Source organism: Diorhabda sublineata, chromosome 8 (genome assembly GCF_026230105.1).
Source record: "Diorhabda sublineata isolate icDioSubl1.1 chromosome 8, icDioSubl1.1, whole genome shotgun sequence".
NCBI lineage: Eukaryota > Metazoa > Arthropoda > Insecta > Coleoptera > Chrysomelidae > Diorhabda > Diorhabda sublineata.
The window spans coordinates 18,594,530-18,722,994 of NC_079481.1; the positions used below are offsets into that span (position 1 = coordinate 18,594,530).

Genomic DNA, 128,465 nt, shown 5'->3' on the forward strand with positions numbered 1-128,465 from the left:
TATACCTCACTATTCATTATATGTACACTTTGGCAAATACAGGAATGAATGTGAAATAGCCACGCACGTCAATGCGCGTTACTAGATGATGGTAGACGGATTGGTATGGTCCCTCAAGCAGGTATTCTTTGTACTATTGTCAGTTCTATTGTTTCTGTTAGTGAAGAGCACTGCGTGGGTACCTACTTTCATTGTTTTTACTGGATACCGAGATAGAATATATATTTTATTCTGGGGTACAGAATTTAGTACTTTGCTTATTTACCGTACTAATTCACCAAACGCATATTACCCTCTTTGTAATCCGAATACTTTTTCATTTTAACTTCGTGCCTCTCGTACGTTTCTCGACCTTCACTCCTGTATTTGCCAAACTGTACACTGCAAACCGTAGCGTCTTTAGCGTGTTTGTCATCTTCATTTCCTTGTATTCCTTGATGAGAGGGTACTCACAAAAATCTGTTGTTTTGTATTAGATGCAACTGTTTCTTGATTTGTAGTTCAAGAGGGTTGTTGGTATAGATATTTTTTAAGGATTCTGTTATTACTGTTTCTTGTAGGTTTGATGATTGAATTTCGACCAAAGCTTGTAGGATTGCATATATTTTTGCTGAATATACAGAGCTTACGTGAGGCAATTTATATTTCATGGAAGATTTATATAAGAGGTGATAACAGAAGCCCCTACTCAATTGGGGGTTCTAGATGCATCAGTGTATATTTTATGGAAGTTAGAATACATTGAGAGTTGCGAGTGAAAGTTCTGATATATTATGGAGGCTGACATTCCTACTTGTTAAAGATATTCAAATTTGTGTCAATGATCAGAATTTTAATCGGCCATAGGAAAAGTATATCAATATTTAATTGTAGAATGGGAGGAAACTGCATATCTAGTCTGATATATTTAAAAACTCTGATAAAAGGAATAGCCGACTTTTTTCTGAAATTCGAACGTGTTTTGATATCTGTTTGCAACTGTGATATTCTAGTTTTAATGTTTATGGCTGCTCATTATAATACTATAATGGCATATGATGAGGTTAGGTATTGTCGTCTTTCAGCTAATAACAGCTCTCCTAGTTCTACTTGTAAAATTTTGATGTTCTGTAAGTTCCAGTAATTATGCGTAATGCTTGATTGGCAGGGCGGGCGCCGCGGCAGCGGCACTGTATAAAGGAAATACATCCTGCAATCTTGTTTCTCGTGGGTGCACAATTATATTCTGCGGAAATATTCTTATGTCCGCTAACTAACTTTTCTTACAATGTTGTTTTATTTCTTCGTTTATGTATAAAATATTATTTAAAATCAAAATATAATATGCATATAGCTGGGCGCCCCTTTTAAATTTCTGAACTATTCTCTGGTCCGGAGTTCACTCTCGGAAAAATACCGGTGTTTGATTGCAAAATTTGGAAGTATCTGAATAATTTCCGTCCCGACGCAGTAAGCGAGTCGCCATTATAATACATGCTTCACATACAATATGTTTTATGCCGTGCCGACCTATTCCGCAAGTAATAGGTATCAAACCGAACTCTTAAGCTAACTCTCCCGGGAAAACTATAGGACTCGTCCGTCCACTCATGATCTAGAGTTGCGCACTGCCGACTAGGCATAAGACATCGCGCACGCGCGTCACTACACACATATACGTCACACACTACACTAATGGCAATCGCCATTTCTAATCGTGTGTGCCTGATGCAATTGTCTTTCGACTTGTTTTTTTTTCGTCTTTTCGAATTATAATTTCTTTTCTTATTCTTACAGTGACACATTATAGTAATTTTCAGCAGTGTGGGTTACAATACCCATAGTGAAGTAATTTACCGCTGATTATTCAGTTATTGGTGCTGTACAGTACAATGTCTAAAAAGCTGTCAGGGGCCCAAAGAACTACAACTGAAGCGCTGCTTTAAAAAGTGACAAAGCTGACATCATATTTCGTTCCTAGTTCTTCATCTGTGATGAACGTGAGTTGAACTAATGAACAACCATCAATCCCAGATTCAAATCCTATTGATGAGATTAATGTGAGTGAAGCTGACAAAATATTACCAATTTCTTCTCCTAAAACAACTGTTGACCAAATCAATTCAGATCCATTCTCTTGGCCAGAATTTATAAACAAAATTCAAAAAGATGAGCTAGTTTTAAAAGGTCCCTTGCCATTAAAGGCTGAAAATAATTATCCAAAAAATGCTCAAAAGAGACATTTTTCAATGATTATCAGTTTCGCTACGCAGAAAATGGAGAAAAAGTTGAAACATAAATGGCTAGTATATTCTGAAGGTTCCAACTCAGTCTACTGTTTTTGTTGCTGACTTTTTGAGCCTAACTCAAAATCACAACTTGGGCAAAAGTCAGGTTTTAATGACTGGAAACACCTCTCTAAATGATTAGGTTTACATGAAACTTCACCTGAACATTTTAAATATAAACTATCTGGCTTGAAGCAGAGCCAAAGAATTTGAAATTGAACCGGTTTTCACTGCCGAGAAATTGAGGAAGAAATCAAAGCAGTTTTCGTTTAAAGGTTCAGACGAAGTTAGTGATATCATGGAAGAGCTTTTTAAGAGAGATGTTTTCTTACCCCTTGTTGACAGTGTGACTACATCTCTTACAGAACGAACCGCCCAGCTAAACAAACATCATTTTCTATAGGGTTTTCTGTACGACTTGGGAAAGCTGCCAGAAAAAGAAGAACTGATGAAGAATTGATATTCCAAAATATCAGTGACAAATGGAAAAGACTTGTACAATGAAATTATTCATGTTAAAAGTATAGTGAACGATGAAGAAGAAAAATCCAGTAAAGTTTTGTCTCGTATCAAGGTATTAAAAAGTATAAAATCACATGACCAAAAGGACCTATTTACTAATTTGTGGATTGCTCTACGTACCATGCTGACCATCCCCCTGACTGTAGCGAGTACTGAGCGAAGTTTTAGCAAACTAAAACTTATTAAAACTTACCTTCGCTCCACTAAGTCAGGAAAGGTTAAATGCCTTGGCTATTATATCTATAGAAAATGAGGTTGCCAAAAAATTGGACTTTAAAGACATTCTTAAAGACACTATTAATAATATTTATTATCATTAATTGTTTTAAAGTTTTTCAATGGTAAATTTATTGCTACATTTGTGCCAAGTGATCATGGTTTTTCGGATGGTTGGGTGGGAGGATTGAAAATCTCGCCCCGGGCGCCTTCTGACCTCGGGGCGGCCCTGTTGATTGGCTATGGTATTTAAACATTTTAGTATCGATTTTTTAGCGGAGGCATAAGCGATGGACCTATAATAAATTCTAGATCTTATGAAATACCTGTAGATTGAGAGTAAAGTCTCTTGGTCAGATCTCCAGTCTTTGTTTGAGAGAACTTTTACTAGGTGTAATCCATTCTGACATCTAACGATAAGGTTCTTAATGTGATCGTTCCAATTTAATTGCGCGTTGAAGATAATTCCCCTTTTCTTTTATTTGGGGGTTGCTACGTATATAAACGATAAGACTTTCTCGTTAATAATTTGGTAATAAATTTGAGCACCTATTATAACAGCGATAGCAAGTCGGTAGTCATGGATATCTGGTATTGTTGATAAATATCGATTGTCAAGTAGACGTATTAATCATATAATGTTTGTAGTAGTTTAGTAGTACTTTTAGTCCTAGGATTAAAAGTAGCGTTTTTAATCCTAGGATTAAAAGTGTTGCTAAGCAACGAGCAAATTTTTGTACGGTAAGGGAATTGATGGCTTTTGCACCTGAAAATAGTACAAAAATGTCAACATTTTTTGATGGTTGGAGAAAAAAACTTTTTTATTTTAATAGCTGATCTTTATAGATTTTTATGGACTGAATCCAAATCTGCCCTTAGTTTTTTTGTATCACCAATAGTTTCCAAACAATATGTATTTTATTATAATCTAATAACCCTGTACGGTATATAGGGAAATCAATGAAACACAATGTTACATCATAAAAATGGTTTCTATTTACAGTGTGATGTAGTGTGATAATACAGGGTTTACTTATCAACTGGAATTTGTCTATATTTTCTTTTCATTTTTTCTTTGAAACTTCTTGTGTAACTTTTTCTGTGATAATTCGCTTGCTGAACTTTCCGGTGAAGTGACCAACATTAATCCCCCATCATGTTGGTTTTCCAGCGGCCCTGGTTACGTTTTTCCATCACTTTAACATCGTGGTGAAAACGCGCACCTTGCTCCACACTAACATTTCCTAAATTGTCCGGGAAGTAATAGAGGTGGCTGTTCAAAAAGTGAACTTTCAGGCTCTTCAAACTCTTCAAACTTTTTTAGCATATTTGCAACAATAGACTTATATTGAAGTTCCCAAGAACTTGGTGACAACTTGCTTGAAGGATACCCATGCTTCTTTTTCATTTGAAGTCATTGTGGATTCGAAGTTAACGTCAAACATCATTTTTCTAATATCAGGTCCGGTGAAGACATCTTCTTTCAATTTAGCTTCTGAAAGGTGTGGAAATTTCTCATAGAGATATTTGAAATAAGGCCCGTCTTTAGGCAAAGCCTTTACAAACTGTTTCATGAGGCCTAACTTAATATGTAATGGTGGTAGGAGCACGTTTTTTGGGTCTACAATGTTTAAGAGTAGAATGTTCTTTTCGCCAGGCTTTAAAGACTCTCTAGCATAAAACATGAAAACTCGGTAAAACCTTGCTGACCAAGGAGCCTGCATGTTACTTTCAAATCACCACATAACATCCAACCATGTGCAGAATCACCTTTTTTATTCAACACTGTTTCTAGATTTTCATATGTACAGAATGACCGACAAGTACAGAAGCATAGACGTTACCGTTGTGTAGTAGAACAGCCTTCAAACTATTTTTGGATGAATCAATAAACAGCCTCCAGCCTTCTTTTTTGTACTCAATTCCCAACTCACTCATTAGACCGGGAATGTCTGAGCAGTACACTAAATCACCCACTTGTTCGAAATACTTTGAAAATTGCTGTTCTCTCTTCCTATACAAATGAACGCTAGTTCCAGCCGCCAAGTTCTTTTCTTTTAGCCTAGAGCCAAGCAGTTGATCTGTTTCTTTCGTTAAGCCCAGATCCCTAACTAAGTCGTTAAGCTCGACCTGTGTAAACAATTTAGGCTCTACATTTTCTGTAACACCCAAGATTTATCCTGATCTCAAAGTTTAGTTCCAGAGTATGCTAGATAAACCTTTTTTACAAAGTCTGTAATGTTTCTTTGGCGTTTTTAATAACAAACTAACTACAAATATGACAAAAACTGTGAGCAGAGTTTTTACAACCGCGATTGGGCATTGCACTGAGCATATATACATACAGTAAACGGAAACGTTAAACTGAAGTTAGGTTGAAACTAAACATCAGCTGTTTAGCATGTGTTTCAGCAGTACTACCAACATCATCTTCGTTCATTGAATATCCCCAGCTACTGCATCATACTTGGATTCAGCAACCTAAAAAACATAAAAATAAGGTATTTTCAGTAAAAAAGTTTTTTCATCGTTGCCCTGTGTAATTGATCATTTCATGTAATTTTATTTAATTTTATATAATAATTGAATAATTTAGAATCAAAAACTACTTCATTTGTTAAATTGAAAAAGGCTAATCTTACGTGTAAATTGGCATAATAATTATTGATGCTAAATTGTGATTGTAGACTTTACTTGTATTTTAAAGGTTAATGTCATTGATATTTATTCTAGATGTATTTTACTTTTTATATTTTAAGACATTTTTGAGGTTAGTAGGTCAAAGATATATACTTTTGTTGTTAACTATTTGTTGAATATTTTTTATATATCAGAACACATCGTGTTATTGGTAGATTGAATTCTGACAAATTCGTTAACGTCGACTTCAATGTCATATTCAAGCTTTGCTTTTTTTGAACTAATCGTATCTAGAGTGTTAATTTGTATGCATCAGGTATTTTATTTTCTTTACTTTATTTAAATCTTACTAAAAACTTTTACGTTTAAGTCTCCGTCGGGAAGTGGGACCTTTAATTATATCTAAACTAAAGTATTGTGGTTTGTTTCGATAATGAATTTTGTTGAAAATATACAAGCAAAAAATGTTAATAGAATCTATCATCCTTTTTCGTTTGTCCGGCGGAATGTGCAAGAATTGCCTTTCGACAAAACGGAACTAATGATTGTTTCAGGCGTAACTAGTGAGGAAAGGTTTTTAAAAAATGCAGGTATTAAGGAATCAGGATATAGCTTAATAATTGTTTACATTTGTTGAAACATTCAACAAGTATTGTATATTACACAACTCTGCATAAAAATTGTCTTTGTCCTAAAAGCTATTTTGTGATTTTCCTTTCTTAAAATTTTGCTTTTGTGGTAGTTATGATAATAAATCCTTATATTAGTCAAAGTATTTAATAGTCACGATGCTTCCCGCAAATTATCTTTTCGGAATAAAGTTTTGAAAACTTCAAGCACCGTTGTCAAACAACTGACTGGAACATGCTCTCTGGTGATGTGGACTTTTTTAGATTCATAAAAACACTAACTAGTCTGCCATTCCATTCTTTTCCCCTCCGACGTATTAAAAATGAGCAAAATATACCCTGGTCCACAAAAGGTTTGCAAGGAACATACGATCTTTATTTCACTTAAGGAAATTCTCGGATTCAAAAATTACGTGAAACCATACAGAAAAATTTATTATAAGACAATGTTTCTAAGGAAACATGATGCGTTGTGAATGATCTAAGAAATAAGACTTCTTCATCGAGCATAATCTTTACTTCACCTGATAACCTTAATAATTACTTTGTGAATGTAGCCAAAAATTAGGAACTGATGGACTTACATTAAAAATGTTTACGAGTTATACCTCTGTATAAAAAAAATAAAGCATCGAATTATCGCCCAATTGTACTCCTTCCCACAATATCTAGGATCATAAAAGCTTGGTCAAAAAGAGGCTTTTATCATTTCTGTTTAAATTTAAAATAATTACTTCCTATCATTTTGGGTTTTTAAGTAACAAATACACAAATTATACTATATTCTCCCTCCTAAATAATGTCTACTCTAGCCTAAACAACCATCACTCCTGTGTAACACCTTTTTGTGATTTTTCGAGGTTTTTGATTGTGTTAATATTTTAATTAACAAAGTACAGTCTACGGTTTCAGGGGAACACCTCTTGCATGGTTTAAATCATACCTTACCAACAGAAGTCAGCTTGTAAGGGTTAATACAACGATGTCTTCTTGCAAGCCAATAGAATGTGGAGTGCCCCCAGGCTCAGTACTAGGCCCTATTTTGTTTCTTCTGTTTATAAACGACATCGCCTATCTAGACATCAGTGGTAACATATGTCTATTTGTAGACGACACTATATAGATAATAATCTAAATGCATAAACAAAATATTGCGTTACCATACAATAAATTATTAGAAGCTTAAAAAGAGGTACATTTTCCATTGAAGATGATGACCGATCGGCAAGGCCAGTTTCTGTGTCAGTCCCCGAAAATATCGATACAGTTCATGACATGATTTTATTAGACCGTCGAATTGGGCTAAAACGGATATCTGAAGCACTGAATATTTCATACGAATGCGTTCATCATATAGTTCACGTCAATTTGGACATGAGAAAAATTTCTGCAAAATGGATCCCCAAATGTTTGAATGTTGACCAAAAGCATGCAAGGGTAGAAGCATCGCGTTCGATTTGAAAACGTTGTAGACTTCTTAAACCAAATTCTTACTATGGATGAGACTTGGTTTAATTTATACGATCCAGAAACAAAGCAACAATCGATGGAATGGCGACGTTCTGGTTCTCCTAGATCTAAGAAGTTTCGTGTCCAAATAACTGCTGGAAAAGTTCTTGCTTCAGTTTTTTGGGATTGCCATGTAGTAATCATCATTGATTTTTTGGATAAGGGTAGAATAATAACTGGAGATTACTATTCGACATTACTGACCACTCTACGGGAAAAAATTACCTTTGTGGCCCCTGCACACAAATCTCATGTTGCCATGCAAAAAATCCGTGATTTATGGTTTGAATTACTAGAACACCTCCCTTAATAACCAGATTTGGCTCCGTCCGATTATCATCTCTTTCCTCAAGTGAAAAAGTTTAAAAGGTCGTAAATTTTCTTCCATCGAGGAGGTAATAAAAGCTGTGGAGGTCTGGTTTGCAGAGAAAGAAGAAACAGTTAAGAGGAGAATATGTTTAGTAGTAATATATTTTGGCATTGGAATATTGTTTGGTTCTATAGTAGGCTAAGAATTTTTCAATATATCCTCGTATTCACATTACCATACATTGAATATTAACCATAAGGTTAACAAAAAAATAATGATCAACTTCAATACTAAAAAAGAAAACATTGGAACGGTAAACTTGATCAAAATATGAAATGTGTTGAGAAAAAGATAATGAAATGCTAAACATTTCAACAATAAGATGAGAACATTTACAATATTTTTCAAAAAAAAATATAATAACTATGTGTGATATTCGCTACGATACTTCTGGGTTATAAATAGATGAGCCCGTTAACTGTATTAGAACAGCTTCACGAGTTGTCATAATTTGCGTGGTGGTTAACTATTCCCACAATCAACTTTCACATCAGTTAATAACATCCAAAGTGCAGACATGGGTCATGAGGGAACCAAGTTCTTACTAAAGAAAAAATAATTTACGGGCAGTAAAGGAATCAAATCTAATGAATTTTCGAGCAATTAACGAACCCAGAAACGCCAAAACTAAAATGGAAAACACCAAAATATAAAAATGACTGGATCTCTAGTTATATTATAACACACTGCCGAAATTTTATTTTCCACTTAAAGATGTGTTCAAAATTTTAAATAAAAAATTTGCCATAAATCAAGGAAGCCTTTAAATTTTTTTTTCAAATTTGGTGATCGATATGTCCATTAATAAAGTAATATTTTGACATAAATAAACTTTGGAAAAATTAACAAGTGGCTCACTGTCAGGATTAGTTATCACTTTTATCCCCCTATTTTTTACGCCACCGGAGCAAACATTTTTTATAATTTTGTTTTAAATTGCTTGATTATTTTTAGTTAAAAAACTAATAACCTTTTATGGGGTCAAAATGAACGGTGTTGTAGAAATTTGCCTCTTAACAAAAGTCTGCAAGCACGTAATTAATTTAGAAATTAATTAATTATTCATTTAATTTCGAATAATGATTGAGCTAAGTATTTCAAAACAATTAAAAATTTCAATTTCACGTTTTTCAATGATAAAACAGTGTAATAAGTGTATTGAAGTAAGCGGCCAACTGTTAGAACAGCTACTGTAACTTTGTCAATTTTGCTTTTGTTGTAATATATTTTTGTTTGGAATTGAGATTATGAATCATTTTTATTAAATTTAGAAAAGTTCTACTAGGTAAATACAAAACATTGTTGTGGATTAGTTAATAATAAAATTCACAAAATACTCGTTAAATATGTCGATATTGAATCAAAAGGAAGATAAGTATAATCACGCAAAAATCTAAATGAAAAACAAAAATCTTTGAATTAATCAGTAGCACTGTCGGATCTGATTCGCAAATTATAATTATTGCCAGATAAGTCTGGAAAACCAGAATGTTGATCTGAAGGATCATTATCGGGAAGATTTTCATCTACGTCAATAATAAATCTGCCAGTTATCTAGGTCATTACCAGAAACATCTTTTAATTTATAAACTAATTTAGAAATAACTTTGTTGACAATACAAGGAATATATTTAGGAGTACATTTATCTGGCTACAAAATTATTAGATTTGGATAATTATAAAATAAAACAAATTTCTCTATCGGAAATTGTAATGTTTTGCATTTTTTTCTCAACTTTTTTCTAACTTCGACAAAAAGTTTAGGAAGGGTTTTATTTCTCTCTAAATGTGAAACACTATTGAATTCAGAGCCCTATACCTGAAAATGTATGAAATATACGACGATCCCTTGCAACTACAGCCATCCCACATTCCAGCTGTAAACACAAAGTTCCACAGTATCACAGCAAGAAAGGGGGACACAATAGATCCTATGGGCTGCAGTGTATATGAACCCCAATATCTACATACATACAAGTTACAAAGCATGAGGTAAAAGGGGCACCACATTATCAAGCGGCTTGATCAAATGCTTACGGCTCCGATTGATTGGCGCTTCAAGCGTACTTCAATCAACACATCAATATTTTGATCAAAACTCTCAGTCGAAGCTTAGAAGGGAAGGAGTGTGGAGCGTATAAAGGTATCAAATGTAGATTTGGGCTTCCTGGCCTTAACATTGGTTGCTGTGAAGGGGAGAAACCACAAAAAGAAAAAAAAGGTGGTAGTCTAAGGTCTGGTATAAAATGAGGAACCGCTTGACTCATCAACATCTTCTTAACTTTCTTAGTGGTTCGGAACCAGAGGATTATAGGAATTTTCTTCGCATGGACCAAGAAAGTTTCTGCCAAGACATCAAGAAGAAGGATACGAGAATGCGTGAGGCGATTCCTGCAAGTCAGAGATTGTCACGTTGAGGTACCTAGCATCTGGCATGGATTAAGAAGACCTGAAATTCACGTGTGTCATTGCTCCGCAGACTCTGGAGCTCATCATAATGGAAAATTGCTCAGCAATTATCAAAGCATTGAAGGGAAACATACAGGTAAGAAATTATTGGCCAAGTAAATCTCTTTATATTTCAAGAAAAAAAAAATTTACAAATAATTACACTTCACTAATAATACAGATATCGCACAGGTTATGTACATTATTGCTGAACTGAAAAGATTAGGGCACAAGTTCACATTGAAGTAAATGAGGAGAAGAACGTAGCAGCATTATCTTTATCAGACTTTTCGTGATATTGCTCTGGGTATGAAGGGTTTCACTTGGATGCGAAATGTACAGCGTCTGCCCTGGGTTGGAGTATCTTTACCAACTATTTATTGAAGAAGATGACGATGAAGGTGGCGAGGGGACCAACGAGAAGAGTGGGATTAGAAACGCTCTCCTTCCCTTGTTAAATAGCCCATTTCTGCTTCAAAAAGCGTGTCATTTATAATTTTTTTCGGCGAAGCGTCGTTGGTCTGGAGTTATCTTTTTTAATTTCATAGCCCATCCCTTAGCCAAAGTATCTTCTTCAGTTTCATGTCGTTTGAAATATTCATTCGCTAGTCCCACTAATTGATCAGTGTTATTAGGCCCGCCTTCCTTTTTTTACCCGTCTTTACAGGGATGGCTGGTTTCGGAGTTAGGGGTGTAACTACGTCAGACGGGGACCCTACACTTTCGAAACTGAGTTGTGATTGCGAGTCTTCATCCGGAGTCGGTTGCTGTAACAAAAAATAAAATACAGTGAATGAAAGAAAATTATAAATTTCTTATGTGGGAGCAAATAGACGGACGAGTGTCAGATGGTGATGTGTTGAAGAACACATTATTTTGGCGCAAGTTGTCTGCTGCTTGACATGCCTGGTCTTCGTGAGTTATCAGACACTCCTAATGAAAAATTTCCGCATGTCTTCATTGGAAATGAAGCATTCCAACTTCTCCCTCAATTCATGAAGCCCTACAACAGAGCTGCTTCGACGAACGAGAAAACTATTTTCAACTATAGACTCTCCCGAGCCAGAAGAGTTGTTGAAAATGCATTTGGTACATTAACGAAGAGTTTCAAAATATTTCAAAATGCCATTAAATTTGAACTACTGAAAGCTGTGAAAATTGTAATGGCATGTTGCCATTTGCACAACTACTTGAGCTCAAAAAACAGAGCCAAGTATTAGCAACCTCGGGATATTGGCAGAGACGATATTGTGACTGGTGCTGTAGAACCTGGGCCAGGGAGGCAAGACATTCAAAAGATGGCACAACTTCAAAGAACCAAAGACAATTCTACATTAGAGGCAAAAAGAATATTGCCTTGTGTAACATTACTCGTTATATACAATAATTATAGGTACTGTAAAAAAATAAAATAAAATTCGTACCTCAGAAGTTTCGGTTTGTACGATTTCCAACTGATCTTTTACGAAGTGCATGTCATTGTAATACCAAAGCGAAGGTACAGGGTTGCTGTCTGTAGACGTCCCTGACACTTTTTTACCCTCGATGGCCTTGAACTCCTTGTTGAAGTTTTTTCTGAGAACATTAATTTTTTGTTTCAATTGTATCACACTAAAATCGGGTTTTATTTTTTTCAATTGCCTCACGATTTTTTCTAGCGCCGCACTTTTTTAATTTCTATTAAAATAATCTTTGCTCTTCACTTTCCACAAGTTCGGACTATCGCGATTTAATTCAATAAACAAACTGAAAAATTCCTGCTCCGAGTTTTCACGAACCTCGCTTTCCGAAGTGGAGCGCTTGACTGACGCAATGATTGATGGAAATTGCCCTAGACTATCAAGCGGCTTGAGTCATTCAAAATTTTTATCAATCACTGTCAATGCTTGCTTCAAGCTTCAAACGGGTTTCTAAACTATCAATCACGGTTGATATAATAAATTTGCTCAAGCCGCTTGATAGTCTAGATTCTAGAGTCTACTTAATACAATATTGTCTACATAGTATTCGAACTTTAAAAATCGATATTTCCCATAAAAATATAAATATCTTTCTTTCATATCTACATATACTGCAATAGTTTGAATATTGCCAACGAATCCCGAGAAAAACAGGTATAGCAATTGATTACGGCAAGCACAATGGGAATACGATGGATGACAAATACCCTCTTCAAAATGTAGCTTTTCAAATCACAAATTTTAATCTCACTCATTCTCACTTCTCATCAAATCAACTTTCATCCAAATTCTATTCAAAGAATGCCATTTGGACCAAAAAATGTCGCGTCTACTTTTGAAAAACTAATCTCTTTTGTATACTATCATCAATTTCCAGAATTTTATATTTCCTGGAAATCTCTAATTTGTCGTAAACGAACAAAAAAACTTCTTAGAAATTGTTTGTACAGGAACAGTCACAACATAATGTTTGCAGGTAAAAAAGTAGCTGCCACAAAAGCAACGAATAACTAGTAGTCTAAGATCCCGCTGCAAAATTATGACATGAAGATTGTACACAATCAAAATCTGATTTGGAGGTATTTTTACAAGTAGGAGAATTTATTTTTCATAAGGTGCCAATTAAAAATTACCCGCGAGTACTATTAATTAAAATCTAGTTTTATTTTATTAATATTTATATTTTATTAATACATTTCGTTTACATCTTATGGAAATTCAACCTATAGCACTTTAAAACAGTGTATTTGAAAGATTTGAAAAGTCACAGTTGCTGCTGACTGCTTAGCCGCAACCTCTACGCAGCCAGGTGTAAACAGGTATGATTTTGTAAAAATTTCTCGTTCATTATGTATATTAATTTCATTTGCACCAAATTAAAGCTAATTTTTTTCTGTATTTAATTTTATAAAGGTGCTTGTAAAAAGAAAACCGCAAATTGAAGTTTCCTTAATTTAAAGATGCCAGGTATTGGAAATAAAGTGACAAAGAGTGAGTGCACGACGTTACTGGTTAGACAAGGACGCTAAATGCCAGCTGAACGCGTTTTTTGAGCTATTGCGCATGCCTCGATAAATAGGGTTCTCAACTAGCGGTTGAGTTTACACCTGGCTGCGTAGAGGTTGCGGCTAAGCAGTCAGCAGCAACTGTGACTTTTCAAATCTTTCAAATACATTGTTTTAAAGTGCTATAAGTTGAATTTCCATAAGATGTAAACGAAATGTATTAATAAAATTCAATTAATTAGATTTTAATTAATAGTACTCGCGGATAATTTTTAATTGGCACCTTATGAAAAATACATTCTCCTACTTGTAAAAATACCTCCAAATCAGATTTTGATTGTGTACATTCTTCATGTCATAATTTTGCAGCGGGATCCCGCACTATAGCGCATTTACCTAACTTTAGCTTCGATTAAAATATTACAACAGGACCGGCTCCACGATGTATATAAGTGGGAGAGCTCGTAACATTCCCCCTCCTTAGAAGATAATAGAAATAGGAATAAAAATTTAGAAAAACAATCTTGTAACGTAAGGAATAAGTATAGACATGGAAGATAGGAATCTGCTAAAACATTTCTTTAGATGAATAATTTGAGACAGGAGCATAACGAATCTAATGATAAAGTTAATATGATAAATGATAAAGAGTTTGTATTCTATTTCAAACTACGAGAGTTGTACGAAAAGTCGGTGAAGGAAATCCCAGAACTTATAATGAACGTAAAGGATTACCATCAAGTAGAAAGCCAGAGTTAGATTCAACAACCACCAAACAATGAAACAATAATTCTTGAGATAGATTAGGAGAGAGTAATTCAACCATCTACTAGTCCACGGATGTATCTAGTAGTGCTCGTCAAGAAAAAGGATGGAACTACGAGATTCAGGGTAGACTATCGTCAGTCACGTAGACATTTATCTTTTGCCTCGAATTGATACTAGAAACTTTAGCTGACAGTAATGTGTTTTCTAGGTTAGAACTGAGCTCTGGATATTGGCAAGTAGAAACGGTCCCAGAAAATAAGGAGAAGACTATTTTTGTCACAGGAACTAAACTTTGGCAAATCGACGTCATGCGTTTCGTGATATTTGAAAGAATTATAAAAAACGTCTTGAGAAGGTTACGTTAGAATACATACCTAGACTATTTGGATGACATCGTAGTACTAGAGATAACATTTGAAGAACATCTGGAGAATTTAGAAGACATATTCAAACGACTCAAGTTAAACCCGGAGAAGGTCCAAAACCGAGTCAACTATCTAGATCATATAGTGAGCAATGAAGGAGTGGCACTGATCCCAGAGAAAATCGCCTCCACTCGGCGACGGCACCAATCGAACTATAAACACGAAGTTAGAAGTTTCCTTGGATTTTACATGTACTATCAAATTGGATTGATTAAGGGTGTATGTTTCACAGCCAGAAGTCGTTCAGTGTAATCAACTCACAGGCGAGGTAGACCGCGGTACAGATAAGAACAGGTTTCTTAGGTTGAATAACAGAGGAGACAAAACTAGCTAGATTATAGTTTTAGCTTACCATGTCTTATAAATTTTAAAATAATGTTAAAGACAGTCAACTTGTGTAATGCCAGTAAGCTCATTAAGTTAAATAGAGTTAAGATATCGAATTTTATTACATTCTCATACATTTCTTCTATATGCTGCATATATTTATTACATTAAAAAAATGTGTTCCAAGTCGCATATGTGTAAGATGTGTTGGATAGCATGCATGTCCAAATTTTAGTCTACTCATAGTGACTGTGCTATTTCGACGTGTTTGTTGGTTCCTATACCAGTATTGACTGGGAATTTATAGATGTATTTGTGTATATCTTGTTGGTTTATTGATGCAATATCCGTAGCAAAAGTGCTTCCATCCTCCTTTCAACTTAATTTTTGTTTCATTTATATATATTTGTCCAGTTATTTTGTTATTTATTGGCAGTCTATTTCTCATGGCTTCTTTTGCTAGATTGTCTATATGCTATATGCTGAGTACGATGTATACTTTTATCCACAAAAATTATATATCACATTCTTTTATGCGTAGCTCATTGACTTTGAGTTCAATTTTTAGAATAGTTTGATTTTGAAAAGTGACATTTATATCAAAAGGTTGACGAATGCTTGCGAGAACCGATAAGGAGGAGATACTAATTAGTAAAATTTTCTAATTTTGTCATGAAAAGCAATTATAAGCAATTCTTTAAATCTTGTCCCGCTGTATCAGCAATAATCGGCAAATACTTTTCATGCCAGATATGTATGCTAAAGCTACGGAAATTTCACATACACCTTTATCATAATGCTTTATACTAGCATAACTTTGCTCTTTTTACTGATAAAGTGTGATCACTAAAATTAAGCTATAAACTAGAATTAGAAGTTTTAGTGCGATATGTAATGAGTAGCGTACTCTCAGCTCAACTCTGAAAATAGAGAAGTTTTAGTTTACTACAGAATAAAATTTTTGATTTTTAAGAAAATATTTTTTATTTATTGTAATAAAACATATCGCAAATGTATATCAAAAATGAAACGTGAGAAATTGAATTTTCCAATTGATGTTTACATTACATAATTAAGTTATTTATATTCAGTTTATGAACTTAGATAAATTAAAAAATCAGTAGTTGTTGATTGAGTATTGAGCACAAAAAATTCCTGAATAATTTACCATCCAACAGTAACAACATTAAGTAATTTTCAAATATTTGTCGATATTAATATCCCTAATGGCTTTCAATTGCAAAGCAAAAGTCTGACTAGTTTCGATGGTTTGTATGTTTGAGCGGCGTAATAACCTCTCTTTCGGAGTCTCTAATCCGAACCTAAGACAACACCAGCAAGCACTGCTAGTTGGTTCATGTAGTTAAATATCCCCCAGATATCTGGCGCCATTTTTACTTCCAATGACGAACCATTAGTCAGTTAAAATTTTGCCGCAGTTGTGCGATTATATAGTATTTCGAATTTCAATAATTCGAAATTATTGTTTGACGTTATTTAAAGGTGGAAACATTCGAGATAGTATAAGAGGTGACAAGCAGATTTCATATATTTATATCATATATGGTCAGCGCCAAATAGGGTTTTTTGGGGAATGAATGTTTAACTACATGAACTTAATAACAGCGCTCACTCGTGTCGTCTTAGTTCAGATTAGAAATTCCGAGCGAGACGTGATTACACCGGTCTAAAGAAACACAAAAACGTCGAAACTAATCAGCGGTTACAACCCTCTCTCTCTCCCAATTGTGAGTTATTAGGGATGTTGCTATTTATATCTCGTTTTTCAGAGATGTAATTCAATATTCGTCGGGGTATTAGTCAGGAAAGTAGTTGTTTTCTCCTTTGAAGAACGGTAAACAAAAATTTCGAATTACATAACTTTAAGACCCGCTTTCTTGGAATCTACTTAATCAATTTTAAGTTAATCAAATTTTGAGTTCCTATTCATAGTACCTACAGAGTTATGGCAGACCGATTTTGACATTATCTTTTCATTTTAGAGCATTGGAAACGTTTTCAGAAATATCGCATTTTCAACTATTTTTTCTGAAACTAACTTATTATTTTAAAAAATCATATTAATGGCTCAAGTATTCTGCGACATTCAAAATTCCCGCTCTTTAATGGTGGGTATTCATTTGCAACAAAGCACTTCGAACGAAGAAAACGCACCGCGCGCTTTGTATCAAAATTGTCTAATCAGTACATGGTACCAAACATAACAGAACTTTGCAAAACTTTGTAGATAAATAAAACTTCCTCAAAGGGAATTAATTCGTTCGCCGATGTTCAGTAGATACGACAGTTTGAACGTCCGCTGCGTTTGTGGTGTTTTAACTGTGCGTATCTATTTTATGGGATCCTACAAATGGAACAAATTATGAAAAAGTAAAGAAGCGAGATGGATAGGTAGTAATTGCATAAGGTGCATCGCATCGGACGTGGAAAAAAATGGTAAGTCTTATAACGAGTTTTAGAAGAAAGCAAAAGGGACATAAGAACAGGCAAAGGTAAATATAAAGATTGGAACTATTTATTTACTGAGATTTATTAATTATTGTTGGACAGGGATGGTACTTAATGCTAATTCTTCTTTTATTTGTGTCAATATATTTGCTACGAAATTAACATCAAGGGCACCTGCTACACAACAAAAGCACATGCGCTGTAAATGTGTTAGTTTCAAAACCAAGCACGTCAGCCACACCTGTAAAGCAGTTTATGAAACGAAAAAGACCAGATAGACCCGTAGAAACTTCCAAAGTAGACCAGGCTTACTTAAAAATGCAGATACTAATAATAGGCTTGAAGGCGACGAATATGGAATATATGGACAACATGTGGAGAAAATACTAAGAAGGACAATATAACATCGGAAAAGCAAGGCATATACCAACCATTTAATGTAACTCAATTATCCAATCTCTTTGCACCCATTCAAATTTCTGTGTCTAGACCCCGCAACCTTATTCACACTTATTCACATAAATTAACAAACCTTTATTTTAACTTTAAATTCTTGTATAAGGGTGTTGCAGGTTCTATTAATTATAAAGCCGATTCGTCGTATCAAAATTTTAAATAATTATTGTATATATATATATATATATATATATATATATATATATATATATATATATATATATATATATATATATATATATATGTATATTGTATATATATATATATATATATATATATATATATATATATATATATATATTTTGCGTGCTTATTTATGTGTTTGTCGACATGGATGTAACTGATATTACTATAACCGCTGGTTCCTTTTTAATTGTAGAGGTATTAGCGGTTAATAGAAGAGCAAAAAAGGAAAGAACTAAAAATGTGGGCAAGACACCTCTTTTTGCGCCTTCAAAATATGACCTATGATCTGGGATTATATGCAGTTGAAAGGTTTCCTATATATATATATATATATATATATATATATATATATATATATATATATATATATATATATATCCAGCTTCCAGGAGAAGCTTCCTTCTAAAGGGGGAGGTGTCACCTACGCCATTGCCCTTAGGTGGACAGTATATTGTGCTGATTAAGAACTTATATTATTGTAGAATTGCTTAGCTTGTGTTTACCAAAAGATTATTTAATTCACGTTTGTAATAAAAAATAGCAGTCTTGTAATTGAAGTTGTTGGTAGAATTTATGTTAGAAATAAAGTTAGTTTTTAAAAACACGGTTCCAGTAAATTAAAAGTTAAGTGGCGCAGTCAGTAGGATAGTCAATCGGAAGTTAAAGCATATAACATTCGGTTCGTTTCTACGATTTGTTGACTATTCGAACAAGTAAAGTTAAATTATTGGAACTCTTAGTTGGGCGAACTGAGTAACTCAACTAGAAGATCTGTGTTGTGCTAGAAACCGGAAGAATCAAGAGGATATTGGTTGTTCCTGTGCAGTCCGAGCCAATGGAAAGGATCTTCATTCTATTGCTGTAAGTGTTTTTAATGTCATATAGAGGAAATATTAATTATTTACTTGACACATCTGACGATTCTGACTCAAATTCTGATTCAAATAACTCAAATTCAGGCTCAAACTCTGTTAATACTAAAATAAAATTTAACTTATCATCACCAAAACTTTTTTCTACGAACAATTTTAATAAAATGGCTACTCCACAATTACCTATTTTAAAAAAGGAGTATCTTGATATGATACCCGAATTTGATGGAAACAATGCATTACTTCCTAGGTTTATAGAAATTTCAGAGAAATTAGTAAGTAAGTTTTATAATACTGTAGATGTAGGGGATTTTCAAAATGAATATTTGATGTCCAGCATTTTAGCAAAAATAAAAGGTGAAGCAGCCATAAACATTTCTTCTTGTACGATAAGAACTTGGGAAAATCTAAAAGATGCACTTCTTAATACTTATTCTGACAAAAGAGATATTTACACTTTAAGTATAGAACTTTCGGAAATGAAACAAGGTAATGAAACGCCTTTCGAATTTTATAATAGAATTCAACATTTATTAAATCTTCAAATTTCTTATCTCACGACACATTCTAATGTTAGTGAACATTTAATTTTGGGTAATTACTTTAAAAATTTGGCTCTCAGAGTATTGCTACGCGGTTTAAAAGAACCTTTAGGCACATTAATGCGTACGAAAAATCCAGAAAATTTGAATATTGCTTTAAATGTTCTTACAAATGATTTTCAAGTTTATATGACCCAGAATAATCATCCGAAAAATGTTTTTTCACCCTTGAATACGCAAAATAATTCACATAAAAATAAAACCAATTTCCAAAATAATGTGGCATATAGGCAGCCACCTCCTAGGCAAAATTCTATTCCGAATTATCAATATACTAATCGAAATTCCGCATCAAACCCGCAAAATCGTCCTTCAACTTCTTACACTCCTTCTAATAGGAATAATTCAAACTTTTCTAATAATGGTCAAAACGTCTTTAAACCCAATCAGAACCAAAGATTTCCAAATCCAACTCCAAATTTTATCTCGGAAGAACTCCATAATATAGACGATTCTGATTGCACTAATGATGAATCCGATAATTTTTTAGAGACACCAGCCTCGGAACCAAACCAAACATTATCGAATTGTTAAACTTAAATAATTCAGAAAGCGTGTTACCCTATATAATTTTTCCAGAACAAAATCTTAAGGTTTTAATTGATACTGGTAGCACAAGATCCTTTGTGACACCAGCAGTTGCTGAGAAATATTTCAAAAAATCTTATGTCAAAAAACCCTTCCATGTAAAATCTGCCTTTGGTAGCAGTCAACAAAATTTCTGCACACTCATTCCAATCCCTAAAATGTTTAATTATAGGAAACCGCTCAATTTAGAATATTGCGTTTTCAAATTTCACGATCATTTTGATTGTTTGTTAGGATTGGATAATTTAAAAATACTTAATGCAATTATCGATTTAAATAATAATTTGCTTATGACTCCTTATAGTCAAATTAAATTGAATTACTTTGACATTAAAACTGGATCCACGAATTGTATAGTAGTGCCTCCACGTTGTGAACAAGTAATTAAATTAAATATTGAAAATGTAAAAAATGGTAATGTAATTATACCATATACACGAATTGGGAAATTAGAAATCCCTGAATGTTTAACAAAAGTTGAAAATAATATAGCTTTATGTACAATTTTAAATCCTTCAGAATCCAACTTTCGAGTAGATTTAAGCCCTTCTATTAGTGTTGAGACATTCGATAAATACGAACAAACCCTCAACCCAAATTTTAATGAAATTTATTGTGAAAATGTTAAATTTGATGTTTCGAAAGTTAGAACTGAACTAAATATTAATGAAACTAAATTACAAGAACCTCAATGTTCTAAAAAATTATTAGTTTATATGGACAAATTTAATAAAAAACTCTCATCAACTACCGATGATAATGTATCGCTAATAGTTGAAACAGATAATGAAAGTAATAATAATGAGAATGACGATGAAGATATAACTGTTCATACAAATGAGGAAAATCCTGTAATTGGTATACCAATTTCAGATTCAGCGATAAATGTTGGTAAAAATCAATTAATATTTTCGGAAGTAAATTTCGAACCAGCCGTACCTACTATTATGAAACTGTATGAAAATAAACGAAGAATTGTTGTGCAATTATCTAAAAACAATTTTGAGCAAGATGTCATTAATTTCGTAAAAGAATACATAGTACCAAAAACTAAATATTTTATTTATTTCGAAGACCCAATTTATGAAAAATTCAGTGTCGTTCTACAAAATCACTTTCAAGATTCTCAAATTGACTTTGTTAAATGTAATAAAAAATTAATAGATGTTCCCTTAAATGAAATTAAAGAAGTGATTCAAAATTACCACGAAGGTAAGACTAATCATAGAGGACTAGATGAAACTGAAAATCAATTAAAAACTTTGTATTACTGGCCAAATCAAAGAGCATCTATACAAACTTATATAAACAAATGTGAAGTTTGCCAGTTAAGCAAATATGATAGAAAACCAATAAAACCATTTTTAAATGTTACCCCCACAGCTACTAAACCTTTTCAAATTTTGCATTTAGACACGATAACCTTAGAAAATAGTAAATTTCTTACGATAATAGATTCATTTTCCAAATATGGTCAAATGTATGGATTAAAATCTAGACAAGGAATAGAGGTAGTTCATAGTCTAATTAAATATTTTACACACCACTGTATACCAGAACAAATAATTTCGGACAATGGAACTGAGTTAAAAAATTCTGTTGTAAAAGAACTATTAGAAACGCATAAAATTAAAATTCATTTCATAAGCTCTCAACATCCAGAATCGAATGGAATTGCTGAAAGATTCCACTCTACGATTATTGAACACGTCAGACTTTTGAATAATCAAAAAGATTTTAAAAATGAGACTATTGAAAATAAAATACTTTACGCATTATTAGCCTATAATAATAGCGTTCATTCTGCAACAAAATTGAAACCAAACGAAATAATTACCGGACACATAACCAGTAACACACCTTTAGATATAGAAATTGATCAACAAGTAGTTAATAATTATATACAAAATCATAAAGATAAAATGAAAATTATATACTCGAATTTAAATAAAAAAATTACAGGAAAATAAATCAAAAGTAATCTCTAAAGCAAATAAAAGCCGTGAAGAATTACCAGATACAATACCCACTAAAGTGTATGTACGTAATAAACAGGCACAAGGTAAAACTAAAAGTAAATATAAAAGTGAAGAAATCAAAAGCAAAAATAACCGACTAAAAACAGCTAAAATCGCTACTAGACACAAAAATACTTCAGAAAATATTCATCTTTCAAACATAAAACGTCCTAAAAAGACTCCTTATAAATTTATTTCAGGTTCGTCACCGCCGGAGACGCAACAGTCAATATAAAAGATGTTACCCATAACTTGGGAATACTTCCCATAAATCTTGGATATGCCAAGCTGCAGAAATCCAGCCATACTTTTGTTCATTTTTATAATTTAAGTCCACTACTCGTAGAATATAATAAGTTAAGTATACAATATAATCACGTTAAATATAATATGTCTAATAGTACATTTTTTCATTCTGAAACAGAAAATATTGTAAATATAATAGAGTACACTAGGAATAGTATAGAAGAAAAATTTGATAACATTAATATTCATTCTACCTTAGATAGACCAAAGAGAGGGTTAATTAACGGTCTTGGATCAATAGTAAAAACAATAACAGGAAACTTGGAAACTCTGAAGATGGAGAAAGAATTAATTCAATTATGGAACATTTAAAACAAAACCAAGAAAACTTGCAAAATCAAATAAGAATGCAATATTCTGTTAGTCGCCAAATAACTGATAATTTTAATAAGACAATTCAGGACATTCAGTATAATGAAAAATTATTAAAAACGAAAATATTTGAGATAAGAGATATTCTAGATTTTCAAGCAAATGCGGAAAATATTAAATATTTAAAAGAGTTATTCAACGAACTTCTTATCACATTCAATGTAATTCAAGACATTTTAGAAACGGTTGAAAATTCCTTGACCTTCTGTAAACTTAGAACATTACATCCAAGTATTATAAAATCTCACGATTTATTTGTAGAGTTGCAAAAAGTGCATTATTACTACCAAGCGGAATTACCCTTTGAATTAAAACATAAAAATATTTTAGAATTTGAAGCCGTCATAGACGTAGTTTGTAAAGTAGAAAATAATCAAATTCAATATTTTTTATCGATACCCATTAACTATGATATTTTATTTAATCTTTTTTATATGTTACCTATACCTACAGAAATTGAATCAGAATACGTAACATTAATACCTAATTCAAAATTTTTACTTAAATCTAATAATGTCATTAAACCTCTAAATGACATTTGTACTCGCGGCAATATATTTCAATGTCCTAACCATTTGCAAGACAATAATAATTATGGATGCGAAGAGAACATATTGCTAGCAGGAAATTCTACATATTGTCAATATACAAAAATTGAAATAATTAAGAATCACATTGAAATTATTCCGGAGATAAATCAATTTTTGGCAATATTTCCCGTAGATGAAAAATTAATCATAAAATGTAAGCAAGAAACTGAAGTGAGAACTCTTAAAGGCATTTATTTAATAGAAAATTCAGCATGTAAAATTATATTTAGGAACCAAGAGTTAATATTTCAACAAAAAACGTTTGGACAACCTTTTGTAATAAATGAATTAAATTTGAAATTAAATCAATTACACGTTTCTCCAATGAGGATTGATTTAAAAAAATTAAAATTAAAGGATATTCCAAATCAACTGGTAACGCCAATATTCACGGATAACACTAATTTTCACATTCCCAGTATTTGGACTATTCTTCTTTATATAGCATTGATATTGGCCTTCTTGTGGATTTTTTATAAGAGGAGACATTCAGGAAGGACAAGTAAGAATCACCCGCAGGCAACAGAAGATGGGATCCAGCTTCCAGGAGAAGCTTCCTTCTAAAGGGGGAGGTGTCACCTACGCCATTGCCCTTAGGTGGACAGTATATTGTGCTGATTAAGAACTTATATTATTGTAGAATTGCTTAGCTTGTGTTTACCAAAAGATTATTTAATTCACGTTTGTAATAAAAAATAGCAGTCTTGTAATTGAAGTTGTTGGTAGAATTTATGTTAGAAATAAAGTTAGTTTTTAAAAACACGGTTCCAGTAAATTAAAAGTTAAGTTATATATACCTATGACCTATATATATATATATATATATATATATATATATATATATATATATATATATATATATATATATAGGTCATATTTTGAAGGCGCAAAAAGAGGTGTCTTGCCCACATTTTTAGTTCTTTCCTTTTTTGCTCTTCTATTAACCGCTAATACCTCTACAATTAAAAAGAAACCAGCGGTTATAGTAATATCAGTTACATCCATGTCGACAAACACACAAATAAGCACGCAAAATAGTTTATTGCAGGTTGCAGACCGTGCGCGAAAATGATTGTTTGGAGGGCGCAGCGTTTGGTTTATTTGGAGTGTTTTGTTGCAAGTGACTACGAAAAATCAAATACGTATTAGATTTTTAAAATTATAATTGTTAGAAAACAAAATTGGTCATACCAGTGAATTCTAAAGGGTTCAAAGAATTTTTCAAGCCAATAAAAAATATTTGTTTTTTTTTAAAGAAAAATTTAAAATTTTGGCTCATGTCCCCCCTTTAAAAACATCAAATATATCACTTCTGTATAATTTCAAAGAATAACTATATAGTAGGCAAAAAAATTTATTTCTTTCTCACAACTTTCATAATCAGTTAGATTTTAAGGACTGTTGTGGTTAGACATTGTAAGTTATTTGAAACCAGTAATTTCAAATGCTGCCAAAAATATAATGTCTATTTTTTTATTCATTGTAGTTTGAAAAAATGTTGGTATTTATAACTATAAAGAGTATAAAGTAGAGGTTTAATAATACTGAATAAAGCAGGTGAAAGCACTGACCAAAAAGAAATTTGAGTTAATGCTCTTTAGAAATAAAGAAAATATATGTGAATTTTAAAATTTCCATAAGTGCTGACTATTGTACTGTCAAAAGTCATGTTGTTGTTATGTTGAAATACTCTACAACAAAAACTGAATTTTCTTCATAAAATAAATGCTGGGTTGCCATTTACTGTTCAGCAAGAAGTGCTGACTCAAATTGCTTTAATAATTACAATGAGTGGAAATAAGCACCATTTTTAAATGTTATTTTATTCTTTCATCTTATTATATTCATTCCCATAAAATGGGAAAAAACTTAATGTTTTGAGAGCAATATTTGGAACAGTCACGATCTTAATATTTCATGAAGCCTGAAACACAGTGCTTTTATTTTCAATTTAATAAATGAAAAATGTTATTTTGTTTGTGCTGCAGCTTCTAGCTCTTGTTCCACTATTTTGCGGTATTCATCAAAACCTCCTTCTATACTTTTAACTGAGCCATTTCCGCAGACCCATAATTCATTGCAGACCATTCGTATAAGTCGTTCGTCGTGGGAAACTAGAATTACACCACCCTAAAATTAGAACAATTAGAATTATTTTACACAAATTTAATCGAGAATTCTAATGTTCAGGTTAAAACCGGAAACGTTAATTAGATTCCGTACACATCGCTTCATTACATTTGAAATCATGGCTACAGGTTAAAGCGAATTTGAAGACATGTGTCAAAAAAATACAAAAATTAAATCTATAAATAATTATATATCTCTTAAAAACTCATAGTATCAGAGAAATAAATTTCGTCTGTTTTGGTTAATTGGCAGAATATTTTAAATGAAGGATAGTTTATGGTAAAAAAGGAAATTATTATTCAATAATCTACCAACTAGTTAAAATATTCGGCAAGTAAGGATCAAAAAAGGAGTTAATCGTTCTCATTGACGTTTATTTCAAAGATAGATAGAAATAAACTCTTCCTCATTAAAAAAAATTATGAGAAAACACCTACAGTTGTCAGCACAAAATCGGGATGAAAGAATAACTGTTAAGCTGTAATATCCAATCTAACTACTCTAAAGTTTATTCATATGGCGGTCGAAGCAAGCCTAAATGAAAGGCGTAACAATCAAACAATGGACTGAAAAGGAAGAACCGGCTCCAAAGAAGGCAAAAGCCGTTCCATCTGCAGCCAAGGTCAAGGCGACGGTTTTTTGTGATGCGCCTAGGATAGTTTGCATTGACTATCTTGAAAAGGGGAAAACTATCAACGACGAGTATTATGCGAACTTATTGCAACGTTTAAGCAAAGGAATCAAGTAAAAACGGCCACATTTGGCTAAGAAGAAAGTGTTGTTTCATCAGGACAATGCACCAACTCACACATCCGTTATTGCAATTGCAACAATTAATGAATTGAAGTTTGAATTACTACCGCATGCATTCTATTCGCCAGATTCAGCCACCTCGGATTATTATCTATTCCCAGACATAAAAAAATGGCTTAGTGGTGAAATATTTTCCAACAATTAAGAGATGATGTCGGCAGTTAATGTTCTGGCTCACTTTAAAATGAATAGTGGGTGAGTGATCCATATAGGTATTTAATAATGTTGTAAATTTTAGATTATATTTTGATAAAAACCGAAATTAGCTGAAAAGGAACAGAAGATGTCTAAAAAATCTTTTATTTATCATTGAAAGAGGCCTAGAAAAAATTGAAGAAATACAGACACATCAACTAGTAATATTCAGATAAGTTTTAAGCAATATATTTATCTATTAGGAGTTTGAATCGCAAACAGGGCGGTTGTCTATGCTAACGTGGATAAATAACACTGTACTCGAGTCTTATCACGAAAACAGAAAAAAAGGGACTTGAATCGATTCAGTAACAGTTTTGTAGTGTAAATAATGAACTAAATAAAGTTTTGAATAAGAGTCATAGAATTAAAAGAAGGAAGATCTGAGAAAACGAACTCTCTATTTCATAAATGTTATCAAAATGTTGATATAGGAAAAAAACGGAGTTACGTGGTTTACGAATTAAGCCGACGAGATGCAAACTTCACAATTAGACAACATTACAAAAGTAATAAGAGGAGACGGAGAGATACACCTATATTTTATTAGATCTTGAAAAACCATTTTAAAAAATCAATATAAATGTCACATGGAAAATACTAAAGGAATACAATAAAAATTAATAAACGGAGTGATAGCTCCATACAAACAGATAAACAATTATGTCAGATTTAGCAAGCAAGAGGTATCAAATAAGTGCAAAACAACATAAGGAGTAAACAAAGATGTATGCAAAGCCCATTATTAACCATAACGTTAGATGAAATAATCAAAAAACAAAATTAGTATGAATCCGAAAATACTATATACAGATAATATAGTAACAATGACAGAAGATGCGAGAGCTTTGAACTTAAACAATGAAAAACAAATATACAATGACCATCTACACATAATGAATATGACAATAAACGAACAAAAGCCTAAGACAATAATAAAAAGCCAAAAGAGAAAACTCATAAAAGAAAACTAGAAGATTCATAAATTGAGCACATCATAAGTTTTCAATAACTTTGCATTGCATTAAAACAAAATAGAAGGCTGGCGCAAGAGATAATGAGAGTACTGGTGCAAAAGGAAGATTATACAATGCATTTGAGACATAATTTCCAGTCAAAGAGAAAAAAAACAAAATATGAGATTTCTAGGGCAAATAGAGAATAAAACAAGATACGATAAATTAAGGAATAATATAAGACAAAAATTCGAATTTTTAATCAACTTATATATACTATATATATATATATATATATATATATATATATATATATATATATATATATATATATATATAGGAGGAGCCAGACAGAAAAAATAAAAGTTGCAGGGAAAAGAGGAATAACATGAGAGGGAATAAACAAAAGACAGGATAGGGAAGAATAGTCAGAGATAAGTATATTTGTTTATCGATACTTCCCTATTATTAGATTCACTGGGTACACAACTCTCCCCAACAATGCTCTCGGTTCAACTTTCATAAAAAAAACGCAATTATATTAAAGCCAAAATGACAATGTTAAAAGCCTACCCTCCTCAAATTTTTTATATAGAATGTTTCTTTAGATTAGAAAACATATATTGTTGATTTAAATTCAAATAAACATATATACAAATGATACGTGGTGGTACTACTAAAACTGCTGTCAGAGCGCATAGGTACGACTCAAAGTCGACTCTGACAAAGATGCAGGTAATGCAAATGACGACGTTTGGGTGCACAAGGATTAATATCTATATTTTTACCCATGCATGCGAGAAATATTATTGCGACAGCGTATGTGTTTGATTCGGATCTTTAGGATATTCATAACATTTCAAGTGTCCTAACTCTTAAGACGTTTGTATGTTATTTTACAGCTGGAAGACCTCTAAGAGTTCCACCTTTTTCACATCATAATTTAGTAACAAGGTTAATTTGGGTTCGAAAACACGAAAACAAGACTAGAAACCAATGGTCAATGGCATTGTTTGCTAACGTATCTTGTTTTGAATTCCATCCAGTAGACGAGTGAAAGTATGGAGCTAGTCGGGTTATTAAATAGAAGACCCAAAATCAACATTTACCAACAAAAATACACATATTATTAAAATTTCTAGAGCTCATAGTTTGATTTATGTTTATTTAAATTTTATTTTATATTCACGTTTTGCTCCTGAATAGAGCAATCATAACTAATATTATTCAAAACTATGGTTAAAAAGGTACAAAGCACGCATCGAATATTGTATTGAAATTATCTTGAAAATTTATCAATAAACAATGTCACTTATCACTTACAATTAGGACACTTATGGTCAAAGAAAATTAACCTTATTTCAATTGCTTGAATCAAGGTGGAAATGAAGTCATAAGGAGACGATGACATAAAATTATAAAATAATATTGTAAGTGCTGACAGGACAGTTCCCAAATTATTTGCTTCAAGGTGTTTGACCACATTTTTTATATGTCGTTGTCATATTGGCAAAATTAAACACCAAAATGTACTAACTTTAATATATTTCCAGCTTTTGAAAACTTATGTATTCATCGTCTGAGACTAAAATTATGGTCAAGTTCAATGTGTAAATATGTATAAATGTACCAATAATAAAATTTACTAACAATAATTAGTAAAGATTTGTTATGATTGTTATTTCTTGTAATAAAATGAAATCCACATATCTCGAAATTCAATATTCAAAATTGTCGGTTGATAAAATTAATTGAAATATTGATTCTGGTTACTATAAAAATCGTTATGGATTTTCATTGGTTAGATTAAGAATGACTTTGAATTTTTCTAGGTTAGATAAGTAGTTAGCTTGTTGTGAATGATGTTGAATATTGATTGATTAGTTTATGAATGACATTAAATTTTATAGGTTGGATCGGTATGAGTGAAGTTGAATTTCATAGATTAAGTGAGGTTAGTTGGCTGTTAATGATATTGAATTTTTTATAGAATTTGTTTTATCAAAATATGCATAGATAATTCTAAGGTTATTTAAATCAGTTTTCTTATTGATGCATTAATCATTTTGGGCAATATATGTTGTTTCTAAAAATAGACATTTTTTTTGTAGTTTTTCTCAGTTGTCAAAACTTTGGCATATTAATAATTCATATTGTGTCCTTCATGGTAGACGTGTGTCACTAATGAACATGTGTCAGGATATAATCTGCTATCACTCTTGTGAAAGGTTATCCGATATATATATTCGACGGACCAATTTACTTTATCACAACTTAAACAAGGAATTTCACATACTATGTTAGGTAATTTATTGATTAGTTTTTTATCTTTTATTTTAGTAAACATAGATTGAATATCAAGGGTTTGACTGTATGCTATCTTAATATTGTGTTGTTTAAATATTCCAAAAAGTTTATGGTTTATATGGATAAGGTATATAAATGTTAATTTATTCAAGTTAAGTTATAGTGTTAAGTTATACAGAATTCGTTTCAAAAGATATGAAGGATATGAGTTTTCATAAAAAATTTATTGTATTTTGAGGTTTTTTTATGATATACATAAGAATTCGAAAGCTTGGAATATATTTAAGTTAGTACACTTTGGTGTTTAATTTTGCTACATTCCTAATACCCTAATAATAATAATAAAATTAAATAATATAGGTGGAGCACTACATTACCCATATATTCTCTTTTTCCCCTAATTAATATGAATAAAGAATCTACATGCCGTATATTTTTGAATAGATTTTCCTAATGCTTCAATGGTTTCTATATCTAAATGATTAGTAGGTTCATCTAGGACTAAAAAGTTCGGTCGACCCATGCACATTCTTGCAAATGCCACCCTAGATTTCTGACCTCCTGATAAACTTGATACTGTTTGTAATGCTAAATCGCCAGATACTCCAAAGCTACCCAATTGTCTTCTATATTCTTCAATTGGTTTACCTTTAACAATATGTGCATAGATTATGAATTTGCAAATATCTTTATTATTACAACAATAAAATTTCTATGAAGATATCGGTTAGTAAAAATATACAGGGTCGAGCAAAATGAACGAAATGAATATAATTTTTTAATATATATTATATACTACCTGGTGTTTGCACATTTTCTGTTTATGTTATATTTTTTGAGATATAACGTCATGAGGAAATATTTTAATTGCATCACACTGTATTTCTATATTTTTGATTAAATAAAATACTGATTCCAGGTTTAGTCTCAGTACTAATTTTAATTTCCTAAGTAATTATTGCAGTCATTGTAAAACATACAATCGAATAACACAATTAAGATTGAAACTCCAGTTTGTTGTTTTATCACATTTGATGTTACAAGATATTTGAAATTTATACATTATCATGTGAGAAGTACACGTGAAAAAATTACTTTATTGATGTTGGAGACACTAAAAGATCGTTACAAGCCGCCGGCGTGTTTAATGATACATATCCTGACAGATATTCTCATTTTTCCAAATCTATATTTTCCGAAATGTGAGAAATTTGATGAAACTGACAATATAAGAAATATTACCGATTGTTAACGAAATAAACAGCTACAAATGAAGATATTAAATGTACAGGAAGAACCTAAAAATTCAAAATCCAACACTCACAATAAATAACGAAATTGTTGGGAACCAGATATTTTACCGCCAACACACCAGACTATTAAAGAAGGCGACTATTCTATTAAGTGTCAACATGACGTATCAACCTTGTTTGTACAATGTAAAGCCCAAGTATTTTTTGTAAATATAATCGTTAGTTTCACAAAGCTGCGTGTTTCGTTTCTGTGGTTCTGTTCCCCGATTTGAAATAATTATTCAATTTGATAGTAATTCTCACATATTGGCAACCGTCACAGGACATTATGGAGAAAGTTGGTAAGGGACAGTTCGTCGGTGTGAAGACTATAGTTTGTGATTTTGAGTCCCTGCGTGAGAAAAGAACGATCGCTTTCGTATTTGTGGAAAATGTACGTGTTTTTGAGTAAAATATTCGTAAAGAATTATGACTTAAAATAAAACACAGCGAAGTTTTGACTTGTTCGTGAGTCCCTCACAAAGGTTTACTACTGCCTCTTTTACGGAGGCGAATGTTGACTTAGTTGAGATAAAAGATATTCAGAAACTTATTGAATGAAAATACTTTGAGTTAGCGCAGTAAAATTGGAAAAAATTATGCCGAGCTGTTTGAAACGAATCTCGCTGAGTTTAACAAAGTCCTCAGCGACCCTGGGGTGAGAAATAAGTTCCAGTTAGAGCCCTATAAAGGTAATATATTTCCCAGAGGATTGCCTGTTGGACACAGTTTTCGAGTATAAACCAAAATAAAATCCTCAGTGACAGAGATAAGTTACAATACTTGTATCAAGCAGCACTCGTTGACAGTTTTCCGTCATCAGGTAAAAACTACCCTAATGCTTTAGCTTTAGGATTGTATTGGTTATTGAGACTTATTTATTGAACACTATGTTCGAGCTATGTAGCTATGTGGGTGTATTCCGTCTTGAAACAAATAACAACTTTTACCTTATCAGATAGTACCAGAATTAATTCGTTCTCTCTTCAATCGTATTAATCATTTACAGTTATCAGGAGAAATTCCGTTTCATCTCATTATGCTGCTAGGGTTAGACAATATCTGAACATTGAACATTATATTTTTGTAGAAATCCAAAGGTGTAAAAGTTTATATGTATATATAAAAAATATATAATATATAATATATATATATATATATATATATATATATATATATATATATATATATATATATATATATATATATATATATATATATACTTTGTTTGAAGCTGATAACTAAAAGATCGAATCAAAGACAAGGTAAAAAATATAGCGCTTGAAGTGATTCAAACTTTGCTAGTCATTTGTTGAAAGGTTAGGATAGGTTAGAATTTGGTGTTGTTAATCCGTAATATGTAAGTCACTATATCGGCAATATTATATTTATTCAAAAAAATTATAAATATATCCAAAAAAAGTGACATAAACAAATAAATCTGCAAACGTCATTAGAGAGTATACAAAATGTAGAAAAAATTATATCAGAGATGATTTTCCATAAAAGTTATAATTAAGACACAAATCAGGGTTCCGCCCATTTTGCACGACGATGTTGAATTTTTTTAAGATATTTATTACATAGCCGAAATTTTAATAGAACATAAAATACAGGATTAAACTAGAAATTAGTTTCAACCCTTTCATACCTGATTTTTTTTTGTGAAAAAATTATTGTTGCTGAGTGTTTTTTAACCTATCAAAGAATTGTACTGTGACAAACAAAATTTTGTATTGTATTTTGTAGATTTCTATATGTAGATTAAAATGTAGGAAAAGTCAGAAAATATTTTTTTACATGTTATAATAAGACTTTATTTTCAATTGAAATTTACGAGGCAAAGGTGCAATTTACATTTTTGACAAAAATATGACTACGTTGTTTGCAACGTGACATTTTGCATCTAGTGGGTTCCTTTTTATTGTCAAAGAGGCATATGATCAACATTATCATCAGCAATGGGTCTTTTCTCGCTTCTTCTGACACTTTTTGTTAATGTTGGTATATCATCACAAGCCGAGATTGGTCTTCTTTTTCTTACATTCTGAATGGGCCTATTTGCCATTATGAGACCATTGGTTACATCAAAGCGAAAGTGAAGAAAATCAATTACTTTATTTTTAGGAATATTTCTTAGTTGACAGTCTCTTTTATTTGCCAGCCATGAATTAGCTAGAATAAAATCTATCATGTGCATTATTAATAGCAAAATCCATTTTCGTGATTTTATGAAAATTCTATAAGTGCAAATCATTTGATCTAATAAGTCAACACCTCCCATTGAGTGATTGTATTTTGCAATTACTTCAGGCATCGATATATTCAAGTATTTAATAGATTTCATGTCCCACCTGCTAGCAATATCTTCCTGTCCTTTTCCAATGAAATCTTCTCTTTTTATTTCTTTGTCCGACAGTAAGTCAGGTTTCGAAATCTATTCAGACTCACGTTACGTGCAGCCCATTTTTTTGTCAGAGCCTTTATAACATCATAGAATGAAAAGTAATTGTCGTAGAAGAATTTATGATTATTTGAAGGAATCATGTTTGCAAAATGTAAGACGACACTGCCTCCTAGTCCATAGTGGTTCAAATTTTGTTCATCTAACCCCGTTTCTTTTCCTTGGTAGAATAGGAAATCATAGACAATTCCATTTCTTCCACACAAACAATAATTTTTTATGCCCCAAGGATATGGTTTTCCTTTTACATATTGTTTGATATTAAGATTACCAGTAAAAGGAACCATTTGCAGAGGTTTTCCTCTAAAATCATTTGGGAACATCTTTTCCTAACACTATACGACAAAGGACGAACTCAAAACATTTTTCAGAATAAAGAAGGAGATCAAGGAAACGTAAACATGTCCGTTGACATATTTTCTAGAAATAGACCAATTCCAAGAGTCGTATCCCAATATATTCTAAGTTTTGGAAACTTGTTCACTAGTAAGCTTGAAAGAAGGTATTCCTTTTTGCAGCACTTACATATTGGTATACTGAGCCATTTCTTGAAATACATCATCTCCAATATATTGTAAAAAATATTGCAATGGTGAATCTAACTTTGTGGTGTACTTCAATTATTTGAATCTTGCAAAAATGTATCTGAAGTAATATCCATCACTCGCATCCAAATATTTGTTGACTTTTTTTTTTATTCGTAGTGCTTGCTTGAGTTGATGACTTATTCATGGTTTCTTCAAGTTCTGGTTGATTTTCTTCAGATTAAGACTCGCTGGAGGATCCTGATGACACGAGTTTAGCTGTTTATTTTTGTCCAATTCTCTTGGTTTCTTGTAGAACAACGCTCTTTTGTGGAGGTGCTCTTGATGGACCTTGAATATATATATATATATATATATATATATATATATATATATATATATATATATATAATTCGAATGTCAACATAGCGTTCGTTCAAGACCTAATGTGCAGTATAATATACATTCCAAATAATACACAGTTATTACGAGAACCTAATAAACATGATACTGTACATTCAATCAAAACGTAGATTTGAGCATCAAATATAGTATTTCATGCTTTGTAGAATTATCGCAGAGTACATATTCATCAATAAGTAACTTATTATACAAAAATTCCAATGGAATTGCTCAAAGTTTTAGCAAAAACACACAATAAATGATCACTCACCAGGCAAATCCAATTTATCGTCGGCCATGTTCAGCAAGTGACTAGTAGTTGTATTCTTACCTACTAGATGTTGCCACACGATACCAAAATGTAAATTGCGAACAAAATAATAATGATAATAAACAATTAATAGTATGTACACCATAGTGTATTATAGGTCTGAAAGGGTTAATGTTGCCTTTGAAAAAAACTATAATTATTTGTGTTTTTTTTTAGTATAGATTTTCATAATTTAGCTAGTTTCAATATCAATTTAGTCCATAATAGTATCCCAAGTTCAAAAGATACAATGAATTATGAGAATAAAAAGAGAACATTATTGTACCAAGTCTTGGCTGCAAATTGAATCTAGCCCGATACAAAGGATTTGTATAGGGATAACATTCCTTGCTTAGAAATTCAAAAAGACATTATTGAATGAAAATGCCATGACTAGAAGGTAGTAAAAATAAAGTTGTTTAAACCCTTATTTTGAATGGAAAATATTTTAGATTGTGATATATTAAGAGGATATCTATTAACATTTTCAATTCTCATTCAAGCGACCTGGATAACAAAATGGTCAAATATGAAACAGAGTAATTGATATATTTACCACACATAAAAAATATTGAAACTTGCAGTGATCCAATATAACAAAGTATTACAATTTTTACTTACCAGGATAGGTCTGTTGGAGTAATTCCACAGAATTAACATTCATATCTAATTGGTCTACATGATGCTGACTGAAATAACCAAATTTTAGATTCCTATGTACATGTCTCATTCCAGACGTAGGAGATAAAATTCCCATAATGATCTTTAAAAGTGTAGTCTTACCGGCACCATTATCACCAACCTAAAATTAAAATAATTTTCATGTCATTTTATTCCTATCATTTTAAAAATAAAGAATAATGTGAAATATAAAATATTAAATTTTATTGTTAATATCAATTTTTTATAGAAATTATTTTTGACTTTTCCACTTAATTTCAGCCTTTCTTGAAGTATTATCTGACATTGAGACATATGAGATTTATACGATTTAATAAATCACCCACTACATTAATATCAAAATAGAATCTATTCTTGACCATATTGACAGTTTTTTGACAAAATTCAAATACATGAATAGAATTATAAATTTTACTAGATTACTAAGTTTTTTTTAATGTTTTTTTGATGTTTCTTTTTTCTTAAATAAATGTAAGTATTTTTTGTTGTATTGATGATTTTCAAATTTATTTTTAAAATATTGAGCTGCCTGTTCTGTGTAACCAGCATAACAACTATCACAAAGGATATTGTATATCTTTCATTTATTAATAACATTTATATTAATAAACAAACTGTTTAATCAATTTCATTTCGCTCCACGAATAATCAGCTAGTAGAGTTCATTGGATTTTCGAAACGTATTCCATCCTACATTTTATTTTCTTATTAAAAGTAAATAAAAGTTTTATGAAAGCTGCTATACAAAACAAAATTTTTGATCTCAAAAATTGAGACAATAATTTATAATGTAAAATATTCTCTTATTTCAAATTTTCTGTAACTCCATGAGAAAATGATAGAAATCTAGTTGACAATCTGAGGTTACTACTAAATTTATGTTATAAAGTGCCCCTTTCTATAACATATGTCATTTACAAGCTCATTAAGCAGATTTGAAAACATTTCTTGATAAATTCAATTGAATAGTTTTAGAACATTGCATATTGAATATATTGATGAGAAAATGAGTTTGCACAATTTGGACAAATTGAAAATACAAATCAAGCACCAAACAATTCAAGTAAGATTAAGTTGCCATCATTGATCTATTTATAATTTCAAGATACATTTGAAAAATTTATTTATAATGCCATAAACTTAAACAAAACTTGAAAATTGACAATTTTACCACAGCCGTGGAGATTTATAAGAGAGGTTTGAAGATAAACTAATTAAAATAAATAATAAAATATATGTATAATTATTTTTCAACGTCTTTTATCTTGAATATGGATGGAGTTTTCTACCCACCCTCAAGGCAGGGTCATCTTTTATTGAAACATCCGGTATATTTCAAATTATGTTCAACTTTCAAAAATATATTACTTACAATACATATTCTTGAATCCATTGTAGCACCAAGATTAACATTACTAAATATAACCCGTTCAGATGTATATTGAAACATAATCTCATCAAGTTGCAGAATAGGGGGTGAGAGAGTTTCTGTGTCTGGTAATTTGAGTACCACTTCTACTTCTTTAACAATTGGTTTCAATTCAGGACTAAAACTGAACGTTTACACAAATACTTTTAGTCACAGTGTTTTAATACTTACAGTTTTTCCAACATTTTGATTTTAGATTGAACCAAGGCGGCCCTATTTGCATTATATCTAAATCTATCAATGAATTCTTGAACATGTTGTCGTTGTTGCATTTGAGCTTCATATTCTCTTTGTTGATTTTTCAGTTTTTCGGTTTTAGTTTTTTCAAATTGTTCATAATTACCCCTGTAAAATTATAATAATTGAAATAAAATGGACGATTTTAATAAAAATAAATTTACCTATATGCATCTATCCTTTGAGAATGCAGGTGTAAAATGTCAGTAGGTACAGTGTCTAGGAAATTCCTGTCATGAGATACCACAAGTAACGTCGTTGGCCAATTCTGTAGATAATTTTCTAACCAAATGATGGCTTTAATGTCCAACATGTTCGTAGGTTCATCAAGAAGTAGAAGGTCTGGTCTGAAACAAATAGTTTCCCTGTTTGCTAACATAACTACCCAAATTATACAACAATCAACGAATCATAAATGAATTTATTAAAACTTTTTATAGCTAATAATTTCATATATTGTACCCTTCACTAGAAGTGTACAGAAATATGACAATATGATATCAAGATGTCCTGCCAGAAATTATATAACAAACTTAACGAATTTTCAGGTAGTTTGTTCGAGTGAAGTGAAAAAGCACTCCAGAAGTGATTGAATCAGTTGATAAAATATTTATTTAATAAAGTAAATAATTGAAATAAATATTAGAATTTACATAGTATAATAGTCAAAATAGCCAGAATGCTCATGTTATATTATTTTACTTTTATATTCACCATTACCTTGAAAATAGAGCACGTGCTAATGCTAATCTCATTCTCCATCCCCCAGAAAACGTTTTTGTCGCATTCTGTTGCATTTCTGATGTAAAACCTAAACCATTTAAAATTATAGAAGCTTTAGATGGTGCTTTATCTGCTTCTATGTTTTGTAATTGGTTGTATACTTCTGTCAATTGGCTATTCAGCAGAGGGTCAACAGAGCTGCAAGAAACATAAATCAATTTCATTTTCGGTTGAAATTGTGTTTTAATTATTTTAGATTAGAATGATTTGATTTGAATACCGATTAAAATAATGTACCGTGTGTCCCCAAAAGAATGGCTCTCGGGCATATATAAGAAATCGTTTAATGAAGAGTTGCAGGGAAATTTGGAAATTATTTTTATATTCATATACCTATCGCTAAAGAGAGTAATTGAATCAACAAATTTTAAAAGCCAAATTTTACAAAAACAACCCGACAGAAAATCACAGCCTTATTAAAAAAATCTATATATATTTTAAATTACAAGTTTTTGACTATAAACTCAAACAAGCAATGGGGAAGAGTGTGAGCTTTATTCTAAAAATCTTCTATAGCTTCGGTTTTGCTTAACTGATTTTTCCAAATTTTCGAAAATCAACATGATAGTAATAGTTTCGACTTTACTTAATGAGTAACATGCTCACTTGAGGGGGCTACATTTTTATATAGTTATTTTTAAAATAGTTCAAATAATAATATTTAGTTTGAAAAGAGGAATTAAAAATGGTATCAGGTCCAATAGTTGTTAGAAATTATTTATATGATGCATATCCTGACAGCTAGATAGGGAGTTTTAGCCAGACAGGTCACCAGATTAACGAATTGGTACATAAGCTTTTGAATAATGAAATTGTAATAAAAAACAATATTCAAACTTAAAAATAATAGCTTGCAACAAGTTATTTATAATAAATAATTTTATCAAATCAAAAACAAACAAAGAATTAAATTAATATTGTTATTAACAAAAAAATCAATTCAGTTATTAAAACTCAATAGCCAAAGCAACCAACATTTTAACCAACCATATTCATGAACCTAAATACTCTACTAAATTTAGATATCTATTATATAATTATATAAAAACAAAAATTTTTTAAAAGAAAATCCAAATTTGATAGTCACACCATCTGACAAAGGTAATGTCACAGTGATTATGGAGAAACAACAATATTTAGATTTATCGAAAGAACCAATAAACAATAATACATCAAACAAAGAGCTTAATGATCCAACTCTCAAAACAACTCTTTTTTCGTTTAACAAAACTCTTGCTGAACAATCGTCGGATTGTTGCTCAATACTTAAAAATTCTTAAAATTACGAATTGGAACACGTTTGCCTGTCACAAGTTTTGTGTCATACTATCACTGTCACTTAAACATATCTAAGAGTGCTTATCGCCTGCCAACTTAACTATATTAAAAATTAATATAAACATGGTTACCAAGTTTGACTCTATATAAAACAAAATAGTGTGAGGTAAGGATAGGGTCAAGGTTGCGATAGGTCGGGTCAGCTGTCAATTTGATCAATTCTCAACACAAATTGACAAAGAAACTAAAAATAAATTAACAAAGTATAACAAAGTATACAGGTATTCCTTCTAAATTCTATTGTTTACCAAAAATTCATAAACCTACTCCCATTGTAGCATCAATTAACACTCCGATTAAACCTCTTATTAATTGGTCATCTGAAATTTTGACAAAATCTCTCTCAATTGGCCTTTTGTCTGACGACATACAGCCAGGATCTGTGTTTTGCTAGTTACCAGTTTATTTGAAGAGTGTACCACATAGTACGTCTGAAGACCTGTTTCATGCCCTTGAAAATAGTTATTACAGAGGGTGGTAGATAGAGACTTTTCATCACGTTGATTCCTTTACCTGCTTTCAGACAGCTGTTGTTTATATGTTCTTTCCAAGTCATTTGTGCATCAAAGATAACCTCCAAATACTTATATGAGTTCCATACTATATTAGTATCTAGCAGACCAATAGGTTCTACGTATTGTCGAAGTTTTCTCTTACTGAATATCATCGCCTTAGTCTTGTTAACAGAAATTTCCATGCCATGTTCGATAAGCCATTCATGAACTTGATGTAGAGCTTCTTCCATACCGTACCTTAAGAGATCGATATTAGAGTGCGAGTAAGTCAGTACAATATCATCTGCATACTGGATAACTTTGATAGAACAATTAACAACCTTCCTCAAACTTGCTGTATAGACATTGAATAGCAGTGGACTTAGGGGAGAGCCCTGTGGTAGTACCTTCATAGATTGTCTAGGACCAATTAGCTGGCCAGAATTTGGCGATCTCATAAATATTCTCCTTGCTGTCAACATATCTGTGATTAACCGAATAATGCCGGCATTGATTGATTGATTGATGTCATTTAGGTGTTGTGCTAATTTATCCAAAAGAACATTATTAGTTATTAGTTATCGTGGCTACTAGGAACTTTACCCGGTATTATTATCGATGTTTTCCATTGTTCAGGTAAGGGCATATGTCCGTTGATAACGTTGTTGTAAATATTGAGCAATTTTTTTATCATGATCTCTGGTAAGTTCGCCAGCATTGAGTAAGTTATATGATCTTTTCCTGGTCCTGTATCCCTCTTTTTTCTTTATTAGAAACGAACGTAATTCATCCTCATCGCGTCCAACATTGTTTCTAACCATTATTCCGATTCTGTACAGTGAGTCCCACTTTCTTTACCTCCTTTTGCATATTTTCTCACAACCTTCCAAACCTCTCCAATAGGATAGTCTCTACTTAATGATTCCGTAAAGGATTTAAAACTCTCCTACTTCCTTTTCTTCATGATTCTCCTAGCCCTGGCTACCATTTTCTTATATTCTACGTAGTTTTCCTCGGAAAAGTCGTTCTTATATTTCTTCAATGCGCTACTTCTTAAGCTGCGCGCTTTTTCATAATCACTATCCCACCATATTGGCTTTTCTAACTGTTTTCTTGTTCTCATCGTGATTCTTGTTTCTGGGATAGCTATATTAGCCCTTTCTTCAATTCCCAAATCCCATCTCTTAGATTGATTGTGGTAGCTGTGGGCATGTGCTTTGATCCAGTTTGAGAAATGTTTTGTTCAGAAGAATTATGTCTGGCTGTTTTTCATGTGTTAAAACTCTTAACTCAGAATAATTCGAATATAAACTTCTAATGTTCCATTGTAGAATAATTAATTCTTTTTTCCTTTTCATTTATGCGTCATTAATATGTACTTTGTGCGTCAGATTCATCAGGGCTGTTTGGTACTGGAATCTCATCTGTATTCATTTTTTGTGTCGTTTCAAAAGTCATATCCTGTTGTCTTTGTTCCATTTCTATATCCGCCACTTCACTCGATTCTAGAATATACGAATGTGCAATTCTCTCAATTTCTGAAAATACTTCCCTCTTTGTTATATCCTTAATTTTTTAATGCTTCAGTAATCTTTTCAGAAAATCTACTAGTGAAATAGGGTCTGGCTGGTACTCATGTACCTGCTGTTGTTCCTGTCTCTGCGACTTATTGACTATCTCTGGGGTAGGAGTTCTACATGGTGGTGGTAGTAAGCACCTTTTGTGGAGTTCCACATCATAACCTGGTGTTGGAGATTGTGGTTTCCTTTTTCTATCTACTATTTGTGTATACCTCATTTTTGATGTAGAAAGTTGTTACTTCTTTGATGCACTTCTATTACATTTTGTTGCCCTTGACACGGCGTTCTTAATACAGGAAAATCTCTACCAGTAAATATAATTGTATCTCTTTGTCTTTCAATTCTAGGAAACCTCTGGTTGGCTTCAAAGTATGAGCAATTTTCAAATGTCATAAGTTTTTCAATACTTTTTTGTCTTTCATGTTCCTTACAGTTTCTGTCTGTGGATTTATGTTGAGCATTACAGAAGAAGCATTTCGGTTCCTTCAGTTGACATTCCTCTTCCTCGTGTTGACTACCACATATGGAGCACCTCTTCTGGCTCCTTTTGTGTGCCCAAATCTTCATGCATTGGATAACTGGTTCAATATATACCTGTACTCTCGACTCAAGTAATTTACAGCAATCGCTTCTGGCAATTCCTTGCCTCTAAAGGTGACTACTATAATTTGTGTTAGTTTATATTCAATCATATTATCTTCATTTACAATTTTTCTACTTAATCTTCTAGCTGCTATTATTGGTCTTGTAGACACTCCCTCCGTAATTACTTCTTCCATTGAGGTGTTATTATCAATGTACCTAACTATTTCTCTTACTGAAACTGGTGAAGAAGGGATAAATGCATCCCAGTCTTTTTCTGATATTATTTTATTAGTGAGAAAGGTATTGACATGGTGTGAGGTGATGAATTCAATTCCAATTCTGTTTCTTCCTTTCCTAGTAATTTATACAATGTACGGGGCTTTATAATATACTTCATAATTTTTTATTGAGATCTTAGTTATGTTGGATTGTGATATGTGATTGTCAAGTGGTTTGGGATGGGGAGGCCCAGGGCCCCCCGAATTCAATGACATGAGCTTAAAATTAGGGTTATCGAACTTTGAGCTTTCAACTTACTGCGTGTTCTAGAAGATTAGAGTTGCACCAGTAAGAACTTAATTATTCGAAAATTCAGAATTTAATATAAATTTTTAAAGAAAACTCACTTTCACACCCGTGCTCATTCACAGAACTCCCGAACTAAAGACTCATTTAAATTCAATGAAACTTTTGATTATATGGTATTACCACAGAATTAAGTCTCATTAGAATTAGATATAATATCCCTCTTAAGTAATGTCCACTTAAATATATGCCATACAACATAAATCGAGTGATATAAGTAAAATTTGCAAACTTAATAAAAAAACTCTATTATATTTCAATATGTATTTTTCTTATAATAATAAAAATTACTAACAAAAATGTTTGGAACACCAATAGGCTCTTCATTATCCCCTATATAAGTAAATATGTAATGGATTATATTTTGGACTTTCTTTTACCCTTTAAATTATTCTTCTTTAAAAAGTATGTAGATGATATAATTTTATCTCTTCCATAATGAAATTGATAATTTACTATTTTACTTCAATAGTTTCAATCCTCATATACAATTCATTACCGAAAAGGAGAATACTGAAAAATCTTTACCTTTCTTGACACTACATTTATTAGAAACAAATAAAATTTTAATTGACTGGTATAGGAAACCAAGTTCTGGAATATATATCAATTATCATTCATAGCCAATACTTCATAAAAATAACTTTAAAATATTTCACAAACTTTTTAATGGAAACTCATATCTTTCACATCTCTTGAAACGAATTGCTTAAACTCTGAGAAGTACATTGGTCAGTAAAAGTGGTCACTCACCAATCGGATAACCTCTTACAAAAGCGATAGCAAATTATATCCTGAAAGGTGTTGATTAAGGACACATATCTTTCATGAAGGATATAATATGAATTATGAATATAGTATGAATTATTAATTTTAGAAAAACTACAAAAAACGTCTATTTTTAGGAACAACATATATTGCTCAAAATGATCAGTGTATTAATAAGAAAACTGATTTGAATAACCTTATTGTTATATGTGCATATCTTCTAGATTTTGAAAAAACAAATTCTAGATAAGAAATCTAACGCCACCGATAATCAATTAACCTTACCTAACCTATGAAATTCAACTTTACTCATAACGACCTAACCTGTATGTTATTCATAATTGAGCCAATGACTATTCCAATCAATATTAAACAAAATTCACAACAATCTAGCCTAATCTAACTTATAATAATTTAATGTTTATCAACATCTAACCAATGAAAATTAACAACAATTTCTATAACAACCATAATCAATAACGATAACCAGGCGTCAATCTGAATCTTTATTTTTGAAATCAATGAATTTAATGTCTTTTAAAATAAACAACGAAATTTAAAACGCTGAAATTCTTAACTAATCAATGTACGTAATATTTATTATTTTTATACTTTTATACAAATTTTTATATTGTACTTAACCATAATTTCAATATATAGCAAAATTAAACACCAAAGTGTACTTACTTTAATATATTCCGAGCTGTTGAATACTTATGTATTCATCGTCTGGGAAATAATTAGTTAAGATTCGACGGTTTTTTGTGTAATTTCTTGTAAAAACATAAAATTCATGAATGTGATATTTTGTGGACTATAGTATTTTGTGTCAGTCGATAAAATGATGGTAACGTCTGTTAATATAGCTGTTTACTGTTTTAAACTGTAATCATAACTCTATTTTACATACAATCTCTCAAGTATGCTGTCGAATCTGATATCATCTATAATTGTTCTAAAAAATACTAGCGAACTATTGTATTGTCCAATAGAAAACATAATGTAACCTCAGCTTAATTAGGACACAAAGGACATGTGAGGGCCACAGTTGCCAATCAAGAACACAAGCTAATATTGGCCATATATGCAATATTACTGTTTTACAGAATAACTTTAAGAAATTATTTCTAATTAACTACCAAGTTTCTTTCCAATACATCAATAAATGTGGTCATTTCTTTCAAATTGCAGTATGTAATATTCAATCTTACCCAGTATTAATGGCTGCATTAATCTCTCGTTCTCTTTTAAGCAACTCTTCTCTTACAGTATCACATTCTAAAACACTATTTAATGCCAAAGTATCGTCTCCTATAACCTAAAATAAGAAAGAATATTGCACATCATAATTTACATAAAAAATATTCGACAAACAATAATGGATTTTAATTATAAGGTAATATTGGAGAAGCCAAATTAGTTCCCTTTCTCAAACCACTATTTCAAGTAATCGAAATTCACATTGTTTTAGTTAATAATCAATTCTAGTAATTTCACAAGACTCAGTGGAGGCACAATAACTTTTTTCAAGTTGAAAGAAGCCAATTTCTAAATTAATCTAGACGAATCTGTATACTGAGGTCATCTTTAAATTAAAGCAGGAATCAACCAAATCCCAACAACCCATGTAACCTTCCCATATGTAGTTGTTGCACATAAAAATCATTCAAAGTAATTTTATTCCAATTGAAATTCTTTATTCTAAATGACCTCTCCTGTTTTTCTACAAAAAATGTCAAGAAGTCTTATCCAAAGAGTATATTTGCAATCATATACTCAATGTGAAATTCATATTTTTGACTACTTCAAAAACGCTGCCAGCTGTTAGCTGTTCAAATCCAATAATTAATAATTCAAAACCTGGAGAAAAAGGAATTCTAATATGTCCCGAAATAAGTTCCGTTGATCAAAAGTACAGCTATAATTAAGAAAGTTTTCCAATACAGAAAACTTTTATCCTAGAGCTTGATTCAGAGTACGAAGTGTACATTGATGGTATTAAAATTAAGCCCCTCGAAAATTAGCGAAATTAAACTAATATTTCCAGATGTTACATAATCACGAAAAATATCAAATTTTTGAGATGGTGCAATTAAATTACAATCCATAAATTTGGAAAAATTTAAACATATTAAAAGTTCATTAAGCATGCATAAAAAAATAGTAATACTTTGTTTTAAATAACATATTTCAATATTTGACTATTTTTATATTGTAATAAGATATTCGTATTGGACTTTGAAATTCAATCAAGCAAGGACAGGAAGAAGAAACCAAGACTAAGTAATCCAGACTGGTCCTCCTAATTTGTAAGTTTGAAATTCAACAAATTCCTTGAGTTTATATCTGACAACGGCGAAGTTATAAAAGACACAGTTCAGGCTTATGACGTGCCATGCTGGACATACCGGTGACCTTGGAAAGCTCCATCTTTATATTTCTATGAGGAAATGTAAATTTTTTGCACTCGATGCAATGTTACTCAACTGGAGATCTCAAATTTAACTACCCTACATGGTATCATCTACGTAAAAATAGCATAACATGGTCTTGCGAGGTTCAGGGTAAAGCCACTAGCTATAGCCACTTACCAAAAATGTGAACAAGAAGATATAGTTGAATAATACAGGACATGGAATATTATTAAAAGCTATAAGATAATACAATGGAAAAAAAAATGAAATAGCCGACAGAAGACAAGGTGAGATAAGAACATTAACAGTAGGCACAGCTAATACAATAAAAGAAATGATAAAATGTATGACGATCAAAAATTGAGAAGTAAAATGCCTAATGTGGCATTATAAGGTGCAAATAATAGAAAACATGTGAATTATATAATATATAAAAAACAAAACAAATGTAAATGTATATAATAATATTTTGAAACAAACTTAGGATATGAAAGGAATATTATTACGTCAATCAAACAGTAATTATTTTATAGATTTTAACTATTAAATAACAAAAAAACTGCAAGTTGGTAAACGACTGCTACATATTATTTTTTTATGAGTTTTTTATACATAAAGATAATACAAAATTTTTCAATAAATCTATTTTTCGATATAATTTATACTAACAAAAGAGTTTTATGAGTATAAGCATTATTTTATAGAAGAAAAAAATCAACTTAACTTACTTCTTGTTCTACATGAAGAATCGATACATGTGAAGGAATTCTTAGCTGAAAACTTGAAATCATTCTAAGTAAAGTACTTTTTCCTAAGCCGTTTCGACCAACAAGACCATATCTTCTACCATGAGCTAGTGTTAGATCAGCTCCTTGTAGTAGCACCCTTAAAATAAATATAGCAGTACATAAAGAACACAAACAAATCTTTAGCAATTAAATTAGAAGGGACTGTGAGTGTTATAAATATGTATTAATGAGAGGCAACCACTGAAGATTTGATGTTGTATTTGATACAGGAGCCTTGGATCAATGGAGACAAGATTCTTGTATTGAGGTCAAAGAAGTTTTATAGTAGTTAAGAAAAATCTCAATAAAAAAGTAATAAACCAATTACTTATTGTTTCTGGCTGCATGACATTAGATGAGGAAGGGTCACTACTATCTTGAATCCGTGATCTGGAAGAGGCAGCCAGGTCATATAGGAAGCTGTTGATGCTAAGATGCGGAGGAAACAGCCATCACGTCCAGTGTGGAAGCAACAACTACAGAGTTATCACTAGGCATTGTACTGTTGGCACATTACTCCAGAAATAGAGAGTGAAAATAGACAACTATGATAAATGTTGTAATGGACAAGAAAATACTATCTAGCATCTGCTTTGCCCTACCTTGAACAAAAGACGACATCAAATTTTGGGGAATGACACGGTAGTTTTTCCCGAAAAAATAGCAGAATTAGAAAAACTAAAGAACTTTATTCTGGGCTGGAAATTCTTATAAGCTAAAAAAAGGTAAAACATGGGAGGGTGGTAAGCTAGTTAACTTAATTTCCAAATTATGGAAAATAGAGGGTAACGCAATGCGTCTAAGGCCATCGAGTGAACCACGCCCAATCCAGATCAAGGTTACCCTTACTAACCTAAGCTAACAGCTTTTTATCTTGAAATTAAAATTACAATATTCAAACTTTTCAACAGTCTATATAGAAACTGCAATTTTTTCTAAGCCTAGTTTCTAGTCTTTGAGATTCATATTTTATTTTTTTCTAAGAAGCACACTGTTCCACTCATTTTAATTAGCTTGTATATGTATACCACAATGTGAGGATGTATAAGTGAATTCACATATTATTTATTGAAACTAGGACGCAAGATCCTTATTCCATATACTTACCTGTCTCCATATGCAACATCAAAGTTCTCTATTCTAATATCCTGTGTTCTGTTAGTACCTTTGGCTTCCAATTTACTATCTTTTTTACTGGTAACTTGAGATGCTGTAGCAGTTTGTAGCTTAGGTGGTGCAATTGTTTTCACTTCTTTAGTTCTCTTGTCTTGTTTTTCTTGTAATTTGGCTTCGGCTTTTTCTAATTTTTTTGCATCAACTTTCTACATTAAAAAAACAGTATATAAATTAACTATTGTGAGATTTTCTCTAACTTTTCACTAGAATCATGATGATTCAACATTACATAAAATTAAATTAGTACACTTTAGTGTTTAATTTTGACATGGACAATTTTCATAATTATATTAATCAATATATCACCTATAACATTGATATCAAAATAATCATACTAAATAATTTTTTATTCTAAGTTGTTTTATCTTAACACAAGTAAGAACATTTAATTAAATTACTCATAGCTACATTGAAATTTATACAATAGCATTATATATTTTTCTCAAATGATTTAGGTCTTTTTACCATTGATAACTGTCTTGTTTATAAGTATGAAAAGCATTTCTAAAAATTATCATTATTTGTATTCGACTGTGTTTCAACAATTTTTGAATTTTTATAATTGAATGTATGTTTTTTGATATTATATGGTTTGTTATGTAGTTTTATTTGTTATATTATATGGATGACTATTTAATATATTTTTCAAATATTGAGATATCTGTCCTATATAAACAACATTATAATCATTACAAGGTACTTGATCAAAATGTTACTTTATTTGTTTCTAGGTGTTTTGGATTTTAGTTTAGTGAAATATATTGATAATGTATTATATCTTTTACGACTTGTTCCAATATTATATTGTCAAGATAATTTACTAGTTGTTGTGAAAGTCTGTATTTTTTGATGTATTGATACCACAAATCTAATGTATTGATATTATTTTTTTTAATTTTTCCGGGTTTCCAAATTCCTTAAGGGGGCTCCGTCAGTATTTTAGTCCCGGGCTTTGTAAACCTTAAACCGGCCCTGCTTGTACTTATGGTAAGGAAGTGTGTTCTACATTTTGATGTTTAGGTTCTATTTTGTTCCTTGATTGATAATAATATTTGTTTATCCTTCTTTTGAACATGTTATTTGTCATTTTCATTTCAATTCAAGATCTGATGGTTGAATATTAGCCAAACTAATAATTACTGATCTTTTTTGCGACATAGAATGACTTAAATTGACGTTTGAATATCTTGAAGAGAAAGTTGGTTTTGAATACCATTCTGTTATTATATAATGGTTAACTTTATATAATCTGGCATCCAGAAAATTGATTCCATATTTTGTTCTATCTGAATTGTGAATTGAAGTATATAATTTCTAGGTATATTTTCTGGGAATATTCAAGTAAATTTACTTAAAACAATTTCCTGTAGATCATCTATTACTAATTATGCTTTAATGTTTGATATTAATGAGAATATTGACATTTCAACTTAATTAAGTTTTTATCAAAATATTTTGCTCAGAATTTTTTATAGCCATTGTAAATCATAATCAATATTAAACTATTACACTTTCTCAGTATGCTCTAATAATAAGAATAAATTTTAATAAAACATCTTAAAACAAGTCACCAAAAGTATAATCCTAACCGTAATATTAAACTAAATGTTCAAAGATTTCACTGTTAGCATCAATGCAATGCTAAGTTCAAAAGGATCAGAGCGCCTCTATAATTCTCTCTAACAGTTAGAGAAATTTTGTAAGCCTCATTTTTTAAAAAGCCTAAACTTTTGTTGAATCAGTTTTTATTGATATTAATAGATTTATAGTTACATAATTTAAATGATTTGAAAATGTTGATTTCAGTTAAAAAGTAGTTAATAATAATTATAATTTTTAAAATTCAGTTTTTTTCTGTAAGTAATATCTAAGATTACTAAAGCCAGATTCCATAGCTCTAGTATCTTACCAGTGAATCGTCTCTTTGTATCAGCCATATGCTTTTGACATCTTCTACATTTTGCCCTGTGTTATCTACCATAGAACCTAAATGAACTGGTGCATTTAATACTTTCATTGCTCCATTAGCAGTTGCTTTAGTCCTTTCAGGTTTTAACATACAAAGTAGTTGATCGCATATATTCCTTAAATATTTAAATAAATTAGTGTGTACTACCAAAGATGAAATAAGCACACCTGATATCTTCTTCGGACTTATCATTGGATATTTCTTGCAAAACTTCTCCTATAGCTTCATAAACTTCGTCGCTGTCTTCAAACTCATCTGCACCGTTTAACAGGACATCTACAATATTTTAGGTAGCTTAAATATTTTAGATTTATGTAAGCAATTACCTTCAACATATTTTTTTAAGTCATCATCTATTAAAGGAAAAATCGATTTTATATATTCGCTACACGTTCCCATTATTCTGAGAAATTGAATAAATATAACAATTTCGTTAGAAATGAAATTGACGAATACTTATAACCTTAAAACTCCATCGAAGTGACAAAAATTTTTGGTAGCCATAGACAAAGATTATATACACGGATAGATCTGCCACTCTGTATAAAAATTTTACGACAAAGTTCGATTCTAGCAACAAATCTCCGATTGGTTCCGTACCAGTTATTCATTTGATCCTTAGACAAGAAAAAAAGATTTCTAATCTATGGTTCATATCCATGCTAACGCTGTAGATGCGCGGACGTTTGAAAATTGGCTTACGCGGGATATTTGAAAATGGATTCACAATTTCGCGGGAAATTTGAAAATAACTCGAGTAATTTTTAATGCTCGAAGCTAGTTGTCGCATCAAATAGTGAATGAAACAAAAGTACTATGCAAAATACTTTCATTTTGCTAACAACAAATTCAAATATTGTTGTTTACAAGAAAATATAAATACCTGAAATTAAAATGCTGTTTAATTGAAGTATTTTGTAAAATATTTTGGTTTCATTTACAATTTATGTGACAACCAGGTCGGACCATCTAAATTTCACAATTAAATGGTTTATATAAGATATAGGTAGATGGAATATTGAAACACAGGATCATTATTATAATTTTTATTTTGTTTTTGACATTTTATAATTATATCCACAAACAAAAAATTTTTCTTCACACTTTAGCAGGCTTAGGACTGTCAACAGTGAGATATTGGTGTGAAATCAGTAAGCAAAAATAAACATATGGACAACTACATTATAGAAAATATACAATGACATTTATCTTTCACCTAAATTATTATTGAATATTACTAAATAATCCTTCTGGTTATTAATATGAAATAAAAACATGAAGCCTGTTCCCCAGTTGTTAAACATATCAATCCATTTCTTTGTTTTTAAATAACTACCTGCTTATAAATGGTCGAGTCATGCCTATACCAAAAATGTACAATGATTCAAACAATTTAGCATCTTGATTACAGGACTAAAAGAATCAATAGGCAGATTTTTGTGGAAATAATATATTACAATTCATACCTACATATCAGCTTTTTTGGAGTTAAAAATGAAGATGGTTGCTCCTGTACCCAAAAAATATTATTTTCACCTTTTTCATAACCTACAAACAAAAATAGCAATTCTTTTCCTCTGCATAACTTTTCACTATGATTCATAAGAGGTTTATTGTCACAGTAAATATAAGTACTTACCAGGTAAATGTAGAGTTGGCAGTGAAACTTTTTTTAACCAATGGGATTTCTACAAATTCGTTCAAAATGAATATCACATATTCTATGTGATGGTAATCCAGTATCTGCAATCATTAACTTGGGGTTATTTATTCTTTGCAACCAAATTCTGCAAATGTCTTCATTTCTTCATTCATAGGAATGGAATGTCTATAAAAAAGTAAAATAAGGATAAAATCATTCAACATATTTAACCATTCAACAAAATGATTTCCTAAATAGAAATTAATGAAGTTAGGAAGAAAAGGTTATTCTTGTTTAGACATGAACTTGATTTCAATTTAAATATTTTTATGTTGATAAATAATAAATATTACTCTTTCCTTTTCGCTTGCTTATTCTGCTGCTGGTACACATCAGGCCTTTACTCGTTTACTCATATTGAGTAAGTAAACACAACAGTACAACTTTTAAATGCACAAAAATGCAAATAGCTAATAAACAAACAATCTCAAACACCTTTGCAAGATGGACGTTGTTCATTCAATAATCCTAGGTTTTCTTTCGATACATGATTGCAACTTAGATTCAGAATCCAGATTGACAAACATTCAAAAATAAATCACCAAAAAATAAGCTTTTAGATGTGAACCAGTCACAGAGATGGCGTTGAAAATCGTCCTGAACGTGCACAAACCCATGGTGTAAAAACTACAAGGTGTGCTATTGTGCACCAGCTGGAAAGCAGCCAATGAGGATTCTCTCCCAAAACGACTCGCCAATTTGAAACATTTGAATTGAATACTTGTATAAATGGATTTTTTGCAAAATTTGGAAGTACAGGAAAATTGTAAAAACTAACGCAAAACAATATTTTCATCAGCATAAATAAGATTATAGCTAGAGGGGAACAGAGGCAATCTTTATATTTAGAATACATGTAAAAGTCTGTTCGCAATAAGCAACGAATAAACGAACGTTTTCGTTATTGTGAATACGTTCACCTAAAAAAATAATTATTACAAAAGCTTGGTTTTCGCATGGTGTAATTGGTTTTTGGAGACTAGAATACTTATTTCCAGCGCATGCTCACTTCGTTGCGATTACCTTTGGCCTTTGCTGCAAAATATTCATGTGTTAAGTGATTACGTTTGTGTTGATGTATGGTAATATTTGTAAAATGCCATCTTGTACAGTGAAGTTTTGTAAAAATCATAACAAAAACAGAAGAAACAGCAATGTGCATTATCATAGATTCCCACAAGATTCTGTGTTACGTGAAATATGGAGAAAAGCTTGTGGAGTTGAAGAACTTAAACTAGAAAATGGTAAAAAAAAAGATGACACAGTTTTTATTATAAAAATTAAAACATCATCAACTTTTTACAGCTCGTATTTGCTCAGATCACTTTAATAATAGTTGCTATGAAGAAAAATCTCCTAATAGAAGTAATCATTCTAGAGTTCGTCATTTTCCCAAACTAAAAAAGACTGCTGTTCCAATGAAAAATATGCAACAGAATGAAATAGTTTTTCAAAGTCAAAACCAACAAAATGTCTTAAGGTAAAATTGATAATGATGCAAATGTAGTGAGCAAAAAATTTTCAAGTACTATTGAACTATTAGAATACAAAAAAAGTATGATTTCAAAATAAAAAAATTTAATGTTACAGACGGGGTAGAAAAAGGAAATCGTTGATGGCCACCAAGCAAGATGAGGTGATAGTTCATAAAAAAGCAAATTTTGATGGAAATGAAGGTTCAAAATCAAATATTGATGGGGATCTTTGGTACATTCATTTTCTAATAAAAATTCCTTTTTAATAAGAACTTGTAAACTATACTCTGTGTATGATTCCACGTTGACATCACATATTTCAGGAATAAAAATTATGGAGAAACTACTGAATATGATGAACCTCTTCCACTCCAAAGTAGTTCAACATATCAGCTGGAACCAGCTGAATGTTTACATGTACCAGAGGAATCGAATATACTGTGAGTATACAAGTTTAGTAATATTTCAAAAAGTTCTATGGCAATAAAATATAATTATTTAATATTTTATTTTTTTAACATACAGATTTACTAGCATTGAAGATCAAAGCCAACTAAATTCATCATATCACCTAGATAATAGTTTAGCAACAGAAAACTTATATTTGAAGATTGAAAATGGTAAATTGAAGTCAAAATCTAATCATTATGAAAGTATTATGGAAAATTTAAAAAATGAAAATCAGAATTTAAAAAATGAGACTAAGTCTTTAAAAAATGATGTGATAAAGCTGTCTAAAAAACTTCACCTGCAAAAAAAAGAAAATCAAAAGAAAGTGAAAGAAAAAGTGTATGACTTGTTAAGACCAGTTTTTACAATTGGACAGATACACAAACTCATGAGTCCCAACAAGAAAAGAATCAAATGGAGCGAAGAAGACATAGCATTTGCTATTGCACTTAGGAGCGTATCACCAGAAGGTTACAGGTACTTAAAAAAAAGAAATCATCCTTTACCTGCCTTATCTACATTGAGGAAACGAGCAGCTGCGGTGGATCTGAATTCTGAGATACTAAAATCAGTTAAATACAATGCGCGCTAACAGTACAAGTAAGCCTCTTATTGACAGACTGTGTGTGCTATGTTTTGATGAAGTTTATATCTCGCGAAAAGTAGAAATCGACCGTAAAGAAGAAAAAAAAGTTGGGCCTCACAAGCGAGTCCAAGTTGGGATGGTTAGAGGTCTTTTTGTTAAATGGAAACAACATATTTAATATAACTACGATACCCCTCTTACGGCGGAAATTGTAAATGATACAATAGGTCAATTTTATGCTGCTAGTTACATAGTAGTAACGCAAGTAACAGATATTGGATCAACAAATACTTCTGTTTGGAGTTCACTTAACATAGGCACAGGCGAAAATGAAAATTGTTTTTTCCTACACCCACAAGATCCAAATCTCAAAGTTTTCGTCTTTGCTGACACACCGCATTTAATTAAATTAATACGAAACAACTTTATTGATTCTGGATTTAATTTGAATGGAGTACAATTAAATAAAGACTGCGTTGAAGAAATTTCATTATTAAATGAACAAGAAAGCAAAGACTCAGCACGAGATCTAAGAATTCCACACAAGCTTACACGGAAACATTTAGATTGCTCTAGTTCGGAACGCCAAAAAGCTTCGTTGGCCAATCAACTTTTCTCACACACAACTGCTCAGGCTATACAATTTTTTGGACAAAATAATTTTTCATACAGCGATAATTGGGAGGAATGTTCAGAATTTTTCGATGCTATGAATGATTGGTTTGACTTATTTAATAGTAAATTCAAGAATAATAAAACCATTGCAAAAAGTGCTTATGTTGTAAATATAGACCAACAAAATGAAGTATTATCAAAGATGATGAATTATATGAAAAGTATTCGAGTTGGAAACCATAGAACTTTATTACCGTTCCAGAAAGGAATTATTTTAAATAATACTTCATTACCGCAATTATTGTCGTATTTGAAAGGAAAATACAGTACAGAAGAATTTGAAATTCAATACATTCTAACAGCACGTCTAAATCAAGACGTAATTGGAAATTTTTTTTCTTTTTTAAGAGGAATGGGAGGTGGCTAAAATAAACCCTCGGCATTGCAATTTAAGTATAGATTACAATGGTACATATTAGGTAGACATAGCTGTGATTTATTTGTTGAAAATTGCAACACTGAAGGTGACAATGATGTTGACTTGGTCGATGCATCTCAATGCGATGAAAATTCAAGCTCTGAAACTAGGAAACAGATGGTGCACAAAGCACTTTTATTATTTAGAGATGAAGAAATGAACGATTCTACTGACGACGATGAAAGTGATTGAAGCGATATGGATGATGAAGAAGGTACGGAATTGATTTTATGGAATACAAAAAATCATAATTGTTTTTGCTAAAAATCTCTTGAGATGATATGTATTCAACGAACGCTTTCATCTCTGTGTTATAATAATTTTTACGCAATGTGCCATAATCAATAGAATTTCTATTGGTCAAAAATTTGTTTTATGATGTTATGTTATATAAAAAATATCAATCAAAATATTGTTTGATTTTGTTTTAATTTTAGTTTTAGTTTTTTATGTAGAAATTCATTCTACTCTACGCCTCTGGCAGTCTCTCTTTCTTCGTTACTTGTCGTTTTTATGTAGCGAGACGAGAACGTAGTATATGTATTATATAGACTGAAGTAAGAACGTTTGGTTCTAATAAAAAGAAGCTTTGCTTCCAGAAAATAAATGGGACTTTGTTTCATTTAAAATAAATAGAAAATTTAAATACAAAATAAAATTATACAGTCCACTTCATTCAATACAACATTTTGGTCATTCGAGCCGATGATTAACAAATTATAAATAAATAAAATGTGTTGTGCACAAGAAGATCCTTTCAAACTACAGCATCAGGAAGAAGAAACCTGTAAGTCCTTTCCATTTTATTATTTATTCCTCCTCATAGTGTCGTCGATTTCTGATGGAAGAGTTTTTTATTATTGCTTTGCAGTAAATAATATAATACAATTGCAAGATAAAATATTTCAGGTTAACGTTAAACAAAACTATAGGTATTACCTTGTCGGTAAGGCACACTTATTTGACGTAAATGTAAAGACAGGTAAAAATTGGTTTCAATATAGGAATATAGTATTGTTCTTTACTTTATTATAAAAAAAATTGCCTTATTTTCTTGCTCAAATATTATCATTCAATATTAAGGTATCGAGATGAATTCACAAGTAATTTGCAATTAATATAAATATCGATTAATACACAACAAATTATTTTGAATTATTCATGTTGTATCTTTAGAAAGGTATTTGCAATATTTGCTTCCTAGATCCTAGTAAGAAAGTAGTATACTCCGTTTTTTTTATTATTAGCCAAGTAGACAAAACATTCGGACGGCGCCAGCGGAGCGGCTAACTACAAAAAGGTCGCAGTTTTTCTGTAAAGTTATTACTAGTAAACAAATCAAAACTCATTTCATAGGCGCGCGATAAAAATAAAATAAAATGGCCGAGTCGGAAAAAATGAAGAATTTATATAAAAAAAGGTCTATTATTAAGGCATCAGTTACAAGGTTTGAGAATTTTTTGAAGGAAATCGAACAAGATCCCCCAAAAAGAATTTATGTAGCCGATAGATTCGAAAGATTTAAAGTATCTTTAGACGATTTTGAAGCAATTCAATCGGAAATTGAGGAAAATTTAGAAAATACGGAAAAAAATCAAATTGTTTTTGATAAGGATCGTAGAGAATTTGAAAACAAATTTTATGAGTTACTAAATGATGCTAAAACCTTGATGAACACGAACGATGGTGTATCAGATATTGAATCTTTGATAGTCGATAGTTCTAGGCCGCGATCAGGTATATCTCATAATCTAAGATTACCAAAAATTTCCTTACCATCTTTTTCGGGTGAAGAAAATTGTTGGTCATCATTTCACGACCGATTTAAATCACTAATTCATGATGATTCGAGTTTGTCTACAACAGAAAAATTCTTCTATTTGCAATCAGCAGTAAAAGGTGAAGCTGCAAAATTAATAGGTGACTTAGAAAGTACTGATTCAAATTATGAAATAGCATGGTATATGTTAAAAGACAGGTACGAGGATACAAAATCTTTGATTAAAATCCATTTAAAAAATATTTTTGATTTGCCTAAAATCAATAAAGAAAATTTCTTTGACTTAAGAAATTTCTTAGATATTCAATTTAAATTATAGAGCATTAAGGCAACTAAAAGAACCCGTAGATGAATGAGACAGAATTTTATTATTTTTATTAGAAGAGAAACTTGACAAATATACACGTAAGGAATGGGAAACTAAAATACATAAAATAAAATCCCCGAAAATTGATTTATTTGTTGACTTTTTAAAGGAAAGATGCAGCATAAATAAAAATATAAATAATAATACCAATGTAAAACAGAATAAAGTGTTAAGTCACGCTTCTTTACAGACTAAAGGTCAATTTTGTATATATTGCAATAAATCTGATCATTTAATTTATAATTGTGAAAGTTTTTTGCGGTTAGATGCAGTCTCTAGGCTAAATTCAGTAAGGAAATTAAAGGGTTGCGTAAATTGTCTTCGCAAGGGCCACTTTGCTAATGTTTGTAGAGGATACATTTGTAGCATATGTAACAAGAAACATAACGTATTATTACATATAAATGAAGCTAGTAATGCAACTAGATTTTTTAATACTAAAGGAAATTTGTCTAATACAACAAATAACGAAAATGAACTTGAAATTAAATCTACAATCGTCAAAAGTGGTGAAACTGCATCCGAAATTAATAGTTTGAGTTCTACAAGTATTTTTAATAACTGTGTTATTTTATCCACTGCATTGATAGATATCTTCGATGTTAATAATAAACCAGTGCGGTGCAGAGCTCTTTTGGATTCCGGAAGCCAAAGTTCATTTTGTACGACCGAGTTAGCACATGCATTGAATTTACCATATAAATCTGTTTCAATTCCAGTAGTAGGTATAAATGCAACAAATTCTACGAATGTTTCTAAAATTTTTCAGGCAAAAATAAAATCAATTCATACTGAATTTGAAGCAAATTTGCCATTTTTAGTCATAGATCAAATTACAGGCAAGGTACCACAGTTTAATATAGATCTTTCAAACATTAAAATTCCTAAAAATTTATTGCTGGCTGACATTACTTTTGATACATCAGCTAAGATTGACATTTTGCTTGGTTGTAATATATTTTACGAACTTTTATTAAGCAATCAAATCAAGTTAGGAAAGAGGCTACCTATTCTACAGGAATTGCATTTGGGGTGGATCATTTCAGGAAATTTTACAGCCCCTTCAATGGCTACATTTTGTAATCTTTCTAAAATAGACGTTCAGGAACAATTAGAGTCCTTTTGGAAAATTGAGGAAGTTTCTAATACGAATCAATCCGTTTACTCAGTAGAAGAAAATAATTGTGAGGAGCATTTCGTAAAAAACTTTTATAGAGAAGGTGATGGCCGATTTGTTGTTAAATTACCTTTCAAAAAAAAACCTATTTTTGGCCAAACTAGGGATATAGCTCTAAAGCGACTGAAGTCTGTAGAAAAAAGGGTGCTGAATAATAGTTACTTGAATACGGAATATTCTAAATTCATGGAAGATTATTTCAAGTTGGGGCATATGTCCTTGGTAAACGAATCTTTAGGGTCAGAAGTTAAATTCATTTTACCTCACCACTGTGTACTAAAATCTAGTTCTTTGACTACTAAAGTACGGGTAGTTTTTGATGGTTCTTGTAAATCAACTAATAATATCAGTCTGAACGACGTTTTGATGGTGGGTCCAATCATACAACCTGATATATTTAATACATTGTTAAGATTTAGAAAGCACCAAATTGCCTTTACGGCAGATATAGAAGATGTACCGACAAATAAAGTTACATCCCTCGGATCGACAATTTCAACATATATTATGGCGAGAAGATAAGTCCAAATCGGTTCAAGAATATGAACTTAATACTGTAACTTACGGCTTAGGTCCTAGTTCATTTTTAGCCACCAGATGCTTGAAGCAACTGGCTATAGAAAATTCAAAAGATTTTCCCGAGGCAAGTCACGTTATAGAAAACAATTTCTACATGGATGATTTAATTTCAGGAACCGACAGTGTAGAAGACGCCATTTATTTAATCAAACACTTGATAAATATTCTAGATTCTACTAAATTTCCACTTCGAAAATGGACGTCAAATAGAACACAAATATTTGAAAATTTAAATCTGGATCTCTCTTCCTCTGAATTTATGATTAAGGATGGATCCAGTACAAAAACGTTAGGAGTCTTTTGGTTCTCCTTAGAGGACGTTTTTAGTTATTCCGCTAACAAATTAAATATAAAAACTTATACCAAAAGATCGATTCTATCTATAATATCACAAGTTTTTGATCCGTTGGGATTAATCGCCCCGGTGACAATAACGGCAAAAATTTTACTGCAAAAATTGTGGTCACTCAAGGTAGATTGGGACGATGTTTTACCGGATTACTATGTTAAATCGTTTTTAAATTTTTATGACAACATATGTGAAATTAATAAATTAAAAATATCACGTTGTCTGATAATCAATAATGCCATTGAATTAGAACTTCACTGTTTCACTGATGCCTCCACAAGCGCTTATGGAGCAGTAATTTATATTTTATCCCGAAATAATATTGGCTATAAGGTAAGTTTAGCTTGTGCAAAATCCAAGGTAGCACCTTTGAAAACAATTACCCTTCCCCGTCTGGAGCTTATGGCAGCACTTTTAGGTGCACAATTAGCTTCAAGGCTACTGGAATCATTGAATTTATCCTTTGATAAAATAACGTTTTGGTGTGACTCCACAATTACATTGGCGTGGATAAAAAGGGAACCTAGTACTCTTAAGACTTTTGTAGCTAACAGAATATCTCAAATTCAAAGCTTAACGATGAACAATGAATGGAGATATGTGCCTTCTTCGGAAAATCCAGCCGATTTCGTATCAAGGGGAGTACAACCTTCAGAAATTAGCTCATATAAAATGTGGTGGAATGGGCCCTCCTTTTTGCCGCATTCTAGCCAATGGCCTTTAGCTCCAAATAATGGTATTACAAATTTACCAGAAACAAAACTTTCTATAAATTTAACCTTGGGAGCACAGATATGCAATGATTTTGACATAATATCTAAATACTCTAATTACAAAACTTTATTGCATGTGACTGCGTATTTATTTAGGTTTGCATCGAATTGCAAAAGGTCAGTAAAACTCAGAAATTTAGGTGAACTAACTTTGGAAGAAATTAATATCGCTAAATGTACTTTGATAAAATCAGTACAGTACAAGAATTTTAAACCAGAAATAGACAAACTCAAATCAGGAAAACAGATTTCACGTAAAAGCAAATTGCTTCCTCTTTCACCATTCTTAGATTCCGAAAATATATTGAGAATTGGTGGCAGGCTGAACAAATCTGATCTATTTTATAACCAAAGGCATCAAATTATCTTACCTTGTAAGGATTATTTCACAGAATTAATTGTTAATCATGAGCACAAAAGGCTTTTTCACGCTGGTACTCAAACAGTACTAGCTACCATTCGAAATGAGTTTTGGCCTCTTTCTGGTCGCCAAGCTATCCGCAGAGTTTTACGAAAATGTGTAAAATGTTTTCGAGTACAGCCTACTGGACTAATTCAAAAAATGGGTGAACTACCTTCATCAAGGGTTAACCCATCAAAGCCATTTCATACTGTAGGTATTGACTATGCTGGCCCATATTTAATAAAGGACAGCAAGCTGCGTAACAAGAAATACATTAAGTCTTATATATGTTTGTTTATATGTTTTTCTTCCAAGGCCACTCACTTAGAACTAGTTAGTGATCTTACCGCTGATGGCTTCCTTAATGCATTCAAAAGATTTATTTCTCGTCGTGGTTTATGTAGGCACATTTATTCAGATAATGCAAGTACCTTTGTAAGGGCAAATAAGGATTTATTAAAGTATTTTGAATTAAGCCAATCTCTAGTTGTTCAAGAGTTTATAACCGATAACTTGATTACTTGGCATTTTAATCCTCCTTACTCTCCTCATATGGGAGGATTGTGGGAACGTGCAGTTCGTTCTACTAAACACCATTTGAAACGTGTACTTAACAACACTTACCTTACTTATGAAGAATTTTATACTCTTCTATCTCAAATTGCGGGCATCCTAAATTCTCGCCCTCTCCTTCCTCTTACCGAAGATCCTGATGATCTACAGCCTTTGACTCCAGCACATTTCTTAATCGGTACTGCGATTCAAACAATTCCAGAGCCAGCTGTTCCTGCTGACCATAAAATTCAGTTATCTCGATACAAGCACATTACTATGATGATACAGCACTTTTGGACTAGGTGGTCCAAGGACTACTTGAACTTACTCCAGCAGTGACCCAAATGGCGAGTTACTCAAATTGACTCTATCCAAGTGGGATCTATGGTGCTCTTAAAGGAAGATGATACCCCTCCAATGAGTTGGAAATTGGGACGCATAGTAAAGACTCATCCAGGCAGTGATGGACTTGTTAGAGTAGTGACAGTAAAGACTTACAGTGGTATCACTAAACGTGCCATAAATAAGATATGTGTTTTACCTATAGACGATTAAGGGTTATTTGGTTGTACTTATTTTTTACTTGTATATAATTTTATGCTATGTTTATTGCTTTAATGTATATTTTTTTTCTTTTTGAAAGCTGGTACTTTCAAGGCCGGCGCTATGTTTTATTTTGTTTTAATTTTAGTTTTAGTTTTTTATTTAGAAATTCATTCTACTCTACGCCTCTGGCAGTCTCTCTTTCTTCGTTACTTGTCGTTTTTATGTAGCGAGACGAGAACGTAGTATATGTATTATATAGACCGAAGTAAGAACGTTTGGTTCTAATAAAAAGAAGCTTTGCTTCCAGAAAATAAATGGGACTTTGTTTCATTTAAAATAAATAGAAAATTTAAATACAAAATAAAATTATACAGTCCACTTCATTCAATACAACAAATATACATATAGTCTTTACGTCAGGCACAGACACTGGCCATAGAATAGATTAGATATATTTAATTCCATTTGAACCATCGAACTGAATACTGATTAATTCGATAGTTCCAATCACAGAATATACCTTGGTTGTTTTGTAGTCCCAATCACATGTATGTATGTTAGGGCTCCATCAGATGGTGCGAAATGAACATTGCATCATGACTATTGCGGAACAAAATGAGCCAATCAGCATCTTGACGCATACGTCACTGAATTTCGCAGCCAACGCGTGACGTCTGCGTCACAGAACATACCAAAAAGGTCAACTTGTATGTAAATCTCGGCCATATAAGTATTACATATATGATCGCGGCAACACAAATTAGTTCTGCTGATATGTGCAATATTCCTTTATGGACAGTTTTTATGAAAAAAAAACGTCTCTACATTACGGTACCGACAGTATTCATTTTCTCTCGTTCGATACAGTTTATCTATACTGCGCATGCTTGAGAATGTGCAGAATCCTTGTCATTCTGTCTTCCTTAGTGGGAACAGATTCCACTTATACAAACTGTCCATATAGGAGTATTACATATATGGTTCTACCACCTGTCAATCATAACACTAGTGTAATAAAAATGTGTCGTCAATGTCAAAATGTCATTCGTCATCAATTTCTGTATTCCTGATGTGTGTTCTAAACAAATTGCAATAGAACACATAGAAAAGTATGAAGCTATCCCATCTATTCCTACCCCTCATATGCCTTCATTGTCTATTTCCATTTATGAAGATTACAGTTACATCAAAGTCCATGACTGTATAGTAAACCAAGAACATTCATATGCTGTAAATATAGGTACAGTAGATACTGATTATGATTGTCGAGGAGCATCAAATTGATACTTCCGATGTTCATACCATAACATCTGGCAATTTACCTATGGAAGAACCAATGGAGTTTTCAATTGAATTTTCAGACTCCATTGTTATAGAGGAAATTAATGGCTTTGACAAAGAAAAATTGGGCTTTTGACTGTAGCTGTATCAAGTTCATTGGAATTAATAGCCAAAATATCAAAATTGAAAAACAGTCTAAAGAATAACAAAGATCAGTTAAGGACATTGAAGAAGATGTGTGAATTTGGAACATTTGAGAAAATTTAAATAATGTAAAGTTCAAATAATGTAACGAAAGAAGTCATTTACTCACAGTTAAGAAATATTCATAGACAAGGTACAGAAAAATGATGGACTATACAGGATAAAACTTTTGCTCTTTCTATGTAAAAAAGATGTCCTAGGTTGTATAGATATTTATCAAATTATTTCCAGTTGCCTCTAGTTTCAACACTGGAAGAAATGTGGAATCAAAATTTTCTTTTGTTTATTATAGATGGCTGATTTATTTTACAATTTTTTTGATTTATGTTCACAAAGAGAATATTTTTGTTTTTCAAAATGTTTATACTGGGTGGCCCATGAATTTGAGTTGAGTAGTGGGAGTGGGAGGAGCGGGGGCTGGTTGTTTTGTAGGTTAGAGAATCGTGTCTTAGTAGCAATGGCGCAGTGGACCGTGGCGCATCGCGTTTTCGCTGTTGAATATTTCTTCAAAAGTAATAAACCCGTTATTACTGTTGAACGGCTTTTCTGTACAAAGTTTAATGTTCCACAAAATGGTTCGATATCTGATCTCAACACGATACTTCGTTAGGTTGCCTCTTTATGCACAACTGGACCAGTTATAAAGTAGAAGTCGTCTGGTGATTTCACGTTTCTGCGATATCCACTGACTTGCACGCTCCCCAGATCTCTCAGAGTGATTTTTTCCTAGGGGGCTACTTAAAAAGTAAAGTTTATTGCAGCAAACCCGTACTCGAGGGGACCTGAAAGCAATACGGGAAGAAATCACAGATATTTCCAACAAGACATTGTCAAAATTAATGAAAATCTTCGAAGATGTATATCGACGCGGAAGAACAGTTCTCTACAAACAGTGCATATCAATATTCCAATGAACAAAGTCATAAATTGGATAGTCTATACATTGTATTCATGTGAGTCCAATTTGTATGTAACCAGCAAATAAAGCAAATTATACTGGTTTGAAATTCATGCGTCCTTTTTTCGCCACCTAATATTTTTTACTTTTGTACTTGATTTGTTTTTCTTGTTTTAAATTATTTTGATTTTGGAACACGTTTATGAATTTTCGAAACTTTTGTTTGTATAGAATATTTTTTGTTAAGTCCGAAAATGATATTGTACTGATATTTTACTGTTTTATTTCTGGTTAGTATTTATACATATTATAATTTTCAATTTGTTATAAAAAACTGTATTTTGTTAGTTCTTATTTTAACTGATATTTTTGGTTAGTTGAAAATGTATAAAAATCTTATTTTGTAAATAAATGTGACCCAGTTCTAAGGTGTTTTTATTTCTGATTTAGGAAAGTGTGAAATCTGAAGTGGATGGGAATTAATATAATTGAATACAGTATTCTTTGTTGTAAATTTAAATGAACCGCGAAAATAAATTAGTTCTACCACCTACCACCGAGGGCACTGTTATCGAAAATCCGCCATGTTGCTTCCATTGCATAATAACTATGGAGGGTAGAGGTAAGGAGGATCATCTCATATAGGGGTTTAGCTTAAAAACTGTCAGCTTGTAGACGGTAAATTGTAATTCAAAATTTGACCAGAATGGCGCTCCTGTCGGACGAGATATCATATGAACTTAGTTATTTTAGATAGAGTGAAATATGCAGTGTTAGAAAATTTTATATTTCAAATGACTAGAGTCGTTAATTAAATATTGGTATACAAAATTTAAACTATTAACGGAGTACAAAATAATTTAGTAAATATAACCTAGAAAAACTACTGTGAGATAACGGTGAATGTTAATTAATTATTGTGAATTTGTAAAAAAGAAAGTGTCAATTATCACTTCTTTCTTTCTCTTATTCTTACATTTCTAGCGCTTTATTTAAAATTTACACTCATGCGATAGTAGCGCCTCCATAACGTAAAGAATTTTATGGATACTTTCTGTAGCACAGAGATGGTTCTCTTTACCTCTACATTCCATAATAAAAACTGAATTTACATTTCTTCTTAGGGTATGTCCTCTTGTGTGCGTCATGAAAGTGCTAAACATCACTTCGTCTGTTTGTATTTTGATGTTCGGTGTACTATTTGTGTATTGAATAATGAGTGCTATAGGACCAATTGGAGTCACAGCTGATTTAGATGTAAATCCTCAATCTCACTTGAGATGTATCATATGAATAACCCATGAAATTAATGCAAGTTGTTGGGTGAAATGGATTTTTGTATGAGTAAAAAAATACAATTTTTCAAAAATTAATCTTTATTATTTTTTTCTAATTTCAAGCTCTCTCTCATGTGTGTTCTCCAAATAATAACTGAATTAATGTTTTTGACACACGTAATATCGCTTGTCCAGTTCAAGACTGGTTTATTTCAAAAAAAGAGATTTCTCAGGTGAGCTGATTAAAGTTTATGCTTTTCTCTTCAATTGATATCCGATGATTGCATTATCCGAATTTTTTAAATTTTGCACCAATCATCACAATAAAAGTACTCCTCTATAGATTTACAGAGGTTTTCCCCTCTCTCTATACTATTTTTTTTATGAGTAATTATGAGCAAAACTCCAAGATGATCCTATCTTGCACCGAAATATTTCAGGTTTTTATAGATAACTCCAGTTATTAATCATTCAAAAGCTATTTATTTTTTATGAAACAAGTACAAAAATAAGAACAAAAGTGTAAAACATAATAAATATCTTCATGAATTCAAAAATCCTTGAGACTAGTGAGACATTTTTAGTGAAAAAAAGTCATGAGTCTTTATTCTCAGTGGTAACTACATCTTTCTTCAGACTTGGTAGGCACTCTTATCACAAATTGTAGACAAAAAAAACATTTTCATTATTATGAGATAATCACAGCTTATTACAAAATATGACTTTGTACAATAAATGCATGTAAAACTTTTATATCTACATACTACAAAAAGAGAAAAAAAAATACTGTGCCAATTCATTTCCTACTGAAGGAACTCAACAATACAATTACTTGGAAAAAAATGCATGTAAATACTTTTACAACTAGATACTTAAAAAAAGAGAGAAAAAAATACTGGGCTAATTCGTTTCCTATTGTAGGAAATCAACAATACAACTGCTTTGGAAAAAAATGAAAATAATAATAACAGTATAAAATAACAAAAATTGTAGGAAAACCAAGGAAGCGATTAGTTTGCACCTTTTATAAATTTTTGTAAAACTGTTTGTAACACAGAGGCATGACAGCTACACCATTGGTTTTTTTCTGGAAAAGAGAAAGTAATGCTTCTTTTTTTTTATTAGTGATGCTCGACTTTCTTGTATAGGCCTTGGAGAGTGTTACAGTTGGAGTAAAACTGAAACTGCAAGAAGCAGATGAACTGCTTCAACGTTTCTTGTTCTGGTTTGCTATGTTGATAGATTTGAAATCTTGCTGAGAGAATGATGTTTTATATCGAAAAAATCCAGCCTCATCTTTGTGGGTCTCAATCACACAGATATCAGCGATTGGTACCTTAACATCGTCTTCATTGAACAAAGCGTCCTTTATTGTCAAGTCAGCTGTCAGCTTTTTCAAATCGATGATTTCGGAGAAATCTATTTGCTTGACAGCGTATGCTGGAGGTGTCTTCTTTGCTTGTGAGATGATAGAAATATAATTTTCTGGGTCGTAGATAGGTGAGGCTTTTCTATATTTCTTTATAGCCCGTTCTATAACAGAGTGAACGTTGTCGCCCTCGTTTTGAGTGTGTCCAGTTACTAGGAATTTGTGCGCTATAGATCTGATATTTTTAAGCTCCCAAGTGGCTAAGATGAACAGGGCAAAAATAAACCGGTTTTTTTGCTGACCTCCGCAGTTATCACTGTAAAAAATGACATCAACTGGGGTATTGACAGTTCTGTTTAGGTTTTCGAGGTATAACCAGATGCAACTGCCAATTTCGTTGGCACCCCGTTTTGCTTGGTCTTCATGCCACATGTAACAATATGTCTTCTTGGACTTTAGCTCATACATAGTGAAGTTATACACGTTTAATTTGGACACGTAATAAAAGGCTGATGATTCTCCTTGAGGGCAAGGCAGGGAAGCTTGTGATCAAAAACGGTCACAATTTTATCTAATCCTTTATCTGTATCTTTTTCTAAACGAGCCAACTCCTTTTCTCTTAAATGCTCTTGGTAATTATCTTCGAGCTGTGCTTTCTCAGATTCAGAGGCGTTCAGGTAGCCCAAACAAAAATTACACTGATCTTTTTTAGGGCGGTGGAAAGCAATGTTGAACTCGGTGCTGAATATGAAGGCGTACATTGAATACTTAACGAATGAAGAAAGATATTTCCATAATAGATCACTTACCAAGAACAATATTACTAAAAATTTCAGTGTTAAAGAGGGCTATCTCAGGTTGTCTCCAATAATTACTGGAAATTTAAGAGCTAAAGAGGGCTATCTCAAGTTGGCTCTTTCTTGAAGAGAATAATCTAGAGGGAAATAAGTTAAGTTACCATTCAAAATAGAGCCATTATCATAATAGTTCAGTTTTGTACTAAAGATTGATATGAAAAAGTTACTTACTGTCGGTTTATCACATAATAACCCACTATTGCACAATAGAACTCCACTCTCTCTATGTGTGGCAAGGATCAAAACTGAAATGATTCACTCTTGCACAGCCCCCCCCCCTCCACAAATCAAAGATGGCCCACTTACATGCACTCCATCTAGGGGTGATCCACTAAGTTTTTTAAGAAACGGTCTTGCACAGAGTTAGTAGAGGCAATTCGAAGATAATTCATGCAAAAAACTGAAAATCGCTTTATTTTGAGTTAGACCAGTCTTGAACTGGACAAGCGATATGCCCACTATGTTCACATAATAGCGGAAATGAAACGGGATGCGTCAAAATTATTTCAGAAGTAAGCAATCACAATAAAAACATTTAATTTCAGTGAGAAATAATGAATAGAAATTAAATCATGGTAGCTTTTCGTTATAATTTATATAATTATTATAATTCTAGGTACCTGTAATACTGGATTTTTAATTTTGAAAATTTTGGAGAAGTTAACTTGCTTAATGTACCGTATTTTTTATGAATTAATTTCTTTAAGAAAGATAAATCAAAAAGTCAACTTCCAATAGATGGCGGTACAATTGGCTTTGTGCAATATAAAGAAATTTGTCCCGCCCAGAAGCACCGATTATTTTAGGCAGGGCCGAAGCTGAATAGGTGATAGTTTTTGAAATTGGATATTATTCTGTTATTGATATTATTTCTTTATGGGGATTTAATAATTTACTCTAGTACTAACCAGGTCAAATTATTATTTGGGACGAAGTATTCCAAAATGGACTGGATAGAATGAGTTATTATAACTTGTAAAGGTATAATATTTATTTTCATTAATGCGCATTAATGAACAAAAAACCAAATAGATGGAGATGGGAAGGGGTCTGAATAGCTGCAACCAATTGAAAGAAACAACAAAGAAAAACAAGGAGTATAGATTTGATAAAGTCCAGGAGCTGGAATATCTGGGAATAATAGTGACAAACGAAGGAGGTGAAATCAGCGAAAACGACGAAGAAGACGGATTAAATAGCGAATATGACGAAGAAGACGGTTTAAATAGCGAAGGTGAAAAGATGAGAAACGAAGAAAAAATTGATTATGACGAAAGACGAATATTTGAAGAAAGACCTGAAGATGATGGAAGACGAAGAGAGGAAAAAAAATGGAGACTAGAGGATATGCGTGAGCTAGAGAGAACGCGAGAATTTGAAGAGAGACGACGGTATGAAGAATGGCGAAGAAGCGAAAAAAGGCGTGAAAATGAAGCGATAAGGCGAAATTATGAGAATACAGATGTTGGCAGTAGACAACGAGATTGCTTTACATTAAGTTTCAGGGAAGTAGAAGACAGTATCAGACCTTTTGATGGCAAAGACGAATATCCAATTCAGACGTGGATTTTTGAATTTGAAGAAGTTGTAGAAATTACGGGTTGGAACAATTTACAAAAACTCATTTACGCAAGGAAATGTTTACGAGATCTGGCTATATTATTTATACAATCTGAAAAGGGCATCAGAAGTTGGTCTGAGCTTAAAAAAAGAGATAAAATGAAGAATCTATCGAAAAGAAACATCGAGAGAGAGATACCCAAGAAATAATTCAAAATGTCAAGAAGGAGAACAGATTCACCTGTTTTAACTGTGGAGGTCGAGGACATAAATCCCAACTTTGCCTAGATAAGTCGAAGGGGTACGAAGTGTTTCAGCTGTAATAAATATGTGCGTTAGTACTTTAACCACTACGCCGCGGAGACCTCAATAGAAATTTTTCTACGTCCGTATAAGATTCACGTTTTTTTCATTCATTTGCATTCATAAAGAATGTAATGTCTGAATCGGTCAAAAAGCGTGAAAAAAGTAATGTTGCGGTTCATTTTTTCACGCTTTTGCGTTAAAAAAGTGCCGTAACGTGTCATTTTTTAACGCAATCGTAAAATTGTTTTATCAAAATAGTGGACTGTGACGCTTTCTTTCTCATATCAATTTGTTTCTTCAATAAACTATCATACTTTTATTTCTTGATATTCGTTCAAGAAAATCCGTTTGGTGTCTAATTAAAAGGAGTGCAGTATTATTATTAGTAATGGAGAGTAATAGTTAAGAAAGTTTAAACTGCACACCAGAAGATGTTGAATCGGCAACTACAGCGACTATAAATCTTCTCCCAGAGAAATCCATGGAACAGTATTTAAAGGTTTATAATTCTTTTATGGAGTGGCGTACTAAAAAAAGGAAGAAGAACTTCATAGAAAGAGTGTTACTAGCTTATTTTGAAACTAAATCCAAAATGTGGAATTCTTCAACACTTTGGTCGACTTATTTAATTAAAACTGAAAGGCACCCTAATGGAAAATAACGACGTAGACATTAGTAAATACTCGAAACTCATTGCATATTTGAAAAATATATCAGTTGGTTATAGACCCAAAAACTCGTAAGTTTCTGTTGCAAGCTCTAGACGATCATTATCTCATGCATAAGGTATGACGGCAAAAAAATAATGTAAGCTTATATATTATTTAAAATATTTTTCAAATTGCTTTAATATTCGGGATTGCAGAAGCTCCGCGGAGTGGGGAATTATATAAAATAATGATATAAATAATATCGGAAATGTTTTAATTATCACATTACCTCATACAAAAACTCCTTTTCAACGTCGATTTACTGTTATTGGCAAAATATCTGACAATATATTAAACTTGGTAAACATTTATAAAAAAATAAAAACCAACAAGCCACAAATGTCAGAACAGATATTTCTTTTCGCAGTATAGAAATGGAAACTGCAAAACCCAAGTAATAGGTATCAAATCATTTTCAAAAATTCCATCGCTTATCGCAACATATTTGAATTTACCTAATCCAAAAAACTACACTGGGCATATATTTCAACGCTCTCTATTAGATTCCCTGTCGTGATATAATTCAACTAAAGAAATACGGTGAGTGGAAATCCTACACAGTTGTGGAGGGTTAGGTAGGCGACTCAATAAAAAACAAAATGGATTCTGTAGTTAAAATTAACGGGAACAACCAGCTCAACTTCAAGCAACATTGTACATGTTCACGATCCTACCAATACTCCACTAAGTACTAATACAACTATAGACCATGTTATTTGAACTCGTTAAATGTTGCCAATTCAAGTACCGATAGCAATGTAATTTTTTCTTCACTTCAAATTAATAATACTCACAGTTCTACTTTTAATATTCTTCTTCTTAGCGTGCTGTAACAAGTCTCCTTGATGCTGAAGATCAGCATGGCGAACTCCCTCTATCTTGAGCTAGTCTAAATAACTGTCCTGCTTCTCTTATTCCAGTCCTTTCTCTAATATTCTTCAACCAAGAGACTTGTTTCCTTCCAATTCCTCTACAACCTTCAACTATACCCATCATAATCAACTGGAGGATATTAAATGTGTCCCAAGTAAGCTATTTTCCTACATTTAATGTTATCCACCAGCTCACGAACCTCATTAACTCTGTTTTAAGGATTGTATCGTTTCTTTGCATAGCTGTCCACGGTATCTTGAGCATGCCTCTATATAACCACATTTCAAAAGTCTCTAATTTGATCATCCGTTTCCGGAGTTGAAATTTTAGATTATCATTAGAGAAGTGATTACAAATGTTGTACGAGCTAACTTAATTCCACATTTTATTTCCTTATCTGCATCCAGTTGTGCAGTAATGTAGCAACCAAGATATTTGAAACTGGACACTCTACCATATATTTTGTTTTAGAACAGTTAATGTTTGGACCCATCACTCTTCCCACTCTGTCAATAGCGTTTAAAAGGCATTGCAGTCCATTCAAGTCGTCACACATTTTTAATATTACTATTACAAAATAAAAATTGATGAAAGTTTTGTCAAATTTTTTTAGTCTACGGGCGTAGAAAAATTTTTGCATAAAGCTCGTGAGTAAAGTAACTTTTTTTTCACTCGTAGGAATTGCCGCAAACTCGTCAAACCGTCCTACTCTATACTATATACTATACGTAACACTATTTAAAGTAAGAGCGTAAAATGAAGTTTTACCCACTAGAAAGTGTGTCTAAAGTACGTACTTTGGTAGTAGATAAAAGATGTTTACATGCTATCAAGGACGTATTAGAAGTCTATCAGAGTTGTACCAGAGTTCTACGACAGAGATATTGTAGAGAATAATAATAAAATGAACAGATTAATGTGAATTTTTTGTATAATAGAATAAAAGCTAGAATTTTAGAAATTTTACTGGAAAAGATAGACTTGTTTGGAAAGATATGACATCAGTTAGAATTAATTTAACACTATTATTACATCATATATTTAGACAATAAAAAAAGTCAATAGAAAGTTATGTCCACGCTGTTATCAAGGTACACCTGCAAATCTGCAATATAATCAAAATATGTTTATTATCTTTGTACTATAAAATTAATTATGTATTGTATTATCTCATTTTTTTGATTGACTTCAAACGTTGTAGTTTAATTTAATAAATCGAATTAAATGCTTTTTAAAAACGTAACGTAACTAAGAGTTTGTGTTGAGACTTTTCGGTAGTTTTACAACTTTTACTGGTTTAACGGTTTAAGTGCGGATTATAATATTTTTTCGATTAAAATAGTAAGCAACAGCACCCATTCCTTGAAGTACCAGAAGCAGCAGAAGAATCAGGAAATTTTTGAGCAGTTTTTTCCTTTTTCCTTTCTCATCTTTCCTAGCCATTCTTAGGTCAGGGATTGATATTTGAGTATTTTAAGTAATTTAATAAACGAGGATATATTGAAAAATTCTTAGCCTACTATAGAACCAAACAAAATTTCAATGTCAAAATATTTTATTACTCAACATATTCTTCTCTTAATTGGATACATTTATTACAGCGTACCTGCAACGTCTCTAAACCTTTCAAAAAAAAAATGTTTCTTCTTGCTCTGCAAACCAGACCTCCACAGCTTTTATTACCTTCTCGTTGGAAGAAAATTTACGACCTTTTAAACTTTTTTTCAATTGTCCTGCAAAAACAAAACACCTTTGGATAGCTTTCCGCGTCTTTTTCTCTTTAATTGTTTCCCGTAGAGTGATCAGTAATGTCGAATAGTAATCTCCCGTTATTGTTCTACCTTTATCCAAAAAATTAATAATGATTACTCCATGGCAATCCCAAAAAACTGAAGCAAAAACTTTTCCAGCAGATTTTTGGACACGAAATTTCTTAGGTCTTGGGGAACCAGAGTGTCGCCATTCTATCGATTGTTGCTTTGTTTCTGGATCGTAGAAATGTACCCAAGTCTCATCCATAGTAACAATTTGGTTTAAGAAGTCTACATCGTTTACAAATCGAGTATAGATCGAACGCGATGCTTCTACCCTTGCACACTTTTGGTCAACATTCAAACATTTGGGGATCCATTTTGCAGCAATTTTTCTCATGTCCAAATTGACGTGAACTATATGATGAACGCGTTCGTATCAAATATTCAGTGATTCAGAGATCCGTTTTAGCCCAATTTGACGGTCTGATAAAATCATGACATGAACTGCATCGATTTTTTCGGGGACTGACACAGAAACTGGCCTTCCCGATCAGTCATCGTCTTCAATGGAAAATGTACCTCTTTTGAAGCTTGCTGACCAATTTTTCACGGTCGCATACGAAAGACATTGATCATCAAGGGTATTAAGCAAATCTTCGTAAATCTTCTAACCTCTTAACCTTTTTAAATACAAGTACTTGATGATGGCTCGATACTCCAATTTTCCGATTTTCACAATTTCGGTGGATATCTTTCTTCTTTGAATTTATTGCATATCTCTGTTTTGCTGTGTTTTCGATGTTATGGTAACGCAATATTTTGTTTATGCATGGAACTGGTCTAGGCTAACTAGATATCAATACATCCTCGTACATTGAATTATCAATTTAAATATTAACGATATTTTAGAAACTTTAAGTAACTCCGTTAATTCAATTAGTTTAGACGGATAAAATATAAATACAAACAGTATGCCTAACAACACGACACCCACAATTAACTGGGACCTCTTTAAACAGAAAGTTAACAATATTAATTATTAGGTATTTAAATAAGTTTATTTTAAGATGTGAAAATTTAATTTGAGAGTATATCAAATATATAATGATCTATGATTTTGATATACCCAAAAATAATATGCATTTGAAATGGCCAGAAAATGAAGAAGACGTTATGGCATATGTAACGGAGTTAGAAAATTTTGAAGCTTGTTCAACAAAATAGATATAATTTTAACAAACAGCATCACAATCATAAAAGAAACAATTCTAACCATAACTTTTATTGAAACGTGTCCCTAAAATCCTCCACAACCAAGAAATTATCATTTTGACCCAAATAATTATCCTAATAGATCTTATCCAAATAATTTTCAACCGAATCAATCTTCTCAAAACGAGCCACTTATCTATACTCAACCATTACCACAAAACAGGAAATATTTCACGAACACATAAGTATTTTTCCCACAGAAAAATGTCTTTCAAACTAATCCAAATCAAACTAATTTACTAAAACCCATTACGATGCTCACGACTTCGAGAATCCCTTCATAACAAACAAGAAATCGCTTTAATAATAACAATAATAACTACTTAAGCAATAACTTAAACCAAGACCATTTTTTTAGAAAGATTCTGTATATTACAAGCTCTGCAGCGAATTTGTTATAAATTGTTAAAGACTATTGTCTTGTCATAATTGTTGAAATTTTGTGCAGTCAGGGATCAAAGACCAAATTTGATAGCCAAAGAGCTATACTCTAATCAAAATTTTGAGTTAGCCGGCCCATCCAACGAGATGAGGTAGACGAAATAAATCATTTTTCTAGCAACCGTCTACCCTATATTGAAATAAATAAACCTAAGTTAAAATTGTTAATAGACACAGGTAGTTCTCGGTCAATAATTAAAACATCCGTAATTGAGAAATATTATCCACAAACCATTTACCATACAAATGTTAGGAAGTAAAAATATAATATACCAAGCTTTAAAACTTGTAATGTAATGATTATTCAAATAACTTTATTTTTAACGACTTTTAACGAATTTTATGAGTTACAGGACTACGAGATCTCATTAATATGAGATTAAATATTGATTTTGTAGTGAAGAATTTATTAATGAAACCAAAAAAATACCGTATAAATTGAAAGAAAGTGATGAAATTGAATATGTGATGTTGTAATTAACACACTTGAAACTGCATCTGTTGACGTAAATTTTGACGAAAATCAAGTTCTACAAGAACAGAAAACATTGAACAACCTTTGCCGATTTTAGATAACGTGGAAAAGTTGGAGACAATTGACAAAAATTAATAAAACATACAAAATAAACAAATAAATATTGTCTCAGACGTGATATTATAGAATCCTGCACAAACATCAACAAAAAACGAAGAAAACAGCGACAAGACATTTGATACTATACACACAGCAGTAGAAAATCCAATTTTAAATATTCCAATATCAGAAAAACCTTTAAATATGTATAAAAATCAAATTTACTTGACACTACATAATCCGTAATAAAATATTCATAGATCATATGTAACAATACAGAATCTAATATAAGATTTATCAAAGAATACATCAATCCAAAACTAAATTATGCTTTATATTTGCAGTAACAACTCATAACGTATTCAAAAAGTCAACGTTTAAATTAATTTATTGCACAAAAGTTTTAAGAGAAAAACAGAAAACAAAAATTGAATAGAACCACTTTCCCAAATCAGGGCATAGTGGTATTAACGAAGTAAAAAAATCACTTAGTACACGATATTACTGGACCAAATTGAACGACTATTTGTTACGAACTCATCTCCGCCCTGGACCCGAACCTGCTTGGATATAGTAAAATTCTAGAATTCGGCGGAGGTGCCGCATTTGATGAAATACCCGGAATTCGTTTAATCTTTGTTTTTATATAGTTTTTTTAGCATTGTTCTTTTTTTGAATACTTTCTAGAGAGGTCTATTTATTTATTTGTTTTGTTTCTTCAGTTTTCTAGAACTTCTGGAATTATATTGGGATATATATATATATATATATATATATATATATATATATATATATAATGGGTTCTGTAGCGTAGTTTAGTTTAGTTTATAATAAATAGTCATAGTGAACAGAAAGAATTAGCAAAGTAATAGAAAAATTTAAGTGATAGTGATAAGTGAATTATTATAAGTTAGTTGAGTCTAGTGTATAGAATTTAAATAAGTTAATAACGAAAGAGACGGTGTTTATTAATTAATCCCACGAATAGAAATCGTATAAATAAATGTCAAAATTCGGCGGAGGTGCCGCCCTTGATGAAACACCCGGAATTCATTTAATCTTTGTTTTTATACAGTTTTTATAGCAAGCGGTTTATTTACATTGTTTTTTTTTGAATAATTTCTAGAGAGGTCGATTTATTTATTTGTTTTGTTTCTTCAGTTTCTAGAAATTCTAGAATTATTTTGGGATATATATAATGAGCTCTGTAGCGTAGTTTAGTTTAGTTTATAATAAATAGTCATAGTGAACAGAAAGAATTAGCAAAGTAATCGAAAAATTTAAGTGATAGTGATAAGTGAATTATTTTAAGTTAGTTAAGTGTAGTGTATAGAATTTAAATAAGTTAATAACAAAAGAGACGGTGTTTATTAATTAACTCCATGGAAAGGAAACGGATAAATAAATTGGAAAAACAGTAAATGGGTGTCAGAAGTGGGATATTGTAAGTAAATAGGAACATAAACATGGTTTGGTGACCTGAAAGTGACGGAAGTGAAAGCCTAACTGGAGAATCGCGAGTAGGAAATGTCCGGTAAGAAGAGTGAATTAGTAAAAAGATTCAAAGTGACGGATTTGATCCAGAAACTTATTTATTCAAAGACGAGTCCTCCACCTTCATCTCGTCTATTTCTACTAAAATGGAAGAGAAGATTTCGACATTGAAAAACGATATTTATGTGTCAATATGGATGACAAGATTTCGAACATGAAGGACGATATTTCAACTCTGAAGAATGATATCTCTGCTTATATTGACGAGAAGATTTTGACATTGAAAAATGATGTTTCGGCCTATATGGATGACATGATTAGGAAACAAAATGTCATCTCTAAAATCGGATATCGAGAACAAGATGACAACAATGAATGAGAAGATATAATCAGATATAGACAATAAAATGAGAATAGAGAATAAAATGACAACGATTGACGAGAGAATCAAGGAGTTGAGAGATCGGCAGTTCTATATTAGTCAGTATAGATTGTTTTAATTATTGGAAGAAATTGTTAATGTATGAAGCGAAGAAATTTAGGCCGCTTACATGTTGACGGACAAACAGAACAAAAACGGGACGGTAATGTGTCTAGCCAAAATATAATTTAAACTCATTGAACATCTACACAGACAGATTTTTATTGCTTTGGAGGTATTCTAAAAAATATAATAGATACCAAAGAAAAGCAGCAGAGTACTTTGCTTTCGATTTAAGTTGGACGATTTTAAAACTATGTTCATAAAACATTACCTGAATAAACCTTTCAAGTCATTAAATAAAAACGAGGTGTTTAACTGACAAGTTGTCCAACATTTGCAACATTTTCGATAAAATATTCGGTATTTGTTCAAATGAAGCCAAAGATCTCAAGAAATTACTATGTTTTGTCTTCCTATTTTTCATAGGTACTATGCACAATTAGGGTAGAAGATATTCAATTGGAGGCTACCGACTTATACGAAAAACATGGATCTTAACGATAACGAAAGAATATAGTTTCTTTTTTAGATTATTTGTGTGATGTTAAGAGAATAATTATTTACGATACTGTATAACAGGGCCTAATTTTCTTGTTACCTATTGATATTCTTTTGTTTTGTTTGATTATTTTTATACATTTATATATAAATATAGTACTGCAAATTTTTTGTGTATGATTAATAATTACCTGTAGGTACGATTTCAGGATTTGCTTAAAATATAAAATTCGAAATAACTCAAATATGTAAACTAAAAATAGACTTGAAAATTGTACATTAACGACTTTGTAAAAGATTTTTTGCTAAACATTTTGAAATTTTACTTAAAATAGAAAACTATCTTCAAAAGACATTAACCTTGAGAAATTTGAATTGAACACATCCTTCCAATACTTTGTTCAATAAAATACCAAGCAATTTAAGTAAAAAGGGAATAGTACATTCCAAAACAATAATAAGCGGTATAAGATGGTACAAGATTATTATTTTGGGTATACTAGAGTCGAAGGATTAAAAAGTAGTACAATATCATGTTCTGTTTATATGGATGATTTGTGTGACTAATCTTCGAAAAGAAACTTGACTATTCTAGATCTATGTAAACATTTTTTCATTATAATTCTAATTATTTACATACAATATAAAGCATATCATCCAATGAATTCCATCATGGTCCTTTCTCATATGTTTTAAAGACCACGCCAATGAGTATGTGCCGTATTGGAAAAAAAGTCTTTCATCCAAAGATTTGTTGCTGATGGCGATGATCATTGACCGTAAATGGCCTGTGTGCACTGGGTTTTTTCTAAATACCAGTAGCCTTGATGAAGTCGGCGCCTCAATGCAGGTTTTAAGATAATTGCAAATCTAGTAACTCAAACAGTTTAAATTAACAAATGTCATATATTAAACTGGTCAACTACTACTACTCATCAAGTCACGGTCTTATACTGTAAGAAGTAAAATAAAGGTTTCAGTAAGAATTTGCAGACTAAAATTCCACGGAAAATTGAATATCAAAGTTATCGAAATTTCTGATTATCCAACATATTTCACCGCACGTCAACATGGTGCTATAATATATTTCAATAGCAATATACCAATGGGTCAAGAGTTGAATATCTTAATAATTTATTCAGGACCGGTTTTTATTAGTGTTTTATTTTTATTTCATTTTTCAAATCCACTCGTCTTTGGGTAAGTCAACGATACAATAGTTAATTCTGCTTTTTCTGCTGAAGGCAAAACATCATTAACCAAATTACCTTTTAATTAGGTTCTTTTACAAAAGTTTTATCGTTTTCATTAATTTCCAGTATAAACCTAGTGTCGTAGTTGACTGGAGACAGTAGTTGAATATGTTCGGTTTAAACATTTTGTTTATTTCATTATTTATAATTTATGTTGTGGGTCAAGAATTGATATCACCCTGCCCGCGTTTGTTCGAATATGAACCCCGGAATCCTAAAGAACCTGATAAAATTTATGGTGTACTTAATCTTCATTCTGATGCCGATCTCAATGGGGTTTGGTTAAGGCTTATATTTGATAAACCTAGCTTACAATTAGGGGTAAGTACAGCTATATCTTTTGACATTTGTAAACTCAGATGTAAATATATTGAATCAAATTCTCACAACTTAACAAAATTCAGTTTAACAGTTATATTAATCAAATTAATAATAACAACAGTATCACAGCATATTATAACTCAAGCAATTGTAGGTAAGAAATCCACTAGCAAATTGATATTTCCACACTTTTTATGATTCAAGTAAATATTTATATCAATGATTTCATACTTATTTTTAAGTCATCCAATAAATTAAGTTATTGTTTCTCCTGGAATATTATTAACTTTCTAGATTATAATGTTAATTTCCTGGGCACTTTTTATTTCATTGTTTTATTACAAAAATGAAAATGTTTCAAGTAATAACATAAATATAATCAATTTTGTAATTTTACTGCAGATTTTATTCTTGATATTCAACTGTATTGAAAAGCTACTATTTAAAGCGTAATATATATTATTATTTCCCACATTTCATTTTATATATGTTTATGACGATTAAAGATTTGGAAACAATAATATAATAATTAATTAAGATGTGCAATGGGCTTTAAATTAGTGCCCGCTCCAGAGCCGGCTGTCCTGTACATTTGTCCGGGGCGGCATTTTAGTTGTTATTGACATAAAATGTTGATAATGAGTTAATTAAAATATATATTTGTTGATTTTTTCTTTGGTTAAAATCAACAAAAAATAAATATTTTCTAAAAAGTAGTATCGTTTATTAGTCTTATATTAATTCAAGTGGTTTTGCTACACAATAGTATTATTTTTAAAAATACCTCGATATGGAAGGCAAATTTAGATAATTTTATACTTTCACACTCTTCTCGTTTTTTGGCTCTAGAAAATCGAAAAATCATCCGATTTCGATGAATTTTTAAAAAATTTTTTTGGTGGATTTACGAAAAAAATTATGAGAATAAAAAAAATAAAAACTAATATTGGTTTCAGGGCTTCAAATGTTCATGAAAATGCACCCATTCACGTATAATTGTTGATAACATTTTTCGAAATAATCAAATGAAGTTGTTATTTTTTTCATAATCTACACCAGAAAAACGAACAAACTGAAAAAAAAATTATGATTGATTTATCATGTTTTTACAATATAAAATAATGACAATTTCTCTTAAAATTGACCTTTTCTCACATATAATCGTTTGTACCTTTTTTATTAAGTAATCATTAAAGTTATATGAACAAAATCATTCTTAAATCACTTATTGTTATCAAGTGTACCAAATTAAAAGTTAACTTTGAAAAATTGAAAATTTCCACCATTAAAAAACTTACTAACGTTGACTGTTAAAGAGAATTGTGAGTGGGGCGAGGGGCGAGGGGAGTGTTTAAAAAACAGACGAAATGTGAAAATTTGTTCTGAATTTTTAGTACACCCTCCTAATGTAACCTAACCAATATAAGTTTTCATTTTTTTATTCCCATATTTTTCTCATAAATCCGCCTTAAAACGAAGATCATCAAAATTGGACGATGTTTCGATTTTCTAAAGTCAAAAAACGAAGGGACTGCGAAAGTATAAAACTACCCAAATTTATCTTTATACTTTATAGAATCATAGTTTATAGAAAAATATTTCATATTTGTCAATTTTAGTAAGTGAGATCTATTTCTTTTTTTACAAGTAAGTACCGAATTTGTTTGTAATTCAAAATCAAAAACGTGGGCGTAAAAACTGTTTCGAATTACTGTGTGTCATTTTTGAATTAAAGGAACGAACGAAAGATGGACATGAAAAATTACAGGCTGTTATTACTTATTGAATCAACAATACCATGACACCGAGTGAGAAGAAAGAAAACCATCTTTTCATACGAAGCGTGAGATGAATCGAGCAAAGATCCTAAACGAAAGTATAAAATAGACTTTTTATACTTGTATTTTACAATTGATCAAGCACTGAATGCACTGAATACTAGATTTGAACAACTTAATCAACAGTAATTATTTTCAATTCTTGTATAATATATACTACTTAAAAACATATCTAAAGAAACTCTCTTAAGAATTTGCAAATAATTTTAACTGATGGCGATTCTGATGACATAAATGGGATAGAATTCGCGGTGGAAATTTCTGCAGTTTCTCACAGGGAAAAGTAAGCATAAACGAAATAATCAAATTAGTAACTGTAACAAGTGGGGAAAGAAGTTTCTGTAAATTAAAATTAATAACGAACAGCCTACTATCCACTACCTCGCAAAATCGTCTGAACGATTTGGCCATTTTGGCTATCGAGCATGAAATAACTGATCTAATTAACATGAAAGAGATCATAAAAAAGTTTGCAGGACTTAAAGTGAGAAAAGAATTATTTTTGTGATTTTAGCATGTTTCTTTAGACATGTTACTTTTGTTCCCTTTCAATCATGATATAATTTTTGCTTATTTGATTGTGCAGTAATGTAGAATGTACAGGATCCTTCACGACGATATGTATATGGGAAAGTACTGCGACTAGTGTTCTGAAAATTTACTTGCCTGGGTTTTCCGAAATGATATTTCAACTAAAATAAATTCAGTTTTCTGAAACTTCCGGTTATATCGGAAGTGGGCCCAAACTTGCTACGGTATTTGTTAAATTTTCGAAATCTAAGCGAAATTTCAATAAAACTTTATATAAAGCATAATATGCCTAAAGTCCACTATTTTTTAATTATTTCATTATTCATCATTATTTTCGTCAGGTCTAATATTTTTGGGATTTGGACAAATAACACTTACAGCTTTCAAAATATGTGAAAACCTTGAAAAAAATTTAAACACGTTGTTTAGGAAATGGTGCCAAATTTCGCTATCTAATAACTTCGAAAACTTAATTTTTTCAAATGGCAAGCAAAAAACAAAAAAAGCAAAAGCTAACATATCAGCAAATATTTAGTGGAGGGCTGCATGTGTTAAAAAATTTCGTAAATGTGAGATAATTAAAAAACGGTGGACTTGAGGCATACGATGCCTTATATAAAGTTATATTGAAATTTTGCTGTATAACCGGAAATTTCAGAAAGCTGAAATTATTTTAGTTGAAACGATCATTTCGGAAAACCCATGCAAGGATATTTTCAGAACATCAGTTGCAGTACTTTCCCATATCCATATCGATTCATCTCGTCGTGAATGACCCTGTAATTGTTTAGGAGTATTGGAAAGATATTTGTTTATGTACTGTTTTGTATTATTCCATTGTTAATTTTGTGATATAGTATCTTATAAAATAAATGTTTTTTTATAATCTAAAATCATTTTTTCATTATTATTCTCAAATAAAGATATGCACTGCAGACCAAAAGATTAAGTCGGGTAAAAGTAAAAATATTATAAATTTTTTTTCGTAGGTTCTGGTAAAATTCTGTAAAATAATTATTGTAAATATCTTACTCGTCTTAAACTTTTGCTCTGAATAAAAAAAAATTTGTTTATTCAGAGCCATATGGTATATAAAGGGCATTGAAGAAAAAAAATATACACATTTACGATTTTGCCGCAAGTACCGGCTACATTGTATTCAAATTTCTTACGAATATGTTTTGGAATTTATGTTTATGTATAACTCTCATAGAGGGCGCTAGCTGCACGGTTCGTACCAAGTAGTATTGAACATAACTTTTTTAATATTATTTTTATTAAGCAAAATTTAAGTGTTTAAGTGAACTTAAACATCATATAACTTTAAACCAAAAAGGTTCTCTTCATAAAATTCGATCTTGTGTACCGTTTTCTGAATATGTATTTTGATTTTAAAATTATGAAGTAATGACCGATGCTGGATGAAGTAATGATAAATGTATTAATTAAACAAAAATCACAAGATGAAAATTTAAAAAAAGGCTAATAACTAATAACATAAAATAGAATTCAATTAGAGTAGGTATTCAAAATGTCCTTCGTTTTCACGAATAGACAAGCCTATCCTTTTTTCTAAAGAATCCAATAATCTTCTAAACGCTTGGTAGTCTGCTATGAGGTCATTGAAGTGACGTTGAATTATGTCTTTCAATTCTTGAGGTAAATTTACCTCTGTAGCATGAACTTTTTCTTTAAGATACGACCAAATTGGGTAATTCAAGGAATTAAAATCGCTTGGCCGAAGAGGCCAATGAATCGGAGGTTGAAAAGTGTCAACTCCTTTTCGTCATTAATTTATTTGTGAAATTGATCAAAAATTTCAATTTACTATACACAGCTCATTTGATTTTCTAAATTATTTCGTAATGCAGTACACTACAATTAAGTATTCGACTGGTATTAGCTAAACAAATTCCAGCGCCTACTTTTGAAAAAACAATTGAGCTATACGTATTGAAGTTTTCATCCTACAGTATAATATTTTTTTAAATATAATATGTGATTTCCAAATTATATAAATAACTAATTAGAGTAACATGCGACAATATTGTTGCTATTTTATTCGATTTTTAGTGATAAATCAAATCGTATCAAACATAGAACAACCATCACAACGTATCACATTATGATTTACACTAATATCATATTAATTGAAATAATTTTATAATTGTTGGGAAAGCCCTTGTACATATGGTGAGAGAAAATGTTTTGTTTTGGTGTTTAGTTTCTGTTTTTTTAAGTGATTATAATATCTATTTATCCTTTTTCAAATATGTTAATTATCATTCTTTCAGGATAATAATTTTTTTCAATACAGTTTTTGCTTTTTAATAGCTAAGCATTTACTAATAACTACTGCTGTACCATGAAATTAAATTGAAAACACAAATAAAAAAATTTATTCTGATCATAAAAAATTCACAACAGAAATCGAACAAAATAATGAAATGAATTTTCTTGGTATCACGTTATAGAAAATTAACATAACATAAACTCCAATTCGTGCCATCCTATGTCATAGAAAAGATCAGTGATTTCTATTTTAATATTTTATTTGAGACCCATGTTGATGGTGATATCTTGATTAATTGGGCAAATTGTCAATGTCAAGTCATATTTTGATAAAAACCTGTTATTAGTGACCTGAATGACCTAAAAAAAGTCTAAGAAGTCAAAAGTAATACATCTTCAGGTTCTCAAAAAAAATTGCACGTAAGGGAATTAAAAAGTCTGTGTACTGGAGGAAGACACATATTGCCGAGGTCAGAAATGGGTGCCTTCCGGTAAAAAGGGTTACGAATCGCATCAGTAGAAGCCCAACAGCAATGAATAAAAAACTCATAAAAATTAAATGCAAAGAAAAGAAATATGTGCTTTAAGTAGAAATGCAAAACGCAAAATTAAAAGCATGGAAGGAGGTCCTAAAACACATAGATATGAACATTTGGAGTGTAGGATATAAAATATTACCGAAGGTTTTTCGCTTGTAGCCAACAAAACCAATCCAACTATATACTGGAATTCAATTAAAGTGCTACAAACTGAGTAGCGCTCTTTAGTATGCGTGTGTTTTGTGATTCTTCAAATACAATTACACCAAAAAGGCACTAGGATCACGTAATAGAAACAAGTAATAGAGCAATGATATCATCTATGGAGCTATACCGAATGCCGAATCTGTAACATACAAATAGAAGATGTTTCTTAAACCTTTTTATATACATATTATATGATCATTTGCCTTGATTTTGGGTCTTCTTTAATTTAAATTTCTTCTAAAAATAGATCAAATCTTGACGTTGACCTACTTCGATTTTTATAAAACGATTTTGATTTAGGTTTCCGTTAAGAAGAAAAGTTACTTCAACGGAAAAATTAACAGTATTTGGAAATTTGAAACACTCGCTTCGGAATATTTTCGCGTGTCTCTTTCAGGAAAATTTTCTTGTGTATCTGATGATTAAATTAGTTAATTTAATATGGATGTAATTTATAAATATCTAGAATACTCTCTACAGAATTACGCGAAATGTCCAGTTCCTTACATTTTTGTCGACTATTGAGTTGATATAATATATGAAGGTTTCTCTTAATGCCATTACTCTGCGTCCGGATTTGAATACATTTTTTGGTTGTAATAGGTAATGAATAAATTATCGCAAATTCAGAAATTTTTTTAAATATACGAGGATATATTGAAAAATTCTTAGCCTACTATAGAACCAAACAAAATTTCAATGTCAAAATATTTTATTACTCAACATATTCTCCTCTTAATTGGATACATTTATTAAGGTGAACCTGCACCGTCTCTAGCCCTTTAAAAAAAATGTTTCTTCTTGCTCTGCAAACCAGACCTCCACAGCTTTTATTACCTCCTCGTTTTAAGAAAATTCAACACATTTTTTTCAGTTGAGGAAAGAGCTGATAGTCGGACGCAGCCAAATCTGGGGAATAAGGGGGGTGTTCTAGTAATTCAAACCCTAAATCACGAATTTTTTGCATGGCAACATGAGATGAGTGGCGTTGTCCTGCAAAAACTAAACACCTTTGAATAGCTTTCCGCATTTTTTCTCTTTAATTTTTTCCCTTAGAGTGATCAGTAATGTTGAATAGTAATCTCCAGTTATTGTTCTACCCTGTACTAAGAAGTCTACATCGTTTTCAAATCGAGCACAGATCGAACGTGATGCTTCTACCCTTGCACGCTTTTGATCAACATTCAAACATTTGGGGATCCATTTTGCAGCAATTTTTCTCATGTCCAAATTGGCGTGAACTATATGATGTACGCGTTCGTATGAAATATTTAGTGATTCAGATATCCGTTTTAGCCCAATTCGACGGTCTGATAAAATCATGTCATGAACTGCATCGATATTTTCGGAGACTGACACAGAAACTGGCCTTCTCGATCGGTCATCATCTTCAATGGAAAATTTACTTGATAGCTCGTTACTCCAATTTTTCTTTTTTCCCATTTTCGGTGTACATCTTCACTCTTTTAATTTATTGCGTAGCTCTGGTTTACTTTTCTGACATCAAGCTTTACACTGACACTTCTAATAAGTTACTGTTCGTTGCTATAGTAACGCAATATTTTGTTCATGTATGGCACTGGTCTAGGCTAACTAGATATCAAAACATCCTCGTAATCACCATGTTTTGAATAATTGAAATATCAAATATTTGTCCTTTTTAAGATGAATGAAATTTTGTGACTTTTACCGATAATTATTGAAACTTAAATAATTATTATGATTATAGTCTTTTTAATGTATGTAAAGTGGTGATGTAATGTAAATTTTGCTAGAATTCTGAAATTATAGCATTAACCTAAGTCCGAACAAACCAAAATTCATAGAAATAATGCAAGTTGCTTCTAATATAATTAGTGCTCTGTCCTTAAGACTCATTCTGTGTGTACTTCGACTAAATGACTATTCATCAAAGGTTGAATAATATTACATTCCTAATGAAACAATTAATTATAACGTTTTTGAATATTCCAAATTTTTATTATTTTCTTCAGAATTGGTTTGGTATCATTCTAACTGACGATAATATAGTCTACAAAATCCAAGCACCTTCGAAGAAATTATTAGCCCATGTACCACAAAGAGTTCGATTTTACATCAGATATGATACAAGTAAACCACCTCCTAAACTGATAGAGTATCGACTTAATGCTAAGACGGTATGTCCAGAAGGCATCAAACCTACAATAGAGCCTCCTGTATCATTGGATTATTTTACAAGCCCGGAGTTATCGACAACTTCACGGCCAGTGCCCTTTGAACGGCCTGTGCAATCTCCAGCAACTCCATCATTCATCGATAATCTGTAAGTATCTTTTTACTTTTATTTGTCAAAGATAATCAAATAAACACCTGAACTTGAGGAGTTTATATTATTTCTAGTAACAAAGAATTACCTGTGAAAAATATCTTATGTAATATTGAATGCAACATCAATAATCTAAATAACGAAATTCAAAATAAATACTGCGAACCATCAAGGGAGTCACCCTCAGGGACCGAATAAGGAGTGATGACATAAGAGAAGAATTGGGCGTACAGGATGTAGTGAGATGGGTCAGGGCACGAAAAAGATTCTGGAGGGATCACGTAGAAAGAATGCCAGAAGACAGATGGGCAAATTGGGCGAAAGCTCAGAGACCGAACACACGCAGACCTGTAGGCAGACCACCAAAGAGGTGGTACAAAAGTTGGAGTTCAGTTTCTCAGGAAGATCCAAGAAGAGGGCCAAACGTACAGGATTGAATAGGACCTGGTCCTATTGAAAGAGGAAGAAGAAGAAGAAGAAAAAAAAGAAGAATAAGAAAAAGGAGAAGAAAATAAAATAAGTCAAAATATTTTGATAAAGACTCAAAGAAAAGTCGAAACGTCAAATTTTATATTTCTTCTAAGAATCATTAAAAAAAACTAATTTTAAAACAGAAGAGACCTAAAACCAATCATCTTTGAGTATTTATTCTTGAATCATACAATCTCTGATGGCTTACAATACAAAGAAATAACTACTACTCATGGAACTTGACAACATAAAACATGCTCCCTCCAATACTAAGTGAAGAGAACAGTAATAATACTGCTATTTGATTCTTATCAAGTATCAAGTAGTAAGTAACTACTCTTGTTAGTAATGTTATATTTACTTATCTACAATTGTTTAAAAACTTTTCAAAATTTATAATGATCAATTCAATGTGAAATAGCAGAATACCTTATTATAGTACAGAAAAAACATTCTACATAGATAAATTCATCAAATTAAAGCTTATTCAAAACATTGCTATAATTCTTACTAAATAAAGCATTGAAAAATTTTGGTACTAAACGTTCATTGTGTTATAGATATCAACCAAATGAATCATTGGGATCAACAGACGAAAATGATGATACTTTTGTTGGGGATCTAAATCTAATCCAAAGACCTCGACCTAACAGACCTTATTTAGAAGACAAATGTGGAATAGTTATTGTAAGTATTTCATAAGACTAAAAAACATTTGATGTATAATACATAAATTGTCGAAAAGAATTCATTTTGTTTATGTTCCTGTTATAGAGTGTATAACAGGATATATTTCTGTTATATTTCACTCTCTTTTATATTTTCCAAACTCTCTGAATAACATATCCCACTTTTTTGTAATTTACTGTAAACAGCTAGGTCCTCCATAAATTGATTTTAATGCATTGTGATTTGTTATGAATAATAAAGGGCGAACCTAAAACTAATCATCATTTCGTTTTCCTTCGGTAGGTTCGGTTCTTATTGCGAGGAATATAAGTCTTCCAGAGCAAGAACAACTCCGTACTTAGGTATTTCTTATTTTTAAATATAGGACAAATAAAGGGATAATCAATAATGCACAATAATTTTTAGAGCTCTGGCGTTATTTTATTATATATTGATTCATTGTACAATGTTTAAGCTGCTAGCAATCTCAAAATATTTATATGGACGATGCTATTCTTTATGAAATCATCTAAAAATACATTCAAAATGACACTTGACATAAATATTAGGTTAAATTTTTATAGTTTAGATTAGGTTATGGCGTTATAAATGGAGTTGAATTTTTTATAGGTCAGGTAAGATTAATTAGTTGCTGATGGCGTTAAATTTTTGATAAAATTTGTTTTTCCAAAACCTAAAAGATATGCATAGATTACACTGAAGTTATCAGAACAGTTTTTTTATCAATACACGCATCATGTTGATCAATATATGTTGTTTCTAAAAACAGACTTTTTTATAGTTGACCTCTCAAATTGAACGATGAATTTCTTTAATACAATTTGAACTACAAACTATGTTATAATATTCAAACTTGAAAATGATCTTTTAAAACTGAGAATCCCAATAATTGATACAGATGTGGATGTATTTTTGAAAATTTTTTTAGTAGATAACAAATTGTTACATCAAATGAAAAACAAACTAAAATTATTTCAAATACAGAAATAAGGATATTCCACAGTTTTTGAGTTTTTGTCACTATGCCCTAAATTTAGTATTAAGCCTATAATTACAAACGATATTTTAATTAAAATTAGGTTAGTTTATATTACGAGGATATATTGAAAAACTCTTAGCCTACTATAGAACCAAACAAAATTCCAATGCCAAAATATTTTATTACTAAACATATTCTTCTCTTAACTGTTTCTTCTTTCTCTGCAAACCAGACCTCCACAGCTTTTATTACCTCCTCGTTGGAAGAAAATTTACGACCTTTTAAACTTTTTTTCAGTTAAGGAAAGAGATGATAGTCGGAAGGAGCCAAATCTGGTGAATAAGGGGGGCGTTCTAGTAATTAAAACCTTAAATCACAAATTTTTTGCATGGTAACATGAGATTTGTGTACACATGCGTTGTCCTGCATTGTTGCTTTGTTTCTGGATGGTATAAATGTACCCAAGTCTCATCTATAGTAACAATTCGGTTTAAGAAGTCTACATCGTTTTCAAATCGAGCACAGATCGAACGCGATGCTTCTACCCTTGCACGCTTTTGGTCAATATTCAAACATTAGGCGATCCATTTTGCAGCAATTGTTCTCATGTCCAAATTGACGTGAATTATATGATGAACGTGTTCGTATGAAATATTCAGTGCTTCAGATATCTGTTTTAGCCCAATTCGACGGTCTGATATAATCATGTCACGCATCGATATTTTCAGGAACTGACACAGAAACTGGCCTTCCCGATCGGTCATCATCTTCAATGGAAAATTTACCTCTTTTGAAGCTTGCAGTCCAATTTTTCACGGTCGCATACGAAGAACATTGATCACTAAGGGTATCGAAGCATATCTTTGTAAATCTGCTTACCTCTTAACCCTTTTAAATACAGGTATTCGATGATGGCTCGATACTCCAATTTTTCGATTTTCACAATTTCGGTGGACATCTTTTTTCTTTTAATTTATTGCGTAACTCTGGTTTACTTTTTTAATATCTCTTAAATATATGTCTAATAGCTTTACCAAATAAATGGATTGATATAAGTAAAAAGTGAGAAAAATCTATTATAATTAATAATAATGATTTTCAATCTCATTATAATATAAATGACCAACAAATTGGCTCTTTAATATATAGTATATTAGCATATTATGTAATGGATTATATCTGAACCTTGTTATGTTTGGTTTGCTAGTCAAGCTATTTATTCTTCATCAAAAAGTATGTAGATGATATAATTTTATCCCTTCTATATTATGAAATTTTCAATTTTACTCTAAAGTTTCTATCCCATATACAATTTACTACAGAATAGAAAGATACAAGAAACCAATAAGTTTTAGAAGATGTATCAATTATCATTCATATCACACAGGTAAAACTAAAATTAATTTAATTATACAAGGGAAAGATAGAGTCCTTTAAATTTCTAATCGATTATTTCATTAATAAAAACCTAAAAATACAAATACTATACAAACTTTTTCATATCCTTCATATCTTTTGAAACGAATTCTATATAGATCTGACATACCTCAGACTTTGCTTACCGTCTAAGACTACTTCTAACAATACTATTTTACATCTTCGCACTTAGCATTATAAAATCCGTGGCTTCCATATTTTCTGGAATCTCAAAATTATATAATATAGAGATAGCGTACGGACAACACCACAGAATTCGATCTGTCTTTACTAAAATCAAAGAACACCAACCATTAAATCGAATAACATAGTTTATGAAATTCTTGATTCCAATTGTGATAAAAAACATATTGGTCAGTCTAAGAGTGTACTCATCAATCGGATAACCTCTCACAGATGTGATAGCAAATTATACCCTGACAGATGCAGGCTTGCCGAACATGTTTTCTTTGTAGATCACTCTATGGATTATGAATTTTCTAAAGTTCTAACAACTGAAAACCACTACCAAAACACCTGTTTCTGGAAACAATATACATTAATCAAAACGTTCAGTGTATTAATAAAGAAAAAACTGATTTAATCAATATCAATGTCATTTATGCATTTCTGTTAGATTTGCGAAAAAAACATTCTATAAAAAATTCAACGTCATACCCAGCTACCTTACCTTACCTGACCTATAGAAAATGTATTAATCTTATCTAAAATATCATTCATTATGTAACCTATAAACATTCATAATCTAACCTATAAAAATTTAACATCATACATAACGACTCCATAGCAACAAGAATAAACAAACTCTATATTTACTTCAAATGTAATTTTGAATGTTTTATTTCAAGTATCATGAATTTAATAATTTATACAAAGTTTCAACATTGTTTTTATACAATTTACATATTTTCACATTATATGTTGACAAGTGTATAGCAAAGTGTACTTTTTAATATATATTTCCAGCTTTCCAATACTTATGTATTCATCATCGGGGAACAGTGCTGTTTCCGATATTTTTTATCAATTATTAAATATATACGATTCAAAATTCAATCTTCCAAATACCACTTGACATAACGACAATTCTGATAATTATGTTTTTGGTAAGAGTATGATAAGCCACCCCTCAACGATCATCATGAAACTCTATACATAGCCTATTGATGATACAAGAAATCGATTTATCATATATATTTTATGCGGAAACATTTACTACCAGAGATACCGGAAGTGGCCATTATCTCAGGAAGGATAACAGATATCGAACCATGGATAACTTTGTTCGATAGATCTCATCAAGATCTATCTGTGTGAAAAGTCATGATAACCTAACCTAACCTAACCTAGCCTACCCTAACCTAGCCTAACCTTACAAATTTTACTAAATTTTCATTCCATCTATTGATTTTTCGTGAAAATAATGTATTTGCGTACTTTTTCCACAGAAACTCTTCTGCGCATGAGTCTATCAACATGAATTTTGACACACAGATAGATCTTGATGAGATCTATCGAGCACAGTTATCCATGATTTGATATCTATTTGCCTTCCTGAGATAATGGCCACTTCCGGTATCTCCGGAAGTAAATATTTCCGCCTAAAATATATATGATAAATCGATTTCTCGTAATATGAATAGTATATGTATAGAGCTTCATGATGATCGTTGTAGTGTGGCTTATCATACACGTGCCATGTTTTTTTCTCTTCTTTACTTTATGGGCTCCTTTTTTTATTTCTGTATTCCATATTACTACCTCCGGTGTAATCCATCTCCTTGTCTGGCTTCTCTTCATATTTTAATTATTTCCGTACTTTCTTCCCTTTCTAAAGTCATTTGGTCACTGAAATATGTTGAAAATATATAATACCACTTTTTTTTCTTATTATTTTTACAGAAACCAGCCCAACCGCTAATAACGTACGGCCAACCGACAAGTGAAGGAGAATATCCATGGCACGCTGCTCTGTATCACGCCAGGGGAATAGACTTATCATATATCTGTGGAGCAACATTAATTTCCAGACTTCATTTAATCACTGTAGCACATTGTGTTACTAAAAAAAGAACCCAAACTGCTTTATCTCCCAGCAGCCTCATAGTTTATTTAGGTGTGTTAACATTAGTTATTAAATAATTAAGATTTTTGAAAATGACAGTTGACGGACGGTGTATAAAACAAATCCATATCAATAAAATCTGATTAATTGTTTACCGTGAAATTATCATGTCAAATTTGGCATTTCTCCCACAATTGTAGATTGCTATTTCCTATCTACCTATTCAATTCGAGATTTGGTTGTATTGTAAAAAGTTACGATAGAAAGTTTGGTTTTGTTTTTTGTGACTGAATCTATTTCGTCATCATGGTGCATACTAGGAACAAGTATTACATTTTTATTCTTTTCTGGTACATAATATCACAGAGTCTTGTTTTTAAAGCCAACAAGCGTCATCCTTTGATCTACAAACAAAACATCCACGAGCTCGCAGCTGGTAATAATTCTTCCCGTTCTAAAAATAGGTTGAAAATCAATCGTAGGACAATACTCCTTGCGTCATTATACTTAGCTTGTAGGGTCCCTCGAGTTATTGTCGAACGTAAACTTCCAAATTTAATGTATCAAACATTCTTGCGTTCACAAGCGGAAAAATCTTTATGCCTTGATCTTGATGTTGATCGCGTTAGACGGTATATATTGTTTAAAATTACACCGTCCTCTGAATGTCTCAAGTTTTTCATCATCCGTAGCATATTCAGAGACCGTGTAATGTCGTTAAAAAACGAAAAGTGTGTTACTGCAAGATAATCCTGAGAGTGATAAAAAAGAAATAATACCAAATAAAAAATGTTTTCAGCACTATTCTAGTAGCGACACGTTAAAACACAAAATCAAATGAAATTAATTAGTCGCGCTGGGTCTGACGTCAAATATTCGCATGTCACTCTATTAGATTAGCGATTAAACGGCGACTGACTACACACATAGGCTGGCCTCAAGATAGAAAGGTAGAGAGAAAGGTACGTTCTCCAATGTCTAAACTACAGTGCAAACTAAACGGTTTGGGTCAAATAGATTCAGCGCGGTTTGCGATTAATGTAAATAAGTCTTTGGTCTGAAAAAATCCATTACAGAAGCTACCATGTTGTTGTGATTAGATATTAACATTTGATGTAGCCTTATCTAAACCACAATTTAGTTAATAAACTGTGGATTGTGGTGTAATACTACTGAATGAAGCGTAGTTTTTACGAATGGTGTGAAGTTAGAAAAACATACATTTACTTTTAGCGACGATCAATTTGATCGTTTGTATTATATAGCTTGTAAACTACACTAGTTTCCTATGGATTTATAAAAAATTGATTAATCGATGTGACTTCTTCTAACCAGAAATTCGTTCACATACTTTTATCATCACAGCGTAAAATATCGCAACCACAGCTACTACATCCGACTGAGGAGCGAATCATAAATTCCACTTGATAGATTCAGGACAGTCTCAACGACAATCCTACGTTCAGCGACGGCAATTGATATTCAACCTTTTGCATATTAGCAATTGTGTCTGATCTCTGAGAGAATCCTCGTAAATAATTCGAATTTTACTAAATATCTCATATTCTCAGTAAATTCATTTCTGATTTTAGAAACTGCTCGAATATTTCCACATATGCACTTTTATTGTGACAGTAATACCTAGTACAATTGATGTAAAAATCTTATTTAGACATACACACAAGTATGCAAAGTGAAACAACTGTCAGTCTCGTTAGTAATGATTAAAGCAAAAAAAACTACAAATAACCTAGAAAAAAAACGGAAAAACAGAGCCTCAAAATGTAATTTGAGTTATCTTAAGGATAAATCCACTTTGTTATATTCGTGGGAAAACTCACCTTCAAGATCTTAGGTAGAACATTAGATAATGAAAATGAAGTCAACCTTTGCGTAGCGTTGTATTTAATATACAGGGTGCTCCGAGACTTAATGCAAAAAATTCGGTGAGCAGATGACGTGAAAATAATGCTGTGCACAAACTTATAGTTAAGTATATTTTCTAAATTATACATTCGAACATTATAAATTTTTATTAGGTGATTACATATGTCCATGTAGTATGTGTGACGGAATAATTAATTCTACACTACTATCTGAAGGCTGGGGGCGGCTCATGCCCAATGTTTAACAATCCGTAACTTTTATAGGGACAATCTGTAAAATCAAAAGATAGCAAAATTAATTTTTCAATCGATTTTTTAACAAGAAGGTACTCTTTGTTAAATTCGATAAAATTTATGGTTTTCGATCAAATTTATGGTTTAGGAGATATATTAATTTTTAGTACACGCCATGGAAACCGTTCTCCACAAAGAAATATTCTGAAGAAAATTATTATAAATTGTAATTATCTATTGAGAATACTTACAGGAGGTATTAAAACTATCAAACATTTCTAATTGAACTGCATACTGTAGAGCATCGTGTTACTTACATAAGGAAAAAATTGAAATGTAGAATTTACTTGGCTAGCCTACAACGTATCAAATAAAAACAGAAACAAATTATAATAAATGTTCGAATTGGGCACCTTGCACTTCTACACACTTAAGGAAACTAAGGAGGATATTTTTTTAAACTGGGAAGAGCATTCTAACATTCTGCCTAATAGCGTCACTGTGGAAGTTTATTCCATCGATTATTTCGTACCTTGTGTTTACCGGTGTTGCATATACCAGTCTTTTAAGATATCCCCAAAGAAATAAATCCATTGTATTTGATTCAGGAGAACGTGGAGTCCATACAAATGGAACTCCCCGACCAATCCACATATTAGGAAAAATGTTATTTTTTATATTTTAATTATAAATCTCTTTCAAGTTTTTCCTTATGCCTGTAATATTGTCTTTGATACGATGTAGTACAAATGTTTATTTATTTATTAGTTTTGCAAGAAATGTTTGATTGTATTTCAATAAGTACCTGTTGTAAGTGTTTTCAACAAATAATTACAATTTATCATAATTTTCTTCAGAATGTCTCTTTATAGCGAACGTTTTCCTTAGCATGTACAACGATCTAAAAATCTACGTATCTCTTAAGCTATACATTTCATTCAGCTAAACAAAGAGTACCTTTTTTTTAAAAAATCGTTTGAAAAAGTCATTTTTGCTATTTTTAGTTTGTATAGGCTGTCACTGTAAACGTTACGGATTGTTAACCATTGACCATGAGCAGCTCCTGGTCTGCAGATAGTAGTGTAGAATTATTTAATCCGTCAAACACACTACATGGACATACGTAATCATCCATTGAAAATTCATAATGTTCGAATGTATAATTTAGAAAATATCTTTAAATATAAGTTCTGATTAGGCAACTTAAAAAAACTAAACTTAGAAACGAGGGGTCGAATGAGAATTTTTTTTCATGTCATAGCATTATTTTCATATCATCTACTCACTCCCGAATTTTTTGCATCAAGTTCCGGAATACCATGTATTTAATGATTTATATTTACAATTATTTTCACTGACTTTATCACTACTGGTTTCATTCAAATTAAACATATTTGCCACATAATATTTGATTCCACCTTATACACGTATCCATGTCATGCATCAATATTGTGACAGAATATTTCGAACATATGCAAGTTTAAATGTTTTATATAGCTTTAGAATATTTCTTTAGTATTCGCCCTTAACAAATTCAATGGGATTCAACTTGATTTGGAACTTAAGAGGAAGGTAGTGTCAAAATTTGTATGTTATGTACCAAGCCCGAAATGGTACAAAGCCATTCTTGTACGGAGTGCAATCTTCGCTGCGGGAATAGCATTGAACGCGTTATTTTGATGTTAGTAATCAGCTTGGCAGTAGATCAAATGGAAATCACGTTTGAAAACAATTTGTCTGAAGTGACTCTGAAAAATAATTTTAATGCCATCGAAAACAACCTAACCTAACCTAACCACACTGAGGTTGTAGCACGTAAGATGTGGTTAGTTTTTTCAACATTTGACTGCATATTTTTTTGATAACAACTTAAATTTCTTTCTAATCATTATCTCACTTTTAACTCGATTAAAGTATGTAATTTTTTCCGCTTTTAATCGGCCCATAACTTGATGAAAAATTAAGCATGCTTATAATTAATTTGAAATTTGCTTATAAATAAAAAATGTTAAAATTATACGCCTGTATATTTTAAAATAAAATGACTAGAAAACTAAAATAAATAAAAATTTGTATGTGTATTTTAACAAAACACGTTATTAGTAGTTCAGCAGCGAAGATTGTACTCCGCACAAGAATGACTGTACCGAGCCGCTCGGTACAATCTTCTCTGTACGAAGCCCGTGAATTCCGGCTTCGTACAAAACGGCTTGTACGTAACATATACGATTCATCAAATCAACAAGGTATTTTTATTCTGTTTGAAGCTTGGAATATACACTCTGAGCTAATCTACAACAAAGAGCGGTTTTTTTAATTGTTGACACCTCAAGCTCCCTGTATTGTTTAAGGTGAAAGGTGAAACATAGGTGTTATTGCCGCCACATAAGTTTTTAGTAGAAAATTTGCTATTACCATGTTAACAACTGACACATAAAAATCGACATTTGAAATTGGTTTGTTCAATTATTTGGGGCTCCTATAAGAAATTCAGTGGAATAACCAAAGAACAATTCAAACGTCAAAATATGCTCCAGTATTTTTAGATGTTTGTCCATTTTACGCAGATTCACCCAATTTAAGTTACTTATTCTTTCTAATTTATTCATTCACAGGAAAGGTAACAATTACTTGAGATACAACAATGGCTTATAACTTTCCAGCCTCAAAAATCCTTATACTACCTAGCCCCTAGTACATCTTTTTTCGTTCTAGAAAGTATCAGTACATAAAGAGCTCTTGGGTGGTGTTGGAAATAAATGGAACATTTAAACGTAGTTATATGATCACTAAACAAAAATATCGCTACTAAATATATATATATATATATATATATATATATATATATATATATATATATATATATATATATATATATATATATATATATATATATATATATATATATATAAAAATATATGTGTCCTAACAGTTGAAAAAAACTGATTCTGTTTCAGGTAAATTTTATTTGAAAGTATGGTCAAACCCAGGCATACAAGACAAACAAATAGACAAAATAATAGTTCATCAGAAATATAGCTCTAGTACTTTCGCTAACGACATTGCGCTCTTGAAGTTAACTGAAGAAGTTGAAATAACAGCGTATGTGAGACCAGTTTGTTTATGGGAAGAAAATACCAATTTGGAAAGTGTTATTGGACGACAAGGTAAGCAGTCAAGTTTCATTACTACCCTGTTTAATAGCCGGTAACCATGGGTCATTCATTAAAGAAACTAATTCTTATACCTGAAAACATTTATTGCAACTCATCTCATTAGAAATTACAAAACAATAGTTAACCTACGAAGCTATATTTCTTTTGAAATGTTAACTTGCTTTATAAGAGTGCTGCGAGAAGTCGTCTGTAAGGAATAAAGGACTACTGTATAGTCGGTCACTGTTTTCTTCGAAAACACACCAATTAACACAGTGTCGCCTTCAGCGGGTTTTTTGGTATTCAACTGCCTTTTCTGGGTCTTATTTATAATGAATTTATTCCTTTTCTGGGCCAAGTGAGTGTTAGTGCAAGTGAGTGCCCACGGAGACTACTTATATTCAGGTGAATATTATTTTCATTTCCATTTTAACTACTAACAAGGCGATCAAAAGGGCCATGAATCCTGTAATCATGAAGGAAACTCCCTTCGGCAGTGAGTCCGCTGTCGATTTTGAGAGCCAAATCCCAGTTAGGTATTAACAAACGGAATTCAATTATCGAATTCTAAATTGCGTCCCTTAAAATTTCATTCCAGCTTTTATTCTTTTCCATTTTCCGAAAAAGCCCAGAGTATCCCTCTCTCCGATACAAACCCGAAGCAAGCCTGTTCTTACCACCTCCATAAAGGAATTTCCTCCTCTTCCCTCTAAACCCACCCCCTCGACGGACTACGTCACCTTCGTGAGTATTCTTCAAACCATTAACCAAAATGACTCTTCTGAGGAAAAGAAACTTAAAAAAGCTATGGAATTTATCAAATATGTCACAGAAATCCCAAAAAGAAATAGAAATATTCCTCCCCACAAAGCACAACCCACTAAACCAACCCTCACCCAAAACACCCTTAAACCTCAGAAACCCCAAAAACCAACACAAACCCATCCTACCGGAGCCCCCAAACAACAACGCCGTACCTACTCCCAACTACCCCTACTTCAAACCTTTACTTGAGGAATCTTCCTCAAAAATACACATCCCAGAGGAAGCTCTACAATTTTCTCAGCACTTAAGAGCTGTTGAAGGAACAAATGAACTTCCTCAAAGCCAAACCCAATGGTACCGTCCTCCTGTAAATTCTTTCCACGTTTCATCCCGAAACGTTGGCGAGGAAAATCCGTTAAGCCATTCGCGACGAGAAAATCGTCATCCAAATAAATTCCGTTAAAAGCGCTCAACTCTCTTCCCCAAAACCCAGAAAAACCACCTTTTCACTGGTCTGCAAGAATGTATACCACTCCTTCTATGACGAGGAATTTTCTGAAATCATCACCTTCCTTAAATTCCTCATTATCAAATCCTGCAGGATTATCGCCAGGTTGACTAACAAACCCACCTCAATTTTTCGGATAATCACCGACTCCGAAACAGCCTACTACCACGCCCTCACCAAGGGCAACAATTTTCACGGGGTTTTGTTCTAAATCAAATTTTCTTACCTGTAAAAATTGCGGCGGCTCTCACCCCGTTTTCATTCCCGTTGTGTGAAGACGATGAAACCCCAAAAGTTCCCCAAGAAACTGTCCCAGTCTCCCTGGAAAAACCCCAAACACCCTATGGCCTTTCAACCGACACTAAAACCCTTATTGAAATCCTGGCAACTACCATCATGAATACCATACCCACTTCTCGCGTGCTAGTAGTCGAAATGTCACGCCTCATTTTCCCCTTTTACATATACAACTGTACCGTCACTAGCGGCGTGGGTAACCGCACCCATTTCGCTTTTACTCAAAAGCCAAGTACCTCTCGTTGATGTACAGCTCCAGGACTGCCCTTTTTTGGTGATACTAAAACAAACCTTGCCGGCAGACTTCACGCCTTCTCTCCCATATCCATTAGATAAAACACGACCTCCCACACTATTCGTTGATTGTTGGTGTTGCACCCTCCTCCTATTAAAAATTTTCATTATCCCACCAAGCTCTATCCAACGAATTTCTCTCTTTTATAAGTCAGTCACTGTACAAAACTATGAGTTGACACTGTAAAATAGTCCCAGAGCTACATAAAACAGCATCGATAAGGTACACGACGATGGAGCTTGGAAACGGGCGGCCCGTAATTAGTACATCACCAAACGGCATTTCTGGCATTCTGTACAGGTCGGATATGAAAATGCCAGCCGGTTTCCCGGGTGAAAAAATGGACTGGAAAACCTCATACGGTATACGAGTGAAAACTATTGGATCGTGGGGTCCTCAAATAATAACGCCAGAAGTTTTGGAGGTCGGAAAAGCCTCGCCATTAGTGCCGGAAAATTCGTCCGAAAAACCTCGTGGTACACGCGTCAAGTTTTTTTACTTGACTTTTGGGGTCTTAAATAGGAGTGGTGTAATAACGCCAGAAAAATATAAGGAAAATCAACGTAATTGTGAAAATGAAAACTTTTCGCTTCTGGCTTAAATTTTATTATTATTTTGCGTGCAAAAAATGTCGTAATGAATTAAAAATGAAATGGGTGCGTCGCAACTATACCCGCCCGCCCCCTTCAAATTAACAAAAAAAATGTTTCAAATCATAAAACTTCCTCTTTTCCTCTCCACAAAAGTTAGCAAACACGCAACCACCACAACACACTCCCTGCAGAGAAGCAATTTCTATATCAGGGCCCACTCCAATAAACAAATCTCTCTCTCTTTCTCTCTCTCTCCCTTTGCAACTGCTGTATGCGTCAGTTATAATACGAGTAAGTTTTTACAACGAACGATACGAAGCCAGTGGCAGTTTAGAAATTTGCCCAGTAAGTTGTAAATAGTGAACGTCTGTGCAAAAATCGGTATCACTCGCGAAGGCTTACGATGGATGATTCTTTATCATTTAAAAAAAGTCTTACAAAACAATAATGGATAGAATCGCTTTGTACAACTTTTGGTAATGAAACACTATCAAAGAAGATTACAGAATTTCGTCATGGTCGTGAGTTCGTCAGTGATGAATATCGAGAAGGTCAGCCAAAATCGGTTGTCATGAAACATGAAACAAGTTGAGTTACAAGAGAATGATGATCAATCAATTAAAGGCGTTCCAACCAGTGACTGATTGTCACAAACGACGATACTATTCACTACACCTTAACATCAAACTACAACTCGACATATTCTTTGGCAAAAATCCTGACCACAAGTACAGAGCCTTTATCAATTAGTGAAATATTCAGAAGTTTCCACTGTTAGAATAGTCGCTGGAACTTTTCTTCACAGCAACAAGAAGGACTATTTCAAGGGTTCTACGCATTTCTTGGGAATTCTCGTATTGTCAGTTGCAAATAATTCAAATAGAGATCCCTCAACAGATATTTACAGTCAATTTATTATCTATTATATTCAGCTACAGAAGGAATCGATAGGTTTTTGTAATAATATTATATTGATTCGATTTGATTAATCAAATGATGATTTAAATGAAGTACGTAGAAAGTAAATAAATCATCCGATTATCCGATATATGGTCATGTGGGATGTCAATTTACCAGCACTGTACAGAGTTTTTAACAGTCAATGAGCAACCTCACCTATCTAGGGGGCAAACTGAATTCACCAATGTAATAATTTAGTTTGCAAGAAACATTCAAAAGAAATTACAAAATGCGACTTGTTTCCGATAATAAATACAATATAGCAATATTTGTGTATAATTTGTGCATAATTTCATATTCATTTTTCATAACATCTATTAAAAGTTCAACAAACTCGTTTGTTATATATCAAATAATATTTATCCCCAGAGATAAGTCAAGTTATTATTACATTGCAAATTTGTAACTTTCGGAACCGTGGATTGGTCGAAGGGGTAATCAATTTCACCATATAACAAGGGTCAACAAAAATTTTTTTGCGCATTGGTTTTACTCAATATATTCTGATTATATAGGCAAACACAAAAAAAGAAATGTGATTAGAATTTCAAAAAATATTTCCTTTTTAAGAACTTACAGTGATATGACAATATTTGATTTTCGCGCCCAATCAATGTCGGTTTTCGCGCGCTATTCGTGTAAAAGATAATTAAGAGAGCGAGCGAACAGTGTTTCTTGCGTCGCTCATTATGTACGACAGTTGGTGTTTGAATATTACAGAGAAATAACGTCTTTCATATCATTTTTCACTGCATCAATCTGTGGAAAATGGCTACAAATTGTAAATTAGATGCTGACTCGTTTTGTTATATTTGCGGCCAATTTATTAAAGTGAGAAAGAAAAGTATGATTTAAGTACAATTTCAAAGATTTGCGAGACATATCAAACTTACTTTAATCTACATCCACATCCGCTCCAATGCCACATACATATGAAAATCCTGTACCTGCACCGCCATTGTTGAAAAAACAACTCTCTCAACGCAGCCCGCAACTTAATAAGATACTTAAATCTTCCAAAAAGTAAAGCCGAGTTACTAGCATCACGGTTAAAACAATGGAATATAATTAAATCTGAAGTCCGAATATCCCGTCAAAGAAAATGTCATGAAGAATTTTCTTGTTTCCTCAGTAAGGAAAATGGTCTCTGTTTTTGCCATGACGTGGTAGTTCTATTTGAAGATATCGGTATTGACAGTTCAACTAAAAGTCTGAAAGCTGTTCTACTACTCAATGGGAATAAATTTCCATTGATTACATTAGCACATTCCGTACATCTCATAGAAAATTACGACAGTACTAAAATACTATTAACTGCTATTAAATATATGGAATATAGGTGGGAAGCTATTGGTGATTTCAAGATGATGTGTTTTTGAGAGGAATGCAAGGTGTTTATTCTAAACACTGTTATCTATAGTATGTGCTATAGTAGAAATGATGCCGCTCACTACCGAAAAAAGCCTTGGTCTGCACGTAATGAGCTCAAAGCTACAATGTTAAACGGTAAGCAATTATCGATCTCAAAACTATATTAATGCCACATTGCATACTAAATTGAGTCTTATTAAACAATTTGTAAAGGCTCTTAATCATGAGTCTAAAGCTTTCAAATATTTGAAAAGTTCTTTTTCAAAGCTCTAAGGGACGAAACTTAAAGCTGGAATCTTTGTTGGCCCTCAAATGAAAAATATTATGAATTGTGATGTTTTGTAGAGTTACTCAGCAATAAAGAGAAAAAAGCCTGCATCAGTTTTAAGGCAGTAGTTCATGGTTTTCTTAAAAATCATAGAGTTGAAAAGTATGAAGAGCTGGGATGTAGAATGTCTCTAAAAATGCATATGTTACATTCTCATCTAGATAAATTTGAAGATAATATGGGAGCTTATTCGGAAAAACATGCGTCGATCGTCAGTTCTCGGCAGAGCTCTGAAGAAAAATTCGTGATGAAAGACGATGCAGGCTTGCGCTAGCCTGGCTTGCTTTGTGCAAAAAGAAAAGAAAATCATGTAGTGTGTGGTGTAAGGATTGACTTCTTAAAAGAAAGTCATACTCTTACATAAATTTATTAAACGAGTTGAAATTTTCCATATTTGATATAGACCACCTTGGTATAATTCTTCATTATATAAAAAATTCATCAAGTCGAAGTACCACAAACGAGAAACATAGACGATTCCAGCTCCGATTTTAAGAACTTTTTGGCTTTGTTGCGTTTTTTCTTGTAAGTTCGCAGGTTATTGGCATTAGGATCAATAGGATTGGATTTAATAATTAGCCTATAGTACGCAGCATTTTTCTTGCGGTCGTGAAATCTTTACTTTTCTTATTCCACAAGCAAACTTCATTTTTATAGCACTGGATAAACTCTTCCAATAATCACGGATTCCACAGCAATATTCAAGCGAGAAGTTTAAACGTGCGCGAACGCATCCGCCTACACCAAGCCTTGCGAACGAACTTAATGATTGGATCGACTTCCCTACTGACACTACAATAAAACTGTGCAAACGTGATCTACAACGATTTATCGAATAGATTTTGAGCCTCGCTTCGATGGCTTGCACCAACCAAAAAACCTGCGCCCATTTTTGTACAAACGCTCGATGAAACTGTGCAAATGAACTTCACAGTTTGTTTCCGAAGTTTTATCGTTGCCGTGGATACCGGCCATAACTTCAACTAAATGACTATCATTGTAGACCTCGGACGTGAATATCGAATTTCAATTCAACTAGCATTTTTTACGATTATTCACATCAATTTCTCTAGCTCAATTTTTCTACAGCAAAAATTTCTAGCAAAAACAACAAATATGGTATTCAGATTAATGTCATATTTAGATTAATTGGCATGAGCATATTATTTTCTTTTTGAGATTTTATTTTTCTGCACTAACCTGCACTTTTGTAAAGTTTTTCAGTGCAAATGATAATGTGAAAAAAGCAAAAGGTGACATTCTCCATTCTCTTTTTGAGAATATAATTTTAGTAATATTTTCTAGGAATTGTCGTTGGCTGGGGATTCGATCAAACTGGTAAAGTAACCGATCAACTAGCAAAGGCTTACATGCCTGTTGTTTCACAAGATACCTGCATTTATTCATTTGCCGAATTTTATTCAAGATTTACTACTGACCATACCTACTGCGCGGGCTTTAATAATGGTAAGCGACCTCCTCATGAAAATATTGATGGGGGGGATATCACATCTTATCAATACCAAAGGAACTCAACTAACCAGAACTCATCAGGTATCTACCTACTTTAAAAACTGAATTATCGGTAGACTGCCCACTTAAGAGATTTTTTTATATATTAGCCCATAAATGAATACATTTATTAGAAAATAATATAAAATATTTTCCAGAAATCTTAAAAGTAATTTCATAAGTCCAGCTTGAGTTATATATAGTTGATTGGCTAGCCACAAGCGCTTTACTTTCAATTGCAAAACAATTATAGTGGTACCAAGTATCACAGATAGCATGTAGGAAGATGGACAAATCGATATGTTGATGAATGTATGTATGTTAATATTGTGGTATCCTATAGACCGAGTTATGTGAAGTTATTTTGCTCACTTTATATAAAAATATCTGTGTCAGCTTTTGACGATAAAAGAACTTTATAAATTCATGATCATTCATTTTCACATTTATTCTGTTTGTAGCTCTGAAATTGTAAACTGGTGTAAAAATAAAGTTTATTTTTAAAAAGATATTTTTTATACAAAATATCTTAACTGGCGCAGTCACAGTAGGATATAGTCGTAGTTTTGTGTTTTCGAAAAGTCACGGCATCGAGACCGCTTTTGTGAAAAAACGGAACGTGAGTTTCAACTCTTAGACGACAACGACCTACACCAACCAGAGAAAGCAGAATCACGTAGGGAGAACTTCAAGAAGTACCTGTAAGTACCGAGTTTTCCTATTACACTTCCCTAATTTTAAGATAGGTAAAATATTTCCCGGTCGGAAATATCAACTACCTTTTATATTTAGGCATTAGAAAATATATATAATTATCCTGTTTATTAATTAATGAATAATTCTGACATAAATATTGAAGAATTGATTTCAAGTTTTAACAAATCAATAAATTTAGAAGAAAACGATAGTTATAACAATAATATTTCAAACAATATGGCTAACAATAATGAACAGATTAATATCCAAATGTTGAAATTATCAGTAGACTTAATTGCACCGTACGATGGCAATACATCGACTCTTATACAATTTATAGAGAATTGCCAATTTCTCATTGATACATATAATAATGTAGGTAATTTAGTGATCAATAATTATATCTTAAGAGCTATCCGCTCCAAATTAATAGGTAGAGCAAATCTTTTAGTTGGATGTAGAACAGAGTTAGATAGTTGGAATTTATTGAAAGATGCTTTAGAACAATGTTTTGGCGATAAGAGATCATTAGAATGTCTAGAACAAGACCTTCTAATGGCACATCCTTCTAAAAATGAAACAACATTAGATTTTGCTAAGAGACTACAAGTGTTAAGAAGTCATCTGGTTCAAAGAATCAATAGCTTTTCTTTAGCAGAAATGCCTGCTAATACTAAAGAAATATATCGCAGACAATATGACCAAATGGCTTTAAAAACGCTCATTAAGAATTTAACCGGTTTGCTTCAACATACAATTAGACTCAAGAATCCAGTTTCAATAGAAGCCGCTATTACATTTATTATTGAAGAAGAAAATTTCAATTATTCTCAAAATAATTTCAGATTTAAAAGTAATACGAGAACTGTCACAAACTCAGAAAATTATAACAGACCAATATCAAATAGTAACAACCGATATTCAAATTATAACACATATCAAAATCAGATGTTCCGACAACAAACACCTCAAACTAATTTCACCTACCGAAACCCAAATCCCACACAAAGTCCAAACGATCAAAACCCAACAAACAATTTTCCTAGACAACCAATTCCAGTCCAACCTCGACAAATAACTAGACATTACCCGACCAATAGACAAGTATTTGGGCAACAAAAAAACGTCTTTGCACCCACTGGAAAAACTCCGGAAAACAAACCAGAACCAATGTCAATAAATTCAAGAAATACTTTCAGACCTAACCAACCTAATCATTATTTCAGACCTTCAAATCCGAGAAACTTCGTTTCGCAAGAATTACACCAAATTCAATCAGACTCTCATGATTCAAACACCGACTACCCCGATTTTCATTTAAATCACGATTCCGAAAACCCTGCTTATGAAAGCGACCCTGACTACTCAGATTCCGTCACATATAATGCCAATTTTCCAAATGAGAACACAAAAAATTTTCGTATAACGAGCCAGAAAGACAATGCAACATAAATGAAATATTTTCTGATTCTAATAACGTTCAATTACCATACATAAAAATCAAAAACCCTCCAATAAAACTCCTAGTAGATACTGGCAGTATGCAATCAATTTTAAATCCTAGTATCGCAGAAAAATTCTTCCCTAATACTATTTATCATGAAACAACCATAATATCGACAGCAGTAGGTCATAAAGATGCAAAATTCAAAGCGGATATTCCAGCTTTCCCCGAATTTAGATCACCCTGTACTATACCATTTATTTTATTTAAATTTCATAACTATTTCGATGGCCTCATCGGTCTGAATGTAATAAAAAAACTTAGATTATGTGTTGATTTCGAGAATAATATACTTAAAAATAATAATATTCAAATTCCGATTTTTTATGATTTTGTTAAAGAAGATTTTAAAATATGTGTTGACTCCCACGAAATAGCTGCCGTGAGAATTCCAGTCAGTTGTTTCAATGGAGAAGTCATAATACCCAGTCAAAACATAGATAATCTTTATTTCCCAGAAACAATTACAATTGCAAAAAATGGTTTCGCGAAAACTGAAATAATAAACCGCAGCGATAAACGCGTTGAAATTATAATTAAAGACAGACTGAAAGTGATACCTCTTACTAATACTATAAAACAAAATTATAATTTTTATTATACCGAGGATATTTTACAAAATAGATATTCGGAAAATCATGAAGAAAATATACAAAACTTCATTAGAACAGAACACCTGAACGAAGAAGAAAAAGAGGCTATTCTTAAATTATGTAACGATTTTAAAGATATATTTCATAAAGATAAGGACAAATTGACTTTTACGAATGAAATAAAACATGAAATTAAAACATTGGACGAAGTACCCGTACACACGAAATCATACCGTTACCCCTATATACACAAGGAGGAGGTTCAACGACAGATAAAGAAGATGTTAGACGATGGAATAATTAGACCAAGTTCTTCCCCGTGGAGCAGCCCCGTATGGATAGTCCCGAAGAAAACCGACGCCAGCAATAAACAAAAATGGAGAATCGTCATAGACTACAGAAAAGTGAACGAGAAAACTTTGGAAGACCGTTACCCTGTACCACGAATAGAAGATGTATTAGACCGACTAGGCAGATGTCAATATTTCTCAACCATAGACTTGGCTTCAGGCTTTCATCAAATCCAGATGCATGAGAATTCCATATCGAAAACAGCATTTAGCGTAGAGAACGGGCACTACGAATATTTACGTATGCCATTTGGACTCCGGAACGCCCCTGCCACTTTTCAGCGTGTCATGGACAACGTCTTGAAAGATCTCCAAGGAAAAATCTGCATGGTTTACATGGACGATATAATTATTTTTAGTTCAAGCCTAGAAGAACATATAGCTAATCTCAAGCTACTCTTTCGAAGACTCAGAGAAACTAACCTTAAAATTCAACTGGATAAATCAGATTTTGTTAGAAAAGAAGTCGAGTTTCTAGGCCATGTCATCACACCGCAAGGCGTTAAGCCTAATCCAAAAAAGATAGATGCCATAAAACAATTTCCTTTACCTAAAACGGCTAAAGAAATAAAGTCATTTCTGGGATTGCTAGGCTATTATAGAAAATTCATCAAGAATTTCGCGAAAATTACGAAACCTTTTACCAAATGCCTGAAAAAGGGAGAAAAAATTGTTCATTCCCCCGAATTTATCGAAACATTCGCACTTTGTAAAAATTTGTTAACAAATGACCCTATCTTACAATTTCCTGACTTTGAAAAACCCTTTAACGTTACGACCGATGCCTCCAATTTCGCATTAGGTGCTGTGTTAAGCCAAGGACCGATTGGTAGCGACCTACCGATTGCTTACGCGTCGCGCACACTCAATCCCGCCGAAATAAATTATAGTACTATTGAAAAAGAACTTCTGGCAATCACTTGGGCTGTAAAGCATTTCCGACCATACATTTATGGGCGCAAAGTGAAACTAATCACTGACCACAAACCACTTAAATGGCTCTTCAATCTAAAAGAACCCAATTCGAAACTAATACGATGGAGACTTCTACTAGAGGAATACGATTTCGAAATACAATATAAGCCCGGTTCGCAAAACTCTAATGCCGATGCCCTGAGCCGAATAGAAATCAACGCAATGGACATCGAGAACGAATCTTTATTAGGAAACCCAGGAGACATAGACGAAATAATAGGAACATATGCGGACGAAAATACCACTAACAATCAAAACCTAACGGAACAAGAAATAAGGGACGAATTGGAAAAACTTTTGAATTCAAACGATAAAACTCCCATCGAAAAAGATGATGATGAAACAATACACTCAGCACAAGAAAATCCAATACTAGGTATACCGTATAGCGAAAATATAACTAATTCTTACAACAATCAAGTAATAATCAAGCAAAACGTACATAAAGCTTTCAACATAACAAAACAAACTCCATTTGACACAAAAACGCGTATATCAATTAATTTGACTAATGATTTCGAAAAAGAACTCATACATGTTTTCAAAAACTTTATAGATCCGAAAAAACTATATTGTCTACATATCCCAAATTCCTCAACCGATTTAATCCCAAGATTAATAACTACTCTCCAAAAAACTTTTAAAAATCACGCATTCAAATTAGTAGTTTCGCGTAAATTTGTCAGAGATGTAGAAATGGCCGATGAACGCAAAGAAATTTTACAGTATCATCACGAAACTAAAACATGCCACAGAGGAATAAACGAAACGCTAGAAGCTTTAAAATCAAAATACTATTGGCCCGACATGAAAAAGGACATTACTCAATATATAAATGCATGCGACACTTGTCAACAAGCGAAATACGACAGACACCCTCCAGTCATCAAATATTCACTCACGCTTACTCCCACAAAACCATTCGAAATGATTCACATTGATGTATTTCAGATGATGAAAACAAAGTTCTTGACATTTCTAGATTCATTCTCTAAATATGGCCAAGCCTATCTCTTAGAATCAGTAAACGCAATATCAATAATCGAAGGTCTATCTCTTTTTATATCTCACTTTGGCGTACCATCAGCGATAACTTGTGATAGTGGAACTGAATTCCACTGTCAGCTATTACAAGAGTTTTGTAAGCTACACAAAATCAAACTACATTTTACTACACCCAGAAATTCTAACAGCAACAGTCCCGTTGAAAGGTTTCATTTATCATTATTAGAAAATGCTCGCGTTATTCACTTGCAAAATTCAAACACGTCCCCTAAACAGATCATTCAAAATGCTGTGTTAGGATACAATTCTTCTGTTCATTCAGTAACTAAATGCAAACCTTTTGACATAATCCTAGGTGACACTAAGGCACTCGACCCTTTCGACCTCACCGAAGAAACTATTATTAATGACTTTTTAGAGAATAGACGCAAACGACTTAGTAATCTTTATCAATCAATAGCAGAACGGTCATTAAACGAAAAGGAAAAAGTAATTTTAAAACGGAATGAGAATCGCGAAGACCCTATAAATTTTGACGACAATCAGACAATATTCATTAAAAACCGTGAAGCAAAACGAAATAAAATAAAACCTCGACATGTGAAATCTAAAGTAAAACGTGACTTAGGCACAAAAATACTTTTAGAAAAAAATAAAAAGATTCATAAATCTATTGTTAAGAAACCTAGTAATAAGTAAACTCTTTCTTTACAGAACTATGAACAGAACAAAAACAAATCTTATCCTCACCATATTTCTAATCCTAATTCCCATCTCAATAACTTTCGACATAGAAATTCATGAATTGGACACTCCAATTATGCCACTTGACTTAGGACCAACTAAAGTGATTGAAACGAAACATACATTCTTACACTATATTCAAACAAATCAACTAACTAACCAACTACAAAATATAGAGTACTTTTACGCTAAAATTGACAAACTTTTGAATATTACAAATTTAGGATACAATGAAAATATGATAATTGATTTACTTTCCCATGCTAACTACTTATTGAAAAGAACTACAGAAAAATTGAACAATCTCACTCCTATTAAACGGCAAAAGCGCGGATTAATAAATGGATTAGGAACCGCTAGTAAATGGCTATTTGGTACACTCGATCACGACGACGAAATAAAATATAATTCTCAAATAGAGAAATTGCTAGAAAATCAAAACTCTATCAAGCATCAATTAGAACTTCAGACATCATTAAATTTCAACCTTATCGACCACTATAACAGAACCGTTCTAAGCCTAAACAAAAATCAACTCTCAATAAAAGTCAAACTAAAAGAACTCTCTACAGAATTAAGTAATTTTACCGAAGATATATATAACTATGTTAAATTTTCCAACGCTTTAGATCAAATAACATTAAACTGTCAAAATCTTATTAACTTCTTAGACAATTTAGAGAACGCCATTATGTTTGCTCACTCAGGAGTTTTACATACATCAATAATACCAATTAACGAACTACTAAAGTTAGTAGATCATTTAAGTAAAATCTACGGAGAAAATAAAATCATTAGATTCAATAATCCATTTTATTATTATGAATTAGCTGGTATACAAACTGTAATCCGAGAAACTAATATAATCTTTGCAATACACTTACCTATCTTAAAAAACGATAATTACCAAACCTTCCATCTTATTAGCCTCCCCTACCATAATTCCATAATTATTCCCGAAAAATCCTTTTTAATACTCGGTACAAGCAGCCACCAGTATGAAGACACCCTGTGCCCAAAGCTGAGCAGTCTCTACTTGTGCCAAAATCATGAAGACATCAATGCAGACTCCTGTATTATCCCATTATTAAAAGCCGAAAAACCCACCTGTCAAGCAAGCCCAGCAGTTTTGACCCATCCAGTCATTGAAAGGATTGACGAAAAATTCATACTAGCATTACCGACCATCGTCCCAGTCAAAATCGAATCCAACTGCGACAAGAGACGCATACTATTGATTAAACAAAACACCCTAATCAAAATTCCTACAGGTTGCCAAATCAATACGGAAAATTCCACGTTTAGTAATACTCAAGAAACAACCGCTGTAAACCCTCTAATACTCCCAAAATTTGATTGGGAATTCGCTGGAACAGAAAAATACACAAAACAACCCATTAAACTAGAAACAATCGACCTTCAATCAATCAAGGATTTGAAACTCCAAGCTGAATTAACAGAACCAATACAAAATCAAACAGTACACCCTGCAATATGGAATATTCCCGGACTTCTAGCAATCATAATACCAGCCATGATAATCTGGATATTTTGGAGACGTTTCAAACTGAAAAAGATGAAGAAAGCCAGTCAACAACCCCAGCAAAACAACCCCTTTGACGGTGTCGTTTTAACTTAAGGAGGGAGGAGTTATGTGAAGTTATTTTGCTCACTTTATATAAAAATATCTGTGTCAGCTTTTGACGATAAAAGAACTTTATAAATTCATGATCATTCATTTTCACATTTATTCTGTTTGTAGCTCTGAAATTGTAAACTGGTGTAAAAATAAAGTTTATTTTTAAAAAGATATTTTTTATACAAAATATCTTAACTACCGCGAACCAAAGGTCCCCCTTTCTTGCTGATTTACTGGGGAGCCCGATGTTTACAGCTAATCTGTTAATCTCAATCTCTTAGAAAGTCCAAAATGTGGGATGATGGTAGCTGCTAGAGATCTCTGTCTTTTATTTCAAACGCTCCTAGGTGTAGTTATCTGAAGTTCCGTAATGTCTCAAACTTCGAGAGAATTTTGATAGAGGTTTCGTCCTCTGCGTAACAGAATCTGCACGCTGCATTGAGGCGACAGTTCCCCGACAGGATTTCTGATAGTATTTGTAAGTTATTCTTACTTAGGCTAATACATTAAGCAGATCTTCTCTGGTTATAGTTTCTCGGGAGAGTCTTAGCTTGTCTCCTTTCTATAGGTTGTCCTAGTAATTGGTTTTATCCCTATCTATCTTCTTTCCCAATGCTTTTTTTATTGTAACTGATACCACAGAAGGGTTCAAGTTCGATAAAGGGTTTCTATCCCATGAATCCATTCAGCGTAGCAATCTTTTTCTTGCCTAGCTCATTTAGTTTGTCTGGGTATTTCCAAACTGGTTTGGAATTTATGATATGGGAGTACAAAGCTCTTATGGTTGTTTGGTTATCGGACAGGATGATAATTTCCTGCTTGCGATAGTTCCTATCAAGATTGAACTGGACACATCTTCTAATTGCATACATTTCTGCTTGAAAAATGCTTGGTGTGTTACCCAGGCTTTCACAGTGTTTGGTTCTGGTCCGGTACACTCTTATTCCAGTTCTCTTTGCTGTCCGTGTACTATTTGATGATATTTCTTTTCATTTCTAGTATGGTGGTTTCATTCCACTTACTTCTACAGCTTCGTATTAAAGTATGTTTTTTCTTGCAGCTAAACTTTCTTAGTATCCCATCCTAAGGCATACCCCAAGTTTGGTCATTTTTTAAGATGGTTATTTTTGGGTGATATGTGTAGAGGTGGGAGATCTAGAATCACTTCTAGTGCAGCTGTTGGTCATGTGATAATCTCATAAGTATCGTTGCAACCCCAAAAACACAAATGACCCCTTTTTATTGGTAATTGGAGTGGTTATATTAGACTATAGACTTCAGGTTGAGTTTTATTAATACTTTTCCAATTACTAATATCATTGCAAGATTATTCTAAAGCTTCTTCTAGTATAATAGAACGATTCTTATTCATTACTCATTCACTTTTTTTCGTAAATAAAATGTATGGCTTAGGAGATATATAGATTTTTAGATCGATGTACATGGCAAGGTAAACGTTCGCCACAAAGAGACATTCTGAAGAAAATTATCATAAATTGTAATTATTTATTAATAATATTTACAGAAGGTCTGCATACTATCGAACATATTTTTCTAGGCTACTGTCAAATAAGCTAGTGCATAATTTTCAATTAAAAATTTCAAGCCACTTAATTTGTTAATGTCAGCTGCCATTCATTTTGGGGGGGGGGGTTTGTCTTAGAAGCTTGGTATATGCAACACCGGTTATTATTACATGATCGATAGAATGAAATTCCATTGTAACGCTTTAAGGCATAACCGTGGATTGCTCTTCCAAGTTTGAAGAATTGCAAGGACCCAACTTCGAACATTTATTATAGTTTTTTTGTTTTTATTCGATCAATTGCAGGCTAACCAGCTAAATTTTTCTACATTTCAATTTTCACTTATGTAAGTTAATTTTAAACACAAACAAAATAGTTGTAGGGGTCTTATAAGTCTGACGAGATCAAACTACTACCATGTGATGAATTTATCTTTGTTAGAAAATTTTAACTTCTGGAAATGCAAATATTCTTTTCAATCAAATGAAAATCATTATTTTTAAAATTTTGAGTTGATACTGGGAGCAATTCTAGTGCTCTTAGAAATATAGGATTTTCTCTAATTAATTCTTTCGAAGTACCTATTTAATATGATGTTCGGAATAGTACTACTACTGCTGTTGGTGTACTACAGCAGTTTGTGGGTTTCATTGGCCTAAATAATGTCATGAAAATTCGGCTTGTACCATAAACAAAATTCATCTACTTTCTAGTATCACTTATTGAGGAAAAGATTACCTTCAAATAAGATCTAATAGTGATATTGATTGATTCCAAAATTTATCGTATTAATATATAAATATTTTTGAATAATGATATTCATTTAATGTGTGTTTGATCATCAACGATGTTGAATCATAAATATATTTTGCATTTGGCTGGAAATTAACTTTTTACTCAAATAGTTTCTGTAATTTCCTGCTTTACGCAAATTTTAAATTCATTTAATTTTGTTATTCCCTTCGTTTTTACTTTTTTTTACCTTTTACATTTTGTACAGTTTATCGATTATTTTGGAGCTTTCATACACACTACGAGTAATTGTATTTTTATATAGCATATTTTTCCCATTGACAAAATATTTTTATAGATATATGTATTTATGTATATCAGGATACAACTTACACTCAAAGGATCTATTATGTTCCCCTTTCTTGCTGTGCTACTGGGGATAATCAGTATTTACAACTGATCTAAGCCGAATTTTGTTAGAAAGTTCATAATGTGGGATGACTTAAGTTGCAAGAGATCTTCGGTCTTCTATTTCATACGCTCCTAGATGAATTGCTCTGGAGTTCCGTAGTGTCTACCCCCACAGGACCTCTGTTAGTATTCGTAGGTTATTCTTGTCTAGGTTGATATATTCCTCAGATCTTCTATGGTTATAGTTTCTAGAAGTTTTTTGGCCTGTCTCAACTCCTATAGATTGTCACAGTATCTGGTTTTACCCTCATATACCTCCTTTATCACTGCCTTCTCTATTATTCTGTAGCTGATACCACAAAAGGGTTTTCTGCCCGTACTTTAGCGAGTTTTTTAGCTGTTTAGATTCCCTCCAGTTTGGATTTCATGAGCTTAGAACTCTAGTGGCTACTTGGCTACCAAACAGGATAATGATCTCCTTGTTGCGATATTTCTTTCTAAATTGAGCTGGAAACGTTCTTTAAGTGCATAAATTTTTGATATTATTGCTTGAAAAATGGTTGCTCAGGTTTTCAGAGTGTTTGATTTTAGACCCGTAAACTCCTATTCCAGTTCTGTCTGCAGTTTTGGAGCCATCCGTACACTATTTGATGGTATTTATGTTGATTTTTCGTATGGTGAGGCATGTCCCAGATTTTGTCATTTTCAGTTTTACTTTATTAATTCCTTCTCTGAATACTGACGTTTGTTCAGCCACGCGTTCCGAGAATATGTCTTGATTGCTTCTCATGGTGTTTAGACTACCTCTATTACCATGTACATCCACATTAGAATCTTTGAGTTATAGCCCCACCATCATTAGTGGTTATATCCTTTTCGTGTTTACTATCTAGTGCTAGTCACAGATATTTTTCTCCTGTTTTCTAGTCAATGGCTTGCTTGTCTAGTTTGGTGGGCTTGAGATGAATTTTTTCTTCCTAGTGAAGGTAACTGAGTAGATCTTATTCGGGTTAACATTCAGTTCCACCGATCGACACCACCTTTCTGTATAATTGAACTATGTCACTATGCTGGTGTTTTTGTTCCACCGCCCTGGAATTTGTACTCCAGTGCTTTGGTTCTTGCATCCTCCAATGTAAGTCATTTGCTGAGGTAGCGAAGATACTATTCTCTTACTACTATTACAAATGTTGCCGTGTTTCCTACATTGTGTATGTAAAGGTTATTAATTATAATATTGCTCACCTTTATTGTTTGTGTTCTTGCTTCCTCCAACGGTGTTGTGTGCATTTGTATCGCATCCTAGAAGTATTGGCAGCTTCTTTCTCTGAAAGTACTCCACTAGTCTGTAGAGTTTCGGTGATGGTACAGGTACGTTTCCAAGTAATAGGAGACTATTACGATCTCATGATGCTTTTTCAGAGTTAGCAATTTAGTTAGAATCTTCGCTGTTTTATATGAAGTATGCGTATAAAGAAACGTTCTGTAAAGCTAAGCTGTGTTGCCAGTTTGTGAAAAGTGTGTGCATTAAAACAGGCCTTGCGAGATCCCTTCAAATACTAGGCTGTGGGCGAGAGCCCACTTTGCCCACATCTAGCTACGCCACTGTTGTTATCGATTCTTGTTTTTTTTTGTTATTATCTTTGGACAAAATTATAAGGAAAGTTTCTGTTATAATTTCTACCTTCTCCTTCTTTGCTTGACTCGCTTATGAAATACTCTAATCAATGTAATCTATCTATATTTTTGTTTCTATCTCTGAAATTTATTGAATAAATGATCCGAAATTTGTTATTTTCAACGATTAAATGCTGTCTACAATATTTAAAAAAAAAATATTTTAAAATTTACAGCTTTTACTTTTCATGTATGTTCTGCAGGTACCTCAGTATGTAATGGAGATTCTGGTGGAGGTATGGTATTTCCAAAGAAAAATTTCGATTCTGCTAATCCAATTTGGCAATTGAGAGGAATGGTTTCAATAAGTGTTGCGCTACAGAACCAATTTAGATGTGATTCTTCTCACTACGTTGTGTTTACGGACATTGCGAAATACTTAGACTGGATAAGAAATGCTTTAAGTCTTTGACGATATTTTAATATATATTATGACGATAATTTTTTTATGCCAGGCGCAAGAATTACACCATACCTCAAGAGGTGACGGCTTAGTTCCCAAAATTTCTTGTTTAGGTTCTTTAGATGTTATCACAAAAATATAAAATAAACTTTTTGTAAGATGTATAAGATCCATTCACTTTTTCCACAGATTTTCATATTTTCCATCATCAGGATTAAACGATTTATGAAAATTCATCTTAAATAGTTGAAACTAAAGCTCTGAATATCTCCACCATAGTTTTTTAGTAATTACCAATTAATCGAAAATACGCACAAGTACACAACAGTTCAGATTTGACTCTCCCTCTAAAATTTTTATTACAAAAATGATTTCCTACCAATCCAAAACATAGTGAGAATAGTTCAAATTTCATTCATTCCTATTTATGTTCATTGATTATTTTTTTATGGAAATGTATTTGTATTCACTAATCAAATTTTATCAGATAAGTAGATAAAAATTGTCCTGTCATAAGCTTTAGGTTTTTTGATAATAGTTAAGTAGGTGAAATATTCATTAATATACAGTGTGTGTTTTATGTATTGAACGCCCACTTATCTCGGAAACGGCTTATATAATTTTTCTATATAAGGGTTTTGTGACACAGACGGTATCATGTAATATTCTCTATACCTAAATGCCATAATTTCGGAGTTACAGCTACATTTACAGTATTTCCGCCAAAGTTACAATAAATATTGTACATTTAGATGGCTACGATTGAATAAACTCGTTTGATTTGAATATTCTTTAATAATTTATGTGAAAATACAAATCTCGGAGTGTCAGTAAGTTAGTAAAAAGTTTAACGAAACTGGTGCAGTATAATATTTATCCAAATCATGACGAAGAAAACCTACAACAACTGAAGACAAATTTTTAAATGTTTTTGTCATGTTAGAAGTAGATAAGTCATGTCAAAGATACGTGGGCCGCTTCCGGCCCCTGGGCCGTATCAATAAGGCCCGCGATGGCAATGTATCTCAGAAAGAATAATCATGTTTTTTAGAGCTTTTAGACTTCATTGGATTCCTCTACGGATGTTTTAAATACTCGTACTGTCAAGACTACGGATGTTTATAAGTAATTTCACATGTTTTTGTCATGTTAGAAGTAGATAAGTCATGTCAAAGATACGGCCCGTGTGCCGCTTCCGGCCCCTGGGCCGTATCAATAAGGCCCGCGATGGCAATGTGTCACAGAAAGAATAATCATGTTTTTTAAAGCTTTTAGGCTTCATTCGATTCCTCTACGGATGTTTTAAATACTCGTCATGTCAAGACTACGGATGTTTATAAGTAATTTCAAAAGCGCGTATCTAGACAAGCGAGATAGAAAGACAGTATTGCCATCTCTTAGCAGCAAGAGGAAATATCCTATTATTTTTGTCGAGGAAGATAGAATCTTCCACGAGCTTCGAATCTAGACTAGAACCTTCCTTAACCATATAAAACGAGTGCGTCGGCGCAACGCGAGTCAGTTGAGTCAAGTAATCGAAGCGATACAGTTGGAGAAGGATTTTAATTGTAGTACGGAGTAGTGATTGTGAAGATATTATGCATTTGTTTCTGTCGTACGATAACCATTATAGTTGTGTCGACTTCCATAATTGTTACGATTTTGGCATAACGTTACAAAAACGTAGTTGATAGTGAGTGCAAAGTTTTACAGTATAAATGGGAAATTGCATATTTTTTCATAGAATGGAAAGATAAACCACTGTGTTTAATTTGAAGAGACACTATGATACGAGTCATATGTCAAAATTCGATTTTTTTTTTATTTCAGTTTAACGTGCCTCGGTCAGCGCTGGTCATTGGCACACAAAAACAATAATAAGTTAAATAACATTCAAATTAAATAAAAATAAAATTAAAGTTAAATACAGTTACATACCAAAAATAAAATCTGTTACAATGTATAAATTAAATTATATTTTCTTGTATAGCTTGGTGGCTTTAAGGAACTGCACGATTTTCCTTATTTCCGTCAGGCAGTTAAGTGTCTCCTGGAGGTTGGTTTTCATATCAAACTGTTGGTATGCGGTGGAATATTCTCTGCAGTCGGTGAGGATGTGCTTAACAGTCACTGGAACTTGACAAGTTCGGCAGACAGGACGACTTTCTGACGGCATCAAATAGCCATGAGTAAGTTTCGTGTGGTTGATGCGAAGTCTTCTTATTGTCACAGCTTCTCTCCTATTCAGAAAGTTTAGGGAAATGTGAGAAATAGTTGGGTGGATTTGATGTAGTGCTGTAGTGCTCTTGCTCCATGTATCGTGCCAAGATTTTTAGTGAGGTGTTTGAAAGTAATCTTCAGATCATTGTCCAGCTGTACTGGGATTTCAAGCTGATTTTTTGTGGCTTCTTTGGCATGGCGATCGGCACCTTTGTTTCCAGCAATTCCAGTGTGCGATGGAAGCCACATGAGAGAGACTGTTATATCAAGAGCAATGAGAGTTTGGTAGATGTCATGAATGTTTTGGACTATTGGGTGGTCGGTGAATATGGTTGTGATGGACTGTATGGATGAAAGAGAGTCAGCACATATGGCAATATGTTTATGGGGAGAAGAAATATATTTGAAGGCTTGAAGGATACTGTATAGTTCACCAGTGTAAACACTACACGTCGAGGGTAAGCGGAAAGAACTTATGAGATCGTGGTTTGAAGTGACTGCGCAACCCACACCGGATTCAGCTTTGGAGGAATCCGTATAGAGAATTAGGTCGAAGGAATTTTTATGCATAATGCTTTCTCTACAAGAACGTTAGGGGATTCGTGTTTATTGTAGATGGTTAGTGAGGTATCTACTATGGGAATATTTTTTATCCACGGGGGAGAAGAAGGCAAAGAAAGTGGAAAGGTCAAGGAGAGGTTGGTATTTTGGAGTAGAGGTGTGAGCAATTGAGGGATTGAATTTACAGTTATTCGTGAGTTGTTAGGTACGGAAGTGGTGATAAGTAACGAATGGACAGAGAGGGTGGAGAGAAGGCGGAGAGCGGTGTTGTGTACAGAGTTCAACAAGTCAGTTTTAGACTTGGAAGCGGACATATAGATAAAACAACCATAGTCAAGCTTTGAGCGTATGAGAGCTCTGTAAACTCTTAGCAGTATAGTTTCATTGGAACCCCATTGAAGGTGGCTAAGGGTTTTAATTATATTCAGCCTCTTTAGGCAAATACCTTTTACATCATGAATATGGTGATTCCAGTTGAGTCGAGAATCAAAAGTCATACCAAGGATTTTGCATTGATTCACAAAAGGTAGAGGGGAGTTATCAAGGAAAATTTGGGGTGAGTGAATAGAAGTTCTTCGAGAGAATTTTATCAGCATGGATTTGTTTCGGGAAAATAATAATCCTAGGTAGGGGGATCTCCTCTCTTGTAGTAGATTTATTGCGTTTTGGAGCAGTTAGCATGTAGAGGAAACGTATTTGCCATGGCAATAAATGATTAGGTCATCAGCTTATTGGACATATTTTACGGGAGATGGGAAGTTGTCACATAGCTCATTTATTGTGAGGATAAATAATGTAGAGCTTAATACTGAACATTGAGGGATGCCAGTATTTTATCGATGAGGAAGGGAGAGCTTACCGTTTGCGGAAACCCTGAAAATTCTATCAGTTAGGAAATTATAGATGAATGATAATATGTTACCATGTAGATTGTATTGAGTGAGTTTATTCATTATTGCACTTCTGGATATAGAGTCAAAAGCGCCTTCAATGTCAAGAATAGTTGCAATGACGTCCTGATGGTTATTTAATGCAGAGGAGATATCTGTTTGCAAGAGAACAATGTTGTCGTATGTCGATCGATTACGTCGAAAACCCGATTGTGCGTCGGGAATAAGTTTGTATTTTTCAAGGAACCATAGGAGTCTTCTATTGATTTTTTCAAGGAGTTTATAAGTAGTGCAAGTCAGTGAGATTGGACGGAAAGACTTAGGGGATGATGTGGATTTACCTGCTTTTTTAATTGGAATGATTATAGAGTTGCGCCATGCATCAGGGAATTGGTGAGTATTCCAAATAATGTTATAGATGTCAAGGAGCTTGGAGAGGGACGAGTCGGATAGTTTTTTGAGAAATATATACAGGACATCATCAGGACCGGCAGCAGAATTTTTGCAGGACGATAGCGCGAATTTTAGTTCATTTAAACTAATAGGAGCATTGACAGACGCAATATCGAGAGGATTTAGCTGTAGTGTGGAGGAGGGCTGAATATATGAGTTATGAAAATCGGATGCCGGATTATGGATGCTGAAATTTTCTTTAAAATGTTGCGCGAGTGTGTCAGAGATTTTTTGGCTGTCGGTGATAAGCAGATCGTTAGATATTAAAGAAGGAATTTTGCCTTGAATTTGTGCAATTTTTTTCCAAACTTGGCTGGGAGTAAGGGATGAAGTATAACTTTGCCAAGCAGATTTCTTACTTTGCTTGACAATAAATTTAGATTTAGCTTTAAGCCTTTTATGTGCAATAAGGTTTTGTGACGTCTAAACCTATTAAGAGCATGTTTTTATTCATGTATGGCATTCGCACAATCCGGACTCCACCATGGAATAGCCCTACATGCCGAAGGAAAGACCGTTTTACCAATGTGAACCTCGGCAGCCGCAAGTATGCTCTTAGTGAACATATCTAGCGTATCGTTTATATTCGTAGAAATGATCGAAGATGATAAGTATGCTTCGGAGAGAGAGAAGTAAACTCAAGCCAGTTTGCATTTTTTATTTGCCAGAAGCTTTTACCAACAGTTTCTTTATTATAGGGATTGGATATAATAATAGGAAAGTGGTTGATATCATGTAGGTCATCGAAAACTTGCCAAGAGAGAGAAAGTGCAGTTTTAGGGTCACAGAAGCTGAGGTCAATAGCAGAAAAGGAACCTGAGGAGATGTTAAAGTGAGTTTTGGTTCCAGTATTTAACAGACAGATACCAGTTGAATTTATGACTTTTTCTATTGTGTTGCCTCTAGTGCGAGTTTGGTTGCAGCCCCACATAGTGTGATGTGCATTAAAGTCTCCAACAAGAATGTATGGTTGGGGAAGCTGACGAATTAGGTCTGTTAACTCTTTTTTATCAAGGGGGTGGTCCGGTGGAATGTATATACATTCAAAAGGTAAGTTTATTGGGGCATCAAGTAGTTATAGCTACTACTTCAAGGTTTGTTGGTAATGGGAGGTGGGATGAGTATATGTCGCTGGATACAAATATTGAAGTACCGCCACTGGCTCTTATGCAGTTGGTAAGGATGTAATGATATCCTTCAAAGTTTCTCAAGTTGCGTTTATGATCAATTTTGAAGTTGGTTCCTTGGAGACAAAGGAAGTATATGGGAGGAAATGACTATCTGAATTCTTTCTAGTCGAGGATAAAATCCATCGCAGTTCCACTGTATCAGAGAGAATATACTTATTTAGGAAAAAGGGAGAGAGTATTTACTGAGATAATGTCGAGGAGTCAGTGGTATTCCCATCATCAGTAATAGACATTTCGGGAGGAGTTTTTTGTTCGGGGTGAAGTTTAAAGTTGATTCTATTGATTAGACGTGTGATACGGTTTTTTAAAGATTTTTCTTTTATAATAGGATAAATTATGAACAAATCCTTCAGAAGAAGAGTTGTGTCGGAAATAAATTTGTTGGCTTCGGGGAAGGAGTCATTGATGCCATACGTGTTTTCCAGAAACGCAATAAATTGGGTGCCTGTAGGGAAAATGCTTCAGGAGAATCGTTGAATTGTTTATGTATAACGGAGCGTGATTCAGGGCTTATGAAGTGACAATCGTTTTTAGTCAGTTTAGATTTTTTGGTTTTCTTTTTCGCAGGGTTTCCGGAGCTGGATATTGAAAATTTGGGGGGAGGCATTGGATCTGGATGAAGATCAGTAGGAGATATAGACTGTGGCGAGTCAAGGCTGCTGTCATTTGAACGTGGACGTTTTTCGCTAGTTTTTGGTGAGGAAATTAGGGGGGGGGAATGAGAAAGGGTGTCCTTCGAGGATTCTACGGGAATAACCGGAGTATTAGTAGTGGCAGTAGGGTCAGCACAGGAGGTGGGGATCAAATTGACCAAATCATTTGATTTGGGAGAGGGATATTGAGGGATGGGAGTGTTGGGGCATGAATCAGCAGTGTTCCCAGCTTGTTTGCAGAGAAAGCAGTCAAGTTTGTTTGTAGAAATGAATATTCTGTGTGTTGTATTTTCATGACTGATGACAGTCGAAGTTTGCAGAGAAAAATCATTATTATTTGGTAATACGTAAGATACATTTGACGTATGATATGGGAGAGGTGAGTGATAACCCTAGGTCTTGCAGTGCTTTCTCAATGACAGAATGGGGAATGGATGGACAAACATTGGAAATGAGTATTCTTTTGGTTGGAGATATAAGCCGACGTATAGGGATCAAATTGGAATTAACTAGGATACTTTGGTTGGTTTTTAGAAGTTCGTCGACTAGAGTCGTCGATGATAAATAAATGCATATGCGTCCGTGTGATATTCTGGATGCGAAAATGACATTTTTAGGAGAGACGATGCTACCTATTGATTTGATGTAGTCAAATAGTACAGTGTTGGGGATAGAAGGCATAATGATGGCCTGATTTCGTGAGGGCACAGAAGGGGGTGAGGATTTTGCTGAGGTAGCTGCAGCATATGATAAAGGTGGAGAGTTTATATTTGGATTGGTTTTTGGTAGTGAGGGAAGGTTAGACATATTGCTGTGATCTTGGTTGCCAAAATCACAGTCAATAGTTGAAAAAAAAAATAAGAAAAACGGATCAAATATATAAATAAATCTCAGCTCGAGAAAAACCAAACAGTCTGTGTCTCAGTGATTGGCCTATTGATATCCTGATACTTAAATAATTTTAAAGTATATTTACCAAATTCTATAATTAAAACGCTGCTTCGACAATTTGTGGTATCACATTTTAATTATAACAAAAAGCGAAGAATTTATTATTATTATTATTAACTTAACGATCTGAACCTAACGAGGTATACAGAAAGAATGATGCAAAATTCCATTGTTACACTGAAAAAATAAGAATCGACACATTGTCATCTTTAAAATCTAAACTTCAAGGTCAACAATTGATGTTTACCAAAGCTAATAAAAAGAGCGAAGATGCCCTGATATCAAGTTTTATTATTGCATTATAAATCGCGCAAAAATCAAAACCTTTCACTGATGGTGATTTTATTGAATACTGTATGTTAAAAGTTGCCGATGTTTCATTTCCAACTCAAAAGTCAATAATTCAAAATATTTCGCTCTCAAGAATAAATGATTTATCTCAAAATTTGGTTCTTCAATTGAATGAGAAAATTAAGGAATTTACAAACTTTTCACTGGCTATTGACGAGAGCACTGATACTGTTGATACGGCTCAACTTGCTGTTTTTATACTAGGCATTAACAGTAACTTTGATATAACTGAAGAACTATTAAACTGCGTTTTATAGACAGGTACTACAACAGCAAATGATATTTATTCTGCAATTGAGCATTTGATAGCAGAATATTAATCTAAGACCTGGTCGCCACTTCGACTAAGGTACTTTCACAAGGCCGAAACTATTTCTATATGTTATTTAATATATTTAAAGTGGAAAAATCAACTTCTGGCATGGTTAGCGTGGTTCCACTGTTTTATGCATATTGCAAATTTTCTATTTAAAAATATGTATCTTCACAAATCTGGCTTTCGAGTATACTTTTGATTAGACATTTTTAAGTAAAAAAATTTCCAAATCTGTAAAATGGATCGAGAGTTGCTAAGACGGCTGGTAAGACCTTCCAAATCTAATTCTTAAAGAAAATATCTTTTAACTATTTTGTAAAGTTAGGCATTTACAGTAATATAACATGTCTAATTTCATATATATTTTTCTTCAACTAGAAAAGCTTAATTGTTTAATTACTTTACTTAAGAAAAATTTTTTTCCAATAATTAATCATTCTTCTCCCTCTTCATCAGAAATAATTTCGTCCCTCGAAATTACATGGTCGTCCTCTACGTCATCACATATGTAATATAATATTGAAGAGATCATATCCTGCTGTATCGTAAGACAATATCACTATATTTATGTCTCAGAGATTTTTTCAATACCTCGTGGCTTTTAGATAAAATCTGAGGTTTAAATTTAATCAATTTATTATTATTTTTTTTTCTTACAAAACACACAGATCATTTCTTACGCTTCCATAATTAATGAAAACAAGTAGGTAGTTTTTTCTCGTTTGTTACTTATAGAAAATTATTACGTACAACTGATCACAATAATGTAGCTGAGATATGAAAAGAATATACAGTTGAGTCGAAAACTGTAAAAACACTCAAATATGTAAAGAAACGAATATTGAACAATCCAGTATCCAAAAATAGTATAAAAATGCAATTTTTTATGTATTTCGTTAATAAATTAGATGAAACTATGTAAGTCAACTTGCTCCGAAATAAGCAGCGTTGCAACTGACAAACCTAACAGAAATTTGTCTTAGAATGTTCTACTCCTCTACCTAAGAATGTATTACCTGTGTGTCAACCTTATATTCAGGTAAAAATCCTTTAGCTGGAGGGCCGACAGGGTCGGTAGACTTTTGTGATGAAAATACTGTACTACCCGTCTTAGCAATTTTCGATCCGTTTTACAGATACTTGCAAGAAAGCAATCATCTGGCAATTTTTTTATACTCAAAATAGTCTAATTAAAAATATACTCGAAAGCCAAATTTGTGAAGATACATTTTTTTAAATAAAAAATTTGCAATATGCAAAAAATAGTGGATATTGCTGCAACCTCGCTAACCCTGCCAGAAGTTGATTTTTTTACTTTAAATATATTAAATAACATATAGAGAAAGTTTCAGCCTTGTGATGTACCTTAGTCGAAGTGGCGACCAGCTCTCCGACTATATGAACCCGACTGGAATATACTTAGCAGCACAACTACGGATGGCGCTCCTGCCATGGCTGGCAAACGTTCGGACGTTGTAACTAAATTAAAACAGAAAACATCAGAGATTTTTGTGGGATATTACGATATAATTCATCAGGTATCATTGGCATCCAAACATTTAAAAATGGACCATGTCATGCAACCTATAATTAAAATTGTAAATTTTATAAGGAGCAGAGGACTAAATCACCGACAGTTCAGGCACTTTTTACAAGATTTGGACGGAAAGTTTTCTGATGTCCCTTATTTCACAGAAGTTCGTTGGCTCATTTGAGGAGTAGTTTTAGAAAGATTTTTTGCATTACGTGACCCTATTCAAGCTTTCAAACCAATTGATGATGACAATGACTGATGGATTGATTCTGCCTTTTTGGTAGTTATGAATAAACACTTAGCTGATCTAAATATAAAGTTACAGGGTAAAAATCTAATTGTAATTCAAATGTATTGATATATTCAAGCCTTTGAAACAAAGTTGAGGCTGTGGGAAGATCAGATACAAAATCAAACTTTTGACCATTTACCTCATTTAAAATCATTTGGCACAGCAAACCAAAAAAAATTGGATGAACATTCTCAACTTTTGCAAAATTTGATTACGGAATTCAAAACAATCGTTTTGAAGACTTTCACAAAATGAATTAAATGGAATTTCCAATTTTCAACAATCTATTCAATTTTGAAGCTTCACAGGCACTAGTTCATTTGCAAGTTGATAAATCTTCAATCGGACAGTATTTTGAAAAAAAAATTTAATGAGGTTAACGCTCTTACATTTTATACACAATATTTCAAGAGTTTGGATAATTACCCGGAATTAAAAAAGCATGCAGCACTGCATGTTTGGTAGCACCTATTTATGTGAGCAGATGTTTTCCGTCATGAATATAAATAAGAACAAACATCGCACAAGACTTACGAATGGACATCTTCAATCAATTCTTAAAATAACTACAACGAATATGATACCTGACATCAATGAACTTGTCAAAAAGAAGAGTAGTCAGGTATCTGGATCCTCGAGCTCAACATAATTACTTACCATCTTTTATATCTTTGATATAGTTTTAACAACCGTATATTACATACTTATATAATTTAATAAATAAAATGTTATAATAATTCAGTTCATTTTTTTTATTTTCAATCTGGCTCCCCTACGAATTCCAAATTTAATATATGGCCCTCTGCAAAATTGAGATTGACACCTCCGAAGTAGATCCATATTTGTGAAGTAGAAAATCTACGAATTTTAGAAAATATACAATAGCCGCTTGACATGATGTAATACAATGTTCAATGCACTGCAAGACGCAATATTTCTTGATAAAAAGCATGCGCACATGAAGTTCAGCTGATGTTTCATGCAAGATTTCGCACTTGTACCATCATCGGTTCGGTGCCATTTTTATTGCGTGCAAGCTGCAATTCTAGGGAGAAATCGAGTTTGTACTTTTAACTTAGCAACCTATTCATCAGGCTCCAAAACCAAGACAGCAGTAGATATAATTATTGACAGTGATCCATCCACTGACCACTTTTTCACTTCGTTATTTACTTACTTAGTATCGCTATCATCATTGTTAAACCGGTCACAAAATAATGAATCAAATTTTAAGTAAGGTATTTGTTTAACTCACTCATTGAATTTTGATTAGTGGCAGCCATGATGCAATGGCAAGAGACCCGCGACGTGCAATATTCATCTATGCAATATTGTGACCTTGCAAGAAAATGCACCCTATCAAGCGACCTTAAGATAATGCTTTATTAAAATCAGTGATGTTAATTTGGATCACTGTGTACAGTTCAACCACGATACACAACACCGGTATACCTATGCGCAGGCACGCGCGATCTCTCTCACTCAATTTAACGTCACGTTGGGATCAAAATGTGAAGTATAATGTATACAGATTTTAAAGTTTTATTTTGATCCCCAAAGTAATATTTCATGTAAATACATGTCATATATGTATTATTTATTTGATTATTGAATGTACCAGTTAGATTTCACGTTCTTAAAACTGCGTACCGTTTACAGGGAATATAATTTTCTGCCTGTTCCGTGAAATAAGGGACTATTTAAAATATTTTATGCAAAATAATAAAATTGTCCAATTTATTAATATTGTTTCTTATATATTTCTGGTAGATTTTATTTATTTCTTTGAGCGAATCATATATAGGTGAATAAACAATGTTTTAAACTTACACACTTTGCATTATATGGAACTATCCTCTTTGAAATGAATGCAACAAACACGTGCTATATAATATAAAGGGTATCCTATCTGAATATTTCCAACCAGACTAAAACCTTTTTTGTTAATATTATATCACTCAATAAGGCGTATGACTGACACACAGATGGGGCTGCCATTGTCAAATCAATATGACGTTTATGAAGTACCTGCTTTCAAAACACTATGAATAAAATTTCATGACATTTCGATAAGTCAGGAAAAAGTGACAGCCACTTAAGTGAAGCTTCTTTTATTATTTATAAAACAATGGATCCAAATCGATTTCGTGTGTTAATTTATCATTGCTTCTTGATGAAAAATATATTGGTTATTGGTTTCTTCAAGTTGGTCAAAAACAACAAGTTGATGATTCAGAGCAGTGTTTGTCTATGTTTACACGTAACCGATCAGATTTTTTGGGTCGATATGTAAACATGCATCCATCACTTTACTCCGGAATCAAAACAATCATTATCTGAGTGGACTGCATCCGATGAACTACGTCTGAAGCGTTCAAAGGCACAACAGTCAGCTGGGAAAGTTATGGCTTTAGTATTTTGGGATACGCATGGAATATTGTTCATCGACTATCCCCAAAAGGGAGAGACAATCAATAGCGAATAGTACATACAATTGTTGGATCGTTTGATT

At 32.3% G+C, this 128,465-nt stretch overlaps 4 protein-coding genes across 6 annotated transcripts; 3 read left to right on the top strand and 1 right to left on the bottom strand.

The window, feature by feature from the left end:
• Nucleotides 1-24,482: 24,482 nt before the first annotated feature.
• On the bottom strand, nt 24,483-50,378 carry LOC130447491 (ATP-binding cassette sub-family F member 3). Its single transcript, XM_056784335.1, has 13 exons — nt 50,092-50,378; nt 49,933-50,041; nt 49,706-49,880; nt 47,728-47,942; nt 46,561-46,717; nt 44,630-44,736; nt 38,006-38,206; nt 37,450-37,632; nt 37,220-37,393; nt 36,992-37,166; nt 35,560-35,740; nt 30,374-30,594; nt 24,483-25,675 (listed from the first exon to the last, which is right to left on the bottom strand). Exons 1-13 carry the CDS (start codon nt 50,162-50,164, stop codon nt 25,514-25,516), a joined length of 2,133 nt encoding a protein of 710 aa, XP_056640313.1. The 5' UTR covers nt 50,165-50,378; the 3' UTR covers nt 24,483-25,513.
• A 2,139-nt stretch (nt 50,379-52,517) lies between these two features.
• Nucleotides 52,518-55,263, top strand: LOC130448271 (uncharacterized). Its single transcript, XM_056785555.1, has 7 exons — nt 52,518-52,711; nt 52,773-52,947; nt 53,058-53,174; nt 53,266-53,382; nt 53,468-53,869; nt 54,225-54,972; nt 55,048-55,263. The coding sequence occupies exons 1-7, from the start codon at nt 52,543-52,545 to the stop codon at nt 55,261-55,263; spliced, it is 1,944 nt and encodes a 647-aa protein (XP_056641533.1). The 5' UTR covers nt 52,518-52,542.
• Nucleotides 55,264-59,725: 4,462 nt separating this feature from the next.
• LOC130448272 (uncharacterized) lies at nt 59,726-61,393 on the top strand. Its single transcript, XM_056785557.1, has one exon. The coding sequence runs from the start codon at nt 59,726-59,728 to the stop codon at nt 61,391-61,393; it is 1,668 nt and encodes a 555-aa protein (XP_056641535.1).
• Nucleotides 61,394-78,278: 16,885 nt separating this feature from the next.
• On the top strand, nt 78,279-116,706 carry LOC130447406 (serine protease gd-like). Of its 3 annotated transcripts, none has more exons than XM_056784207.1 (8): nt 78,279-78,652; nt 78,772-79,026; nt 86,428-86,738; nt 87,773-87,899; nt 92,221-92,434; nt 97,461-97,670; nt 104,081-104,242; nt 116,343-116,706. In XM_056784207.1, the coding sequence occupies exons 2-8, from the start codon at nt 78,814-78,816 to the stop codon at nt 116,549-116,551; spliced, it is 1,446 nt and encodes a 481-aa protein (XP_056640185.1). In that variant the 5' UTR covers nt 78,279-78,652; nt 78,772-78,813; the 3' UTR covers nt 116,552-116,706. The 3 variants fall into 3 exon arrangements, with proteins under 3 accessions (XP_056640185.1, XP_056640184.1, XP_056640183.1); XM_056784205.1 differs by having other exon boundaries at nt 78,342-78,652; nt 104,081-104,329; XM_056784206.1 differs by having other exon boundaries at nt 78,304-79,026.
• The last annotated feature ends 11,759 nt before the right edge of the window (nt 116,707-128,465 follow it).

What these genes read in the sequence shown, in the direction of transcription:
- LOC130447491 (XM_056784335.1), bottom strand. Translation starts at nt 50,164, where the DNA reads ATGGGAACGTGTAGCGAATATATAAAATCGATTTTTCCTTTAATAGAT. An exon ending in CTTAAAAAAATATGTTGAAG is followed by an intron (nt 50,042 to 50,091) that starts GTAATTGCTTAC and finishes AAAATATTGTAG; the next exon opens with ATGTCCTGTTAAACGGTGCA. An exon ending in TACAAAGAGACGATTCACTG is followed by an intron (nt 47,943 to 49,705) that starts GTAAGATACTAG and finishes TTTTTAATGTAG; the next exon opens with AAAGTTGATGCAAAAAAATT.
- LOC130448271 (XM_056785555.1), top strand. Translation starts at nt 52,543, where the DNA reads ATGTATGGTAATATTTGTAAAATGCCATCTTGTACAGTGAAGTTTTGT. An exon ending in CCAGAGGAATCGAATATACT is followed by an intron (nt 53,383 to 53,467) that starts GTGAGTATACAA and finishes TTTAACATACAG; the next exon opens with ATTTACTAGCATTGAAGATC. An exon ending in GTATCACCAGAAGGTTACAG is followed by an intron (nt 53,870 to 54,224) that starts GTACTTAAAAAA and finishes TTATGCTGCTAG; the next exon opens with TTACATAGTAGTAACGCAAG.
- LOC130448272 (XM_056785557.1), top strand. Translation starts at nt 59,726, where the DNA reads ATGGCAGCACTTTTAGGTGCACAATTAGCTTCAAGGCTACTGGAATCA.
- LOC130447406 (XM_056784205.1), top strand. Translation starts at nt 78,814, where the DNA reads ATGTTCGGTTTAAACATTTTGTTTATTTCATTATTTATAATTTATGTT. An exon ending in ACAAATGTGGAATAGTTATT is followed by an intron (nt 87,900 to 92,220) that starts GTAAGTATTTCA and finishes TTATTTTTACAG; the next exon opens with AAACCAGCCCAACCGCTAAT. An exon ending in AAGTGTTATTGGACGACAAG is followed by an intron (nt 97,671 to 104,080) that starts GTAAGCAGTCAA and finishes AATATTTTCTAG; the next exon opens with GAATTGTCGTTGGCTGGGGA.